Source organism: Rissa tridactyla, chromosome 4, assembly GCF_028500815.1.
Source record: "Rissa tridactyla isolate bRisTri1 chromosome 4, bRisTri1.patW.cur.20221130, whole genome shotgun sequence".
Classification (NCBI taxonomy): Eukaryota; Metazoa; Chordata; class Aves; order Charadriiformes; family Laridae; genus Rissa; species Rissa tridactyla.
The window spans coordinates 34304276-34425298 of NC_071469.1; the positions used below are offsets into that span (position 1 = coordinate 34304276).

Sequence of the window (121023 nt, forward strand, 5' to 3'; positions counted from 1 at the left end):
CAGTCCACAACAACAATAAAAAACCCTTTTCTACCCAGACAAATTATGCACTTCCAAAGTACTCACAACTTCCTTCCAATGTTTTATGTAATTTTTTTAAAAAACCTAAAATATATTGTCGGTTTAATTTCATTATATTCAGCTATAGGGATTATTCAAGATGAAAAGAGGATTTTTTTTCAAAGTACATTTACAGTTTTAATCAGTGATCTACACGTATAATTCATTCAAATATCTGAAAATTGGTTTGTGTTATAAGCTTTACAATTATATAAAGATCTGTCAGGCCTACATATTTTTTTTGTCTTTTATATTTGCCATGGGGAAAAATGTGACAAAGTAATTTGTTTCTTGGGAGGAGATGCTCAGACATAAATTGCACCTATCAAAATTCACTCATCTTCATTAAAAAAAAAAGCATTCAGAAGCCTGACAAATCAACAAAAGATTTGGTAAATTAGCATAAAATATATCCAGCTTAATACAAATTGACAAAGCTCTTGCTACAGTATTTGTTTTCATGACATGGCTACCTTTTATCAGCATTGTACCTAACATCACCTTGGAAACTGCTTTGTGGAAAAGCTCTACCAGACATTGAGAGTGAAAGTAGAAAATTATTTGATAAATGCTTAGAAGATTCTATACATAGTGAAGGAATTTTTGTAATAATTTAAGACCCATCAGAAATAAAAGCTTTGCAAAAAATCTGGCTGTTTAACGTGTTTATACATTTCTAAAGGAGTTATGAAAAATGGCACGCAATAGCTCGCCTTGCTTGCAAATACCTTCTTAATTATTAACATAGTATTTTGTTTATACTACCAGTATTACTGGATTCCGGCTTTAAATTGTATAAAGTAACTGCTTTGGCAATCTTTTCCTCCAGATGAGGTTATTAAAAGAATATAGAATATACACTAAAAATCTTAGTTAATATCTCAAGATGATTATCTTTATACATTATGACTTCAGAAATGAAATGCCTGGGACATTCTTAAATGCTATTTTACTTCTGAATCACTCTATTAGATTTCCCGCTTGAGTGATTTGTGAAGAAAACATTACATATATATTTTTTTCTGATTACCAAACCGCATTAGACACAAAAGTATACTTGAAACTAGTTTACAGTTTAAAAACAGGTCTAATAACAGGTGAACGCTGAAAAATATGCAAACAAAATGGCAGACATGAATGACTTCATTTAAGGCATAATTGCTTCTCATCAACCCAAGAAATCATGCAGAAACAGTCCCTGTTTCAGCCAGCCAGGGAGAGACTGGAGAAATCACTCAGGCATGGATTCTAAATGGAAGGTCCACTCCTGGGTCTCAGCCAGGGAACTGCTCCACACACAGATCCAAGCCTCGGGACAATAGCCCTTAGAAGCACAGTTCATCATAACAGATAATTATACAGCAAGTAAAACAATAAGGTATTTTGGCCTTTCAATAGATAGACTAATTGTGGACTATGGAGTTCTGCCTGGGAGGCATAAAACACACCCCTCCGTGAGTCATTTTATTGTGGTGAGGAGTGGCATGAATTTTGTGGAAAGGGATTTTAGGAACTGGTGAGTTCCATATGTTGTTTTTTGCTGTACGTCTCGGGCACATAGCCAGAGTTTCCACGCACACAGCTAGAAGCTTTTTAAAAAAAAATTTCTTCCCACTTGCCCGTTTAAATGTTTTAAGGAACATTTGTGGTTTTTTTTTTCCCTAGCAAAGTCGGTAACCGCAATTATTTTCCTCTTTTAAACGTAATAACATTTCAACTTGGATAAGGTGGAAAGAACTATATTGGTCTTTTCAAAGGGAAAATATGTTAAGATTACATATTTTATATATGGTTTTCATATCAATGAATTCATAGCGCCGGGCTAAAACATTCCCTGCAACTATTGTGTACCATTTGTTTTCTGGGTTGTTTGCAGAGACAAAAAATCGAGGAAGGAAATACATGGAGTTCAAGACAGAGCAGCTTTTGAATCATTTTAAACGTGTCATTCTGCTTTATGCTCAGCCAGTTCTTTTTCTTCTGCTTAAAAAGATGACAAGCAAGCAAACTCTTTTCTAGCAAATGCAAGTGTTAGTTCTTGGATGCCATGCAAAGAGTGCAAACGCATAAGAAGGCTGACCTCCTGCACTAGGAAACAAGTACTCTATCTCCGCAATTTGTGCAGCCCCACTGCCAGCCAATTAACTCGAAGTTGAGTTTTGACTCAAACTCATGACCCTTCAATCCCCACAGTCATGTGTTACATCTGGTATCATTGAATTAGTCCTTCCATTTTGGCTTTTTTTTTTTTTTTTTGTAACCGTCCACTTTCTTTCTGCCAATTTTTTTTTCTAACCACTAATGATGATTCAAGAATCTTTGTACACTATCTGCATATTTGTTTGTTTTTGAGTAGAGCTCCCTTGGAAAAAATCTGGCATACATTTTTCTTTTCTAAGAATACCATTCAATTCTGCATTTCATGATACCCTTTTTTCCTGTTCTGTACTATAATGGTGACCATTACATCATGTACCCTGAGGGCTGTGCTTAAAAAGAGAAAGGATGGTGAAATTAGCAAAAATAAAAGGAACTCCCTGACTTGAATTCACAAACTGTGCTTGTTTTTGTTAAACAGAACAAAATCTGCAGTGACGGTAGCAAGTTCAATAACGTGTAACGCATACGTTTTTCTCTCAGCCACAAAGCACCTTCCTTTAGAAATGCTTTTAAAATATTCAATGTAAACTACTGAAGATACTCATATTAAGTAGTACTCCCCAAGCTGTGAGTAGATTTCTTGATATATTTTTAATGTTTTTCAATGGAGTACAATTTATTATCCGGAACCTGTTTTCCTCCCAATTATTTGTAAAATTCTGTTTTAAAAACTCTAATGAAATTAAAAGAGGCGGTTCATTTATTTCACTTTTTCAGAAGTCAGACCTGAAGAATTAGGCAGAGTTGAAAATACACTATGTTAGACATTTTTATTCAGTACTGCTTTTCTAAGAATCCTACTTATGCTATCGAAGTACAGCGAATGGTAGCTGCGGCCGGTAAAGATAGATAATTCCAATGGTGAACATGTAATCAGTCTTTCAGGGCTTAAAACACTCTTTTTTTCTCATCATGTCTACCCTGGATTTTCTCACTCAGCTATTGTGTGTGCACTGCTTCATCCCTATGTCAGTATACCTCCATGTAAGTCTTCTGCTTGCCTTTTGAAACTCGTTGAATGTATCATTCCTCCTATATACGTGTGCATGCGTGTATGTGTATCCAAAATAAATTGAAAAATGAATACTCGGATGCCAAGAGAAACGTCTACGTGAGCGTGGTAAAAGTGGTCATGTTTCAAATGAATTTGCGTATTTATAAAATATTTTTGTGACTACTGTATGCGAGTACGATAATGTCATTGTATCATACACAGCAATTACTTAACCATCAGTGAAAAATAAATGATACATTATTATTGAATGATGTGATATTTAAATATAAAAGCATTTGAGTGCCCTATCAGTTTCCTCTTAATATTTTGCTGGTACGAATGTTTTTCTGACTTCTAAATCACACATTTGCTAAAATGAGCTCTGCTAGATATCAGTTTGAACACAGGCACAATGTGTCTCAGTCAGATTCATAAAACAGATAGCTGAACTAGAGTTTGACTTTTGACATCAACAATCTGACTTCAATATTTCTCCACAAAAAGAGACTTCTGACTCTCATCGCTGTTTCAGTGTGATGGATAGCTTTTCAGCTGCTGACAGCAGTGAATGTAATAAATGTAATCATCCACACTGGGGGCTGAATATTTCTATTTTTTAAGGTTTCCGTCTTGTGCATTACGAATGACAAAGTAACACCTGCAGTATTACAGTCACTCCTTTCCTACACAACTGAAATACAAAAATATTATTATAAGTTGTCTATGTATTAGTACTTCAGTGCTAAATAAGCTTTTAATTACCTACATTTATTTTTTTCTCTAAGAAACACTTGCAGAAACAGAGCTTAATTTGAGCTCTGTTTGACTTCTCTGATCATCTGGGTTTTCATTGTCATTGCTTCATAATAATTTAATGTCATATATAATGACATAAAACCAGAGAAAACCAAAGAAGCTGCCAATCTGAACTGATCTAAGTGTTCACGAGTGTAAGAGTAGAAAAGCCTGATTTGTTTGTGCCAACAACATTCAGCGTGGTCTGTAACTGGGCTAGTGTTCCCTTGCTATTTCATTTTCAAATAGTCTTTCAGTGTACAGTGTAGCTGCTTAATCAGAGTGTTTTATCTACCACAATTAACAAAATGACTGGATGTATATATTGGCAATACATAAAAAAGTATTAAAATTATGTTTACCATTTGGTTAGCTAAACATTTTACCATCCTGTTTTTTCACTCTCTTCATGTATAAGCAACTATTATTATGTTTGCAACTAAAAGTGCATAGCTGGACCACATGCTTAATTCAAAATTAGTTCTAAACTTTCATTAAATAGCTTTATAGAGAAATATCTTTTGTCAATGAAAAACTTATTTGGAAGGATATGAAGCCGCAGTTTGCATTTTCCCCCAGTCTCCGAAAGCAGTGACTTATCTTACTTTACATCTAATTAAAAGTTTATGGAGATGCAATGGATTTTTGTGCAAATTAGAATTAATTAGAGTTATTAAGAAGCCATGAAAAGAAGGATTTGAGAAATAGTGAGAAATATTATTTAAACCCTAATGGAATTCAGTGAAACCCACAGGTCTATTACAGGCCCCTGATTTGCCAGGATCACTGCAGGGAATCTAACATTAATAAGCACACTGGTAATTAAATCATTTGTTACTTTGTCTGTAATGTTGTAATGTTTCACTGATACTCTGTCAGAGCTCTTTGTGCAGATCAGAGCTAATCAAAGGTAATCAATTTTCAGCATTTGAGAAATCTGTAAATGATTATACATTCATCAGATCATTTAGTGGAGTGCAAGGAAAGTGCAATGCAATTAATCTTCCTGCATGAGGAGGAATTACCACCACAGAATTCAACAGTTATAATTAATTTCATTGTCTTGCTGTGAATTTTGATTGCTTTTCTTTGGACTGTATAGTACAAATGATGATTCATTGCAAAGTATTTGCAAAGCAAACACACCAGTGTGCTATGCAAATTAAAGTAGCTGTATAACAGATAGGTTTCAAACTTCCTATTTACTCAGGGCTGTTGAGTACTAATTTGCCAAATAATTGCTTGTTAACTTTATACGCTCTTCCTCTGAATATTGAGATTGGTAACCAATATAAATAGAAAGCACATGCTGTTTGATATCTCGGGGTAAGTATCCAAAATACTAGTTAGTACTCAAACTTGCACTCAACTAGAAAAAAATGTAATTTGCAACATATTTTTTGAAAGCCATTCATTCTACCTTCTTTAATATTTTAATTATTTCCTTTTTTTTTTTTTTTGGTGTGAACTGTACTGAAAGACAAAAAGAATTTTAGTGGCTTTACCATAAACAACCATATAAGTTTAAACCAAGCAAAACATTAATTTACCATCATTCCTTTAATATTCATTTTCCTTCATTCCCATTACTGAATGTTGGGTAGCTTTTTCAGGATATTACCAAATTACGGTAGGCACTAGAGACACGTTTAGAAAATTACTCTATGCCCCAAAATACCAAACTGTCAAAACCAAATGTTGTGTTCAAAGTTCCCATACCAAACCAGAGCCTACTTGAAGTGACTGGAGTGCTGAGTAGACACATATGCCGATGTAGATTCAGCTACAGGGCTGGAATCTAATTTTAGACTTTGGTACAAAACTAGATGCTACTAGAATAAGCATGATTTGCTCATTGTTAGTAAAATACTAACAGAGGAGTGGTGTTCAGATTTTAGAAATGCCAAAATTTCATTGTAGAATTGCCAATTAATTTCAAAAGGTGTTGATTTGGGCTCTACAGAGGGGAATATGGGGGTAAGCATTTAGGTAGAAGTGGTAAGAATGAGGAGCTGCAGGCTATATATTTAATATGCCAGCTGATTATTAAGTAGTTTAAATTTTATTTTAAAAGCTATAATGGATAACAAATATTGGGAGTTATCAGTGGATGTCTAGTTAATCATTACTGGCAGCATTATACGTTAGATACTGCTTAACTGAATTTATAATCAGCTTGAAGTTTTCATTAAAAAGGTAAAGCACTACCACCCTGTGTTATTTTGTTCTGTAAAAATGAGGTCTGGCAATAGTAATCATGTATATGGTTGTGTATGTATGTATAGGCATGCATATATGGTTATGTAGCATATATATACACATATACTCTTTAAAAGCCAATTCTTCCATTGCTAAATGCTGTCTTTATGACAGCATCACAAATAATACATGATGTATTTTTTTAAAAAAAGAGAGAAATTTCAAAGACAGCATGAGGATGGAAAGGCAGTCTCCTTTCAATATTAAATAGTAAAACTTAAACAGTGTACAGCTAATTAGTGTAAGAGACTAACAGAGGACAGAATGAGAGATGTTCAGATTTGAGAAGTGCCAAAATGTGGAGCTGGAAATACTGATTACGTAAGTGCTTCTGAGAGCCCTGGAAAATTCTTAGAATGAAAGTACACAGAAGTTTAAGGCATTTGAACTCGTCTCTTCTCTGTTTCAAGATACTTGGCCATGACTAAGTCAATAGGCTGAGCCTGACTCAATGTTTACAGTCCATAGCTGAAATTGCAGACATATAAATCTAGATACGAAGTAAATACCATTTTCAGAATTTAAAGCTGAACAGAAAAAGATTCTGACTACTTATAATCTGTTCTGCTAGCTTTCCACAGCTTGTAGAGGTTTTTTGCAGATGGCATCTTTTCTTGTACCAATGAAAACTAAAACAAAGACAAATCTTAAAATTTAGAGTACAACAACTGTGCATTGGATGCACCTGAGGGGTGCATGCTGTTACTGGTTTAAGAAATGTTTATTTTTAATATGAAATCAGTAGTTTTGCCATCTGAAAACCAGTGAACAACTAAAAATAGCTGGAAAATTGTTCTTGATGGACATTGGGTCTACAGTGGATCTATACCTTTTAGTGAAAGCTCCCAAGACTGTAAAATTGTATTGGAACTCTTAGAAAAATAGTTATTTTCATAAAGTCGGGTGCAGTTACAGTGAAATTAATTTCTAGCATTTGAACTGATTTGGATCACCCTCACAAGAGTATTTAGCAATGGACTTGTTCATCACAACTGCAGGAAGAAGCTACTGAGAAGCAAATATTTATGTGCTTCTCAATGAGAATTTTCATTTGTATTTGAACAGGGGGGGAGAAGATAAGGTGAAAGGCAAGGTTTTCAACCTGTGGAGTCTGTTTACTCTTAGAGTCACAAAATCTTCCACATTTTACTAGGGATGAATCAAAGACAATCAGCACAACACTATCCAGTTTGGACTGGAGCTCCATGGACCATGGATTTCTTTATTTATTTATGTCTAAGTATCTTCCTTTATGGAAATCCCAGAAAGAGATGAAAGAGGTAAACGAGAAAGAGGTGAAATGGGGAAAAAGTAATATGAAATTAAAGTGTCTCCCAAATCCACACGTGCATATTTCTGCACCCCTGTATGGAGGCACAGAAGTTTTCTTTCTCATCTTCTCATAAGAGAGAAACTGCTTCTCCATTGACATTCTTCATTTTTCTCTGACTGTACGGAAGACTTCAAATAGTTAAGATCTACACACAGGGAGGTTTCAAAATGGTCAATTTAGTATTGCTTGAAGGACATTCCCAAAAATGCACACTGACCTCTCACTGGCCCTATTCAGTTCACTTTTCTTTGTCATCATAACCTCTATAACATGATGGAAACCTGCAGTCATATTCTCATTCTATGCGCCAAGGAGTTTAGCTTGTCTGAATTGCACTATGTTCACTTTTTGTAAGTAAAGTATCCCATATTTAAGTTCATTTTTTATTATTTTGCTTTTTCTTTTACTTCTTTCAATGATCTTTTATTGTCTAAAGTCTAGATTTCTGCCAAGTTTGTGAACTGCACTTGTCAGAGTATTGCCCACAACTCTGGGTTCCTTTGTTGAAGCTGTAGAAATAAAATGAATAGTATAAAAGCTTGATGGCATCTGTGGATAGGAAACTCATTAAAAGCCTCAGCCTTCTGTTTTATTTCTAACCACATTGCCCTGTGGGATTTCAAGGTCTTGCAGGATGAAACCAGCAGGACTCATTACTTCTAAAACAATGTTTAGAGTTCTATTGGTGGTGGAATGTTCTGCCAGTCAGGTAAAAAACCTAGGCCTTTATCCTTCCTGGGACAATACCAGGCAGCTCAGAAACTGCTTGGAAAAGTCATGCCTTTGAATGCAACTGCAGGTGTTGCTCCTCAAAGACTGTTGGTACCCTCCTATGCACCCTTCAAAGGAATAATAGAAAATTCACTTTGGGATTCAAATGAAGTCTAAGAAAAATTGAAATAATAGGAACAAACTTTTGAGACTTCCTACATTTTTCCCACGAACCTATGGACCATGACTAATACCCTGAGGGCAAAAAAACATCCTTTTTCCCTCTTACACAGGCATAGAATTCACAGTGTCAGATAAATAAGCTTCATGACCTCACCTTGTTTAAGGCTACCATTCAATTACTAGCAAAGACTAGTCACCACAGCGAGAAAAGAGTGTGGCATTCTGATTGCTCACATTAATTAGTATTAGTTCAAAATATATATCATAAAAGAATAGTAAAAGAATTATATGAACTTTCTTCACAAGTTGTAAATTAAAAACATTTAGCAAAAAGGAATTAGTACTAGTTTGAGTAAACTCATGGCTCGGTTTTTCTGTGTAATTAGATATAATTATGAGAATATTCTTGAATATATGATAGAAACAGTAAGGACTTTGCAAGCATGGAAGTGATTTAGCCTCTTAAAGTAGTATCATAGCTTTGTCAAGTAGAATTGCTTTTACAGATTTGCCAAATAACTTATCCACAATGTCTGAAAATTTCAATCATTTTGTAAAAGTGTCTAAGGCAGTAATAATTAATAAATTTTGTACACTGCTATATATACTTATCCATTTAAAAGTATAAATCTTGGCTCCATATTGAGATACTATTTAAAAAACCAAGGCTGCTTTACATAAAACAATGTGAAATGTAAAGAATGGCACATGCAAATCTTAATTTATAGATGAGATTTCATGAGCTTTCAAACCCGAGCAAACATGTTTTAAAGAAAAATTGTTTGAGCCACAAATTTTCTTTCTAGATGATCAGGTCACACAGAGATCACATTCCTGTAATTCATAAAACAGCAAGACAGGACGACACTCGTAAGGGCAGAAGACAGCTGAGCAGCAAAATATCCATTTTATGTCTAAGAATTAGATTCCTTTCAACAATGACAGTAATGACAAACAGCTAGATTAGCGATACAGAAACTGTAGAGATTTTCTCTTTTTGAACAAGTTTGTCAGCAGTAGACTTATCACCACACCACGGAGTGGATAAATTGCAGTATTTAAACATGTTAGACCTAAGGAATTAGAAAGAAATATACTCTTTTTTTTCGCATCAGCTTCCAAGATGACTATGCCAAAACCCAGTGGTAAAGCATTTTTTCTTTTTGTTTTTCTTTTTGTGAGTGTGTCACCTCCAGTAGTTCTCCTATAATATCTCACTAGAGCAGATATTTTGAATTTCTAAGGCATTCTGTTTCTATAAAAAACCTTCAGCAATAATTCAGTCTGTAAACTGCGAGATTGTTTCCTTACAATTTAGAGTTGTATACTCTTAATACAAATGGGTCTAAATGTGTCACATATTCTGTGAGGTTTATTTACTTAGAATATGAAGTTCTTTCTTTTACCTACATTTACATTAGAAATAGGAAACCATAGCATTATTTCTGGTGGTAAATGAGGGGACTGAAGACTATTGGATGAAAACAAATGATGCCCTTCAAAAGAAGATACAGTTGGGAGCTTTGTGTAATTGTTTCTGCATTACTGCTCCCACAGGACCAGCTGAAGAGATTACCATCCCCAGCCAACCCCCAACTGTTTATTGCCATCCTCTTGCCAGAGAACACTGCCTTGCCAGATCCACTGGTTAAATTACTTGTGTGATCCCTCCCTAATTTATTTCAAAGTGAGTTGGGTTAGCAAAGCAGGCAAGCAAAAAAAGATCTATTATTTCAATGGTTTATGCTGGCTCATTTTAATTTTAATAGCCTAGAAAGCAATCTCAGCAGCAGCTCAGCCAGGGAAACTAAGTGGATGGCAGCTACTGAAAGCAGTCTGGGGTTGGTAAACTTCAGCTTACAGAACTGCAGCTGAAAGAGGAAAGATGCCCACACCGTGCAGATTTAAACCAAGGTCAATCAAAACATTTGGGCACCTACGTAACCCAAAGCATGGGGATCAACCTACTTTTTTTAATGGGGCTATTAATAAGCTATTAGTTAAGATTATTCTTGTTGTGTTGTGGAAAAAATGAGGTTTATTTAATATAATTTTATATATGAAAATTAGGCATCTTGTCTGCGTACATCTTCTTATCTTGCCCTGCGATCAATGGAAGAGGTACCACCTCCGGGAGGGTAATTGCCCCCGCTATCTAAGAAAAGAGGTGTGAGCTGCATTCTGAAGATGTTAATCACAGAGGAAAGCCATAACTTAGCTTGGAATATGCATCCATCTCCTAGGCTGCTAAAGTTAAGTGAACTGAAACCTATCCTATCCTTAATTTGTACCTCACCAAGTGGGCTTGACAACTACAACAATGTTATTTCTGGAAAAGCACATTCTTAAATGGGACAATCGTCTTTACCGATATCATTATAGCCTTACCAACCATTTTGGGAAAACCTTATAAAGTATATAATTTGCATTTAGTAGTAGAAATAAGTATTTTGTAAATATATTTCATAAATATACATTATGTTACCGCTTCTTACTTTAACTTCCTTTAACTCTGTAGCTTCCCTGGCTTCAAATAAACTTTTAGGTTGTAATTAGCTTTTCTAATAAATGTGCAGTCATGCAAAAAAGACACATACATTTCTTTGGATTAGCTGCATAGATACATGTAATTTAGCTACGTAGATCTCTTTATATGTAGTATCCTATGAAAATGAACATTTTGAGAAACATAAAAATGGAATGAACTGCCTAAGTTACAGAAGAACATTTTTTATGGTCTGAGTCTGAAAACTACCTTCCACCTTTATTTAAAAATATGTTGCCTGAAAAGGTTCAAACTTTCTACAGCTTTTAGTCGCCTTTGTTCAAAGTCAGTATACAAAGGTTGAAAGGTTCTCTATCAACTTAGAAACTCCTTTCACAATTGTAAATCAACCTAAACTTACATAGTGCAATTCTCCAAAGTGCTTAAGTCACTTACCAGCTCAAATTCAATAAGTTCAAGACCTGCTCTTTGCCAGTTAGTTATCAAGTACTCAGGTGAAGAGTGAATTGAAAGCTTTTCAACAATTAATGGGTAATGTTATAACATCAGATTACAACTGAACAAAGATGACTTCATGAAATCATTCCTCTTTTGGCAATGAACATTTGACTTCACAGTTTCTAAATTACTTCTTGCGATCCTTCTGATAAGGGGTAAGAGCTGCGCAGAAATGGCTAAATTTGCTAACAATGTTTATTTACTCACTAATGGTACTATCATATCTAGTGTTGGAGGAAGAATGACATTTCATTGTTCCATCATAAACACTACCAGACTAGAGAATTAGCAACTTAATTTGGGCCCAAATTCAACTATTCAGTTTAATAATAGCAGGGAGAGGCTAAGTGATGACAAGAGTAAAGATAGAAAGCTGAAACATTTTAGAGTCTAATTACCAAACTGCATACAATGTGTATAGTCGGGACAATAGGATGATCCTGAATTCTGTGAATGTGCTTTCCACAGAAGTTGGAAGTAGATAAATGTACACGTCAAAAACCAAAACAACAAAAAAACCCTATTGAGAATGTTGTGGTTCTGACACTTATTCACAATTTAGAATCATTTCTCCTTCTTGACAGGCTTAGGCATAGCTTCTTCATCTTGCATTTTGACATGAGTAACTTTTTTCCTCATTCATTAAATACTATACTTTTAGTTTAATTGACATATCAATACTTGATTTAGGATATAATTCTAAAAGTGTTCTTGTTTTTTAGAAACCTGGAATCTGTGGAAGCTGGCATATGGGGGAAAACCATTAGTGAGGAACACAGTTATAATAAAAAATCACACAATACGCAGCATGTTTGAGAACATGAAACATAGATGGAGTTCATTCACTGAAAATATACCTCTTTCTGGTCCAGTCTTACTATAAATGGATACTAGTTCATGCTCCAGGCTGCAAGTTTTCTGCAGTCGGCTGCAGATGTGATAGGAATTGCTTTTACATGATCGTTTTGTCTTATCTGTAAGCATCCCTCACTTGGACAACTTGAGAGGCATTAAGAGTGTGTGCAGATGAACGAGTTACCCTCTGAACTTATGTTTCTCATACTCTGCAAGAATGGCCTGCAACACGCTTTTACGCTGCATTTACCACTCAGAGACAATACAAATACGGAGTAGATGACAAGAACAAGGTTCGTAACACCTTACCCTGCTGATAAGGTGTATTTCATCTTCCCATAGATAAGGTTTTCTGCTATCCCCTTCTTAAGACCACTTGTTCTTGCTCTGTTGTACTTTGTTAGTTGCAAAGTGAAAAAGAAACTTCTTTTCTTGCTTATAATGAGGAAAACATTTCACCAAGGCGATCAACAGGACTTGTGTTTTCATGCCCCTGCAGTCCTGCAATACAATCTTTGTCAACTAACAAATCCAATGACAACTATAGGTACGTATAGGTATATGGAGAAATTTTTTTTAATACCGATTCATTGTTTTTCCTATACTGCTTTTTTCCTACTCTCCTAATCTTCATTTTTCATTCTATCACAAATAACATTTGATCTATCCAACCTTCACCTCTACAACTGTACCATTATAAACAGGTTGCCCCTGCGCTGAGCTGTCCCTGCCCAGCTAGTCGAGTTAAAATCACAGTTCTGTTAGAGGTACAGAGAACAAAAAGAGAGCATATTCGAGAATGTTACATCATGCCGCTTTGAAAATTGATACACACAATTAAACAATTCAGGTCATAAGCGTTCGTGACTATCTTGTTGACAGTAAGCTACCACCCAGTAATTTATGGGAATATGTCCTATCACCTCCAACTAGCAAGAAAAATTAATGGCCTTGATTATCTCCTGTCCAGACTACTGCCGAGCAATATGCCTGTGTTCAAAAGAAATTAATTTTATTGATATGTTAAGCTTTAGTACATGTCTCCCTCAGCACCCTGAGATGGTCAGATCAGTCCTCTGACACTGCACTGGTTTCTTAGAAGGTATTGCAGTCATCCACATCAACTCCATTCTCTCCCTTGTTGCCTATTACCACCTTCTCTTTATCACGAGATAAAGTCACGCATTTGCTGATTTTTCACTGACACAGACTGGAGTGACTCAACTCCTCTAACAGAGGTAACAACTCATGTTTGATACCTTCCAGATAATGCTGTAGATTGGTTTGAGCATTAGTGAGATTTAAAACTTCTAGAGTACAAAGAAAGTTTTCAAGTGTTAAAAAGCCTTAGTTTTTATTCAGAATTAAAGCTACACACTTCTATGGCAGTCCGAGCCTACTATACTGTAGGAATAATTTTTTTTATTCCTTGTTTACTCCAGATGCAGGGGAAGGCATGGTCTGGGGGAAAATAATAATAAAACAAAACAGTGCTGAGTTAGTTTTTATTTTGAGTAGCAACTATATATGTCTGACCAGGAATTCTGTCATTTTAGAATGTCCTGAAAAGAATTATGTGCCTTTTTCAGTCATTTTTTGAAAGCAGAACTGAACTTTGAGTGTTTCTTCTTCTTGTCATATTGATTAATCATTAAAGTTTCTGACATGTTTTCTTATTATTGTTTAATACTAGCATCAGTGCTAAACCATAATATAGGTGTATACATCTGTTGTTTACTCTGAGATGACTAACTACCATATATAAAAATTCATATTAGAAATAAATGATAACATACAAATGCAATAATGATTTTTAAAAGCCCCCCGCCTTTTGAAATATATTGATGTCTTTAAATAAGAAAAGAGATCGCAGTTCCATATCCTACCATTGACACACACAGAAATAAACAAAACTAAGTTGGAGAACAGACCTGCCTAACATACGGCTCAGGGACTTCATGCAGCCCGCAAAGCGGCTTCTCTAGCATGCCAGCTATTTAACAGCAATGTGTACTGTTATAAAAAGCAGGGTGTGCATCCTGGCTGGGCTTTTAACCAACCTCTCAGCTGAGAGCAGCTGATGAAATGTGTATCTCCTGGCCAGACATATGGGTGGGTGGGAGGACATTATTTATAGGAAGAAGGGAAGGCAAGAGACACTGGACAGTCACGGCAAGAAGAAGGTGAACTCAGTGGTAGCAAGGGAGGGTCATCACTGTAGCACAGAAGAATGGACCCAATATTAATATAACAGAGTCTAATGGTATACATATTTATAGGGGACATCATTGTTTAATAACTTCATCATTATATCCATTCTTGCCTCCATAATACAATATCTATACTGACTCTAGCAAACTCTTGAGGTGAATGAATGCTTCTGTCTCTGTGCTACAATATATGATAAATATATATGAAAATGTATATGCTACAATGTAAGTGTTACATGCCTAAGTTTAACGTACGATTTCAGGGCACATAAAATCCCTTGCACTCACAATTTACTAATGATTTTTCTTGTCATCTTTGGCTCTATTATTACATATTACATTTTACTGAATTATTCATTGTTATAGTTGTGGCACTTCATAAAAAATTAAACCTCTCTGGAATCATGGTAGGACTTCAAAAAGCAGACGAACTGTAAGAGCAAGTATGCTTTTCCCAAATGTGGCTATCTCAGGGTGATAAGAGACAAGATTACCATCTCAGAGGCAGTTACCTTGACGTAACAGACTACCGCTGCCAAAAGGAAAAAGAAAGCAGTATTTTCCTTTCCTCTCATACTTGTCTCCCTCTTTCTTCCACCTTTAGTGGTGATAAGCAGTTAAATATCATGTCCCACAGGAACGGAGCCTGAGAACATGAATATACCTCTGAAGGTGGCTCCTTGGGAGGGCTCCTGAAAGTGTTCTCTGATGGAAGTCTCAGCAGCTTTCTCACAGAGAAGTTTCTCTCCCCATGGCCCGCAATTTCAGGAAGAACATAAAATCAGCTGGGTAAGTGAAAGAGAGCAAATGAGAGACATAGAGATGCATCTCATGTATCCCTAGCATAACCAGATGAAGTATGCTTTCTTTCTTCCGTTTCTTCATCTCTGTCTTCTATAAACATCTACAACCATGTTGTCTGCACTGGCTGTCATGAATAAGTGCTTGTATTTGCACCTGAACATAACAAGTTAATTGTGAATTAAGTTATTCTGCACACGTGATCATGTCAAATGCTTAAACTGGGAGGCTGGACTACATTAAGTTCTCAGCCCTCCTTTCTCAACTGCACAGGCCAGGTGAAGAGCTAGCCCCAGTGAGGCCAGGAGGGACAGAACTTACCCCAAAAAAATGAGCTCCCTGGTCTCCAGTAAGATATTGGGAAGCACACTTAAGCCTTGAACGTCACCAGAAACACATGGCAGCATGAGGGTACAATTATTTTTTGTTTTTAAAAAAAAAGGCCCCTCTTTTATGAAGATCATTAGAATAACACCAAATTGTTTCTAGATTAAGTCTGAGGTTGGTTATCATGCCAACAAAATGAGTGATCCTTCAGGAAGAGATATGGGCAGAACACAGAATTGCTGAAATGAATCAAGAGACTGTAACTATAACTGAATGTTATATGTTCTGCATATGGCAGAAAAACCATAAATAAAAATACAAATGAGCTATTTGCATCCTTCAGCATTGAAACAAAGAAACTAGAGTGACTGAACTTGGTGTTTCTCTGCCTATGTGACTGTACATGAAGTTTTCCTCCTTGTTTTCTGGTACTCAGCTGTTCCCTTGGTAGTATTTTACTAACTTACTGTCATCTTGACTGATAATGAAGGCACTGGAAATACAACCACTTTTTAATCCCTTATTTTTTTCTTATTTTGTATTGCAATCTTTGAAGATTTTTTGCTTTTTTTCATAGTGTTTAACAAGAACAAAAATATCATAATTATTGATACATAATTATATCCTAGAAGGTTCCTGTACAATATATAGCACTGATACTCTCTTTGCGTTTTAAATTGCTTGAAAAATTCTCTAGTTACCTTTTAATACTTCATACCTTATGTGTTATTAGTCTAACACTGTTGTCTCATTTGAACTGAGACAAGTAGATACTTTCAGATCCTGGACTGGTGAAAATAACTTCAGTGATATCAGCTGAGTGCTTTTTATAAGCACTTTTTCCACGAAAAATTTGTGCTGATATGTCTCTAAGAAAGTAAAAATTATATATCTGATTCAGAATACAGGCCTGTAACGTTCAAATGTGCATAAAAGATGTTTGCCTTTTTGCCTTATTTGCATATATCTCATAAATATGCCTAGAAAATATTACTGATTTACATTCAGCTTGTTACTTATGTATAAAGGGTGCAGCCTCCAAAAAGGACATGTTTTCCCCAGTATAACAGTATATATTTGTTTATTTCTGCACAGTGTTTGTGCCACTGCAGTTAAATTTGCAGCCCACATTTTGAGGATATACCACTCAGTTTGAAGTTATGATGATGATTTTCATATCCATGTTTTTCCCCTTCAAGCAAGATGAAAAATGTTCCAGCAAAAGCATAAGAAAGCTATTTTAAGATCTTCGAAGAAAAATTAATATGTTGCGATGATGATATTTCATCTTAATCTGGCATCGCCCAGGCTTGTCTCTTTCAAGGAAGGGAGGACATCTGGGAATGAGTGAAAGCCACAATAAAATAAAATCTTTTTACTGAAGCTGAAATATGATGGCATAGTTGTTTCTTGACAGTTATATATTCAATGAGTAGGAATAAGTGGTATGATAAAGGTGCATGATTTATTGTTATGTGCAATTACATGAGCTGCACAATATTGACATTTTACAGGGAACTGAACTGATATTTTAGAAATAAAAATATGAAATAGAACATAGCTATACTTATGGGTTTTCATAGCATAAAAGCAAAAAATATGCCTCCAAGTAGCTAGAGAGAATTTCAGTGAACAGGGATCCCACTGTAAATTAAGACTTTTTCTTCGGTGTGCTTCTGTTTCTCATGTTTAATGCCTGGTATAAACACGGGGAAGAAGGGATATTGGTTTGATATTTGAGTTTCATATTCTCTGTCACCCAATGCAGGACATGAGTCTGACCTCATTTCCACTGGTTTTATGTTTGTGCAAGGCAATTAGCATGAATATATATTGTCCTGGTTCCGGGGGGGATAGGGTTAATTTTCCCCAGGATCTGGAGGGGACACAGGTATTCCATCTAATGTGAGCCATGCCCAGTCTGTAGCGGGAGCTGCCGGGGGAGGGGGCAGGAAGTCGTTTCTTTGGGACAGAGCTGGGGCGTCCTGGGTCCGGTTGGTGAGCGGTGGCACCGTAATCGTGTTTGTACATTCCTCTATCTGTGTTATTGTTGTTGTTTTTCCTGTTCTCTTTGCAGTTCTGTTAAACTGCCTTTGTCTCAACCCACAAGTTTTGCCTTTTCCTTCCAATTCTCTCCCACGGCCATAGCGGGGGTTGAGAGAGTGGCCGCATGGCTCTTTTGTGCCATCTGAGGCTAAACCATGACAATATACATATATATACATATAAAATCTCATGTGAAATACCTTTATCATTCTGGACACCAATATTCAGAAAAGGTAAATTCAAACTGAAAAAGAGCAAAGAGAGACTAGTAGGATGAACAGGTGATTGGTGAGCTGATCTCATCTAAAGCGTGTTGAAAGACCTTGTTGGTTCATCTAATCTAACAGATTGAAAATCAAAGGAAGGATAATCACTATCAGCGTATTCTTCAGCCAGGTATCGGAAGAAAGGATGAACTCTTTAAGCCGTGTTGGCAAAAGAACATTCAGAAACAAACTAGCCATGAGTAAATTCAAGCTAGAAATGAAAATAAGATTTCTACCCTTTACTGAATTGAGGTTCTGGACATCCCAGGATGTCATGAGTGAAAAATATGAATTAATAGTGTAAAATAGCATATTAAAGGTTTCTGGTGTGAATTTCATGCATCAGTCTCTTCTACAATGATTGAGGTGTCATTTCAGAAGCAATATTATTTAACATGGCTCTCAATCCCGTATCCAGGGCTATGGATGTCAATTTGAAACACGCCTCTGCAACTTTTACACATCATGTCTGGTTTTATTCCAAATTTTTTCAATTGTCTCCTCCATCTTCCAAAATCAGGTTCCTCTTTTCCTTAAATGCCAACTGCTAGAATATAACACTTTTTTAGCAATCATACATATAAGATCTGTTTTCTGCGTAAAATATGAACTAATAGAATTAACATAAGATAAAATATTCTACTACTTAATATTGGAAAAGTGACATGCCAATCAATTAAAACAACTCAGTTACATTTCAAGCTGCATTCACATGTATATGGTACTAGTTGTCTCTGCCTGTTGCCTAATAATTAGTTATCACTAAGGCAAATTCTGAGACCATTTTTTTCCCCCCCCTTAGGTCTCCTCTTTGCAAAAGTTGAAAATTCTTCAGAAAAGGATTTCATAGGACTCTCAATCACACTTTTATGCTGCAAAAAGGAAAGTGGTGGACTCAGCTTAAGTGGCATTATCTAAAGACTGTGTCATGAAAGAGACCAGAGTGAAGAACTGGTGCTGCCATGGGCACTCTCCTGGATTCTAAGGGGCAGAGAAGGGAGGAGAACCACCAGTGTAGGTCGTGCACCTTGTGGCTGAAAACTGTGCTGAATACAGTTTCTCGGTGTAGTTGTTGAAATCCTTTGCAAAGTATCTGGTCTCAACATGCTTGTTTCCTTGGCTGACACAGGTAAATGAAACCACACAGAAGTTAACGGGCCCAGTTTCTTGTTATACCTATGACTGACCTGTTTTACTGAATCTCTGAGACAGCTCATACTATCCCAACTTCATTTTGATCTGCACTGGTTTAAAAAGTAAACTACATGTGATTCATTATTTCTATACACAACTTTTTTCACTCAGCATTTAATAGAAAATTCCTGTCTTTAATATTAATTGTATTGTCTTGATAATATCTCCAGAACAGTTAATATTAAAACCCAAGCTGCATTTATGGCCTTTTCCTCTTCATCCCTGACTGTATAACTATGCCACTAGAACTCCATCAACAACTTCTCTCTTCATATCAGACATCAAGCAGAAGTCAAGGACACGGTCATTGGAACGTAGTGTCTCTTCAACCTAGTCAGATGGAGAGAAAATAGATTTTCACACTAATCGAGCTTTTAAAAGGAAAATCATGCAATTTTCAGAAACAGAACCAAATGCTAAATATTTGTTTCTCATCAGGAAGCACATAATTAAATTATTTTGTTTTGAAATTATTTCATTTGTTGTAACTATTTCTTCAAACTGCTTTTGGTATTACTTTAATTTTATTATTAACAGATTGTCTTACGGAAGCTATTTTATGTTCATGTCTTTCTGATTGGCTAAATGCCCCAAAAGCTTTTGCATTATTATGCTCAGATATATGCAAGGCTCCAACTTAGCTCTGCTTTCCCCCTCTATATTCTATCCACACATCTACCCACTTTAGTGCCCTACTAACTTTGCAAATTCTCCGAAGTCCCTCATAAGTCGCCTGAATAGGTGTCAAAGTTCATTCTTCTCCTATATCTTCATTCCACTTCCTCTGCCATCTCCGTCACAGAGCAGATACATAAACAGAAGCACCAACTTCATGTTAGGAGCTGAACACAGAAGATCCTACCATTTTCCTATGGGAGACTTGTGAATGGTGCAACAGACTTCAGTGCTGGGAGGATTTTCTTTAATAATCTACATTTCTTGTTGTTTTATTTGATAGCTGATAATTAAATACCTCTTTTGACCTCCATATAAATGTCTTTTCCTCTTCAGTGTTTCTGTTGCTGAATAACCATAAACAGTTACTAATTCCTTGATTTTCCTTCTAGTTCAAGTGGTGAATTCTTTCTTGCCAAAAAAGCAATCAATGCTATGGAAAGTGGTGAAAAGTGAAAAAGAGGGCTGTTCCCTACTGAAAAAGACAAGTTATTTTAAATTGCAAGCAAAACATAATTATAGATAATTACCACAGATTACATTTTCTACATACATGCACTAATTAAATCACCTATAGATGATTAGATTTTTTATAGATTTTTTTACTTTCTATTTGGCATTAAATACGATAAATCAAATACACAATAAATGAAAAATGACAGCATCTATCAAAATTGTCCTCAGAAACATTTAATTCTTGATAAAGATAATAAGAAAATTCCCAAAGTATAGAGAAAGAAAAGTAGCAGTCTTTATCTACCTCCAGTCAACTGTGAAGCTAACTTAATAAACAGAAGTTTTAGTTCCAAATACATTCTATTATTTGCAACTAAAGCCTTGTGACCAATAGAAACCAGTTCATACAGTTCCCAGGTCAGTCCAGGTCAGTTCCTAATTATTGTACAAAGCATGTATGAAAGGGTGAAAAACAGAGAAGAAAACAACACGGTTTTTGCCTATCATATATGGGATCACTATTATTTATTTAAAAGATGTAAGAGCCATAACCAGAAACAACGTTCAGAGTGTATTACATATCTAATTGCTACATTAGCAAACCTACAGGGAAGACAGTATTGTATCTTTTACAAACTTTAATTGTGTATGCCCAGGGATGGACAGAAGATCAACGTCTTATACACTCCCCTCTCAATTTTTACTGAATCCACTGGCATGTAATGGCTAAACTAAAATATTCTAAACTGTCAGAGGTTTCTTGAGATAAACATTCTCCTTATATATCAACATCCCACCACAGATGCACATTTTTAGTTCTCTCCTTTGACTTGCTTGGTGATCAGCTTGGCGGTTTCAAATGATGGTACTTACTTTTGTAGGCAACTTGGGAAAGAAAAATAATTAATTCTATTCATCTAGCAACACTTTCCTCTTAAAACAACACTTCTTAAAACAAAAATAACCAACCTTCTCTTCTTTCCTTCCTTCATGACCCTCCAAAACTTCCCTAATATCATAGCTTGTTTTGATCAAATCTGCAAAATAATCAGTGTCACTCTGATACTTTGTACCTTAAGTTCCTCTCTACGTGCCGATCACAAGAGTATCTTTCAGGCTCTAGTTGGTTTTGGATTAAATCCCTAATTTCTCACTTCAGCAAGTAACAGTAATGATCTCTCCTATCTGGCTAATGACAATTTAGCACTGTCACCATGTGAGATATTGCATCCTTGTTGTCCTGTTTCTGCCAAAAAATTTATCATAATAAATCCAATAGAATAAGGGGCTTCTTTTTATGTTGGCGTACCTAACAGCTGTTTATTTTGATCATGGAATTGATTCTTCAAAGCCTCCAACTTTTTTGCAAACAGCAATCTGGTTTTAATTAAAATGTTTGCAGAGCAATTTGCTATAATAATAACTGAGATTCCTGCTAAATCCTACATTTTGAATTTTTTGGTCATGACATTCACCCTGGTTCCTAGGCCTGGATCCTGAGGTACTTTGGAGGTACATGTAGTGTAGCTTAGTGAAACTGGGAACAGGTACATATGTCATCTGGAGGTGGAACTTGAGTTTTGCAGTTGCATTGCAAACATGCTGGATCTGGTATTTCTCTTAGGAAATTGTTTCCTGCCTGCGTAGTACTGAGTCCCAGAATTGGGATCCAGACACCAGTCTCTATTGTGGTATAAATTCTAGCACTCAAAAGTGATATTCAATGAGTTAGACAGACCTGCTGGAGCAACACCAGTAAGGACTGGTGATCCTGGTTCAATACTGGCAACTCTTCCCATTTGTTGTAACACCTCCAATTTAGATGGACTAGATTGTGGCAACTATACTTCCTCCATTACTGAGCACTGGATAAAAGGAGCAGTGGCCTCCACTTAGCGGTGCCTCTGGCTTAAGTCTGGCATCGAGGCCACACAATCATTTGGCAGCTTCTTTTGCCCAGAAGTGGTGAGGCAGAAGGAAGGCAGCAAAGTTGCCCAGCCTGCACTTATGATAGAGAAGCCAAGGAAAAAGTGTTATGGTAAACAGCAACTTTGCCTAGTTGAGGATAAACCCTGGTAGTCACTGCCGGGAATAGCATCCCTAATGTCTACTACTCCATAACTCCTTTCAGTCCTAATAACATCTCAGCCCTTTCTGCCTCCAGGGCAATTTAAACCCAGTATCACTCCTGTCACCTTGTATTTCAACTCAACACATTCCTGTTTCATCTCCAGCGTAGACCAAAATCTCAGTATCATTTTAAGATTTATTTTACAGGCGGCTATGACTACTTCAGTGTCAGCCCAGTCCCAGAATACCATTATTCAACATCGTCACAATTTGTTTTTCCAGATTCCTTCCATAAGGACTATGTGGGGGGAAAAAAAAAAATCTCTCACTAGCAGGCATAATTAATTTTGTGTTTGTTTTTAAAATAATCAGCTAATTAGTGGTGTGACATAGTTCATTTGTGACTTTAAAAATATTTATGATCCTTTATGATTCAATTCTATGCTTTGGAGGAAAATAACTTTACAGTGTTTAGAGTGTAGAACATTGCCAATTTTCTTAAAAAGAAAAAGATTTGGACTGTTGGACTAAACCTGCCCTAATAGCTGGCAATCCACGATCCAGATCAGTCTTATGCATAGGAAGAATCAGAGAACGGAGTTATCCTAGGTGTATATTCTTCGAGATATGCTTGGTAAGTTTGAAAAGCATTATAATGTCTCTTTTGGGAATTTTCTATCTCCTTGTACCACTGCAGAGGTAAGTGGAGCAGAAACCAAATTCGGGCTTTGAAAATGAAATCTTCAGATAAAATCATGAAGGTGCACGTGTTTTATGAATTATTTCCATTATTAGATTGCATTTATCACCAATATATATATATAAACCAAAATCATAGCAACATAAAAAAAATACCAAAAACCAGACAGTCTCCACAGCTTCCCTCTACAACCACATTACAGGTCCTTAATCCAACATGGATGACAACATAAAGCAACTCTAATTTATACCTCTGTGAAGCTGCTCCTCCTCAATGAGATGAATACCACTTCCAAAGAAAATCAAAAAAACAAAACAAAACAAACCCAAAAAACCCTACTGTCATTATAATACCTGCAGAGTGATACCACTAACAGACCTGGCTGTTTGTTTCTAAGGAAGAACAGCTGTGCAACAGACTGCCTGAACAGTCCCTATTACAGAACGCAACATGGATCACTGACACAAAGGAAGCACTACACCAGCTGGCTTTCTGTCTTAGAGCATTTCTATTCCTAGATGATTTACCTGTTCTCAGTCCTGTCACCTTAGCACTTCTACTTCCCAATTAAAAAACGATGTTGCTGGATTCTCTCTGCTGCAAATTAGATATGTTATTTTTCGGATCAAACTGGCTACTTTTTTTTTTTTTTAACTTTGCAATACATGACTTATTTTTAAACTTATAAAAGCTGCTTGATTATTTATTTGTGGTATACTTTGTTCTCTTGTAGAGTTTAGATCAGAAAAATTCTTTTCTAATGTATTCATGTGCAGTGATCTACATTTCCTAATCATAATCATGTCAGCAAAAGTGGAGCTGCTCTTAGGATAACATTTTAGTCTAGAAAATGATTTCCCTTTAAAATGGATTCAATGGACATGATGATATAAAAAGAAGATACAAAATTACACACAACAGTTTGCATAATCAAAACAGATATGTTTTGTATTCAGGCAAGATTTCTTTTTGCTATATTAAATGGAAGAAAATAGACCTTTTGGAATGCTGCAAGTGTGCTATGGCTGTGAATGCAGTACCAGTGGAATTCCAGTAGGATTATGAAGAGGATATACAGAACTTTAAAAAAGGATTCAGCCAAGATAGAGCGGGGCAACATGAAAGGATAAATGGATATTTTTTTTAACTAACAATAGTCCATTTATTTCAAATTGGAACTATATTTTCTACGTTGTAACTGAAGTTAAATTTACTGAAGCTTGAAATATGGAAGTGTATCCTTTTGTGTGGGAAATTCACTGGTCCTCTTTTAAATAAATGTAAGTTCGAATGAGATTTAATGACTGTAGAGCTTCATTCAGTAAGTAATACCCAAGGTATATGCATACCTAAATTCAGAACAAAACTTGCACATCTTATGAAATAATGTTTGAAGTGTTCTGCAGGTGTCTCCTAGAGACACTGTTGCTCAGGAGCAGACAGACTTCAAATTAGCATTTCTCTTCCCTAATGAACAATAATCTTGATTCAACACATCAAAATAACATATTACGAATGGCTACAGAAAGTGCTGGTTTTTTTCAAGGATGCTGTGGGGATAATGTTGTGACAATCACGTGAAGGTTATTGAGTGAAAAACTAACCCCTTAATATTTAATGATTTGAATTAATCGATGTTAATGTTAGCCATAAATACTTTTTTGTACCATGAAATTTTTCAGTTATTTTTCTTGTGGTACCTGAAGAACAAATCAGAGCCTTTGCAAAGTGACTATGAAAAGGAAGAAAGAGAATAGCTGGTGGGCTGCATGTCAGACAACCCAATTGTCATACAGAGGACCCGGGTTCAAGTTCCTTATCTACTGGTCTTCCAGGCTAGACAAATTTTAAGTGTCTTTTAAGAAGAAGAGTTACTAGGTTTCTATTGACAATGGCAAGTAATGGAGGAGTGAATAACGACAGGGAGAGGAGAAAATGGACTCTCAAACTTTACAACCAAACATTGCCCTTGTGTCTCTGGACTCCTGAGAAACAAGAGTTCCTGACTACCATGCACATTTTCTGTATTCTTTTCAGTATTAAGATCAAAACCCCATTCTCCTTGGATGAAGATGACACTGACTTTTACTGCTCAGCAAAAATAGCTGGGACAAGAGAGGAAAATTTAGACTTAATAGGAACTTTTCCTTGTAAGTGACATCTTTGTATAGGTGGAAATTATTTTTGCCAGTGCACTCACAAGTCAATTTTCGAGCATTGATTTAATAATGAGAAGTAACACACTGTCTAGAAGTAAATGTTTAATATATATCTATCATCTCTACGCAAATGCCTTCACTGATGAGTCACGGGACGACTCATCATTAGAAGATAATCACAAAGGCTCAAAGAAAGGCTGAATTAGCACAGCCTCCTTACCATGGCATGGAAACAGCTTGTACCCTTGAGTCTGTTGCTCAGGCATGATAAGGATCAAATATTTTAAGTGCTCACAGGTTTGATGTATGAAGCCACCAACCAAAGCTAACTTATTTCTGCTATTCACTAATCACTAAAAGATTTTTATTGCTTCCAAATACCAGTGATTAAGAATTTACCTGAGGTGTCTGACCTCAATTGCAATGATTACTGTCTGCTTCACAATGTTTGCTGCATTTAAATTCATAGTGGTGTTGTGAGATAAAAAAGTGCAATTGTTCATACAAATGACGAGCTAGTAGATTTTAAGATGAATGACAAAATTCTAAAAATTATTTAGATGCTTGAATCCTACTGAGTTCAAGGAGCTGAAATTTATCTTTCAAGGGTATGTGTCAGGAGTGATGGGCAGGATTTATCTCACTTAACTTTAAACTGTCTAAGCAATTTGTCAGCTCTTCCTCTACAGAAGTGCAGGGCTACAGATCTCTAGAGAACAATTCATTCTTTCCCCATGCAGGATCTAAGTCAAATGAATGAATTATTCTTTGGAGTAATTTTATTCTCCACTGATTACAGAGAGAGACTAAATACCTGGTATAAAAAGCACATTGAACACTGTCAAAGGGAAGTGAAATGAATCCTATCTGGAGGATACCAGAGAAGTTTTAAGCCGCTTTAATGTCCACTACAAATTAACAGGATGGGTCTTCAGCCATTGTAACATGTTTCTACTGTACCTGAGTTGAAAAAGTCATATCAGTTGAGCCACAGAAATGGGATGTACTTCTCCTCCCACCAGAACTCAAAAAAAGAAGGAATTGTCATAATAAGCCACAGAGAACTTACAAGATTTATGGTTATCAAGGTCTTCCTATGTGACTTCTGAAACCCATTTGTCTAACCACCTTGTGACTTGAAGCTCCTAAAGTTAAGCTGCCCAAGCTGTGTTGGCGTAGCCTACATTCCTCCTTGTTTGCAGTGGGAGTTAATTTCTTAGTTATGAAAATTTCAAGTAATTGAAACCCTTTAATTCTCATGTAATTTTATAATCCTTTCCCTCAAGGTTTTTACCCCTGGACAACCATTAGCAGACATATGTAAAATGAGTACTTTTTGTTTCGGCTCTGTTTTAACGGCTGGGTGTTTGCAAAATTAAAAAGATATCATTACAATAGATAATGACTGTTGTGGTTGCTTGTAGTCTCAACAGAGACTTTTATTGGGAAAAAAATGTCTTACCCTTACATTACTAGATCTTGCCTCTAGCACACAATCATGACAGGATAGGAACATCAGACACATAGTGCAACCATTCTGTGAAAAGAGGACTTCAGTTTCCAGGCCTCACATACCTGACAGTCTGGTACTCTGAGAACTAAATTAACTCTAAAAAAACTTGAAAAAATAAAGAACAAAATGCTATTGACAACAACATCTACTGCTTACTAACAGGCTGTGTAAATTCATAAAATGGAAGGGTTTTTCTTCTGAAAAAAAAAGGAATCTATATTTCATTACAGTTGCACACTGTGGTGTGACTGATTGGTTGTTGCAGAGCTAATAAAAAGATGACTACTTGCAGCTGATAGCATATCCTATTTCCATCTAATTTAATGGTTTTCTGCTGGGCTGATGGGAACCTGTAATCACAAAACATTGAGGATTCAGCTATTTCAAAGCCTGCGTGCAATTTCTAATGTTTTCTGACTATTTAGCCTTACTTCTTAGAAATCCAGCCTTTTACTATTTCTTATGAAGATAAGTGTACTGTACACATTAAAGTGTACAGTAACACTTTCTATCTTATTTAAAATAAACTTTCTCCAACCAAACATATGAGATTAAATACTGTCTTTTTATGCCAGAGATAATTATCATTTTAAATTCTTGTTATTAGTGCCTAATGGCTCTAGGCAATGCACTATTAATAAACAAAAAAGACACAGTCTCTGCCTTAAAGAACTTCTAACACCAGCTAAAGGTACAAAATCAAAGAAAGCAAGGGCAATTGTTGCATGATGGCAGAATTATCACAGACCATTTCTGCAAAGAATTTATACATTGAAACCTTACTTCTTTTTTAACCTATTTTAATACAGAACCTGGGACCAGGCCCCGTAAATCCATGGTAGACACAGTTTTAAAAGCCAGTGTGTTAAACTAACAATTACTTGGACATGCAGTGGGCCCAAAGTTCCAATGGCTAAATGTAGCCAGATATTCCCCACTTAGTTACACAAATACAATAGATATGAGCATACCCTAATGGCTGCCTATATAGCTGTTGTCAGATGGCAGTGCGGTGGTAACAACAAAGACAAATCAAGGCTATTTTAATTACTCCTTCTATGCCAATTAAAATATGGTCTTGAAACATAATGCATAAATATTTCTAGAATATTTTTTTTCTTTTGGCCCTGAAAACTTTCCATTAAGCTGTAAGAATCATTAGATCTATACGTGGTCTCAAAATGCCAAAGCTAAGCACGATTGTGTTCCTGAACTGGTCTCATATTAATTGTGTGCTTTTTCACTTTCTCAGTTTAAAATACCGCTAGTAAAGTTACCTTCATGACTTCACAGCCACTAAGATCTAGCATAAATTTCCTTTTCAGTTACACCTTTATATATATGCACACATAATAGAATATACATGCATATATCAGCTATTATGGTTCAGCAGCCAACAAGTACCAAGTTCAGAAAGTTAAGATAGTTTAAGTGAACTCTTGAAAACTTTTCTTTCAAAACCAGTCATGCATTTGACCTTGTCTACCAAACATCAGAGTCTTTGATTAAATTTAGACTCCTTAAGAAGTGATGTACAAAATACATAGAAAATATGAGTAATTTTGAAATTACAAACAGAAACAATACCTGTGTCAGTGGATTAGTGTTTTTTTCTTTGATATTAGTTAAGTTCTTGTAGTCATTGTGTTGTACCTAAATTCTCACATTTTAAAACAGAAGAGGAGGGCAACAAAACTGGTGAAAGGGCTGGAAGGCACGTCCTATAAGGAGCTGCTAAGGACTTTGGGTTTGTCTAGTTTGGAGAAAAGGAGGATGAGGGACAACCTCGTTGCTCTCTCCAGCTTCCTGAGGAGGGGAAGAGGAGAGGGAGGTGCTGATCCCTTCTCCTTGGTATCCAGTAATAGGATTTATGGGAATGGTTCAAAGCTGCATCAGGGGAGGTTTAGACCAGGCATTAGGAAGCATTTCTTTACCAAGAGGGTGGTCAAACACTGGAACAGGCTTCCTGGAGAGGTGGTCAATGCCCCGAGCCTGTCAGTTTTTAAGAGGCATTTGGACAATGCGTTATTAACATGTTCTAACTTTTAGTCAGACCTGAAGCGCCCAGGCAGTTGGACTAGATGATCTTTGTAGGTCCTTTCCAGGTGAACTATTCTGTTCTGTTCCGCCTTTAAGACTAAACCAGAGATTTTACAACAGCAACCTCCATAGGTTGCTTAAATAAATAATAGAAAATATCATCATGGTTCTGCATATTTCCCGCAAAATATCTTTATTTCCCTCTGCTTTTCTTATAATCTATAATGTAACAGCAGAGGGATTAGCAACAGCTTAACTTTACAGCAGTCTATAGCTGACCTCTGAAAACTAGTTTTAGTCTGTCTTGCTCCAGTGGTTGACTCAAACGAATAAACAAGTTTCTATATTGAAAACCTGGCAGAATGCATTGTTTCAAGTCACTGCGATTTGCATACCTTTCTTTTACAGGAATCATTTCCCTACTTAAATTTTGAAAATATTCCATTTTTTTTCTGTGAATATGCAGAACTTGGACATCGAAACCAATGCAGCTTCCTTTCTAATTGTTGGCCTTTCTCCTTGCTATTTGAAAGGTCAAACATACTTGAACTCAGCTTAAAATACAGGTAATCAAAACCAACAAAACCAAAATAATTCGTACACTACCCTCTTTGAAATACACTGTGTTACTGCCTCAGCAGAGGAAACTGAGTTATATTTGCCTAATTGGATTTGCTCAACGCAGCTCTGACTTAATGGTTTCTCTGTAGAATTCACCCATTTCCAAAGGAGACACAGTAAGAGATGTAAATGGGTGGGGGTTTTTAATTTATTCATAAGTACTAAAGAGAAACAGAATGAGAGGACATCAAAATGGTATTTCAGGGACATCAAACACTGAGATTTTGTGTAAATTCAGTGTAAAACCATTACCATCCAAAGATACAAAGAAACTATAAGTTTATTTGCACTTAGGTAGTACATGTGGCATTTAAAAGGTACTAGGCTGGCTACCAAAACTGTAAAATGCTTTTCTGTAAAGAGAACACAGTGTTAATAGGGATGACTCATATTATTACCAGAAATCCTTATGCAAAATTAGACTTATTTCTTGTGAAATGTTGCATTGAATATGACTATCAGTTAACAAAGTATGAAACAAGACATTTCTTGGACAGTTTTTCTTGTGAATATGGAAAGTACAGCTTGTAATTATCTAAAAAAATGTTACTACAACTTTGCAACATACAGTTTCATATTCAAAATGGCACCTAAAAGCCTCCCGTTATTCATGCATAAATCCTACATCAGCACGTCAAATAGTGGTGACAGTTTATGTTGTTGCTGTGTGATTAACCCAATCTAGCAAGCAGTTATGAGTATGCGTAGTGTTCTGAAGTGAGAAGATGACCGGCCTGTGGTGGACCAGCCTCAAGCCAGCTGTTCAGCCACGGTTAGCTAATGAGACCTTATCGCCTTGAGCAGAGGACCATCCTAGACAGGATTACACACTTTTGGATCAAAGATGACTTGTACTTTAGGAGTACACAGGCATGTCATTTGACAACTAGTATTTATCTTGACATTTTTACATGGTCATATCTATACTGGGGAAATGGAAAGTATTTCTCTACTTCCATGTCTAGGTATACGACCCAGCAAAGTCTGACCACCATGCCAGGACAAGATATTGAAATTAACTACACCCCTTTACACTCAGCTTTGCACAACTTCTCTCTTGCATGAATAATGTTTGTGTATCCCCGTTCTAGGGCTGCAGTGGAATCTGCAGTCACTGGCTTCTTCAAGAAACAGAATTAAATGGCTGGGTGAAGCAAGGTTTTATAAAAAAAAGTGCTGTGAATTTGAATGTATATGACAACTTTCAAGTAACCCAACAGGCAAATAAAAAGAAAATAAAAGAAGCCCTTATAGAATTAATTGAAAACCCTATGATGTTTTTGATGAACGCCAGAAAGCAGGAAGAGTTAAAGATGGGGGTGTGGCAGGAAGGGAAGCATATCTAGCTTATGCCTAGAGAAATTAGGTGGAAACAAATATGGTAAATCTTAAAAAAAGGAAAAGGTTGAGTCATTAAGAGCTTCAGAGAATCCCTGAAACAGAAAGCTGGCTGGTAACCGTGCTGGTAAAAGTAGAAGCGTGCAAGAATTTGTGGGTGCTGCAAGGAACCCAGCTTGTTCTGGAGCAATTAAACATCCGACTCTACAAACTTATAGACAAGCCCACAAAGCTGATGGGAAGAGTACTATGGCCTAGAGCACAGAGCCTTGGAATGGATTTAAGGATACTCTAGCCCTTTTCTATTTCTGCTAATGACTTTCTATGGTGATTTTTTTCTCTTTCAGTGCCTCATCTCCCCCATTTATAAGATAGGAATAAGGATCCTAGCCCTCTTTTAAGCATTCCTAATAAAATATACTAAAAGCCAGTTAGTACTAATATTATTGCTGCTGTACTGAGATAAGTTCTGCTCTGGAATTTGTAAGAGTATCTCATATCTACCACCTTTGCTGCCAGCGCAATTATAGCAGCGTAGGTCCTGGAGAGTTTGTTGATAATAACTGCAAATCAGTTAAGTTTAATTTTTAAAATGGGGAATTTTGGCAAAAGTGAAAGGAGAAACTACAGCTTAATTATATGACCGGATCTATGTAATGGCTTGCCAATAACATTCTCTCCAGCCACAGACTCTTGTCACTGTCCCTACACTGGCTTGCATGCTTGCCTAACCACTTGGTGAGGCAATTAAATTTGCTAACCCAGCAGAAAACTAATCTGGGGTGGGAAGGCGGGGGGAGGAAGTAGGGGGAACAGGACTATCCTTTTCAGTGGTAACAAGCTGTTAGATTGGCTCAACTGCATCATATAACCACGCCATGATTTTTATGCTTGGCAAAGTATTTAGATTCTTGTTCATCAAAGCAATTAAAAGTGTGTCTAAATTGAAGCATATGAGCAATCTCACCCATATTCAGTAGAACATTTACCTTTACACCTAGGTTTTATTCCCGTTTATATAAGTGTTTTGGCAACTGGCTGGGATTGTTCACGTGCTTGAAATTAAGCACATCTTTAAGAGCAGTGCTGAATTAGAATTAACAAAGTTTGGAACTTCATTCTGTGGTACTATACATGGAGTTACTCAGAGTCTTTGCTCATTTGTAGTCAATTCAACTATACGCTAGCTTCAAATTCCTCAAAAGTCCATTGTAAAAACTTATCCTTGTCATTCATAACTATAGCGTGCCATTTGCATGGCGTTTGAGACGTGCAGCATGGAAAGGATATGAGGCATACCCCTTTTGACTGGTATGCATTTGGCAGTTTTATATGAAAACTTATTTTGATATCCATGTAGTTACAGGAGCTTTATTCTCTTTCTGTGTGTTAAAAAGCCATAACAATGAAAATTAAATGAATATAAAACTTTGCGGAGAAATCACTCAATTTTGTAAGTGAAACAGCTTTTAGCATAAAAAGCCTGGATCTTCAAAATGATTGAGTAAGATTTTCCCTGTTTATTTTGCAGATGGGTTTTCAGAGGTAGAAAAATGTAATTATAGGAAAAGCAGTAAAATGTGAGCTGGTTGAGGCATAAAGTGCAGCACTTAGAATAAGACAATTGCCTAAATTCCCTGATTGACAGATGGATGTCACATTAGATGAAAATGATAACAGATTTAGTGGACTGAAGAATAACTTCCTCTTGACAGTGCCCTGACCCTTAACCTACAACCTGACTCCTGTTAGCTTCACTAACACAGGGTAATTGTCACAGGTGCAGGATAAAAGAAACCCCTACAGCAGCTACCAGTGGTCAGAGGCTTATTTCTTTTGATGACCAGAAATGCACTGTTGAGATATAGTCAAGAAGTCCTGACCTCTGTTGACCTTTCAGGGCATTAAAATTTACCCCTGGGAAAAAGGAAACTATATAAAAGGAAAATAGTCTGTTCCGACTAATGCAAAGCAATATTTTACCTGTGTAATAATTAAGTTGACAAACAAAGCAGAGTGATGGTAAAGTAATTTATTTTCATCAACACAAAAGCATGTTTCTCACACAATTGTAACATGGTTTCAACAAAGACCAGCACTGTACGCTCAATAGAGTTCATGGGTTTTATAATTATGAGTAAATTCTTTACCATGTCATACTCTGGATATGTGTACTATTCCACAATGATTCCGTTGTATTTATATGCTAATAGTATCCTTTCAATAGAAGCCAGTTCTTTGAATTGTATTTAAATTTTAGGAAGGTAGAGGATTGTAACAGTATTTATAAATGACGTGGTGACAACTGTGAGACTTCACAAAAGTTTATACCTCCTTCTGTTAGAAAATAGAGTACATTTTATTCTTTTTTTCTTCAGCAACATGAATGGGGAATTCAGAAAACACAGAGCAACACAATGAGCTATGCAAATATATTTTATAATAGAAGAAAGAATATTATAGAAGAAAACAAAATGACTGTGTCTCCCATTAGAGTGAAGTCAATGCAGTAACCTGCCCATGTTGTTTTCTTTATGCATAGAAGAATGAATATTACATAGGGGAAAAAAAAAAGAGAAATGACTGCACATCTCATTAAACTGAAGTCAATGCAGTAAGGAAGCCTGCTTGTGTTTTCAAAATGTTTCATCTTAGAAAATGAAACAAAACAAAACAAAAAACCCAACAAAATCAACTTCTTAAACACCTGACAACAATGAATTGGTGTACTCAATTATTGTGTTTATCGGTGCTTAATACCAGGACCATCCAAATATTTATTCACTAAATATGAAGGAACAAAAACAATGTTCTAAATACAATAGACTTACTGGGATCAAGTTTCTGTTCAGAACAGTAGAGCTCTAAAAGACCCCTATGCAAAAGGCACAAATTACTCTAAAATTCGTTGAAGGTTCTTATTAAGGTCATAGGTCTTGCCCTGTGGTTATTATTCATCCACAAAATGCTCTGATAAGTAATATGACACTAAATTAGTATACACAAGCCTTGGGATAATTGCGTAAAGAAAATAAAAAGATTAAGTTACCCCAAAAGGAATACTATATGGGTAGACAACTTCAGTTCACTGTGAAAGGTGTGGTAGAATCCATCTGTTTTTATTCTGACACACGTTATTAAATGATAAAAAATATAAGGACTATTCCGATGTAACTTATTGTCATGAACACTTGCAATAATAATGCCTTCCTTCAGATTACCATCTTTTCAAATGTGATGAGATCATCAGGTAACAGTGTAAGATATGAAGGCTTAGCACGCTGTGTTGTTAGCACATTAAAAAAAGAAATTGCTGGGATAATTAACAACTACCTATTTGTCTGTAGGCTGCATTCATTATGCCTGCACAAATTGGAGGTCTCCAAAATCTGTGCAGTAAAATTTACTCTTTGTTCAGGAAGTTCCCCTTGGATTTGGGTAAAATTCTGGTTTGCTGTGTCTATTGTAATTGTGACAGGCAGTTGACATGTCTCATAGTCTAAATGTAGTGGCAAGCAGGGGGTGGTACAATGATGAAAAAAACTGCCATTCATTCTTGTGCAAAGGAAAGGTGTTTCTTAGCATATTCCAACCTATGTTCAGTCTAGAGTTGGGTCTCTGAGGTTGAAGGTCAAATCTGTGAGGTCAAAGCTATTTCTTGTCAATCTTCGTTCACTAATGACACATGAATTGGAAATTAGAACAAAGTAAGTAAAACGAATAGCCAGAAGGTGAGTGTCTGTTTTATTACTCAGAAGAGCTGGGAAATCTGGCCAATTGTTGCCCTATGTGGCTTGAATGACAGTTGTTAAGTTGAAAAAGGGACAGTGTGATGGGAATGCCACTTTAAATCTCAATTACCTCCTCCACTCCAATCAGCTTGGTAGAGCTTTAATGAAGTGCAATTCTCTGTCCTTTTCCTCATACTTCTATCTCCAGAATAAGCCTCACATTCAAGTTTGACAGCAGTACAATCAGTTTTCCATTCATCACTGGCCCTGTTTTAACCCTGCTGAAAAAGGGCCTAATGTACGTGGCAGTGATGGCAATTAGGCAGAAAAGTAATATTAGAAACAGACAAAAGCCTGAGTCTTTTAGCATTACAGGTGTTGTTTTTTTTTTTTTATAGCCCTTTCTAGACATAAAGGAATAGGCAGTGTTGTTAAGTTCCCTTCTTCAGTCTTCTCTTAAGCTGAAAGTCCAACGATTTCAAGATTCAATTAATTAGAGACATGGAGAGCCAAAGAACAAGGTAAAAGCTACGTTCCTTCTAACTGAAGACACACTTAGTAATTGGCCTCTTATTAAAATGGATATCTTCTGGGTGTATGTTTAATAAGGTTGATAAAAGTCGTCATTTCCTCATTAGGACAGTGGATGAATATACACTGAGTGCTCGTGTTTAGAAAAGAAGGGAACAAATATAAAAATAGCGCTCTCTTAAAACATAGGAATGTAAAATATTAAATCGGAGAAGCCTGGGACTGAAACTCTGGGGTAGGAAGAGAGGAAATTATCGTGTGTCTGTCTGTGCGTACGCAAACACCAGAGAAGGAAAGGGAAAGGAGTAACTAATAGGTAAAATATAGAAAGCCTTTGAGCTCCACAATACCGTCTACCACTGGCTTGTTAACATGACTTTTTGTCTGGAGGAACAAGGAGGAGAAGCAGGTTACAAGAGACTTCTCTTTTAATAGGCAGTTTACACCTACCGTTTCTCTGCTTAATCGTTTTCTATTTATGCCATATGAGAATTGTGTGCATACTGACGTATGTGGTCTGAAACACACATAACTCCGGATAAGAATGCCTGAGTTTTTCTTTGTTTGGGGTTTTGTTTCGGGGTGGGGTTTTTTTTTGTTTGTTTGGGGTTTTTTTGGTTTTTTTGTTGGTTTTTTTTGTTGGTTTTTTTTTTTTTTGGTTTTCGGTGAGTTATATAAGTTTCCGTAACGGTTCTTTTTATGCCAATTTTTTAAAATGTCAGCAAGGTTGGGGTGGGTTTTTTGTTTTGTTTTGTTTGATAGATTCCACAGGAACATGTGGCACTGGTGCAGAGATCTTGTTTAAGAGAATGGGGTTTGGAGGTAAGAAAAAAAAAAAAAAAAACACCACGCAGCAATTAGGCGGCTCTTGCCGCTCATTGGGGATGTGACACAAGTGGGTGATAGTGGCTTTCACCTCTCGCACTCCCTTCTCTCCTGCCTGATTCCTAGAACAATCCCTGTCAGAAACACTCTTTGAAAAAGGCTGCATTAGACAATGGCTCTTCACCCTTATTTTACGCTTTAAGTAGTGGAGCAGAATGCTGTAAGGGGCTGAAAACAAGGCGTAATCTGAGAAAGACGCGCAGGCATTGTTATAACTGTGAAAACCAGAAGAACCCCTTTCAGAGCCATGACTGAAAGTGCTATGAAGACCTTTAGTCCTTTGCACTCTCCCAATCACCAATTAGACAAACATTAACATCAATTAAGCTGTTATACGGCACAGGTTCCATATAATTACCTTAATGGGTTGATGCTTTCTTTAGCAGCAATTTCTTAAACAAACTTCATCTTTTGTGCAACAGGCTAAGAAAATTTTCAGCAGGGAGCATTTCCTTTTGTCAAGTTTTCTAAAGAGACAGCTGAATTGTTCTATTTAACAACAAACACCTTCACTAAGGACCCTCGTCTTGTCCCCGTTCCCACCACATTTGACTACTAGGCTCAAAGCTTATTAACCATCAGAGACAAAAAAACTGACTAGCCAGGGGAGCACAGACACATGCAGGGAGGGCAGTACACAAAGAGCCTGTGAGCCTGGCACTGGTTTGCAAGCAGACCCTAGGAGAAAGCACCAATTGAATTAGTTGCCTATTTAGTATCCAAAGAGCCAGATCTGTCCTTACCAAAAGCACAAAGAAAACGAAATAGAAAAACAGGATCTTGCTCATAAAACAAGACAAATCTGTCTAATTTATTTTGTACCAGTAAGTGCTAATTAAATGCAAGCTACTCAGATTCTTCCTGTTCCTGCATCACCTAATTCTCTTAGAATCACGACAATACTAGTCTGATTTTTCCCCCTGTTTAACAAACATTCATTTGAAATGTACTCAAATACAGCTATAAAATGCAACCCTTATATCACTTCTATTTTTATTTTATATTTTATCTTAGCGTTTTTACTTTGCTGTGAAAATACTTGGGGAGGGTGAAAATGGGGGCGGGGGGTGCAGCGGGATGAAAAAGAACTTGGCAGAAACAAGTCCTTAAACTGTCCTTCTCCATGATGAAGAACAAACGACTTGAGGTGCCTATGGTGACCTGTAATTGTTTTCTCAGAGCCAATGTATGTAATCAAATTTTATTGCAATTGATAGAAAGTCAGAGCAATAACCTATTTGAATAAAAATAATAATAATTTTAAAAGTACAAAGGGAAACCCTGCAATAGAAAAGGATGCTGTTAGGCACACATGAGTGCTTATAAAATGTGTTTTCATTTTTTTGCGGCTCGTTCTACTCAGGAGATACTGAATATGATAGCCAGTAGCCAATTCATTTTACATATTTAAGGTCAGGGTCTGGATGTTATGTACAAGTGCTTGGCCCATTTAATCTCAATCTAGTGAACACCAAACACCACATTGGGTCAAAGGCTCAAGGCCACAAAATTAAAAGGCAACCATGAGTTTACATGTACTCTTTAACCTCAGACCAGAGCCAGCAATGGCCAAAGTCACAGAGGAATAGCCATTTGAAAGGATTAAATATATACATTGAAATATAGTTATACGGTTAAAGTCATGCTTATACAGTGATATAACTAAAGTCACGCTTGATCTGTTGGTGATAGTATACTAAAAAAATATAGGATAAGCACCAGAGGTACTTTTCTATGTATAAATTATGCTAGTTGTGTAATGTTCATAAAAACATACCTTTTATAGGTTAATTTTTCTTAGTTTCTTCAGAAAACTGACAAAAGGTATGTATGCATAGACATGAACTGCTGCCATGATCAGATGGCACTACGAACAAAATCCTCACATGCATTTCTGCACTTATTCCACTGAAGATCTGAACTAGTAAACTGAAACTCACAAAATTTACAGTTTATGCCTTCAGTACCAGGACAACACTGTCTCAACACGAAGTACAGTTACTGGTATTTCTCCACTGATTTTGAATGTTTTACTCTATGGTAAAACATCCTTATGGTGTTTCTTATGCTTTGCCATTTAATTCATTTCTTCCCGTATGTGGAGAGACACACTAGTTGACTTCATAGACAAAAATGTGTTTGATTGTCCTTTAAGATGTAATCATGAGTATTTGTAGACTTTAGCTCCTAATCTTAGTGTGTAGCTTTGCTTTCTGCCATACGTACAATCTTACACAACTCAATTCTCCCGTCCCTTCTTGGTAGAAAATGTTGCATATATTGTGATCAGATCAGGGAGAGTGAAGGGATCAAGAAGATATACCTTCTGTATTACCTAGCCCTTTATTGATCACAGAATCACAGAATGGTAGGGGTTGGAAGGGACCTCTGGAGATCATCTAGTTCAACCCTCCTGCCAGAGCAGGGTCACCTAGAGCAGGCTGCACAGGAACGCGTCCAGGCGGATTTGGAATGTCTCCAGAGTTGGAGACTCCACCACCTCTCTGGGCAGCCTGTTCCAGCGCTCTGACACCCTCAAAGTAAAGAAGTTCCTCCTCATGTTTAGATGGAACTTCATATGTTCAAGTTTGTGCCCGTTACCTCTTGTCCTGTCACTGGGCACCACTGGAAAAAAAAAGAAGACATGTGCAAGCAGATGAAGGATGAGAAGAGAAAATTGTTTCCCTTCTCCTAATTTTTATTTGCCTGTTTGCTGTTTGCTTCCAGAAGCCACTTCTTTCTTATTTGTCTTCTGAGAGCCTTTTGAAACTGCACCAGCAGGCTCAATGCCCCAGTCTCTTACCATATAGACTAAGTAATGTTAGAATTGCGTCTCTGTGTTGACTGCAGGTCTGATCAGGCTATAGATTTTATTTATGAGTTGCACGGTATTTACTTTGGATGAGACTGGCAAACAGCGGAGTAAGGATTTTTAGTCTCTTCACAGTCTTTTAGATGTAAGGCATAGAGATTACTGATGGGAAAAATTAGCAATAATTTAACCGTTGGTCCCAGGAGATTATAGATTAACTCCAACTAGAAGTCAGTTAATGTAAAACTACACTAATATTTTGGGAATGATATTTATCTTTCTCATCTTCTCCTAAACTCTTTGGGCAGAAATGAAAAGGGGGAGGGAATGGAAGTGGCTCCTTTAGCAAAGATTCAGAGCAGGAGTCTAACTTCTATGCCCTGAAACACCATCTGGAGGAGTCTGTCACTCTCCACTGACCACTGTGGGAACCTCATGAGTGGTCTGCTAACACCATGATGTTGGATAAAATGAATGCCCTGATCCCTCCAAGTGCCTGGATGATGACAAGAGATCTTGTCCCCGTAGATGTCAATGGCCAGAACTATAAAAATGTATTTACACAGCTTCAGCTGTATTATCTTCCTCCATGAGGAAGGTGGTACAGTTAAAATTGTATGATGAAAAGAAAGGGTTCAGCACTGAGGAACTTAAGGTGTTGGCTAAAACTTGAAGTGTTGATGATTGGGAAAGCAGTATTAACTGGTTTCCTGCATATATGCTGATGAAATTGTGGTCTTTCACTTTTATTGTATCTGTCTCTCTCTCCCGTGTGTCCCAAGCAAGTCTCGTGAGCACAGGAAACACATTCTATCAGCAAAATATAACAGAATTTCTACCATCCAAGAAAGTAGTTATTATTTAGGAATTTCTGGTGTCCCTAACAAGAAACACAGGAAATTTATCCCAGAAAATTAAATACAGTGTAATCAAGATTGTTACGCATCTTATTTGCCAGTGTAATGTTCCTATCCTTGCATATGGATAATATCCATATCCTAAGCAAAGACAGTAAACCAAGTAGAGCTTGTCACTACTTTTAGTTTCATAAGCTAAGAAACTGCTACCTGACTGATTGCAATAGGTTAGGTAGGAAAATTAAACAAAACAAAGAAGCCTAGCAGTGTATAAAGGGATTTTTTCCGTTGATCATGGCAGTTGTTGTAATGGGTAACATGAATACAGCTAACATGAACACTGACAGCGCTCTGAGAAGGGAAAAAACTCAATCAAATATCTGACTGGATATCATTAATACATTACACAGCCTTGAAGAAAACATTCCTTGCTTACCTACCAAATTGAAATCCAACACACTTCATCAACTACAGCACTCTGGGAAGTCTGTTTCAAGGAGGCCTGTTCCCATCTTTTTGTTTTTCTTTTTTATTCCCCAAAAATATGAACGTGTTGTTAGATTATACAAACAGGGAAGAAGCATTTAGCTTTCAATACAATGCCTGAGACTGCAACGTCTTGCAGTTTGAATACTGAAGAGGAACCCAGGAGTATGCATGATAAAGCCAATGCCCTCCTTACCCCAACCTTCAAATTCTTTCCTTGGTTTTCAAGAACCATAGATTTTGCCTTGAAGTTTTATATAAATGCTGAAAAATGAGACTTTTCAGCTTTGACATCGATGTTTCAGATGAAGACTTTTGTATGACGTGGTATGAGTTTGTATTATCTGAATTCCTACGTATTATTACCTAACTTGCATTTATTGCATCTGCTAATTTCAACTTCATCCAAAATACTAGACACACAAGATTTTCATGAAGTAAAAGTTGTTTTACAGTGGAAATTATAAACAGAGCTAGATCATGCCTGCTACTAATGCCAGGGAGCTGCAGATCAACCTGTAATATAGCGTGGAAAAGCACAGGATCAAGACTGGTTTAATGTGATACTTGGAGTTGTGACCTACGGGGGTTGAAGAACCGATCGACATTTGCTTTCACTGTCACTTGCGCTAATACAGCAGAAAAGTTCAGAAGACAATTGAGCTGGTAGATATCAGGATTCTGAGCTCTCAATTCAGTCCTCTACCAGAAAGCAAGAATCTTTCTAAGTAGCAAAAAATGCAGAGCAGGATGTCATGAGTTTCTTCTAGATCACAGTGAAAATTCTCATTTGTCTCAAGCTCTTTTTCCGTAATTTTGAGCATAGCATGTGCCGGTACACAAATTGGAAAACAAGCACAATTAATCTTGAGCAGACTTAAATATAAACAGATTGACTGAATACACATTCTAGAAGTATTCACGCTACACATACTAGATATCTGAACCAAATTCTTTAGAAGCTTCTTTATTATTTATTGAATTCTCTCCCAACAAAGTCATAATCCATCTACAGTAGAGTCATACCTCAAATATAAGGCTGATAGAGTTTGAGGGCTGATTGAATTATGTTAATAAATGCTGACATTGTGTAAATTGCTAGGAAATCATCTGGAAAAAAAATGAAGGTAAACCTTAATATATAAATGCATTTTTAAAACCTTAAAACATTCATATGAAGGTTGCCCAGAGAAGCTGTGGCATTTCCATCCTTGGAGATATTCAAAAGCCATCAGGACCTGTGCCTGGGCAATGAGGTCTAGGTGACCCTGCTTCTGCAGCGGATTGGACAAGATGACCTCCAGAGGTCCCTTCCAACTTACACCATTCCGTGATTCTGTTAAAAAAAGAGGAAAATAAATGAACGCTCCTGACATTTTGCCTGAACTACAGATAGTACTTCTACTCCCTTCTTCACTCCTTCATTCTAGTCCCTTTACTAGCCTATGATTGCTCTTTGATAAACATTTCTCTCAAAGTACTTTGAATTTTCATGAGATAAAAATCTGTAACTACTAATTGTGGAAAAAAAGAGACAGGTATTTAAACATGCACAGGTACTTAAAACATTCTCACTGTCCTTGATAGTGTTAACACAGTATTTTCCATCTTTTATGTAGATTCATGAAATAAAATGAATAAAACAACTTACATTTATATTCTCAGATAATAAATTAGAATGGTGTGAAGGAAAATAAGTTATAAGACCTAGGAAGGTTGTTGCACTGTTTTCTTAGTACAATGACTTGAAGGGTTCTTAAGAGCAGAGTAACTTTCTATAGTAGGAAGAAAATGAAGCAATTGAAATCTAATTTTCTGATAACATAACATCCCGTTACAGGCCCAGTCCTGTAACTGCACTCATGTTTTGTCTCACTGGAGTCAGATAGTTTGTTTTGAGAATAACATTTACAAAACTTTAGTTCCTAATCGCTGTTCTTTCCTCCAGTTCCTTGTGCTGTTTATAGATGTGCAACCAATTCAGTGTTCCATACACGTGTGTGTGATGGTTCACACAGAATACGAGTTTTTAGAACTCTCAGCTGTTTGAGCCTGTTTTTACTGCTCAAGCTGCATGACTCTTGCAATTTTTTGTGGAGGTTTCAGTGTATGTATTTTCCATAAATTAGATCATAAAGCTTACATCAGTTTTGGACTTTTCCTCCGGAATTGTTTATAATGGGATGTCTGTAAGAAATGGCCTTTTGATAATAGTTAGACAGAGAAACAGTGGCAGTTCCTGATGCTGCTCATATTTCTGATTTATCCAAACCCACAAATACCTAAGTGAAGAAAAATCGCCTATAATGTTTCAAAAGTTCTTATTAAGAGCGTGGTACACGACTTCCCATAATGTTACTTCACTGAAAATATTGAGCTGTAGTTAATTTTTCTTCCTGCCCTGCTATATGAGCAAAAAAAATATTGTGCAACATCAATGTATTGCACTTACTCAAACAGTATCTCTTAATATTAGCATCTGAAATATTACGACAATTATTTCTCCAATGAATGTGTGAGAGATTTTATCTAAAATAAAAGACATCATAAAGACATTATAAGCCTATACTGAAATCACTGACTCTTCAAATATAGTCTCATCCAAAAGCATTTCTGCTTATACCAGGCATCCATATTTTACTTTTAAAATTCAATTAACAGTAGATAATAACAGGATTTTTGAAGGTTTCTCCAGAATTCCAAAACTTTTGTGAGACATATGTACATATAAAAAAAATGCAGTTTCTAAATACTGGTACACATTATTTATTGATTTCTGTTTTAGAACACTATTTGTTAAGAACAACTAAACAGGTAAGGAGAAACAGAAGTTGAACTTATTTGTTCAGTACTATGCATATGCATATGTGGTATTGAAAGGCATGTAAGTGTGAAAGAATTCACTAAAGATATTAGAAATATAGACGCCAAGCAAGGTGGAGTACTTCTTGAAAATAATTGCAATCTCATCGAGTAGTTGATATCAAATAACTTTTCCCAGGCACAGGTATCTCTTCTTACCTTGGCACAATCTTTTAAACTTCTCCTTACACTGAAATTTTCTGAGTCAAATACTGAGTATCTGGATGTTGTCTGGTATAAGACTACCTCTAGCTAGGACTAGATAGCAATAAAAATCTTTAAAATAATAATAGGTGTTCAGATTTAGATTTCCCAGTATGCACTTTTATTTTTTGCCTCTTTTTAGGCTCCACATAACACATACTGTGCAACAGCCTGTAATGAAGAAGTCTAATGGCAGCCTCTTCGAATAGAATGCTGGTGTCCTAATTGTCTTGTGATGGTAGGTATCTCCACCTGAAAAAAAAAGCAGTAGTTGGATTTTAATATTTCTTCAGTTTTTATTGAGAACTTTGAAGTTGAGGCCCTTCCTGAAAAATTTTGAAAGAGTTTTTAACTGTTTGAATAAACATCTGGTCTTACAGCAAGGTAACCTGTCCCTGACATTGACATGAGATTAATACTTGGCAGCGCAATAAAAATGTGGACCTGTTAAAGTTTAAAATTAAAGGATTCTGCTTGGTCTTCCATAATCAGTCATTTTGTGAATTATATTCTTCATCAGCTCTATGTCCAGTAAGTTATTGTGTTACTCTGATACAGACTTTTAAACTTTTCTGTTGAAAACTTGGTTAAATCTGATTGTAACAACAACAAATCTACTCCTTAAATATATTTGACGTTAATCTTTAAGGCTCTAGAGTATTCCTATCCATGTCCACTCTGGCTTTTTAGATTGGTGACTTTTTAGAACAGGGCTCGTCTATTGCGTTAATTACCACTGAGGTTTGCTTTTGGTCACTTTTGTAGTAAATATCAGAAATAATAAAACATTCAGTGCCAATAAAACGCTATAATATTTCACTGTTATATTCTGTACACATGATGATAATTTGATAAAGCACTTAGAGCACCTACATAAAACCTGTGAGGGAAAAAAACCTTATTTCATTATAATGTCCAACTTCACGTAGACTTGTTTTCCTCAAAACAACCGAAATAGTTCAGTATGGTATAAGTTGCAAAAACAAACACACCAAAGCCTTCAAAAGGATCCACATGGATAGGTCATTAGGACTGCACAGCCTCATACAGTTCGTTAAAATTCTCAGAGGTTAGTTTATATCTTGATACTTTAATAAACAGTTTCAACTTTGGTGAAAGCTGGAAAGCTTAATGGCTTAAGAGCCATTCAGAACCAAAACAAACAAACAAAGCTTTAACCACTTCAGTGACAACAGCACAGAACAAACAAGCAGTCTCCTTCGAAAATCCCAGCAATTTTAGGATCAATAGCCTCACTCTGTGCTTCTAAGTGATGAAAGCTAGAAAATCTCTGCTGTCGGCTCTTTTCAAAAATGTTTCTGGCAAAGATATAGTTGCAAATTTGATGAGTTTAGTTTAGCAATACCCATGTAGTCTAGAAGGCTGACTTAAGTACTATCACCGGTCACAATGAAAACAAACTAACTCAAACATCACTTTTAGCTGAAATTTCCTCTCTGTACCCTTAATTTACAATGTTAAAATACCTTTCAACATCTCTTTCAATACCTAGAGTTTTCTGATTATTTTTCTAATTACCAGCAGTAGGATTTTTTTTATTTTTATACAGGGAATTTAAAAAAAAAGTTAGAAACATTTTTGTGAATATAAAACCAGTACAGTGACTTAATCTACTAAAGAATGTAAGGCTGTTTCAAAGTCCATTTAACCTGATCTGCCAATATGGATAATCAAATCAGCAAATACATCTATATACACAGAAAGAACAAAAATAAACATTTTTTCCTTTATAAGATTAAAAGCCTGTTAGGCCCTTTTAAAACACTGCCATTGTATATTGACTTTCATTAAAATAGCGTTTACTTCCTTTTACTTAGTCTAGGCTTACATCATTCAGCAGAGCTTTTATATAGTAGATCTGTTATCATTCCAAAGAATTTTAAATTATTCCTGGATCTTTATAGAAATATTGATGCCTTTGTTTCCTGTTTTTAAATACAATAACTCACATATTTGTTATTTTGGTTTTTTTTCCATTTAAATTTCACATTTACCCTTAATTATAAACTCAGAAGTAAAATAGGAGGAGTATTTATTTTTTAGCCAGCAGTTTCAGCTAGTTTGTATTTTACCCATAAATAATCTAGAAGCTTTAAATTATGTACTTTCTTAGGTAGTCAAAAGACACTCTAGGGATTGCCTGTATATGCCTACAAGTTATGTATGCCTACAAGTTAATTTATCTACTAAGAGCTGGGTTTTTTTGTAATCAGCAGACTTTACTAATTGTATTTTTAAAATTAAATTAATAACATAGAATGCTGTCAATATGAGAAATATGAGCAGTAAAACAGAACCTGTCCCTGAATTCTTGTTTACAGATCACAGAGTCTACCCAAATTTTTCACCGGAAAGGCATAAAGCCGGAATAACATTTAAAATATGTGGCTTTACACTGGGACACTCTGTTGTTCAGTCCTGATTCATTAAGATTCTTGATGCGTGAGTGAGTTGTCAAACGATATGTGGGTGGCTGTAATGGCAGCATGTAGGTTTGTATGGAAAACAAGTATGGCACTGTGAAGATTTTTTCTCTCTTTCATCATATAGGTACTCACATGTAACACTTGTGAGGGGTCTGCTAAGAACCTTGCTGTCAAACGAACTAATTCACCAGAAACACATGGAAGTTTAAAACAAAGTTCTCCAAAGGCGGAAAAAAAAAATCAAACCACCTAGACTTTCTGTAGCCTAACCAAGTGACAGACACATAGACAACTTCATTGCTGCCAGAACAACACTCTGCACAGCCCACCAGCAAGCTATTTGTCACTGCTACGAGAATATCCTCCGCAACTTGGCATCAGGGTCCCTGGGTAGCCAACTGTGCTTGCATAGTGCTGGAAGTGCTATCCAATAATAGGGAGGAAAATGATCAGAGGATCTCATTATTATTACAAAATGTGTTATTGTATGAAAAACATATCTTTATAGCCATAAACATGAAAACTTTATAGGAAAATACCGATTTGCAGAATACAAGAAAATTGTATTCTATATGAGTTTATGGAAAGACTGTATAACTCCACTTCCTTTTTCCTCTCTCCAGCCCTCCTGTCCATCAAAAATGAGACTGAGTGTGCCACTCTTCTGCTGTAATAGGATAGGCTTTTCATGATTGTTCATAGAAATAAGGTGTTAAAATAATCTCTAGCATTATGCCATTATGCATTATCCCACAGTTGAGCATGGCTGAGTAGCTTTGCACGTAACGTGCTTAATTTTAAAATTTTCATGTAAGATGGCGGAAAGGTATATTTTACTTCCAGCGGATCTTCAGACCTAGATATTTTTGGTGTGAAACACAAAGTCATATATTGCCATTTATGTCACAAAGGTCAAGTCCTTTCATTCTACTTTGTGTTGTGTGATACAATTAATTACAAGCCCAAAGCAGTAGATCCTTTGATATAATCTTGGCCTGTGCAGAAAAAATCCCTTTCCTGTTGCATTAGGTCCTACATATTGCACTGCATCCTACATTTTTACAACTGTATTAATGTTGCTGCACTGTTGCAATTGTCTGCTTATCATCCTCAGACAACGGCTTTTATTGAGCAGAGCAGTCCATTTCCAATGGTTCTAGGAAAGTGAGATTGGACAATGAAAAGTAACGACTGTGAAGAACAGTGAAAATAGTTTCCTAAGGGAAACAGAGTAGAAACAAAATAGGAGTAATGATGAGTTCTGATTTGTAAAAAATAAATAAACCAAAAAAATATCAAATAATAAAATAAGAATCAAAGATAAGGAAAGGGGGAAATTCCATTTCATAGGAAAAAACACATAGGAACTAGTGTAGTAATCAAATAAATTAATAAACCAGTCTGAATTTTTCAAAGTTTGCAATAACCTGGCCATTCCTTTTAACTCACCAAACATCTTAGAGCATCGTTTAACTTAAAAGGCATATGTGGATATTCGAGAAAGATGAACATTCATTTATTTTGTGACTGTGACTTGATGCAAGGAGTATCAAGTAAAGAGCCCTCTCTTTACAGGCAGATGGGCATCCAAGGTACAGTGTGGATAGAGAGCCAAGGTAGTGCCGTATGGCCTGTGTGTGATATGTACACAAAGCACACAGAACAGAACATTCACAAGCGGAGAGTACCGTAGTGCTGAGTATGATAGCATATATGGTATCCATTTTGTGCAAACTCATGAACTTTTTTCTACGAAAAATATATTGGTAGCTGAACAAGATTACTCCTTTAATATATGGGGTGGAAACCTAACCAAAGATCCTAACATCTCATTATTCAAATAAGGCACTGAACAAGCTCATGGGAAAGCTGGGTATCGTTTTTCTCATCCGTGACCTTGGCAAGAGTCTATTTTGTAATTAGAACAGGGCACTCAAAGCTCCTTACAAAAGGGGGAGAGACCATGAGACACTTATCACTCAACCAATATCCTTCCTGATGTTGTCATGTTGTAAGCGTGAGAACAGAGCTCTGTACTGTCTTGACTTTTTTTAGTCTTTCTTCTTCCTTATGTGTAGTTCCTTCCTTATGCGGAATAACTGGAGCTACTGGTAGGCATCCCTCTTAGGTCATGGAGATAAACCAAATGATCAAAGAGCGAGAAGTATCCATAGAATAATACTTCATTGGAAGTAGTAGAGTTTTAGACTGTAAACTCATCATCAAAGGCCAATAGACTTGGGAGAAGGGAAAAGGAGAAGACAAAATGGGAAAATGACAAAATAAAAGATTGCTGTTACAAAACCATACTATAGTACTTTTATAGATTCCTATTCCACACTCAGATGCTGTAAATTAGTGTACAGCAAAAACCAAAACTGGTTTGTTCCCGTTCTTACACTGCAAGCTGTCCATTTAGACCAGATCATTTATCCTTAAAATAGATATTGCAAGATTTTTGTACACCAATTAAATATATATTGAACTGGGTATGCACCTCTTTTTTTAGCTTTATGATTTTAGTTTTGTTCATCGTATCTGTGGCTAATACTGCTTCGTGTTTTTAAGCATGGTGGTCAGCCATTATTTTTTCTAAAAATATTTTAAATCACGGAATCACAGAGTTTTTCAGAGTTGGAAGGGACCTCTAGAGATCATCTAATCCAACTCCCCTGCTAAAGCAGGATTGCCTAGAGCACATTACTCAGGACTGCAACCAGGCAAGTCTTGAAAGTCTCCAGAGAAGGGGACTTCACAACCTCCCTGGGCAGCCTGTTCCAGTGCTCTGTCACCCTCACCGTAAAGAAGTTTTTCTCACATTTGATCGGAACTTCCTATGTTCCAGCTTGTGCCGTTACCCCTCATCCTGTTACTGGGAACCACTGAAAAGAGTCTGGCTCCATCCTCCTTAACCCCACCCTTTAGATACTTGTAAATGTTAATAAGGTCTCCCCTCAGCCTTCTCTTCTCCAGGGTAAAGAGTCCCAGCTCTCTCAGCCTTTCCTCATAAGGGAGATGCTCCAATCCCTCAGTCATCTTTGTTGCCCTCCGCTGGACTCTCTCCAGTAGTTCCCTGTCTCTCTTGAACTGGGGAGCCCAGAACGGGACACAGTATTCCAGTTGTGGCCTCACCAGTGCAGAGTAGGCGGGGAGAATCATAGAATCATAGAATCTTCATGGTTGGAAGGGACCTTTGAGATCATCGAGTCCAACCATACACACACAACCCTCCCCCCCCCCCCCCACAATCTCTGCCACTAAAGCATGCCCTGAAGTGCCACATCTAGACGTTTCTTAAATACCTCTAGGGATGGTGACTCAACCACCTCCCTGGGCAGGTTGTTCCAGTGCCTGACCACTCTTTCAGTAAAGTAGTTCTTCCTAATATAATAATCTAAACCTCCCCTGCCGCAACTTCAGACCATTTCCTCTGGTCCTGTCATTATTTACTTGTACAGCGTAGCTCTCCTCTGGACACGCTCCAGCGCTTCAATGTCCCTCTTGTACAGAGGGGCCCAGAACTGAACGCAGTACTCGAGGTGAGGCCTCACCAGTGCCGAGTACAGAGGCACGATCACTTCCCTACTGCTGCTGGCCATGCTATTCCTGATACAAGCCAGAATGCTGTTGGCCTTCTTGGCCACCTGGGCACACTGCTGGCTCATGTTAAGCCGGCCGTCCACCAGCACCCTCAGGTCCTTTTCTGCTGGGCAGCTTTCCAGCCGCTCTTCCCCAAGCCTGTAGCGTTGCTTAGGGTTGTTTGAATGACCTCCCTTGACCTGCTGGCCACACTCTTCCCTATGCAGCCCAGAATTCCATTGGCCTTCTTGGCAACAAGGGCACATTGCTGGCTCATGGATAATTTACTGTCTGCCAAGACCCCCAGATCCTTTTCTTCAGAGCTGCTTTCCAGCAGGTCCACCCCTAACCTATATTGGTGCCTGACGTTCTTCCTCCCCAGGTGCAGGACCCTACACTTGTCCTTGTTGAACCTCATCAGGTTCTTCTCGGCCCAGCTCTCCAGCCTGTCTAGGTCACACTGGATGGCAGCATGGCCTTCTGGGGTGTCAGCCACCCCACTCAGTTTGGTATCATCAGCGAACTTGCTGAGCATACACTCTGTCCCCTCATCCAGGTCATTGATTAATACGTTAAACAATACTGGTCCAAGTATTGACCCCTGGGGGACACCACTGGTTACAGGCCTCCAGCTTGACCCTGCTCCATAGATCACAACCCTCTGAGTCCTATCACACAGCCAGCTCTCAATCCACCTCACTGTCCCCTCGTATAGTCCACACTTCCTCAGTTTCCTAAGGAGGATGTTGTGAGAGACAGTGTTAAACGCCGTCCTGAAGTCAAGGTAGATGACATCTGCTGCTCTGCCCTCAGCTAGCCAACCAGTTATAACATCATAGAAGGCTATGAGATTGGTCAAGCATGATTTACCCTTGGTAAATCCACGTTGACCACTTCCAATAACTTCCTGCTCTTGAACGTGCTTGGATACGACATCCGGAATGAGTTGCTCCATTACCTTCCCAGGGACAAAGGTGAGACTAACCGGTCTGTAGTTCCCTGGATCCTGCTTACTGCCCTTTTGAAGACTGGTGTGATATTGGCCTTCCTCCAGTCCTCAGGCACCTCTCCTGTTCTCCATGACCTTTCAAAGATGATGGAGAATGGTCAAGCAATAGCATCTGCCAGCTCTCTCAGCACTCGCGGGTGCATCTCATCAGGGCCCATGAACTTACGGATGTCCAGTTCGGCCAAGTGGTCTCTAACCTGATCTTCCTCTACTGGGGAAAACTCCTCTCCAGACCTTCCCCCTTGCCTCCAGGGCCTGGTATTCATGAGGGACAGCTTTAACAGTGAAGACTGAAGCAAAGAAGGCATTCAGTAGCTCTGCCTTCTCTTTCTTCCACCACTGGGGTGCCCATCTCATTCGTTAGTGGGCCTACATTTTCCCTAGTCTTCCTTTTTCTATTGATATACTGAAAGAACCTCTTCTTGTTATAATTATATTCCGATCATAACTAATGTCATTACTTAAGGTGCATGAACAAACTATGACAATTATTGGATTCTTTCTGGTAATGTGGTGATATAAATTAGTGGTTTTTTTTTTTTCTCTCTCTGGTCATTTAATTTATAAAGGTGGTGATTATTTTGAACCATTTGTATTATTTATATAATATATTATACTGAAATTTCAAATATCATTTCACCCTCCCTCAACTAGAGGCAGATATGCATTTATATTAGCAAATTTGAAAAAGATCTAACAAAGAGTTTTTCCTTTTTGTCTCCTAAACTACTGAGATCTGCAGCAAGCCTTATTAACATTAACAGCATTTAAGCACCCAGACCTCTTCCTACTAAGGTTCTTTGAGGAGTTAAATTCACTTTTTAAAAGACTTTGTTCTTCACATATTGACACAAGGGTGGCATTGGGTCTTATCCTGGTCCTATCAAAGTTGTTGACATTTTACTACTGAATTCAACAAGGAGAGCATCATGTCTAATGGAAATACACAATTACACTTAGAGGCTTATTCAGTAATCATTTTCTAGAACAGAACTTTTTACACATTCAGAATTTTTCAAAGTATTTGAAATTACTCTACAATGAAAAAAATGTCATAGCAACCTCTGCTACTGACATGGCTGCTCAAGCAGCTTTTATACTTGGGGCTTCAGATGCTATACTTCAAAGTCATCAGACTCTGCCTTGCTGCCTGCCAAGAAAAGGAAGTCTTACTTTAGACCACAATGGACTGATTGGCCTGGTGCAAAAGGTCAACAAACACTACACATGCCTGGCTGGGGCTAAAGCTTAAAGGGGAAGTCTTGCCAAGCAGGATTAAGGTGTCTATTCTTTCTTCAGTAGGAGTCCAGTGTCAAGGGGAGTAAAGCATGCATATTAAAAGAAGAAACAAGTGTAAAGGGATAAAAGAATCTTGCAAGTGAGGCATCTTGCAAGAGAGATGAAAACACTTGAATATGAGGGGAAGTTTAAAAAGCACATAGAAGAAAAGTTACAACTTCAGGTCTACTGAATCAAGGAAATGATTGTAAATCCATAGTAGCATAAAAATTCCTGCAAAGTTGGTGTATGTACAGAGGCACTGTATGGTAATCACATTTTTACTTTGAGAAGTACCATGAGTGATGTATTCATGTGTTCAGTTAAAGAACGAGATTGAAAAATATGTGGCTTGGGACAATAGAAAATAGAGCTAATTGTACTCGGGAACAGAACCATGCTGTTTCAAACCAAACTTCCCTTGCCAGACCGGACTTGCACAAAAATGGCTTACGATATACTTCAGTTGTGCCTGTTGCAGAGAGGTTGGACAATTATATCCCTCTTTCTGTTTTATCTAGACTTTCATTCCTTTGGTCCACTTCTACTTAACATATGTAAGGGTAAGAATTAGACTGCTTGCTTATTGCAACAGTGTGGGTGTTTCCATAACTAAAATGTAAACATGTCTTTGGTACTTCCCACTCACCGATCATGGAGCTGCCTGGAGGTAGCCTGCAAAGAATGTTAAGCAGAATAAGAAATGAGAGACAAAGAAAACCAAGCCTCTCTGCTGTGTAGGCGCCACACCACAAGTGGTCTGCTTCCACTTGGGTTTTTCCACCAGTTGGGTGACCTCTGACTACAGAGATGTCTCCTGAGGCAGGGTTCCTCAGGGGACTCAATTTTTTTAAAATGCATATGTAAAGGAAGGAAGTGTCACCTGTCTTTTCTGTACTAACAAAATGGTTAGAACACTTAGCTGAGAAGCGGGTTGTCATGCTTGGCTCCGTCGCCTTAGGAGAAGGCTTTAGTCATAGGGCTGTGGGTTTCTAGGGAGCCTAGCCCCAGACTCTGAGCTCTGTTTCTGAATATCATACAATAGTCAGTCTTTGCAACTGTCCTCAGAATTTTAGAGGATATTTTCTAGTTCTAGATCATGCCTCAGCCCCAAAGAATAGGCATCCTGTAGGAATAAAGGGGTCTTTTGCTTATTCCTTGCAACTTCCAGCTAATTTATGACAGATTGGGAGACTCAGCAGGCGAATTATAGGCATTACAGCTGCAATTGATACCAGCCACAAGCTGATACTTATGAACAAGAGAAAGGAGCGAGCCCTCTCATCTTTTACTTTTGACTTTTTATATTAACTCTGCTGTAACTATTTAAAGCTACCACCATTTTAAACAGAAGCCAAGAGCAGGAAGAACAATATGCATGTTGACTATTAAAAAAGCAATATATCAGACACTGGGTTTATTTGGAAAAAATACAATTGTACATACTTAGAATAGAAAAGGTTACACTATGGTAAAAGATTGCACAAGTCTGAGGTACAAGAGGATTTGGACAAAGATCAAAAGTAGTAAACCTCAACAAATTCTTATGGATAATACTTGTGTTTTGTACAGTTTCTACAATAATGCATATAAACACTTGTTGTTGGACTAAAAAATTAAGTCAGGATGCTAAACCCTATCTAGGACTTGTTGGTGAGAAGAAATGGAAAAATCAGCAGATTTAATGGGAGTAATATTCTGCTGCCAGTGCCCTTTCAAGAAGCCAGAGGCAGGGTAACAGAGGAAGGAGATTTCTTGGAACTGTGCCAAATAACAAGCTGTTAATTAATATTCAACCCAACATCCAAAAACTTTATTGGTTTATATCTAAGGCTGCTTAAATGAAAAATGAGTGCACCTAATCAGTGCAACACAAGGAAGTGTCCTGCAAAGGTGGTGCTTTACTCTGTGCATTCTCACACCACGTCATGTCAGACAATTGCTGACAGATTCTGCAACTCCACAAGATGCTTCCTGTTATTTCCAATATTCTGTGAAAAAACCCTCAAAATTCTTCAAAATTATATTTATCAATCTAAAGTATTACTAGGGGAAGGGAGGAGGAAGCACATAAACATTGCCAAAACCTCTGTGGCAAAAGAGGAAATGAAATGATTTACAGGAGGGAAAAAATTAAGAGAAATTTAAGTCATTCTGAAGTGACCTTGACCTACAGTTACTGTTTCTTTGGAAGCGAGAACATGGAAGGATTTTTTGTGTATGTGTTTTGGTTTGTTTCAAGGAGGTAAGAGTTAACTGTTGAACTGAAGGAATGTGTGAAGTGTGCATAGTGCTGAAAGGTTGAAGTTTGGTTTCAAGCTTATCTGAAGGGTGAGGAGCAATTGAAGAGCGAATGTGCCAAGATCTAAGCAGATAGGGAAAATGCAGCCTCCCTCTTAGATTTCTTCCTTGCTTTCTGATTGTTGAATGGCAGAACTACCTATAGATTTATGAAGAGTAAACCTGGAAAGAAGTCTACATTTATTACTGTCGATAATATTAAATTAAATATTTTCTAAACATACAGAGCGTATCCTAATCCATATATTTTTATATCATGACTTTAAATCATATGAAGATATTCTTATTTGAGGATACTCCAAAAGAAACAGCATATTTTGACAATTTATATTGGGTTTTTAGTTTTTGTTTCAAATTCATCAAATCATTTCACATGTTTATAACCAACCCTATTCCAGAAAACATTTAGACATACATATAAATATACTGCTCATGCTGTGGAAATAATGCTAAGTATAAGCTCGGTGTTTTGATGAATCCAGGCCTAAGAACAGAAATGACTGTAAACATTCTGAAAACATCTTAAGAGGAAATTCTGTAGTGTATGAAGTGCAAAAACAACTAGCAGGATGTTCTTGGAAAGCAATTATAGAGATAACATTATTGATCTGCTTATTAAACTCCAGAATGGAGACCAAGATAATTAAATTACAGTTCTTGCTGTGCTTTCTCACTTGTTACTTGAAGTTAGGCAACACTTTTATCCAATGTCTTAACTATTATCAAATATATTTATATTTTCACTTAAAAATTGTTTCTATATTTTATATTTACTCAGGTATCCCTGTACCATATTTGACTATTACTCTATGCTCATCTACAAATACTTGCTTATCTCTAGGCTCATCACCTCCATTGGCAAAGGGCAGAAGTTGAATTTATGCTGTAATCTTGTGGGTTTTGTTCCACTGCTTCAGGAGAATAAATAAAGTTCCTTAAAGTGAGTTTTGAGTACATCACCATTTGGGTGTATTGCACTAAAATGAGATGGCAATAGAGCATTTCACTCCTATTTGGCAGTGCTTAATAATTCCTTGCTCACATAAAATAAGATTTCACAGGTTTAGAGATTATTTTTTAATAATCATAGCCCTAAAAACTATTATTTCTTGTATTGTCTTTCTTTTGTAAACTGGGCTTCCCTCTGTACTGTGATACTGCATTTTTTAAAAAACATGTATTTAAAACTTCTTATCAAAAGGAAAAGTTAATAAATAAACTATAAAAGTTAATAAACTTATAAAAGTTAATAAATGTAGAATAATTTTCCCTTAGTTCCAATAAGCAGCTGGCCAAAGTTACTGTTAACAGATCCAGTAAGCAACTGGACAATATTGCTATTACCAGACAACCTGGTAAAGGACGTGTCCTTGAACTGTGAAGATACTGAGTATAAGGTTGTAGGCTATATGCTACTAAAGGTATATATTACTCATCTGTTAACAATTAGCTATCTGCATAGTTACATTTGTAAAAATCATTATCTTGCCTAGGTAAGGATGCTCTTTTCCATTTGCTGTAATTAGGACATAAGAAAGGTCAGCTGAGAAGAATGCATACCAAGGGGGATACTCCAGTCTTTCTATCTTAATTCAAAGGTCACATGTGATTTTCATGAAACTTTTAGTAAATACATGTTTCCAGATAGGAATTGGAGATAGTCCTCAGCATTGAATTACAAAATACACATCCATTACAGTCATTAGATATAGTCTTATAGAAATGTACCATGTATTTAGTTTTATAGACTTCAAGGTATGAAATCCTTTCTTCAGTAGGGGCGTATTGAAACAATGCCTTGCATCAAAAGAAGGTGGTTTTTTTTCCTAAATACCCTCTGTAACCAGTAGCTTTCTGATAACACCCGAATATGGACTATAATTATGGTAGAGCTATTCTGTTTACTAAAAATGAGATTTACAATGGCATTGAGCACCCGCATCTCTTGGTAAAGACAGAGAGCCTCAGATATGCAACACCTCGATAGCATATTGTCGTGTAGATAGATACAAAATGCAACACATTCCAGTAAACACAAGGCTGATTTAATTTTGTCTCTGTTCACTTTATTGATTTAGTTGGAATACTGCTGAGTTTACAGTGCTGCATACTAATTCCTGCCAGATTCTGCCTTCGCTGCTCACACTGAGCATTATTTTACTCTCAGGGTAGTCCCATGGAGCTCAATGGGACACCACCATGTAAGGCAGAGCAACAGAATATGGTTCTGGTAGCAGACAGTTGTATACTGTTTTTTATGCTAATCTTACTTATTGGCAAAAAATAAAAAAGGAGGGGAGAAAAAGAGGAGGCCTGTGCAAATCCTTTATTTGCATTTCCACACACTGCAGAAATGTTTACACATTCAAGTTTTAATTTTGCAGTGGCGAGTATTACCTGGTGGAAATGTTGAGAATATTTCAAGGGCTTAAAGAATTATTACTATTTTTAACGGGAATATTCACTTTTGCAAACAAGAATAATGTAAGTAGAGACCTCTTTTCTGTGTGACCCCCTTTTTCTTGGTGCTTTGGGTTTAAGCAAGTTTTTTAACAACGGTACCAAATCTTAAAAAATATTGAACTTCATGTAATATGCTCATGAGAATAAATTCTGTGAGTCTTTCTTACTTCTTATGGAGTGACTATGGAGTGATATAGCCCACACTGAACTGCTGTTCTTGTATTTTTTTTTAATATCAAACCAGATAGTAGCATGAGATCGTCAACATAATTCTTATTAATTATACTTTCCTCATTCTTCTGTGACTTTCATCATTATTTTTGTTGTTTTTTAATATAACTACCCTTGCACTTATGTCATAAAAAATTCTGCCTTTTTCTCTTTTTTAATATTTGTATTCAAGACAAACAACAGGAGGTTGAAATCAGGCCATTTAAAAGAAACATCTGCTGACATTTATTCATATGCTACATGTTCCACTTTCATCATTGAATGTAATGATAAACACACATTCCAGTCAATAATGGCAATTCCCAGCCAAGCTTTACAAATGGTCTCTTTAACACCTAAATTGACAGCTCGGGAGAATTTGAGATAGAAGCTAAATATGGTACATTTGGACACTATTTCCCTAAGCCTAGAATGACTGGAAGACTTTAACAAGCTCATACACTGTGGGTATGTGGGTATAGTCTTGACTAATACAGGTAAATATCTCATTAGACTTTTGTGTGTTGTAAAGAACTACTGAGAAAATGATTTTTTTTTTGAAGGAATGACATTATAGTCTTCCTTTAAAAAGAAATCTAATTATATTTCCTTTATACAGGAGAACTAACCTTAACGGAAGCTGAAATTTGAAATAAGTTTGCTTTTTAAAAGAGAAATGTTTTTGTCTGCTCTGGCTTATTATTTCTTATATCAAGCTTGCTAATTGCTATTGCATTAAAATCATTTCTATACATTTGCTTTTAAAGAAATATTGTCAAGAGCTAGGTGGATTCCTGATTTAATTCATGTATTTTTGTGTAAGAATGTCTTAGGAGCTGCCATATTGCAAAATAGGATCTTGTTCAAAAGCAGTGTTCCTCAGTTATGGGTAACCAGAGATGGTAAATATGAAATTATTAGAGGTTTCAGGATAGGAACAAACAGAAAATGTCTCATTGTTTTGTATGAATATAAATATATTATTCTGAAACAATAATGATCTCTTTTTGCATTTCTATATATATTCTTTTCCACTTTAGTTCAGATTGATTAACCTTCTTATAACTGAATCATAAACTGATTTTAAGTCAAGCAGAAAATCACAGCTTTTCCAAACTCCTTCATGTGTGAATAGTTTCTCCTTTCAAAACTCTTGTATAGTTCAAAACAGGTCATTCATTATTTAGCAAGAGGGGGGAAATTCTACACACTCTAAAATAATGAATGTAAAAATAATTATAGGATCACAAAGTTATCTTGTATAGTATAATGAAAAGTGTTAGACATGAAGATAATGCTGCATCTCTTGGTTGAAAGAAATTACTTTTCTGAAATCCATTCATTTTAGTTTATCATGTTAGAATTGGTTCCATTTACCCTTATGAAGAACTGCAAATATTGGGATTCATTCATCAGTCTTTTAATCCGTAGACAATTCACTAGCAGTAGAGTATCAAGAGTCACTGGTGGCAAAAGTTATACACTTTGTGTCTCTCTATGAACTCTGCTCTGCAAATTTGTGCTATTGGGTGTAGGAGCCACTTGATCTACCTTTGCCCTAGACGCGTGTTCATAGCTACCATTGTTTGTGTTTACATTTCCTTTACTTTGCAGTGACACAAAATGATCACTTGAAACCTAAAGCAATATTAGGAGTCTATGCCTTATAGCATGAAAATCAACGAATTGAGTATCTGATACTGTTTGCAACAGTGCAACATAAATACATAAAAAAACCCCATGGACGTGTTCAACGCGAAGGTAATATATCCTGGGATGAGTTTTCACAGGCTGGTGTAGAAAAACTATTACAAATAAAGTACTAAAATCCCAATCATAATCTTTCTGTTGTTATTTAAATGTCGTTATGCCAATGGACTGGAGGTTTTGAGGATTTTTTTTCCTTTTTGTTGAGATTTGTTGTTGTGCAGAATAAGCTTGTTACTTTTATTAATCTGAATGAATCTTGACCTTGCAGCAAAACAAAATTACAATAGAATTTTTGACTTCTAAATTAATGGAATAGACAAATGTAGTAAAACATCTAGTTCAATACTATTTAAATCTGCAGGAGTGCATGTTGTATTGGAATACAAACCTGTATACCACTGCATGACAAATCCAAACCTTGTGCCAGTGATCGCAGTAGAAATAATGTGCTAATATTGTGTAAAATTTAAAAGATTTGCAAGTAGACCATTAGGCAATCAGTGCGTGAATCTGTTTAAAGCTGGAATCTTTGCTAAAGCTTGGGAATGAATACCAGCTATCAAACGTAAAGCTGTGCGTGTTTGCTAAGTGCTGCCTACCCCATTGCACATGGTGCAAAAGGCAGTTGTAGCCACAGTTTTTGCAATCATCTAATTGTGGGTACAAACAAGCTACGGTATGGCCTATAAGAAGATGGATCCTTTTGATTCTGTTAAATGATGAATTTCTCCACTTAAGTATCCAACCAAGTCAGCTGGACTTTATATTTATGAGGAGTTACCCCCAGATACATCAGAACAAATTCCATATCACAGTGTTCTCCATTAGAAAATGGTTGTTGTTTCCTAGTTTTCTGTAGTAACAATCATTTATCTTTTTCAGAAAATGTAGTATTAGTATACATAAGCCATTACCACGAATACATAACTAGTTATGTAAAGATTGCGACAGTAAAGCAAGAAGTTCCACAATCAGGATTGAGGCATCATCATTCTAAGATAAAAAGATAAATGTTGACAGCATCCGTTTCTCCAAACATGGAGAAAAAAAGTAAAGACATAACAATAATATTTGTTTGTCTACTAAAAGGAACTAGGATTCTAAAATAGTAACCATGAAAACCATAAATAATAGACTTTATATTACTGGAAATGCTGTCTTGCTTGCACAGGAGTGGTCTAAACCACACATGCAGAGACAAATCTTATTCAAGTTGTAAGCAAGTCTTCTAAATCAAATTCAGAGATGACTTCTGAAATAGTAGGGTTTTTTGTCAAAAGCTAATCTTTACCAGTCCATGGTAAAAGCAGAGTAAAAAAAAGAATCAAACAAGATTTCTAGAAAGATGGAAAACATTAAGTGCTGGGCCTTTTCCTTTCTCCTCATACTGTCCAATTTAGAAGGTTTAAACCCAAGTGAGTATTTTCATGTTTTAATGAAATCTAGAAGATTCCGACGTCTGGCTTGTCATCAAGAATCCAAGCAAAATGATGTGATGGCCTTTTTAACTTAGAAAATGTCTGCTCTTTACATCATGTATCTTCCTCCGAAACATGCTTGTGAAAGCTTTGTGCTGATCAAATTGTGTGTTCTAGACTAGAATAGCTCAAATGTCTTCAGTTGAAAGATGTTCTGGATAAAATCCAGGGACCATCTTTTACTTCCCCAGTGCTTGGAACTGGTAAGTGAACATTTATATAGAAGCAGCTCAACCACTTTGCAAAATCGTAATTTTGTTCTTATATTTTTTAAATATTTTATTTAGGCTCTGAAAACAGTTGAGAACTGGCTACTGCTTTGTCAGTGTGCGGCCACTAACATAACGAGAAGCTGCACAGGGCTGTTTATTCGTGCGTTTTGCTTGGGTTTTTTCAGTTATTCCAAGGACTTTCAGAACTTCTCAGGACCACTGCTGCCCACTTGGCTAAAATTGCTCAATCTCAAGAAAATATTGAACATTAATGAACTGTCAACAGAGCTCACAGACCACAGGGCACATGAGGGCAAGAGAGGGACAGAAATCTGCACAATTGTCACTGTGTATTTATTTCAGAGACTATTCTCCACATACAGTTTTTCTTTTTAAACCCATTTAAATGGTAGATGACGTAACCCTGCAGGTTAGTCAAAGCTGTAGCCATTTATGGGTGAGTTTCCCCTCTTCTGGCTTTTTTTTTTTTAAGATAGAAAGGAAACATATGGACTCAAGTTTAAATGCTATTATTGGGCCAATATATAAGCATGGGGTTTTCTTAACCCGACAAAAACCCCACTAAAATTCAGGTAAATTAACTTTGATTACCAGTCTAATAAAAATGCTTGTATTAAACACATAAAGGTTTCTCTGTCTTAATAATACTAAAAAAAAAGAAAGTAGGAAGAACAAATTCTGCCAATGAATGTTTCATGACTTCTAAATGGATACATTTTCCAGTGTGCACTAGAAAGTTAATATGTTCTCAGAAGATTTCTTTAATTTAGTTGTTGCTAATTTATTCACACTAATACAGGAAAAAAATACTGCAAAATTTTTCATAACAAAAAACTGTGCATATCTCTGTGTTTTAGCTGGCATGTGGTTCTACACAGATGGTTTGGGGCTTTCTTTGCTGCAAAACAGATGGGCCTCCACTGTCCCTTACCAATCAAAAGAGAACTTGAAAATATAGGAATATCTTTACTTCCATTGTGTCCTGTAATTCAAGAAATTAAATGCCTAAATATATAAATATGACTTCCTGTGTAAAATGATGGAATATCATATGTTTAATTTAAACTATTTGTCTATATTTAATGTGAAAACTGTTGGGTCGTAGTGGTTTTCCTCCAAACAATAACTAAATATTACAAAAAGTATTGACTAGATTGAGACCTATTGCTGTTAATCTTAGCTGTGTGATATTGTTGTATTTGTACTTTGCTGATACTGTTTAAATTTATTTTAGATGTGATAGGATGTCATTCAAAATAATTACCAACTTAAGAGAGCAGCTTGTTGACAGATCATCTTTTATTATTTTGTTCACATACTGCACTGTATGACAGTAGCACAGACATTTATAGCGTGAATATCAACCAACTTTGTTTTGTTCTATAGTCATTTGCAATGGGAAGAAGAGTGATTTGGGGCATTTTTTCCTATTAACACACCACTTCCTGCTTCATTTGGGCGGACTGAGATGAGGCATCAAAAAATATTCCTGTGGCTATAATTAAAAGTCCCAAAGGACAGAGAGGGAATTAGTCTGAGGGACAGATTCACCTTGAAATCAAAACACTGCTAGTGCCAGAGGAATATATTTACTGATCATCATACTACAAATGATGCAGACCATGTGCGTTTGGGCCTGAGTCTTCAATGCAGCTGCCACTTATCCCACAATTCCTGCCACCATTAAAGGCTTTATCACTTTTTGGCTAAATGTTCTGAGGCAATACTCTCTGAAAAAAAAGTATGATAAACCTCATAATATGTTTTAGGCCGTACTTCAAAACCTCCACAAAGCTAGATGCACATAGGCTTATAAATCTGACTTGGATCTGGCTGCAGTGGTCCGTCAAAATGCATAGACACTATAATGCTAAAATATATAATGTCAGTTCAATAAGATCCTATTCCTCTACACTTTAGCATATGGCCCTACAACCTTTTGAGCACATTGGATATTCCCTTTTAATCATGTTATGCCATCTCAGTGACAGGCAGAGAAAAGTTCCCGAGTTATATACTTGGAAACATTCTTAGGTGACTCCTTAAAAAAAAAAAAAAAAAAAAAAAGTGAGCTTTCTTCCAGCTATAGAAAATGAATATAGTCATTTCAGAGCATTACATTAAGGTAATATATCTATTATAATGGCCTGTGAATTATAACAGCATACCATTTCTATCTGTGCCTTGAAAATTACAAACCTACTGCCACTTAACTTCATTAATGATGTACATTTTTATCATCCAGTAGCCTTGTGTGGGAAGGAGTCACATCTTGCTGTGTCTAACTTAAAGGAAAAAGGCGCAAGTCATCCAACTCGTTTTAAAGTATGCTGATTCTGTTGAATACATGGAACACTAAGCAACAGAACATCTTATCTTTTCCTCTCCAATCTTCATTAATATTTATAGTTTAACTTTTATTTGGTACATATTGTGAAGAATGTATTTTAACAGCAGACTTAGAGTTGGTTGCAATACACCGTCTCCTCTTATGTAGGTGCAGAAAAACTTCTAATTGCAGGTGATGTTGTTGTTCTTTTTATATCAATCTGCTAAAGTTGTTTTTTTAATTATAATTTAAAAGAAGAAAAGGAACAGATTAAATAGTCATATCACAGTGTCAGAATAGCTCTTTGAGATCCTATACATATTAACATTTTTTGAGCAATTGTACCCATGAAGCTATAAAATTAATTTGGTCATTGCGAGCGTTCAGATTCAGGGATGATGTACTCCAGTTCATGGCTGAGGATAAGAGATATTTTGATACAGAGGAAATACAAATTGCTATGCATCTTACAGTCCACTCCAAGTGAATTCTACAGTGGCACTGAGAATAGTCTTAGGACTCTTTCCAAAGTCTTTCTGAATGCAAACCTTGCATTCAGGATGAATGTAGTAGACTATATGAATGTAAAAGAACTGTATGGTGGGAGAAGCAGGAAGGATGAGGATTCCGTAGTCATGTAACTACGGTCATAGGCCAGCAAGGTTATTATACCTGTAGCATGGTGTGCTTCGCTCTTGGATGGGACTTTATCACTCTTCAGCAGGTGTTTTTGAGGACTAGAGGAAGACCGCTGATGTCTGCCAAAGGGAATTTGTCTAGTCTTCCTTGCAGAAAAGCTAATCAAGAACAGGGTTTTGAGGAAGGATGGGATCAAAGTCCACGTGACTTGTGGAAATTTGGGGGATAAAGAAAGGAAACTGCCTTTTCTTCTCAATTCATTAGGTAAAAGCAACGTATATTCTATTTAATCTGTCCTACTTTTTAATATACATATGCTAATAATCCCCCTGGTTCTAATTAGGAGTGGTTTCGTTCTTCAAAAGTAGACTTTTTTTACGAATAGAAATGCTTAAAGTGTGCTCACTGAATATGCAGTAATCAAATTCATGAAAGTCTTCATGTGGTACACAATGGTATTAATTATATACAAGTGAGTGGAACACAGCCGAACTACTGACTCTTTTTTAGGACTCTCCTTGACATTTGGGTTTTGATGCTTTTTAGACTAAAATTGTTTGGCTCAGTTTATACGTTATAAAGGTATAATATTTTTTTTCTCTAAATCACAGCAAGAAATGCAGAAATGTACTGAATATTTTAGAAAATAAGTAGAATTATTGTAATTTTTTATATCAACCTTTTGGAATATATTTCAAATTACAAATGGCAGGGAAATTTCATATTTAAAAAATCAAATACAATTAAAGCAAGTGTCATTTCCCCCCATTTGTATTTTACTTCATAAAACCCTGTAAAGAAACAGTTTTTTCAACTAATAATTTAATAAATTTGACTTGTGATTCAAAGTGTTAAAACAAAGGATGTTTTTTCAGCACATGTAACACAAGAGCTTTTTGCAGCACAGTTTCAGAACCCTTTCTTGCTGAGAAACCTTATCTAATCCTGTTTCATCCTTTAAAACTGCCTACACACTAATCTCAAGGGACAAATTTAATACTTTGCAACAAAGGGAATATAGCCCTTTCAGCTTGAATAGGGGAATTGTTAGGACACCACGTGAGGTATGAATAACATTATAATGCTGCCTTTTACTTGGCAAAGGAAAAAAAGTCTTCTCTTGCAACCAAAAGATTAGACCTTCTTCCTTGGGTTAAATTTTTTGACCCGTGCTATATCCCAAGACACCTATTTTACTGTTGTATTTGGGTCTTCTACCTCTTGTGAAGTAAACACTGAGCAAATATAAGTAAACAGTTTGTTTTAGCTGAAGATAGAAAGGCACTATTTAATTGAGTTTTGATGATAGATGTGCTCCAAATGGTGCAAACATCTTTGACATGGTAAAATAATATTGTCTTATGGCATGTGTAACACTACATAAAGAATATTAGTTTAGCACTTTCTGAGTTTACAGCATTAAGTGAGAAATGACAAAAGAAAGCTAAATGATCTAATGTGGAGAAGAACAAATAAAATCGGATAGTTCTTTAGTAATAAGGATAAATACTACTTTTCCTGATCAAATTTTTAAGACTAGCATTTGAATTTGTTCTCCAATAACCTTCTTCTTATTTTCACATCTTACAGTAGTGTACAGTTATTTCTTTTTATAATCTTGCCCAATATGTTGTTTCTACATTATAGATTGCTCCATCTTTTTCAAAAAATGCATATATTTGGGTTTATGAGATATATTTACTTAAGATAAGGCTTTTCTTATCATGATGCAGATATTATTTAACATTCTGTCTAATTCAATGTACATCTCTGCTGTATTAATTGTAAATATTATTGTGGTTATACTTGGTCATGATAAAATACCTTAATGTAGTAAATAGAGCTGTAAACTATTTTTTTCCCCCACACATAACACTCTAACAATAGAGTTTTGGAGAAGCAGCAATGGGGTTACCAACTAGGTTATATTGAATATGTTTCTTTGCTGTACTGAAACAATTATTACTCCTCTCATCTTGTTTCCTCTTGTCAAGAAAGGATTTCATGAACCAATATATGGTCAACAGCAGAAGTTACTTGCTGCTGGTGAAAAGATACAATACTAAACTCTGAGATCACATGTAACTGATTACTGAAGTGATGGAATGATTTCCTTAAAAGCAATTTGAAATCAAATACCAATCCTAAACCATCAGTAAGGGTATCCAGTTCCTAAAGGCTTCACCTGGATGGTGTGGATTGTCTTGCCACCATGTTGTCAAAACAAATTGTATTTTTCCAATTCTTTTAATTCAGCTTACATTTAAATGCAGAAGAAAAACTCCAAGATGATTATTTCTTTTCTTTACATTGCCTCACATTAAATTAAAACCTGTGGATATACATAAAAATCTTTCTGATTGGTTGTTTTTAAACAAATAATTTCCATAACATGGAATGTCCTGCTGAGAATTTATCCCACTGTCTTTAATGCTTCTCATGTACACAAGCTGCAAACCCACTCTCTCTGGGTTGCTGACAATAAGCAAGACTCTTAAACTCTTCGTATCCTAATGTTTCCCGTTAAAGACACTCATTTTGGACCAAAGGATAAGAAGCCTTACATAAACACAGTGTTGTTTTCTTTAAAAGAGAACATGAACTGTGGTGGTTCTGGGTGATTATTTGCTTATACATCTTAGGCACTGGCTTGTCTACAAAGATTCATCTTTTTTCTGTTTTAGGCAACTTATTCTTGACTGTGTCAAGACTTGTGATCAATTGGTAAGCCAGCTTGGTTTCAATTCTTTTAAAGATAAAAAGGTCTAGTAAAAATGAACAGGTCTGATTATTTCCTGCCTTGCTGCTCGCAGAGCTATTATATCTCTATAGAGTGTATAGAAAATGCTACTATTCTTATTTTTTGCATTTTGTACAAACTTCATCCTTAACTAGTGGATTATTTAAAATGAAAGTAATGAAAAATCAGACCCATGGTTGTTACACATAGGGTGATATGGTCTCATTTATTTCAAAGCAATTATGTGCATACTAAGCCATGTTAGAGGGTACTCAGCTTAATTAACAAAGAGGGAAACACACAAGTACTAACTACAGCCTTTTTATCAGAAAGCGCAAAATACCCTACCATATCAGATTCAAACCCTAGAAGTCACAGTCTAAAGCTGGGGAATTATACCTTACTATAGCAATTTCCAGCCTATGGTGGCGGGAGAAAATTACCAAACTTAAACACTTTAAATTGTCTCTATTTTTAATGTAAATTGCCTATATATCCCATTAAAGAAAGGTAATGATTAAGACTTTTCACTGTTAATTGAGGTGCTTCTTGCTACTGAATGAACAAAGGGATTTTAAACATGAGGTGGTAGTCTCCTTTATTTTGCTGATTACTGTCAGTAACATTGACTATTCCAAAATTTTTGTCACAGAAGAATAGTGCAAAGTCTACAAAGATTGTAATAAATACAGGTAATTAAAATAACAAGCGAGTCAGGCTTGAAAAAGTTTCTCTCAGTAGAATTGTACTCATCAGTATGTCTTCCTGTGCATTACCTTTGAGTTGCTTTTAATAGCAGACACACTAAAACAAAAACCCAACCCAAAAAACCCATGGTCATCACACCTTTCTTTGTACTTACACAGCCGCATGGACAGCAGTTACAATATTTCTGTCATGATTTTCAAAAACACACTGCAGATGAGGTATTTGCTAAAGATTTGTCTCTTCTCTAGAAGTTTTATGAACTATCTCACACCAAATTATACCTGAAAGGACTGAGTCCCTTTATATAGGACTGTAATTTTTTTCTGGGAGATGAGTAAAAGTTATTCTTCATTAAACATGTTCATAAAGCATTCTTATCTTGTGAATCTGGGTGACACTAAAGCAAGTGAATTTGGTTAAATTGGGATTACCAAGAGCTGGTGGGCAGTCTACATGACTGGAGTGTTTTAATCACAGATGTCCAGATGGATTAGAAAAAGGTCTCTAAAGATGTCACTTTATATTAGGCACCATCCACAGACAACAGTCTCCATTAATAACATATATATGTATGCAGGCTTATTCCACAAAGCTGGGATAAATTATGAGGGAGGCTGACTTGAAGGAAAAGTTAAGGTAGAAATATATGAAAGTAAACTGGCAAATTTTAAGAAGAAATTCTTGATGGCTGTGGTTCCAGAATGAAAATAACTTTGGCTAACTTTTATTAGGTGTGCTGAAAAATCTATGTTGATTTATGAATTATCACTAAGAAAGCAAATGGAAAACAAATGCATATAAAAACAATTAATGTAAATTATAAATTAAAAGGTGAAAAAAATTATGAAAGGAGCTAAAGACATCATGGGAGATTCCATGCCTAGCATGTCTTCCTGCGATATGAGGATTAGAAGAATACTAGTAACAAAATAAACACACGTAATGCTGTAAACATACTGCTAGATATTCCTGATTAAAATAAGAAGACCACAGAAAGCATTTAAATTAATATTTCTAATCTTTTTTAAAGAAAGTATCTGACACATTTTTTTCATAAAGCAATAATGGAGTATTTCTAGTCTGCTATGCTAGAAATTCATACAAGTAAAAACCTTCAAGGGGTAATATTTGTTTATCAGCATATACAAATGATTTCAATCTTCTGAACATGTAGCCTTTTACTAAAGCTTGCTTTCCACAGTATGGAAATTCAGGAAGGGTAGGAATATTTCAACAGCGTGTCAAGAAGTGAAATAACCCAGACTATAATAGACCACTAACATTTTAATATAAAGAAAGCTTGTGAAAAAAATGATAGGAAATTCAGTTGTCAAAGAATTAAGATACAGTAATTCCAGTCAGCATGAGTCTACAGAAAATATGTCTTTTCAGATAAAAGTAATTTCATTTTTTGATGAGATGTCAGGTTTCATTGTTAGCACTAATTGTATAAATGTAAGAGGCTCCAGATTTGGTTAGACATTAATGAACTGGCCAACTGACAGATTCAAAAAATGGATGTCAATGGAAAATAATCGTCAAATGGAGCATTTCTAGTGTGGTTTCATGGGGACAGGAACAAGGCCCAAAGCTTTTCATCAGTGATATTTAAGTAATGTATCACCCCAATAAAATTTCCAGGTGAAACAAAATTTGGTAGAGTGATAGATAACGTCAGAGTCATTTGATCCTTTTAGAGGGAAATATAAGGAAGAAAGAGACCCCATGGTCCTCTTCTCTGAACTTTAATATAGATTCAAGCTGACTTGACTGAATCAATGTATTTGAACTAAAAGTCTATGTCTCAGAAAAATATCCAGGCATGTTTATGAAAATGCTCCAAATAATCTACTGCACTGCAAAAATCACTGCTTTCCTGAGCAAGTTGTTCCAGTAGTTACTTATTCTAATTATTTAAAATGGGTGCTTTATCTTGAATCTGAATTTGTCTGGCTTCAAATTGCAATGATGGTCTTGCAGTTATGGCAATAAAGTTTTTGAAGAGCTGAACCAGTCTTGGAGGTACTTTTCTCTCCCTTTAATATTAAATGGCTGGGGTTATTACTTCCCTACATCAAGTAATCTCATGTTAGATAGGGTGGGTGTGGGCCTACATCTCTCTCAGGCCTAAAGTTTACCTGAGAGACTCAGAGTAAGTAATTGCCATTGTTAGAAACATGGTAGCTCAGTTGTGTTTCTACCTACATGGAAAAAGACCTGGCCTTTAGTATGATAAGGACAGCAGAACATTTCTAAGCACATACCATACCACAATACCTACATGACAGTAGGCTTCATGCATGTCATTAGCTTTACTTCAGTCTCTGTGCAGAGATCCCAGAAATGGAAACACATGTAAATATACCTGTGTAAATAACAACAGAAATCAGAAAGGGGCATGGAGAACTGTGATCAAACAAATAAAAAATATTAAAAAACATATAGAGAACTCATAAGGTTCTGCTTCATAGGAAGCAGAATTGAAATGTTTGGGTAGATATTGTTAGGCTAGCTGGGGGTACTTGCTTGGTAATTAAGTTTCTAAGCATTAGTGGGTCTTGTTTGATAATGGTAATTTTTCACATTAAAATTGGTTTAGAGAGATTGACGGTATTCAACAGTTACTAATTTTTGAATGAAAACAAGAGTATTTAGGTGTTCTGTAGATGGATCAAAATAAAATCAACTGAAACCACATGTTGAAGAGTATTCACCAGTCACTTCCAAAGCAAAGTGCTGCATTTAAATCTATAACTCTTAAAATTTCTCATTATTATCCATCCTCAATCCCTGTGTAAATGTTATTGGAGAATCAATGGAGCCTATCAGACGTGCAATTGGTATGGATTTCATAAGAGGCTGAGCTCTAAATGAACATGCTTTCACTACTAGGCAAAATGAGCTAAGTACAAAAGAGGAGACATTCCATTCTGGCACATGCTGTCTACGCTTAGGTTCTTGACCAAAACAAAAGATTTATTTTAATCCTTTGAGGGTTGCAATGTCTCGGCTTTCTTAAATGTCATTGTGGCTTAAAACACAACAAGGGAACATTCAGCATCTCAGAGAAAGATGCAGCTCAGCACATGGCTGAGAATTTTGGATATAAACTAATTTTTATATGGCATTCAAAGAAGTAAAACCAATTGATAATATGACTTTATAAGCCCGGGGACCTTCTTTGTAGCAGGTTCTCTTCTTTGTTATCTGCAGAGTCACAAAATCTATACCCCGAGATCCCCATTTCTTACATGAAAATAATTTTAAAAAGGTTATTCAATTAGGTGTAAGTTAGCTGCCAACATTTCAAAGAAAGAAAAACCATTGGTTGGAGACAAAACTAAATAGGCACCTGAGTCTATAGTGTATTGAAGTAACAAGTCAGCTTCTTCTATGACTAAAAAGGGGAATAATGCAGTTCAGTTTTCTTAAATCTCTAATTTACTCAACATGAGAAACTGAGAGGTAAAGAAATAATGAAAGGCTGAAATCTGTTTATTATAAAATTTTTAAAGAAAAACTATCAATTAATTTCACTGACCATGAATAATTCCTATTTTTTTAAATAAACCGGTTCAGAAAGGTCTCAATGTGAGAACTAAGCAATTGCCTGTGATAGCAGACTGCCGGGGAACGCAATGGTGGCTACTTCCCTTACTTCGCTTTTACTAGGACGCTGTTTGTTTACACACAAATGTCACTTTCCTGAATAGTTTTCTTATTTATGCAACATAGCTAATAGTTTTGCTTAACAAATAAATTTTTACTTGTTAATTTTTGCATTTAACTGTTTTCAAATTTGTGTACAAAATTAACTTCACTCAAATCCAGACTAAAACATAATCATTACGTTCATTGTTTTTCTAAGAAAAATAATGTAAAAACTAAGAACTTGAACACGTAAGGCTATCTTTAATTTATAGAATTAAATTGTGTATCTTCTCATCTAGCAATAAGAAATACTGTATCCAATTGCAGTACCACATTCTGGTTAAGTTACAAATTACAAAGAATCTGTAAAGAATAAAATTTATCAACCAATAAACAAAAGAGAGTTTTAACTTGGGAAAAATCACCATGAGAACAACAACAAAGAAAATGAAAAGTTATTTTAAATTACTAATTTGAACATATTTGTATTTCTTTTGTATCTTTAGAAATATTTTTATTAAGAAGGGAAGGATTTATAAAGCCTCATACGAGATTTTTAAAGCCACCAATTACTTACTAAATTAAAAAAGTATTTGTCTGATTATCAGGTGCACTGGTACAAGACTAGTTATAGTAAACAATGTTAAACTAAAATAGTAGCAAAAGGGTAAATGAAAGAAAAATGAAACCTTGCTTATGTTCTCAGTCAGCTCTGCTTATTTTGTAATACAAGTTACTATTAATTTTTCCACATTGTCAGCGCTGAAGACAACACAGGAAAATAAGTTGAATTCTATTCTAGCTTGCACTTCATCAGCAAAATTGTTTACTAAGTCCTTTTTCTCAGAGAAGTTTTGCATCTTCATAGGGATCCATAAGGCAGATGTCCATGCAAATTCTGAATGTTCATGCTCCTACCAGACTTTGATATCGAAAGTAGAATTTACAGTGCTGTTTTTTCAAATGGGAGAGAAAAATGGACAGATTTAATCTCGAAAACATGAAGAAATAATACAAAACTTCTCAATAATAGTTACAGGTGGCCGTTTTCCATGGTAGGACTAAATGATGGCATTTTAAAATTGAAGATCTTTGCATAGCACCTGTAATATATTAATCTGTCCAAGCACCTCCTCCAAAGCAGCTAACCAGTCTTCTGGGTTTTGCACCTCTACTCCAGCTGCAAAAACCTGCATCCCTTTCATCAGCAACTAAACTTTTATCTTCATGAATGACCTGAATGGCCTTGTGGCAAAATGGAGCCTTAGGAAGCTTGTAAAAGAAAAAGAAAATCCTGCTGGGTTACAAGGTTGGTTATTCCCCGTCAAGCCTGAGTGGATTCCACACAGAATACAAATCAAATCTCCAAGTGAAAGTGATGGACTGAATTATTTGGGGCTCCTGTACAGTCTACCATACTTATGAACCTTATTTTGAATACCTGAACTTTACAGTTGTTGTCCAGTGGAAATAACCTTTAGGTACTTTGTGTGCAGAACATATGTGCTGCAGGAAAACTGACAGTGTTTCAGAAAAACTGTCAATTCTCTAATAAAACAAAAGGAATAACTCCTTGAAATAGAATTGTTTCAACTTTTATATAGAAGACACCTCAGATTTGGACCCTAACATTTTTCCTATGAAAATTCACTGCTAGTGTAAAACTATTCCACATTTAAATTCCACAGTTGATTATGAGGAAATATGCTCTGCTTTAAATCTTCTGGCTTGACTAAATTATTCGTCTATACAATTATTTTGCTTAGTGTATTCATTTCAAGGAAAATTAAATTGTCAGCTCAATACTTGAAATCTAATGAATAATATTTGGAAAAAATATTTTCTTACTATGCATTAGAAAGCAAGTAACATTATATCTCCAGGCATTTTTAAAATGCATCAAACAGAAATTTCCTAATAAGAAGGATATTTCATAATCAGGAATGCATAAACATATATATCACAAATGAATTGCTTAGTCCTCTGCTTTTACACAAATGACTTGAAAGTTGTGGTTTAGAATAAATTTTTTTAGCAATTTTTAAATAAACAAGGTGGGAAATTGTTCCCCTGAGACTTCATTAAGGCTTTATAAATGCTTACAACAATTAACATAGATGAAATCAATATATTTACACTGCTTCATTCAATGGTTCATCATGCTCTACCATTTAAACAATGAAATACAATTAATAAATTGTTAGATCATTTTTTCTTGATTTATTTGAAAATGTTTCAGCATATTTTAACATCATTTTTTGAAGTAGCAAAATACTCTAATGTATAACATTAATAAGCGGTGATAGACTTTACTATAAATATTGCCTCTGTTGCCAAGTAAAGTTACATACAAAGCAGAACATTGCAAACATCAGTTCACTCATTCTAGTGGTAATGAAAACATGGGCCTTTTGTATTACTATTTGTGTATGCTTTTTCTGTGGCTACACATTCTATTAAAATACCTACAAAGCAGCATTAAAATAGTAATGGCTCTGTTTGGAGTGTCTTTTTTTTAATGCCAGCAGATTGTTGGTGCTAGGGTTTCTCCAACATTTTTAGAGCTGTTAAAGTACATCCCTAAAGCTTCAATACTGTTATTTTATAGGTAGAAATTCTTAGTAAGTAAAAGGTAAAAACAGAAGTATTGACCATGTTGAAATGGCATCTAAAATGGCTCTCTATTTAGTGACTGACTCAAAAACCTTTTGATACAAACAGAAATTCTCTCACTGATGACAGCTTTCATTTAATTACATTTACCAAGGTGGCAGTTTCTCAAAACAGAAGGAATGATCAAAAAGTATGGTGAAAGTAAAGTGCTCAGGTGCTCCATTTCTGTAGTGAAGCCCACGACCATTTGGTGAATGGCCCACGACCCAATCCAGTGTGTCAGCTTTAGGCATATTCCACTGGTTTAACTCTCTCAGAACAGATGCATAGGAAGTAACAAGCTCATTGATCTTATTAAATATGGTGTAGGCTCCAATTTATAAAACGGAGCTGCAGGTACAAAGGAAACATGGTTAGGCTTGCGGCATCTCTGAAACACAAGTTTCTTTACTACATGACATTTGAACAGGAATTTCAGGAATACAGCTTTGGAATTAAATATCTAAATTCTTTTAACGTATGCCACTAAAGGGAATTCATCATGAAAAGGAAAGTGTAGATCTGTGAATTTAAAAAAAAATGGGTGTAACAAAATGGTTAACCATAAGACGGCAACCAAGCTTTCTTTGCTTGTTCTCACTGCATTTCATTCATAGTGACTGTTGGCAGCACTCAGTGTGTGGAGTTTATATATGTATTTATAGATATATACATATTGCTTATAGGAAGCATAGACACTTGAAAATAATTTTGTTTTCTCAAATCATTTTACAAAGGCCAACTTGTCCCCTTTAAAGCTGCAGCTCTTGAACTAGGGACATCTGAACTGGATATCTCTCCAGATTTGCCCAAAGGTGCTTATAAAAAAAGTGTCGTTTTCTAAGCGACTTAATTAAATCGAAAAAATTATCCTTCTGTTCTAGCATTACACAAACAATGCTACAAAGCATACTGAGTTGGTCAAATTTTAAGCTCTGAGTCTAACATAACTCATTCTTTAGGAAGTAAAGCTCTTTGGCTCACATTAGTTTTGCAACTTCTGTTATAAAAATATTAAAAGAAATTGTAATAATATAAGAAAAAGAAGAATTGTTCTGAGTGGTTTAAGCCCTCTTAAGAACTGGATTATGAATGATTAAAATGAGAAGATTAAATTGACTACTGAACCTCTAAACTTTTCACACATCCTCATTTTAGATACTTCTGTGTCTGATGAACTAGACTGACAACAGAATGACAGAAAAATCCCATTTAAGTGTCAGTCAGTGCAATGCAATTAATTTGGTGTTAAGATGGAACATTAGTATATTTTGTAATAGAAGTTAAAACGTTTTTGTAGCATCGTGACACTTACTACATCTATCTCAATAACTACCACAGCTTTTCTAAAGAAAAAAGGGAAAACAAAAAGTCTGCAAAGTGAAAAATGAATAGGTCTTTTTAGACTAAATTGTTACCAACCAGACTGGATATTGATAAAAAGCAAAAAAACTTTCCAGCAGCTTCTGTGAACTAGGAGGATCTATATATGCCTGTAACTATGTATCTGATTCTGGCCACAGAAACTGGAGGCAACCAAGAATAGCTTGTATTTGACATCGAACCATGATATCAGAGCTAAACCCCTGCGATTTCAAGATGACTGAGGATGACTTGACATTTACAGTACCACAGCTGCATTTTAACAGGAAAAAAAAATAAACCAAACTATAGCAGATATTGTAGGAGGAATAATCAAGGTGGTGGTGGGGAACAAATATGTTGTGTCCTGTTCCTTCTCTGTGGCAGAATCCAACTACAAATACCAGCCCGTGTGATGTTAGACAATGCGTAAGAAAAATGTTGGACAGATGGACTGACAATGGCACCTACCAGCATACAACAAATTCTAGCTAGAATACAGGTGTTCATGCTTAAACTTGCCAGGTAGCCAGGAAACATTTGAGGGGGAGGGAGTAATCATGATGAACAGAGGAAGGAGAGAGGAAGAATGATACTCTTCAGCGCTTCTCCTTTAGACTTCAGCCTCTGTAAATTAGCATGACAGATGTATGATCTGGGAATTTTTCCAGATTAATTTTTAAGAGATTAAAGCATTCAGCACTGGTTATGCTAGGAATGTTTTGGTCTTACTTTTTTTTTTTCTTCTTTTGGTCTGTCACAATGTCATGGGTACTTACAGATCCACTCTGATCCCACCCTTGATTACCTGAGAACTTGGACAGTTAAACCTGGTTCCCAGGACTAAAAGAGCAAAACTTGCTTTTCTCATTGAACTTAAACCTCTTTAAGACTCTAAAGAAACTCCCTTCATGCTGTTTTTATTTGTATGACAGCGAACTTGGAAATACCAAAAGAGATCAGAGATCTGCTGCACTAGATGTTGTAAAAAACAGGTGTCAAAATCTAAATAGTCAAAGAGTATTTAGAGTGTCAAACAGTAATTATTTGCATTGTAATATTGTCTACAGACCACAACCTTCAGGTGCCGCAGAAACAGAGCAGAGACATGGCCCTAGTTCAAAACAGATTGTAAACTAAGTGAGAGAATACAGTTAGCAAGCAAATGCAACAAACAAGAGAAATATTATCTGTTTTCCTGATGACAAACTAAGCTATGAAAAAATTAATAGCTAAATCCATATTGTGAAGGCTTTGAACGATTATTCTGCATAGCTCCTTGAAGAAACAGACTCACAAAACTGCCTACCTGCACATGTGTGTTCTTGAGTGAAGCGCCTCAGCTTCCTAAATACAAGTTGGTGGGAGTATACACAACTACTTAAGTCCTGAAGCTGCAAAGTGGTTAGAGTTGAAGTTTCAAAAAGATTTTCAAAGCAGGCTTTTTCCCATCTGTTTTGCCTATAACATTTAATTCATTTAACCAAATCAAGTCTCATGTGAAGGAATGGAAATAACTCACCATATATACTTGGGAATCTTTTCACCTATTGTAGCTGCCTGAAAGATAGAAATCTCATCTAACCAGCAGTCTGGCCTCCCTGTATAGTTAAGAGAGAGATACAAATATTCCAGAGGGTGAGTCATCTTCTTAAAATAGGATGATTGACGTTGTAGAATTACTTTTCCTTCTCCTTTAGTTACAGAGGGAACCCTGACCAGCTCAGAATAGATACATACCCATACATTGAGTAATATTAGGTGAGATGAATAGGAAGACAATTTCATTACATGGCAATAATGAAGGCATGAGTGGAACGCTATTTGCAGGGGTTTCTTATAAATGTAATGAAGGAAAGAATTCATGCAGCAGAACAGGTTGAGATACAGAGGCATTCTCCATTCAGATGTAAGCTGCTATATCTGGTTTATTTATCTAAAAGCAGATTAAAAAGGCATTTGTTGAGAGTATAGGAATATGTAAAATGAAAAAAAAAGCTATTTGTTACCCTAAGAAAACAAAATCCAACATGATTCAGTGAATGAAAAATGAAGAACTAGACGTATTCAGACAAGACATAAATTCCACACTGAACACAACAACACAACTGGAACAAAGAAATTCTTGTAACTTCAAATTTTTAAATAAAGATGGGATAACTTTTTGAAGAGTATGCTATAATCCTAATAGGTTACTTTAGACAAAATGATTGTAGGAGTCTAATCTAGCTTTAAAATCTCTTCCATCTTGGAGGCCTGCCTGACTGCAAAATCCGGAAGGACAGATATCTTCAGATGACTCAAACTATAACATGATTAACAGGGAAATGGCCTTTATTACAGCGCAGGCCTACATTCCCTACTTTCAGTAAATTTATCTGAACTATTGAAGCATGTGAATTGTCCCAGCAGTAGATGTTTCCCTCTTAAGTGCCATATCCTTGCGGCTTCTGGAAAAAGCAAACATCTACTTTTTTTCCTAAATTGTTTTCTGGAGTATACTCTTCATGATAGAGTTTTAGTGTTGAGAGGGAGCCTCTGAACTCATTCCCCAGTCAAACCCATCTATTTTGAAACTATGCCAGTTTGAGAGGAAGGGTGTCAAGCTCTTCTCGCAGTGCTATAGGGACTCATAAAAAGAATTGATTTAAGCATGTATTTCCATTTTAAAGGAGTGTTCAAGAAATACTCTTATTTTGTCTGATCTTTGCTTTGAGCCTCTTCCAAATTTGTCAGAGGTTTTCAATAGAACTAGATTTTATCTCTTGTATTTTTGTCACCTTTCAAAAATTCTGTGAATTATTTCCCTTTTAATTGGTTTGCTCTATATGCAGTTTTTGATATCTCATAAGTTTCTGTTAAACATATAGTGTTTATGCAAAATGATATCTTTTTAATTGCCGTATAGACATTGGGGTCTACTGATCTCTCACACTGGATACCAGACTGTTGGAAGTCAGCTGTGTTCCACGATCAACACAATAAAAAGTTTCATAAGTAGAATAATTACCTCCTCCTCCCTTCCTGTTCCTCAGACATTTATTACATATCTACTTTTCACACTATAGATACATTTCAATGAGCCTATGAGAAAGGCTTGAGACAGCTCAGTTTCAAACTGTGTCCTGATTATTGCTTTGTAAATTAAAGCATAGATTCTAACATGTTGTTTATTTTTTTAGTTTAGTCGGGTTTTTTTTTTTTTTGTTTCTTTTTTTAACACAGCTATTGCTGTAATGACACTGGGAAAATATGTCTGTTTATTGTAGACCAAATAGTTTCCTTAAAACATTCTAAACACATGCAAAAGTTCATGATGCATAATGATTTGAGTATTTCTTTTAGGTAGGTGTTCTGTATTTCAGAGGATCCATATGTGCTACAAACAGTGAACAATCAGGAACACTCACTGATTATGATATGATTCTTTTTTGGCAGCCTCTTTCTGTTGCTCTGACAGAATTGTAGTGATGCATTAGTCATTTGCATAGAAAAGATCTTGGTCCATGACAGTCATTTATTGGTAGTGCCATCTGCACTTTTTGTGAGTAGATTCTAAGATTAAAAAGTATATTTGGTTCATTGGTACTTTAAAAATTGAGATGCAGTCCTAGTCCTTTTCAGCTAACACTGAAAAAATAAATAAAAAGTGGAACTTGTTTTCTTATTATGAACTAAAGCTTAAGAATTAATTAGGAGGACTGAAACAAAAAAGTCAATTGAATCATAAAATAACTCACAAAGACCCCTGAGTTTTTCACTTCATCTCTAGGCATTCGCATTGTTGTAATATATATATTTCCACATGTACTTGCAAAATGCCCATCATTCTTCTGGAGCTATTTACATAAATTTTCTTGTGCAAAGCCCCAGTCATAACAGCAGTAAAAATACAGTTCCTCCTCCTCGAGGTCTTCTTATTTGTATGATCATTTTGTAGACATTACAGGACAAATCTAATGCTCAATAAGAAAATATTCTTTTTCTGACTGCAGGTGTCTGCAAATGGAAAGAATCATACTCAATTCGATTACTGGTAGAAACAAATTCCATAACTGAGTATTCTTCTCTGTGACTGCTCTGATCCTATTAAGTGCACTCTAGAGGATGTAAATTTAAGAAGCATCGTCTGTTGCTGTTGCCATAAGACTCATGGAGTTTGCAGATCGTTGAATTAATTAGGCTCAGGCTCAGGCTCAGGCTCATGCAGGGCGTTTTAGATTAGTGAGCATGTACTGAATCCAGAACTAGAGCAAAAAAAAATCTCACACTTTCAGTCTGATTTACGGAATTACTTACAATCCTTTGTACTTTATGAAAAACAGGCCATTGAAGATCCAATCTTAACAGAACGCCTAACCTCAGAATAAACTACATAGCGCCTATTCCAAGATACACACTTGAGGATTCCCTGATGTTCAGATATTTAAATGAAGAACAGAAAGTGAAGTTTTGTCTGTAGTAAAAAAACCCAGAACTCTCCTTGACTTAATAGGGTAGGGATTTCTAGCAGGGATTTTAAGGCAAAGCAACTTTACTGTTCCTAAAATGTGAAAAAAATTAAGTACATTCTCTAAGAGTGATTGGTATGCATCATCAAGGCATACAGGAATTTCTGCTCAGCAGAATTTATGCTGTGGTGGTAGAGTGAAACAATAACTCTTGAGAGTTATTAAGCAGAGATGAAGGAGTGTTTTTTCCTCTCAGGTTCATTGGGACAACTGTATTTCTTCTTCTTCCATTAGTTTTTCAGATCTACAGTACACAGTGACTGATAAAATAATTTCTCAGCTAAGTTGCAGCATTCATGACTGAAACTCATACCCAAACTCCAACAGATTTCACAGTCTTGTCTGTTCTTCCCACCTGAAAAAGGAGCTTTTTCTACGCTCTTAGCAATACCATCTTCAGTTTTAGGGATGATATTGTGAATCTACTGAAAGTACAAGTTTCTTGCACTGCAAAATAGCAAAAGTTTGCCTGAGATATGACAGGCAAATGACAAGACATCTAGGAATTTAGATTATTGTTTCAAAATATTTCTGACAAGTACTTAGGACATTATTGCATAATTCTTTGTCATTTTATTTTAAAAAAATACTTTCAACTACATGTGTTTTTGTTTCAAAGCTCTAGAATATAAAAACTTGATGAATATTTAATCAATAAATTAAATTATAAACAATTCCAAGTAAAAACATAATTTCCTGAATATTTAAGGATATATTTTGTACCCCAGTTTAGGGATGACTTATTTTTTAATGACTCCATTAATATAGGGTGGGAAAGCTAAATTAGATAAATGGCTACAACTAGCCTATATTCACTGAGGAAAACAGTGATTTAATGCTGATTTTTCTTGATTTTGTATGTGTTTCAAATAGAAGTTTTAAAAGGCTATACTGAACAGTAATACATTTTGAAACAACTATTCCCTCAACAGTAAATAACTAAGGCAAAATGTGATTCCTTCTTCCAAATGCCTGTGGATTTTAAACGACAGAGAAATACTAAGAACCATGATAGCTGCACTCCATTTCTGCCACTTACTTGGGGATTTTTTACAAAATCACATAACAAGTAATTTTCATTTTTCCTTTGCAGGACTCTGTTTAATCATCCACACCACAAATATAATATACATGTGCAAAATACATGCTTTGGTTAGTGCTGTAAATTTAATGAATACTTCTAGAGCATTCTGGGATCCTAAGAAGGAGGGCCTCATGTAAGTATAGAATACTAGTAGATGTCTTGCTTTCTTCTGCAAACAACAATGCTTAATTGCTCCTCCAAATATGCCTCTCCAAGGGAATGCAAGACATGTTTGAGGAACACAAGGGGGACCTTCTATTGTGGAATGCTCTAACAGCCTCTAAGCAAAGTGGTAATAATGGCTGAATTCACTTGAGAGAGGAGGGCAAAGTAATACGGAAAAAATGACAGAATACCATTCCGTCACATCCTTCCCTTTTGTCTGAGGCAGAACTACAGGAACTAACAGCAACAAGGGGTCTTAGATAGTGACAAATCAGTATCAGAATGTTCCAATTTATTGGATTACACATTACCCATTAGGATATCTTTAACCTGCACAAATTTTGCAGCTGCATTGAAAAGGAATCAAACTTTTAAATGAAAACTATATCATGATTTCAAAATATATCTGTAATTTTATTTAATTTGGGGGGGAAAGGGAAGATTATAGAATAAATTATAACGTTATAAATTTCAACTTACTTATACAACAAGTTCTTCCAGTGGATATTGTAACACTAATATTACAGCACAGAGACATTATCAATGCATACAAACATGAGTCAAAATAGAACCATATTGGGCAGCATAAAGCTTTGGAACATTCAACTAATGATAATGAAAACTAGCTTATAAAAATTCAAACAGCATTTTGTGAAACTATTATAAAGCTAGAAGCTTGGGAATTAGACAGAGTACCCACACAGCAGGAGAGTACAAATGAACACCTACGCAGATGGCTGCTATAAGAACTGAACAACCACCATTCTATATAATAGAAAGAAGCAAAATGAAGTGCCGATTGTAAGTGGTGCTTAACTTTATTAAGCTAAGAGAACACTATTACTGAAAGTCTGTATCTGACAAAGGGAAATTACTTTGTTGTAATCATGTTCATGAGCTGTCTTGAGCAGTCAAAGGCCTGCCATTCATTTAAATTAAACTGTAGCCTTTAAAATGTTAATTAGATGTTACAGCCAGATGCAATATTGAAGAACCTTTAATTTATAAGTTTCAACCATTTTTCTTGAAACATTCTCACATGTTTGTAACAGAACAACAGGCATGGATTTGTGACAAAATCAAAAGACTGACTTACCACATATATTCCTTTTGTTGTCTTTGATAGCTCTTCTATATACATTAATGAGTACATACAATAAACACCTCTTTGAAAGGTATATTTCTGAAGTTAAATTAGAAGACAGAACTTGACTGTATAATAATTTAAAAAAATATTTTTAAGACATTACTTTTCCTAAGGTTAGAAAAAGCCTAATTGAGAAAATCTACTTTTGCAGCTTTCTTTTACTTCACTGTTCAAAATGCTTGAAGTATTCCCAATTTACATGGACAAATTCAGCAGGACCAATTGTAGTATTATGGCACCAACTGTTTATGAAAACAAAACTATCAAGCTGACAAAAGCGTGTTCAAACAGTAGTATTGATAGTAGTGTGAAGTACAAATTGAACCTTCCACCCACCCAGGAGTAATAATCAGAATTAGATTTGTGATACAGAATGTTAAAGCTCAGGGGATGATAAACTCACTAAATGAGGAAGAAGTTTTTACATGGAACAAGCATCTGCATTTGCTAACTCAAATGTACATCATCAAAAACATTGACTACGAATTATACTGTCCACTAAACTTTATTTTCAAAGGTGCTGAGCACCTGCTCTTCCCACTGATTTTAACTTGAGCATGGCTGCTCAGCACTCCAAAAATAAAAATTTCCCATTGCCATGACAACATTAATGAAAAAAAAAAAGGTATGCCCAAAACTAACAAGTGTCTGGGTTTTTACTAGACTGACTTAGGAAACAGAGAATGTAAACTTCCAACTATGTTGTGTTTTGGACTCTCAGTTTTCATGTCTAGTATTTAGTCTCCTTGATTTTTTTTTTTTATATATATATAAAAATAAATAAAAGTATATATAATATAATTTAGAACAACCAATTTTTAGGTAGACTTCTAAACTTTGTTACAATTTAGAAAGACTTTTTTCACTTTCAGTTCATGTCCTGTTTGACTTTAGTTGCCTGAAACTTGTAGTAACTAAGTATACTAGGTTGTTACTTCCACCAACAGCACAGCCTTGGAAACTATATAATCATTACATATACTTGCACATATATCATTGTATCTCACATAGAAATAAAAATTCTGACAGAAGAATTTTCATGCTGGATTAGAATTATTTTCTTTCCATCCCTAGCGGTTCCCAGCTGATCCAGGTTTGAAGGCACTATGTTATTATTTGGATATTTTGGGTGAGGTGGCAATGCTAGAATACGTGTAACAGGAGAGATAGGTTACTGTGCTGTAATTCTGTAGTCCTATTACCAGGTCTTGTAATCCACACAAACAGAGAATGAAAAAAAAATCAGAAGAAAAAAAAAAAACACAAAAAATGAAGAAAACGCTAGAGAAAACTTTTGTTTCATTGGTTGTTTTTGCAGCAATAAAATTAAACGTCCCAACCAGACTGTAATTGGGATTGGGTTCTTCCTCTTACCCAGTCTTCATTATTCTCTTTCAGGCAACTGCTTCCTAGTAGTAGTATAAGGAAAGCTAGGGTACTTCTGGACGCATTCCTATGTCTCTCTTGTCCCTATAGCTTCTTTCTGAACCACCTTGTGGTAGAACATAATGAAATAAATCATCTAATCTGTGTCAGGCATTTGTAGAGCATCTAGGTGTTTTGTCAGACTTCCATGTCCATGACAGTCGCATTATTGTGGACCTTTTGCCGTGTAAAATCTGATTCATGTGACGTGGTATACAGTTGCTCAGTAGAATTAGACTAGTGAGCTAACTTTAGTTCATGCATTTTAAGTATATGTAATTATAGAAGAAACACTAGTTTGTTCTCACTCCCTTTCTACACCTCATGCTGACATTTCCATAAAAGCAGTGCAGATTTATTGTTCAAGTGGTTAGGATGGTCTTGAACCCATGGTGCTGTTAGTGTTTTCATTTTAATAGTTATTGTGAAAATGAAGACACTGTGAATACAACAATATTTGTCAGATAAAAACCCATAAAATCAGCCATTCAGAAATTTATTTTTTGCTTCACTTTTTAGTTCCTTATTTTTAAGGTGCTAAAACATTTCGGCTCAAGAAAGCTAATCACTTGGGTTAACTGGAAAGTCTCCTCTTATAAAAACGCTGCAGAGACTTTTGGTAGAAATAATACATTTTCCTTCTTTTTATTTGAATGAGCTTCCTTCTTTCTTCCTCCCTCCTACAAATTTCCTCTTCTGAAAAGAACTTAGAGGAACACATAATTCAGCAATATTTCCAGTACATGTTAGTGCTTGAATATTGTCACTTCTATATAAAGCAAATATTAGCCTTTTAAAGGAGTCATATTTCAAGGATCAGGTGGGAAGCACAGAAGTGTTGGATGCACCTCACTGCACTGCTGTTCATCCTCAACACTTTGCACAATGTGAGAATGTTTAATAATTCCAACCCAGCCTACAGATAAGAATCTCTGGTGTCACATCACAACCGACAGTGGTGTGAGATTTGTAGTAAAACAATATTCCAGCTGTAGCTTTCATTTACAGAAATAAAACATCAGAAAGGAACGGAGGTGTGGGGGGGAGAAGATAAACATTTTAGTCTTTTAGCACCATTTATACAAATTACAGTGAAGCTACTAAAAAGGGAATATTGAAAAGTAAGGAAAAAATTGAGCAATTAGAGTGTAGAGCTTGTTTTTTATTTTTCTAGCTCTTTTAAAAAATTATCCAGCTAATATTTAACTTTTAAAGACATCCAATGCAAGCAGATCACCAAATATAAATAGCCTCTTTCCTAAATAAAGTGTGTGGCAACTGTGGGGCAGGCGGTCCTATTTTTCTCCCATTAATCATTAGAAACTTCACATGCAGGAAAAGTCTCAGGGGATATTTTTGGCTGGGAAAAAGATCCTCCCTCCTCAGTTCTAATCAGTCCATCCCATCTGTAATGGTTTTAGAAATTGTTAATGACATAAAGTGACAGTCGAAGGGCTTTTTGGTCTGTCAGTGTAGGGTTTCTTTGCGCTCTCTAACAAACTACTACATACACTTCTCAAAGCTTCTGGAAAATGATCTGGATTACAAGGGAATAAATTTGATATGCTAGCAATCACAATCAGGAACTGAAAAGAAAGGCTTCCTTAATGCTGTTCTTTCAACTGTAATGGTACTAAGATAAATCTGGCTGAGAGACAAACTGCGGAAGAGTGTTATTAACAGGTAGAATATAGGTTTATATTATAGAATATGTAAAATATACAAGCATCTGAATAGGAAGCTGAGAACGGGAACTTAAACAAGCCTTTTGCTAATTTTATTTGATTCTGAATGCAGCTGTAATTCTAAAACCTAGCACTTATGCATAAAGACTAAGTGGAATAGTTTTATATCGAATGCTTACAGCAGAGATTGAAAGTCTGTGTGCATGCGTATACCTACCCATTTAGAAAGTATTTACAATATTCAAAGACAAATGTGGACCCAGACTCTGAAGACTTTCCTTGATCAACACTTATTGTTTGCTGGACAGCAATGCATAATTTGACCCTGTTGACATACAAAAATATTTTTATTACATTTCATTCTAAACCTGGAGAATTAAGTCCCTGAATCTCACATTTTTGTATTGAATTTAATTATTTCTTATGTCAGACCGAGGATAACAGCTAGCAAAAGTTTAAAGCATTTCAATTTAAATGTAATACAAAACTCTCCTAGAAGATCAAGGTGTTTAGTATTACTTTTAGTACCATATAAACCAAGTAGATCAGATTCTGATCTCTCACAATCAAAAAAAATCCTTATTCTTTAGCTGATTAAAAGTAATGAAATTTTTACATGAAGGAACTCAGGACCTGGCCAGCTGTGCATGCCTGAATAATGTATGTGTATTTGTAAATACGAATCATCTTGGGGTAGGTTAATAATTGACATGGGAATGAAAATTTACCAAGTTTTTTTAAGACTAATTTCTACAGCTAAACATTCTCTTTGCTGTTATTTTGTCAGTTTTCATAAAATTTATTACACTAGTGTGTCAGAGAAATTGGTATTTCAAAGACTGACATACATGCTAAGTTGCACTAAAGTGCATTGCTCTGGAGGAACGCTCCATCCTCCTCATTTGTTGACAGTCAAAACTTTTAAAAACTGCCGGCAAGTGATCTCTGAACGTCCATATACTTCCGTATTTGCTTCCCAATTTTCTCCTCATAGAAATCTTTTAATGTATTACAGTGTCAAATAAGAAATATTAAAGTATCTGTTCCTGAGAAATCACATGCAGCATGAGTGTGGCACTGGATGAGCTGACAAACTCAGTATGCTGCTGCATGACCCTTGGCTATGTGATACTGACAGCTGAAATTCAAGCAGGGAGCTTTTTCTGGACACAGTGTACTCCTTACCTCTTAGGTAAACATCACCATCTTCAGGCAGTGATTTCCAACAATTTAATTGTGTCATTCAGTCTGTCTTCAGTAAAAGCAGTGTTTTAAACACTCAGTAGACGCCAAACATCATAATTAATATCTTGGAAGATATCACCATATTGCATTTAAATTGCATGTTCAACCACAAAATATCAACCTAATCTGGAGTGTTACCATAGTAATCTATGAATGATAGGGTTATCATCATACCTCTCCGTCTGTTTACTCCACAAGCTTTTGCAACTTAGAAGATCTCCAGGCTCAAGTTGTGATAAATGTTCTTTAGCTACTCCTCAGTACCCTGGGTTTGCATAAATCCTTCCATTATTGTTATAAATCAACAGCTAGGAAAGATCAGTATTTTCTCAACTGAAGTCACAAGTCACCGCTCACTTATTCTACAAGAGAATATGCATTAGGACTTTTTTGTTTTTTTAGGAGGGGGTGGGGAAAGGGGTAAGGATTATATGCAGTTTTAGGAATCGGTTGTTGGGTCAACCTCCTCTTGGAAAGCCCAGTTTCTCTTTGTTCTCTCTTCTCTTCATTAGCTTTGTCATATAGCTAGTTCTTCAGTGTAACTGTGATTTCCATCAGATTCTTGAGACTCAAACTTTGGCTTCCACCCACAAGATTTCAGCTTTCTTACCACGTACTTAACCCTCAGTAAGTGTCTGAAACTCCCTATACATTACGCATACCTGAATAAATCATACTGTTCTGCTTCTCAGTGACATCTTTTATCTATTTTTTATTCATCCTCTATTATTAGGCATCATATTTCTGCCAAGTAAATTCATGTTGGAAGGTCAAAACACTGTTTTCTTGCCATTGAATTTGCTCACTTGGGTGACCTTTGTGGCCAAACCCTCAAACCTTTACTTTGACTTTGAATTTTTTCATATACTGGAGGTTGTGTGTGGGGCAGGGGGAGCAGGAATTTTGTCTCTACCTCCAATTCTCCTCTTTTTCTAATTCTTTTTCTGCCTTTGTTGTGGAAGAACTTAAATAAGCAATGATTCTTCTCTGTATCTATTTGCGTTGCATTTGGTCAGCAATATATACACCTTGTGAATTTGGATGCCAACACAGTTTCAGTTATTTGGTTCCATAAACAAGCCTAGCTATCCTTAATAGTTGTAGGGGAAAAAATAGTTAGAAGCTACATTGGAAATACTTATCTTGATCGCTAATGAGTAAAATCAATAAGGAAGGAAGTTTGCACCAAGTAAGCAAAATATGACATTTTCTAATAATTTTGACTTTTAGATGATTATTTAGATGATTATTTAGATGATTATTAAAGAAACATCTTCTATTTGTGTTGCATTTTCTGTATCTTCATTCATCCTACAATAATTATCAAGAGAGTAAATGAAATACAAGGAGTCTCTATTCCCTATAAACAACAGGTAAAACATAAAAAAAAAAGCAGAAAAACCCAACCCAAATCAAGTCTACATTATATTGGACTTAGTGGCTAATATTGTTTCTTCCAGTCTTTTCTAGACCAGTAAAATAGTGAGAACCATACTGTCAAGAATTCTGTGGTTATTGCCATCTGCACCACTCTGTTAGGACTTTTTTTCTGGATATAACATAGAAGTTCCACTTTATTTTACAGTGCTGTGATATTTTAAAAGATATGAATTTTATCTATCACTGTCTTCACTTGTTATTCCGTTCTCATTTCTCATCATTCCTTCAGAAACATTATTTCATGCCTCCTCCCATTCCAGCCTCCCTCTTTCAGTATATTGCTCCTACTACTCTGCCCTTGATCAGTAATTTTTCACTCTCTGCACCTCGCTCCTTATGTCAGGATCTCACAATCCTAGCTGTTGACTAAACACCTACCCACATCCAGCATTGTGACCTACCTTCTTGATCTCTCACGAATGTGTAGCTGGCACTTTGAATTAGCATGATCAAAACAGTTCTTTTGGTTTCCATGTTACGCCTTCCTGCTTACTAAGTTCTCTATCAACACCTAGACCACCCCTTACTTGATGTTAAACGGCCTCAAGATTTGCACACGCCAACTTTATTCATAGGAAATTCTGTTAAAATTCGATAGAAAGGGGCATTGACTCTTAAATCACAAGTCTTCTATGATAGCCACCGAAACAATTCTGTTTCACGCTGGCTAAATATTGTAAGCTGAGACCTCAATCTTTTTTTTTGGGAAGCTGTGTTCAGTTTGTTACTGTGCCCTCCCACCCTCCTGGTTGCTGTCTGTCTTTCTTTCCAACCTACCACATCCTTTTCGATATCTGGGTCTTAAACTCTTCAAGTCAGAGAATGTCTTACTATTTGACCACAGAGTAGTTTACTACAATGGGACCATAATTTTTGTATGACGTTCTCAGATACAATACGAATAAAAAAAAAATTGAAGTGTGTGAACTAGGTTCATTATCTCGGTTTAGAATGCTACTGATCATTCTAAACTGAACTTTGGAACAATTTGAAAATTGGCTAATGTTAATATAAAGATAAATGAAAGAGTTCTGTGGAGCAACTTGTTGTGGACAGAAGAAACACAAATCCTGCAGACCATCTTGATTTACAGTAAGCCCTATTTTGAAAATTTCAACAATTCTGGTTGTACTGGCCTGCAGCAAAAGGCTCTATTTCATCCTCAAAGTTCTTGTCACATGCTTTATGGTGACCTCCTACTCAGATCTGTGAAAGAAATGCAGAAGATGTTAATATTTTTTCTTCCTTTCTGTTTGACAGTGACATTTTATGTTAATTTCATCTGCTCCTTGAGCTCTCAGAGCCAAAACATTCTGTGGGAGGCAGAATGATGTCATTTTAGTCATAGCATAATTTTTCAGCTGCTAGAACAAGACATATTGTGGCATATTCTTCAGTACTTTTAAAAAGTAGTGAAATATAAACTTAAGGTGATATATTTATGCATGAGGGGGTTACACTGCCTTTTTCAGCTCTTAGAGCTAAATAGCAGGTTTAAAGTGACATCATTCCTCCTCCACCAAATATTTTTGCTTTGAAGCCTAAGGACACAAAATAACCTTGACCAAGTAATACCATTTCCAGTTATTGTAACTACAAGAAAGTAAATTGAAATATCAATTTTGTGTTGCATTTCAGTCTGGTTCTTAATTTAAATGTCACCCAGAAGAGACTGTCCAGAGGACAAATTGGTCATTTTGTAAGCAACCTAAAACCAAAATTAAAATAAGATGTGAGTAACATCACTAAAATCCCCCTAGGACTAAACAGGTTAGAACCAGTAATCATCACAGAGGATACAATAAACAACTGCTGCATTGCTAGCTCTGTGTTGGAGCCAGGGAAAGAACAAAACCAATGGGTCTCTCTAGTCAGATTTTCAAAGGAAAGAAAAATGTTAAGCAATGCAGAACAGCAGTGACACTGTATTCTGTTTCGTTTGGTTCAATGTTAAATTTCCATTCTTTGCAATATACGCCGAGTTAAAAAGCTGTTCATGGGAGTAATACTTGAAAATGTGCACACAAGGAAGTAGCAAGCGCTAAAGATTTATCTTTTTATGTTGAACTTTTTTTTTCTAGTCAAGTGTAAAACCAAAGCTATTATTTCATTAGCAACACATTTTTGCAGGTTATTAACTAAGATGCACGTATTTAAAACAGTTCGTTCACCCTCAGAAAGTGGCTGCTTCTTTGGGCTAATCCAGAAAGCATTCCAGGCTTCTGTCATGACAATAGAGCAAATAATCATGATTAAGAAATGCATTTGAACTTCATTGTTCTCCTCGACTTATCTACTTCAACTGGCTGTGCACCCGGCTTTCGGCACTGCCTGCTCCAGGTGAACTGAGCAGTCACAGTCACTGAGCATGCAACAATAAATGATTGCACAGGGGTGTCACCTAGGCAATAAGGTAGGCATGATCTGTACAGTCTGGCCATTTATCCCACTGTCTCTTCTGGTATCCTCAGACTCCTGCAGTACCAAGGGGAAGATAAGAATAGACAGACAATAAAAACAACCCCCCACAAACAGCCCCTTCTTTTCTCAATCAAATATTTTTTTTTCTGTTCCAGCTACAGGGAGTAAACTTTCATGTGGGACTTGGCCTGTGCTTCCTAATGCCAAAAAGATGTGTTAGTAATGGGACAGGGGAATGTTTACTGCCTTTACTATTTATTTGGAACAAGATATGCTACCTGCAGATTAACAGAATAAACTCCGAGATCTAGGAAGCGTCAAAACTCTTGGCAGCATTAGTGTTCCTTTGTGCTCAGGGGAATTAAAACACTCTCTCGTTTGTTGATTGCTATCAGAAAGCCACTGAGTTGAAGTTTTTCCTTATAATTTCTCTCTTTTCCAGTATACCTGCACTGCAATGTCTAAATTTTTCAAAAAAACAACAAAACCAAACAAAAAACCAACCCAAAAATACCAAAAAACCCGCAACCCCTTAAAGGTTGGTGAGCTTTGTAACTCACAGCACAAGATTATTTCAAAGGCCATGGTATGTATACAAAGATAATGCCATTGTACTTTAAATAACTGCCAAATTTTGATTGTATTCTCTTTTTACTGGTAATATCATTCCAATACTAAATATTTTCTATTAGACATTTGGGTGGAGTCTTTTTCCAATCAGTAACATATCTGAGATGTGATAACTGATGATGATCTTCTACTACTCTTGAGTACAGTGAGGGAGTGAAAATTGATGTGCATCTTTTTCCAGACAAGGTTGAATTATATTGCTATAGGTTTTTTCACCTATTTGAACTAATAATGGTTCAGGACCAAAATCTTTGGGTCACTTAGAAATCTAAATCTGGATCCAAATAGTCCTTAACTATGAGGTTGTAAATCCTCCTCAAGCCCATATCTTTCAAAAAAAAAGGGTCCAGTGGAGAGATATTCAAAATGAGTAAATTCCAGATACCTAACTCTTCCTAAGTGAAGTTTCATGTTAACAGCTTCCAGATAGTAACATTTTTTAAATGGACGGGTAATTCAAACAAACAAAAAATCCTTAGTTATTGAAAGTATTGATTTTTCATAGAATGCTTAATTATTACCTGTAGCTTACATTTTTCTCTAATAAAGTGTCACACAGGCTATATACTAATGGGCAAACTGTACTCACTAACCTTTTAATACTTTACCCTTTTGTACAAAGACTGAACATTATTAGGTAATGAAAGAGTGTATGAGAAAGTAGTAGATTATTTATGATAGAAACAAAATGAAACTAATGGGACAAGATTTGAAAGCTGTGATGCATGAAAGGTGCTATAGAGGCAGCTTTGGCACCATGACAAATAAAGATAAAGACTCAGTGGGAAGCAACAGTGTGAACATGACTATGAAGAAGAAAGAATAGATTTACTGAATGAATCCTTACCATCTGGTGTTTATTTAATACACAATGAAGGTCAAATGGCTAGTGATCCCTTTTTCTATAGTCCAGTGACCAAAAGAATAGGAAGAATCAATGAATTTATCAATATGTCTGGAAATGTTTCACCATATGATCTGATTGAGTCAATATTATTAGAGCAACAAGTTCATTACTATTTCAGATATGGTTTGGGAGAGGCTCTATGGATAAGAAGTACATTCATTTTTTTCCCCGCTGTCAGAAGTTCCATCAAAATGTACGTCATTGAATAAAAGCAGATGCACTTAAAGAAGTAAAATTTATCTAGTAACATTCAAGAAGCTTGCAAAACAAAACTATATCTCACAAGTCAGAAGCAGAGTTTGTGCTAAGATCTGTGAAATTTTTTCCTCCTTTGTCTCATTTTTTTTCTTTCTTCTCTGCTAGATTGAATGCACATCTGGCTTAAGAAATTGTACCACGGATGTATTAAATTAACTGAACTGTGTTTATTAGGCATTATATGTAAACAGCATATACTAAGAGTAAATCTTATGTATATGTAACAGTACTATTTTACATAACATTCTGTCTTCTTTGAGGTTCTCGTAGTTCTATACTTTCCTTCTCTGACACATAATATTTGCCCATACTCTAGTGCAACTTCCTATGTTGACTGCAGTTCTCTTAGCTACTAGATTAATACTGAGATAGTAAATCTGGTGAAAGATTTTAGTTTAGGTTTTCAAACAAGTAAGAATGCAAGCGACTTTTTAAAGAATAAGCAGTCACGTGGTTGAAAACATACTCATATCAACCTCCAAAACAGACAATGTTAAAAGGTGCAATTTAAGGCTGTAATACCTTAAAAATATCCCTCAAACAATAACTTAAAAGTTTGGAAAGTACACTAACTAGGTGTTTGCAAGGTTAACTGCTGGAACTCCTGACTCCTGTTTTCATCTCTATCACCCATTTGTTGTGTGTCCTTGAGCAAATAATTTTTTCTTTTTATTTAACTACTTTCAAGGTGAGTATAATAATAAATATGTCACAGGATCACAGTGAGTTCTCATTTTTTATAATATATTTTGAAATCCTTGGGCAGAAAACAAACATGTACATGCTACTTCAGCAGTGACCTCATTTCTGATTACCAAAAAAACCCACAAAGAGTCTTACTTTTAATTAGGACATGAATAATCTTGAATTAAAATTAAAATGTAGATTTTATTATGACTTTTCATTAATGTGGATATATTATGGGAAATAAATCAGAATTAAATATATACGCAACCTATTTGTTGTTCCACCCTTGTATTTAACAAATTACATTCAGCTCGCATTTGTCCCATATTTTAACCCAAAGATTGTAAATAAAACTAGGAATAGTAAATAGGTCCTGCCCTCTACCGGTGAAATTCCCACTCTAATTAACTGGATTTCTGGCAATGGGTGGCTAGCATGGTAACCCATAGAGGACTTCTATCTTAAGGTATTTACAAGGTTCTTAAATGAGCAGAAGTGAAAATGCAGATTCAAATATGAGTCATTCCCCTATGAAAATATGAAAAATGAAATGAAACGAAGCCTAAGAAAATCTTAGTAATGACTGTGGGAAACATGGAGAAAATTCAATCAGCACCAAAGACTACTTATCAAACCTCTTTTCCTCACTCTTCTTAATCATGTTCTATCCATCCTCTTTCCCCCTACTTATGTTAAATTACAATGAGTTATTTACCCTAACATGTCTGTGATTAGATTGGAAAATGGCTAGTATCACTTAACGTCTACACAATCTGCCAGTCTGTGTTGGGATCAGCTCATCCAGTTTCTCAGCTCCAGCCATACACATTTTTCTTACCTTAACCCATCTTTCAATGCTTCTGATGAAAACATTCTCAACTTGGGTATAAAGAGGATGCTTCTTGGACAACCAACCAAATCTCTGCCATTTTCCATTTTTTTTCTTTTTTTTTCTCCCTCTCATTTTATCTTGATAACTTATACTTTTCTCAGAAACCTATCCAGGATAGGAAAACAGTGAGATATCCTTTTAATCATCTTAATAAAATCAATTCTATGCGTCCTATTCCAGCACTGTGCCCTGTTTGACTCAGCAAAACATACCAAAAGTCTTTTTTAATCACCAAAGGAAGATCTTAGTTGCATAAGCTCTCTCTTTGCAAACCCTGGGATATTTTTACCCAAGAAAGCCCAACCATATTTAATGAATTGTCTTTTGCCCATCCTGTATCCACTTTATAGTTTCTCAAACATTCATTGTTCATCAACACATGTAGCTATCTCTTCTCTGTTACTATGTTGAGGAGGACACAGTTAAGGATCTAATTTTACAATGTGCCCACTTCTACGAGGGGACTAGCTCACAGTATAGAATCATAGAATTATAGAATGGTTTAAGTTGGAAGGAACATTCAAGATCATCTGGTTCTAAGCCCCTTCCACGGGCAGGGACACCTCCTGCTAGACCAGGTTACTCAAAGCCCCATCCAACCTGGTCTTCAACACCTCCACAACTTCCCTGAGCAACTTGTTCCAGTGACTCACTGCCCTCATAGTGAAAAATTTCTTCCTGATATCTAATCTAAATATACCCTCTTTCAGTTTGAAGCCATTACCCCTCATCCTGTCACTACATGCCCTTGGAAAAAGTCCCTCTCCGGCTTTCTTGTAGGCCCCCTTCAAATAGTGGAAAGCCGCTATAAGGTCTCCCCAGAGCCTTTTCTTCTCCAGGATGAACAACCCCAACTCTCTCAGCCTGTCTTCATAGGAGAGGTGCTCCTGCCCTGATCGTCTTTGTGGCCCTCCTCTGGACCCTCTCCAACAGGTCCATGTCCTTCTTGTGCCAAGGACTCCACAGCTGGACTCGGTACTCCAGGTGGGGTCTCATGAGAGAGGAGTAGAAGGGGAGAATGACCTCCCTTGGCCTGCTGGCCATGCTTCTTTTGATGCAGCCCAGTATGAGAAAAGACAATCAAGCACAAAGCAAGGCATATAGTTTTCTGTCTTTTTTTTCCTAGTGAGAGCTTTCAGTAGTAAGGGCGAAAGGCAGTTCACAAAATGACATCCATTCACACTTCATTACTTCAAAGTGAAGATGTGCAAGAACAGAGGGTATGTAGGGCAAAACCAGGCCCAAATTCAGAATCCCTTATACTCTTCCTCCCTGGTCTCTCAGTGACTTACAGTTTCATCTGCTGCAGGGAGGTAGAGATCTCTGCTGTTACTTTGCAGTATTATATGCCAGCAACATATTTTAGCTCAATCAACAAACTTCGGTGTCAGCAGCAGGTGACAGGTTTCTTGTTCTTAAGATTGTCCTAATGACACTTTCTGTTGCTGTTGCTTAGGTTTATGTTTATGCAAGTGCTGTGAATGTGAGGTGTTAATCAGCAGCTCTAATTACTAGGGTGGAATGAACATTCTAGGATTGAGTTCATTTGGTTTTCATAAACAAGGCTTACCTGAGGCTTTGTTCACACAGAAATGAATTCAAAATGATAGAAAGCCAGCCTATAGTCCCTTGAAATCATCTTTAATCTATGTAGCCCCTTGCTGATAATTTTAGATGAAACTGAACTTTTTCTATCAGAAGAAAATCTATGTATCAGAAGACAATTAGTAGTCATTGAGCCAGAAAAAGCATCTTGAAAGGAGTTAAATTCCTATGTCCCTTGACTAACATCTCCTACACCAGTAGTTTAGGGGCCAAGGAAGATTCAGAAAATCTGGAAAGCCTCATAGGCATGGTCTCTCTACAGCAATGAATAAAGAAAAAGGGTCATGTATATCATTGAACTGATCTTGACAAAATCTTATGGATATGGAGATTGGCTAGATATGAAGATTGCTGAAAAATTTAAAATCTGGCAAAGCTTTCAGAGTCCGTGGTGTGGAAAACCCACTGGGGGTTCAAAAAAAAAGAATGACTAATCTGCGGTGTACTTATGTGCCTTTCAAAGACAAAATTCAGTTTATCAGGAATATGAAAATTTAATGATTATATAGGAATTCATAAATACATTTAATGTGAATGCAGCACCTATATTTTGCATTGCCCTAAAGTCAAATATAATTAAGATAAATATTTATTGAGTATTTCCGAAAGGTCCATATTTTTAAATACATATATATCTCCAGATACTGTGTTTAGATTTTCATAAGAATAAGTTCAATGGCTTACTACACAGGAAGAAACAAGATTATAATGGGGTGGGTGAAAGTGCAAACCCCAAGGATCATTAATGTATTAGATTAGTGCATGTTTAAGTGAGTGTGATTATAAGATCTCTAATATAACAGCCAAACACTGCAAACATACCAGAATCTCTACATTTCTAGATTGTCAAAAAATACAAATATAGCTGTTTGCTTCTGCCTTCTAATAAATGAAGAAGAGGATGCAAAGGAAGAGGCTTCTAGGAACTCAGGAAGTCAACCAGGTTGCCTACATACATTCCAACAATACTTTACAATCAAATGCTCTCACTGACTATATTTATAATGCATTTGTTTCTCCTTACCATCCCATTTTCTACTGTTGTAAGTCCGAAGCACAGGCTGACTGGAGCTGGAACATTCTAGGAGACCTGATAGGAAGACAAAACTCTCCTTTTGTTACAAGATGAAAGGTTTTTCAGTGTTCTCTTCCTTAGTTCCCACTGTAATTTTTAAATAAGCTCTCAGCATCTGGTTACACAGAACCCTAACTCACTTTAAATCATTACAAGTTACATATCTGTTTCTTGTACCAATTATCACTATACAAGTGGGTATCGTATCCATACAAAAATGAGTATGAGGAACACCTTGAACTATACTATCCAAAATGTTTATTATTGTTCTTCCTTAGTGCTGAAGATGGTAAAGATTACTTTTCTTTTACCATGGGGTGCCATATGCTTCTCCTACTTTGGATTGTGCGTTGCACAGTAGTAGGTTTTATCAATTAAAGCAGTAATCAGACTTATTCGTTATCCAAATGATTCAGATGACGTAGCATTTTGTTTGCAGGAGGACCAGCCCACTCAAATTTTATTCTCATGGTGTCAATCCCAGGAAGATAGAACTCAGAACGAAATTCCATTCTCTTGATCATCCCACAGGGTTTATAACCCGCTCCCACTATCCTGCATGGTTTCAGTTACACACCACTAGCATCCATTCTTTGAACACTGCCTTCAGATACATGCTATACTTAAGGCCACAAAGAAGCTTTGGAAAGGATTCTTGCCCATAATAGCAGCTCAAGGTCTCTTTCCTTCGCAAAGTGGGAACTATGAATCTTTCCAACAGCCAGCAGAACTAACAGAAATACTTCACTTCTCTTCATAGTCTGGTTTTACAGTATCCATAAACATCTCTAACAATTTTTTCCTGGTAAAATTGGCTTGAAATTCACTTACTTCAGTTCAGAGTAGAAGAAATGTTACAATTGCATAAGTCCACTTCCTCCCATGCTGATGGTATTGAATGAGATTATATGTTTTCTCAGTTTAAAGATAAATAACAATAGACCATAGATCAGAAGTGCCTACTAGCACTGTGCCATGAAAATCTCTTCCTTCACTACTTCCTTTCCCACTGTTACAACACAAATCTCTGTCACTCCAAATATCATTTATTATTCTCTCATTATCTTGCACTTTCCACTTGAGGATCCTATGCATTTTGTATTTACATTAGTCTACTGTAACTGATGTATATTTGCTATTGTTGACCTTATTTTACAAGAGAAGCACTAAAGGAAAAACTGGCAAATGATTTGCCGTAGCTGTGAAAGAAGAAAAATTCAGCTATCCTCTCAGAGAAGCGAGCACTGTCTTCTGCTAGGAATTACCTGTCTCAAGAACCGTATTGCCTAACTGACTTACTACAAAGATCACTTGCCTTTCTCTAGGACTGAAATACATTCTCTTTCATGTAATGTAATGTAATAAAAAAGAAAGAAGATAATGCCCAGAGAAGGTCCTTTCTATTTAGGTTTTCCTGCTATAATATTACTGCAATATATAAATGCCTTTATGATAATTCAGGGTAAAAATACACATTTGAGCTGTGAAAAGAGGGAAATTGGCCTTCACCTCCACATTGATCTTCTCCATTTTGCTGGATCTTGAGTTTTGCAAGCTCTGGTTTGAACTGATTCAATTCACCAGCCTGGCAGAAAAACAACCCAACAAAATAAGTGTAAGAGTTTTCTGCCAGACTGGGGAGTAGATTTGGTTCAATGCAAGATTCATAAGTGTCAGAGCTGATGTAAAAGGCGTAACAAATGGTACTGGTGGGCAGCTGAGGGACTTCAGCTTTTTGCATCTGTGCATCTCTTACATCAGCACCGCTTTGATGTACAAATTCACTCCCACCATGTGCATTCCTTTAACTACGGTAAAGAAGAATAGTTTCGAGCATAACAATTAAGTTCAATGTTTGTTTTTATGTAGGTCGAGTAAAATAAATTGCAGTTGTTAGCAGGACTTGGAGTGGGCAATATACTTTTATTTAGGCAACCATGGGTTGTTTTTTTTTTCAGTCAGAAGGCAAATGAAATTATTCTAATATTGATTTTAAGGTTTACAGTAAAAGCCCTAGAAGAGTCATTAATGGTAAGCAGTTTCACTGAGAACATGTCCTGCAACTGAGATGACTTACTTTGAAATAGTCTGAAGTGATTTAGAACAGAAATGACACTGAAAATTAAAAGCTATATCTCTGTTCAAAAAAAACAACCCTGTAGTTAAGTACTTGTTTCCAAGAATGTAAGGTGTCCAACTATGTAGCTAGATGCCTAGTCAGATGTTATAAAGTGTGGGGTAGATGTTATTCTGTTATCAAGTCAAATACCAAGCAGGCAGAGATAATGCCTAATTTTAAAATCCCACTAAGCCTTTACCAGCATTAGTCAAGGATTAAAAAATCTTAAGTACCCAACATCTATGTAATTGTCGTAAAAGTATTTGCTAGTATTTCCCTTTTCCAGAGTTTTGGGTCTCAGACTTCTCAGAAACTAAGTTTCTATAGCTTAACGAGTTAATGCACTTCAATTGATATATATAAGAAAACACCATCTGTGCAATCTTAATTCATGTCAATTGTGAGGTAATTCAACTTAAACTTCTTTCACTGAACACACACATCAACAGGCACTATAATCATAGCTGGAATGCACATAGCCACTTACCAAGCAGTAGTAAATTCACTGTGACTGAGCCCTTAAGTATTTTCAGACTTTTATTAAATATCAGATACTGCATTGCGATGTAAATATTTAGTTCTTCATTTCTATAGAGGATTATATGTAGATAATTTCCAGGCTAAATGCCCACCTGGCCAGCTAGACAAAAAATTACCTCAGAGACTGCAACTCCTACAACCACCAGACCAATTACTATTAATGTAATTCTTGAATTCCATACAATTGCTTTAATTTTTTTTCTCTAAGTTGAATACAGGTATCAGTGACTCCAGCTAACAGAAAATGAACAAAACTGTATTAGGAGGACAGTATGTAAGAGGTCTTCAAGTTATACTAGCAGCTCAAGGGGGTAATGTGACAGCTGACGAAAGACAAGGCATTGGGGGAGATGTCTGACTTGTACTTAAATAACAAAGGTATCTTTATTTGGTGTTTATTAAAACCAATTCAAACATTCCTACTTACATTTAAAGACCTATATATATATACATCACATGTAAAAAGTCTTCACAAAATGCAGCAGTTCTGCATTCTCATGTTTAAGCAGCCCTGTTCTTAATACAAGGACTGTTCTCTGAAAACGCACGCTCTTATGTTAATCATTCAAATGAACTAAACTGTACTCAAACACAGGCCAAATAACCACAACCTATTGTGACTGTGGTGTATGGATGAAGAAGATGACGAGAAAAAGCTTTTCCATCTGGGCTGCTACTGTTGCAGTAACAAGGAAATGTATATTTTGTCTTGCAAAATTCGAAGACAATTCAGGACAAATTTTCGGGTTAGATGGAATAGACAAGAGAAGCTGAAGCCTATTTTAGACAACAGTTTATCATCCAAATGTCATGAAACAGAAGATTGTGACCTTTTTTCATAAAACACAGCACTTCAGACAATAAGATTTGCCTGGTCAGATAATGAATATTCACGTTTACTGTTATAGCAAGAATTGTGCCCTCCATATTTTGCTCCTGTCTCTATGTAAACAACAGCTGTGACTTTTTTTTTTCCTTTTTTTTTTTTTCTTTAGCTTAATGCCTGGTAAGCTTATTCTTCTCTATCAGTAAGTACACCACCAAGAAAACTGCATTCTCCAGACAAATGTTTCAGTGTTTCCGGACAGTGGAGGAAACACTGCTGAGCTTTGATTCATTACTAAAGAAGAAATTTAAAAAATTATGATTCATATAACAGTTTAGATCTCTTGACCTGTTAATACAGTACACCAAACATTGCTGAAGAAGTTCGGAAGAATTAGTCAAACATAAGCTGCAAGAGTAACTTGCACCCCAATACACCTTTGAAAACAGAGTTGAGGAGAGCTATCTCCAGAGCTGTTAGAGCAGCTTAGTTCCCAGGACCGTTCCTCAAAAATCCCTTCCTGCATCCCCCTGGAAGGTAATAAATAATTTTAAAGCGTGTATTGTATATATTTCCTTTTTTGGTCCTTTTATTTTTCTCTATTTATACTTACACATAGTTTGCTTTATGTGCAGGATTTTGATGACTTGTCAGAGACACTCAGACGTATTTGGAGAAACATTGCCCCAGCAAAACCCCTCATCAAGTAGAGATAACAGATGGAAATGAAACAAACAATTTCCTGATCTAAGCAGGCAAATTCAGGATTTGGTTTAGAGTACAGGGAGATGGGACTTTTGATGAATTCACCCACTGCATTCTTCTGTGAAAGCACAACATGGGCTCCCCCCAAGTGATTTAATTTTCATTAGCACAGTATTGTTAAATGAAACGTGCAAAATATGCTCGCCTCCAAATTCTCTGAGTATGAAAATGGCAAGAAATGAGAAATTTCCTTGGAATCAAACTTCCCTTTTACCATAGCAATCCTCATAACAGACAAAATTACGTATCTTATTTTTTGTATGCTATACTAAAAGTTTTGTTCTCCATCTAATGAAAAAATACTGGCCAGAGTGTGTTTCTTTGCTTGAATAATTTTTTAAAAGCAAAGAGTAGAAATATTAGAGGAAACAGAACCACTTTGTTTTTTAAAAGGTTTAGTATACCGGGCATCCTGTACCATAACTTCAGTGTATCAGAAGCAGTTGAAGAGGAAATCATTATAAAGTCGCATTTATATTCTGTGCCTGGTATGATCGGTCCCTGGCTCTGATGTTCTGAATTATCACAGCAAAGCCCTACTGAAATTTCTTAACCTTACTGTTTGTGAATTGGTTCTTATATCTGCATACTAAAACACTTCATCTTGTTCCGAGATAACCGAGCTTGCTGATGGAGAATGTGTCTTGGGAGGAACAATGAAAGGGCATTAGAGAACTAAACGCGCTTGGCTGATTCTATCTGAATTCTTAGGCAAAGCTAAATCAAAACCCAGACCTCTGAGCCTGGGTTTGAGAAGCAAGTAAGCACAAAAGATATTGTAAATTAAATTTTTACTTATGAAAATACAGTGTTTTTATGTGAAAGAATTAAACCAGAAAATATCTTTTTTCCTGTTCATATTTCAAATCCAAATGATCGACCCTGAAGGATTTCTTCAAGACCTGGATTTGCCTAAAAATTTGACCCATCACTGAAACATAATGCAGTACTTTTTAAGGCTACCAACAATTTATAAAATATCATTAACAAATGAATTGGGAAATGAATTTTCCAAACAATGAGATTACTGTGTACCAGATAAAAATATTGGCATTTTTCATTATCATTCCCAAAATCAGAAAACTTTTTCTTTTGGGAATTTTTGAACTGACACAAATGTCTTTAAAAAGGGCAATTAGTGACAAGTGACTATGAAGAACCCTGTGTTGAGAAGCTGAGCCTAAGCCTCTTGAAGATTCTCCATGTAAACAAGTCAGACCACATCACTCATTATCCCTCTTTTGTTTACCAGGAGAAAAGTTCAAACTATTTAATGAGAGGATTACCCATACTTCAACTCCATTGAAAAAGATTAATTGATATTTTCCTGTTAGGGGTTTAACCACTTGGATTTGGCCTCATATCCCCTATTGTTACTGATGCTGTGATCAGCAGAGCAAAGTTGCTTAAAGGTTAGACAAACTTTGCAGCATAAATTACACAAATTAATTTATGTTAAAGTTTGGTGAACCTCTAAGCCAGAAGAGCTTTTATTAGCTCCTCAGGTGTTTAGGAAAAAATAGCTGTTAGAAAATAATGTGCTTTATGAAGAAGTATCTCATCTTTATATAGAATTTTATAGCATATTAAAGCATTTGGATTCGGTATAGCAATTGTGCTACTATGAGAAAAATATGTAATGTATAATAAAGTTAGCACTACTAGTACTATTGACATTTCATTTTAATGTGGTTTTTTTTTTATTACATTTAGGGGGTGGGGGGAGCAGGGCCATGAATCTTTAAATATATTTTTTCTTCAAAGCTTTACAAATTTTCCAAAAAATGAGTGTCTTGTGGACATATGGCTGCATATTTGGATAACACCATTTGCATTTTCAAACTTGCAATATTTTTAACCACTCATTTGGCTTTTGCTTTCAGAAAAGCAGACAGTTAGTGCATTCATTTGAAATGATTTAGTCTCTTTAACTCTTTAAAAAAGACAAGAAGGGAAAGTATTTGTATTCATGAATCATTTAGCATATATGTTTGTGTTTGTGGTTGAAAATGTAAACTGATAATATGATATAGATTTATTGAGTAAAAAAGCAAAGATCTTGTAAATATTAGCAAACTTCATAGATATTAAGAGGAAAGTAACACCATAAAACACATAAGACTTACTTAAAGAGAAAGTGTTAGCATTAGGAAAAAAACTTAAAACAGTAAACCTGAATGGGAGTAGTTAAGACATGACTGTGTTACATTTCGATCCTACGAAGAATGCATGCTTGAAATAAAACCGTGGGAGAGATCACCCCTCAAGAAACAACATTCCCCATTCTTCTAGTGCCTAATAAATAGACAATATTTATAATGATTTATTCTGTTCTAAAAAACATTTTCAGTCTGTATCCTATTCAGTGGCAGAAGAAGTATGATGTCTACTAATAAAAAAAAAGACGGTTGACAGAAAAATACTTCTCCAAAATGCAAAATAGAAATATTAAAAAAAAGAATGAATCAAAGGAGAAAATGATCAGGGTTCCTAAAATTAGGATAGGAGAATATATTTTAAAACATGCTACAAGTGAAATGGTAATGGAAAACTAATAATTTTTGAGGCAGTTTTAGGGTACCTAAAAAGCACAGCAGAAGAATAACAAAAATTTTGCTAATTTTAATTTCTCCAGACTGTAGAAAGTGTTATTATAAATTATAGCTTTAAAAAATTTCGTGATATAGCATCCAGATGTTTAATGCATAAAATAAATTTTAAAAATCAACTCATTTTCTTTTCAAAAATCAGTGTAGACAATTCCAAGAATTTCAGAATAATCATCTTTAATGTACAGATTCTAAACACTATATATGCTAAAATATGCAATAGTCTGAAATTTGTAATATTGTGCATACATTTGGACATATTGCAGACATATTTGGACATATTGTGGACATATTTGGAATATTTCAGTTTTTTTCTTAATTGACATACTATATGGATACTTATATTTTCAAGAAACAGCAATCTGCTTCATTTTGAATTATGTTTTTTAATGTGTGTATCTAATTATTACTTATTTATTAATTTCAGCAGAAGTTTAATTAATTAGCAGCTGATGCAAAGTATGACAAAAGTAAATACAAGCACTGACATTACTTCTGATTTTGAACAAGTACAAATTTTATTGACCCTAATCCTGACAAATGTAGTTAACCTTATTGATTAACTCAAGCACACTGAAATAGAGTGAAAAATGTTTTACCACAAGACACTATAGTATGACCACTATGTCAGCTATTTCAGCCTTCAAGACTTAAATGCACAGCCTACATTGAGCATATTGATTTTTCTAAATAGTCCTCCTATAATAAATACTACATTATCACTGCAAGTCTCTGCAGACATGTTAGGTGATCAGAGAATGGAGCTGTAATCAGAGGAAGTTCTCTGAAAGATAATCTTTCTTTATTCTCCTCCTCTCAGAAATTAGGTGGAGAGGAAGCAAGGGACAGCAGCAATCGCTGTAGTTGTTCCTATAAAATCTGCTCTTAGATTATGAAATATGCCATTTTAATACCTTAGCTTTTGTCCTTCTGAAGGCAAAAGTTTTCAGAAACATGTATAAATGCAATTAACATTGTTCCTGTGCTTTTAAAACTATTCTAAGCCCACGTTATCGTTAAAAATATCTAAGATGTAGCAGAAACACTTGGAAAGACAAAATAGCTTGTATAAACTGACTATAATAAACCTTGCTTTCATTTAGAATAAATAGAATCAATATATATATATTGGGGAAAAAATCTTCTTGGGTGCTGGTCGTACCGGAGCTAATATTTTTGTTATCTTGTAACGTGATTATTTTGAGGTTATAATTTGCCTTTTTTTATACTGTGGTTAAGAACTATGTGTGTAAAAGAGAGAGAAGACAAAGGCGTACAGGCCATGACATTTTCTAGCCTAAATTATAAACCTTTTTCAATTTTTTTACAATTTCAGATCTACCTAATCTTGCTATGAAAAGACAAGACAAAACCAGAAGGAATGAATACAAGACTTTAACAAAACAGAAGACAGATGTCCAGAAATTATCAATTGCTAAAGCACACAGATTGTGATTAAATTTTAATGTGGCTTTTAACTTAAGTAAAGATTTTGCTTATCGAAGAGAAAGAATCCCAGAGAAAATATTGTTATTGATTTCATCATTTTAGATGTAACTGATCCTTTAAGTAATTTTTCATGGTTTCAGTGTCACTTTTTAAGTGTCTGCTTAGACTGAGGAAATCATTAGAGGGCACGTTCATTTAAAATTCTGAGTCTAATGCATAAATTGTTCTCCAGTGCACTCAAAGTCACATCTGTTGAAAACAAAACACAGCATTCAACGTGCTGAGTAAAATCAAAACATAACAGTAGAATGGTTAGAGAGAGTTAAATTAAGCAAATTAAATGGCATGAAAAAGTTTTTGATTGATTTAGAGAATGATTGTGTGCTTTTAAAAAATATATTGATTATCTTTAATGTGTTGAGAAAGAAAGCATAACATGTACTACGACAACATGACAGTCTCACATATAGTGAAATACATACATGGCCTCACATGGCTTTTTAGTAGAGCTGTATCAGGACAGAGGTTGCCCATTTCACATAAGCAAGATGCAGTGGTTTGGTTTGGATTTTTTTAAACAAATAGAAAGTGAATTATGACGTTGCCACACCGATAAAGAAGCAGTCCTTATTGTTCTGTCAATAAAATTAATTGCTAAAATTGAGGAGCCATAATAGCCACTATCATGTTCTGATGTTTCATAAATATTTAACTGTGTAAGACTCACGAGGTCAAAAGGGCTAATTCAGTTTAGTTTCCTGAATAGTCATGCAAAATTGACTACTTAGAAAAGGAAGTGAATAATAATGACAGATCTTCATTATATACAGTGTTCTTTGATACAGACACACCATCTCCATTTACTCCATAGATTTAACATAGCCTATTTGTAAATAACACTTCATGATTTTACACAAAGAATTGTGTTACAGTCAGATATCTGCTGACCTTAAGCTTAACTTCATGACTTGTGAAACAGAAAAATAACCATGAAGCTAAAATGTTCTGCAACATTACATCTAAATCAATTCTCAACATGTTTCTCAGTAAGTTTTATGTGTAAAGCCGATACGGAGAGATAGGATCTACCTAGTCCTGTTTTTAGAAGAATGAAGTAATCCATACTTCATAAGTCCTAGACTTTGAGAGCTGGACAGGTAAATGTTGGTCCAGTTAGAACACCATTCCAAAAAGCTACTTAATACCAGTCTTTTCTGATCCCACAGCTCTTCTCTCCTCAAGACGCTCTCCATTGATTTTTTTACTAAAATTCCTACTTTGTCACTCTTTGCTTTTACTCTGCATTTGATATGAGATCTGTGAGGTTAGAATAGTGTCCAGAAGAGTTTGGTGACTGCAGTCCAGTGTGAATTTCACTGAAAATTCAAATATATCAAATATATTACATTGACAAAAGGCACAGAACATTTTTTTTAATTATTTTTGCTTGCACATGTTCCTTCATTGTAATTTCTTGCATTACGCAGGAGGTCCCCAAAGGCAACTTGTTCCTACTTATTCCTGCAAAACTGATGACTAACCAAAATTATGATTTGTAAAATACAATATGTCCAAAAGTTAGAGTAAAAAAAACAAAGAAGGAATCATGTTAGCTTAGAACGAGAGCTTTCTCCAAAGGAAAGGTGGATGTCTTGACAAGTCAAATGAGAGAATGAGAGGAGTTCAACATTCTCCATTATACAACTCCTCTATGATCTACTCCTGTGGCAAGTAAGTAGTAACTAACTCATCTAATTTTCTTCCAGTTCTATATGTCAGCTTCATGAACTAGCAAATACACTTTAGCTCTGAATATGAAATAAACAACAGAGAGAAGCAACCATGATTACTATAAAAACCAATTAGGTTTAAGGATCTGCAAAAAATGCTGCCTGGCCACAAAAGTCAATATCAAACAATTTATCATGTATGGTATTTAGAATAATGTTTCATTTCTCTGTTACAGAAAAACCTCACGGACTTCAGTGTGGTACGCTTGTCGATTAATACTATGCCTCTAATGATAACCGCAGTTATTCAATACAAGCAGCAACTATGCAGCAGTGCAATGAGTAGCTTTTTAGACTCTGGTAACACTCAAACTCTGAATGGCAAGAGTGGTTTACGGGAAGATTTCACAAAGCACATGAAAACAAAACAAAATCAGCTAACTCTCCAAGACGTCTGTCATGTGTCTGATATTTAACTCAAAGCCTCTAGTGGCATTTTCGTCATGTAAATTAAACATCTCTGAATTGCCTGTATTACCAAATAAAACATCATGAATAACTCTTGCATCTCTGGAGCTCCCTCTCCTGTTTGCGGTCAGCAGACTGCCTTCTTTGGTTACTATTAAGGTAATCCAGACACTTTTATGGGTCTCAATCGGGTTAGGTCCGTTTGATATGACTTTCACAGATTAGAAGAATTTTTCCAACAGTGGTTCTACTCAAATTTAATGACAAAAGGTTGTGTGCCCATATCTACTGGCATTTGTGTAGAAAACAATGAATAACATTCATTTCACTAATAGAACCACCTTGAAAAAATATTGAGGAAACTCAAAAAGCCATTAATTAAGTACATGCAGATGTCCATACTATAATTGTGAAATTGATCTCAAGTAGACACAGCAGCTTTTCCCCCCCCACCCCAATGTTAATGTTTCCTTTAGAATATGTGTCTAGAAGTTGTTTACTACTAACCAGTTGGCCTAAACGTTTGCGTTGTCCCGTTATTGTTGAGGCGTATGAGACCTATTTTCAGAGTTGCTTGACATTTTTCCTTATGTGGTTGCTTTCAGTTAATTGTAACTTTGCCAGACTAACTGTTTTAGGCTGTAATTTTTCATGCTGAATGTCTAATTTAGACTGATAATTCTGAAACAATTAAACTAAAACAGTTTTAGCCATTTCCAAGAACAAGGAGATTGAAACGACATCAATTTCTTGTAATTTCAATTCCTTTACTAAAAGCTGTTCTAAATGTCATTACCAGAACCACATTGCACTTAGTTCTGCACTAACACAGAAAAAATAGTGGTCTCCACCCCTAGAAGGTTATATTCTAACAATTAAGTAAGCAATAATCCAGGTGTAGAAACCAATGAAGAAATACATGGAAACAAGGAAACAATGTTGGACATCATGATAGGCAGTTCCAACAGAACACCAGCAATTAATTTTAATCCTAATTCTCTTTGCCTCATTTCAGTCTCAAAACTGGGTGATATTACTCCTATCTCTGCTATAAAACAATCAAAAACAAATAAATAAAATGTTAGTAGAAAAACTTTGAGAAAACATGTTTTGGGGTTTGGTTTTTTTCCTTTAAAACAGCAATGGAATAGTACAGTCTGAAAGGAAAACAGAATACCAAATAGCATCATCCATTGTATACACACAATTGCACCATTCAAAGGATAAAAGGAAGACTGCACATACCTACCTGCAATGAAGCACGCTAAAGAAAGTGACCTGTCCACAGGCTTTTCAGTGCTATGGTTGCTGCATGAGTTTCTAGTTTGACATTATTTAAGTGAATCATCTCGCTTTGGGTGGACAAACATTTTGTAAAATTCTTAAAATCTGCAGGACCACCATAGATCTTTCTAATAAACTTGGAGTTTTATGTTGAAAATGAACTACCCAGCGCATGTTCAGTGGTATGTATTTCAGTCTCCTTCCCGTAAAGTGAAACCTCTTCCACAAAATCTGCTCCCAGCATCTTTCAAATAAGCTACCGTCTGATGCAGTTGTTCTTCATGCATAACTGAATTTTAACTCCAAATTCAGAAGGTTTGGGCTGCAGGAGACAAAGCTATGCTATACCCTGCTGGCATATCTATTTCATTCACATTGATAAGAGAGTTTTCTCTGTCTTTCAAACATATATTTAAGGAGGACAAATATTTTGTTGTCTACTACGATTATTTCTATAGCCTCAAAAGGCATTGGAGCCCCATCAGGTTGATGCTACAAAAGCACAGAGCAAAACAAAATCTTTGAGTCAAAGCACTTATATACCAGTTTGAATGAATAACAAAACAGTCAGAGAAGAAAAGAGAAAAACCTAATTTTTCAAGATCATACCGCAAAGACAAATGTTCGGACTTCCAAGATAGTAGATCACTCTGCCTACTTCTTTCAGCTATGTCAGTTGTGGGGATTTATTCTTTAGCACTTCTGCTGCAGGAACGCAGTACCCTATCAAAGAAAAAAAGCCTTGTTTAAAAAGGTGATTTGCATAAGCAAAAATAAAACAATTCACATTCCTACCATTACTCCTAGGAAGTAATTTCTAGAAATTCAGAATTTCTCCAGTTTCAAAATTTTCTAAGAACAATTCTGGCAAATATTTTCAAAGTTAATGCTTCACTTCAATGACTATTTAGTATAGCCAAAATTAACTAAAAAAAAATCTAAGTTTTTGAAACATCTAACTGAACTAAACCACTTATTTTAGTAAGAAAATAATTCCTGACCAAGGAGAAGGTAATTTTGCTCGGTACTGGAACTTCCAGTTAGTTCCTATCAGGTTTGTATAGGTGATTATAGGAGTCTGTAAGTTCCTTTAAGATTCCTTCTCTCACTCTCAAATTAACACAACTCCTGTGCTTTTGAAAACCTATTAAAATGTTCATTGTTACACGCATCCATGTATTTCAAGTTCATAGACCAACTCTCATGCAACACTCTGAAGAATGAATGTACAAAAAAAGGTTGTGATGGAGCATCTCAGGCACCGTAAAAATAGCAATAAAATAGTATCTTGGTTTTCAGAACAGCTTGTCTGTAGTATTCTATCAGTAATATTTTAGTAGGGCAATAGATGAACATATCAGTTTAGATTAATTTGTATAATGGCACATTTAAAAGACTGACTTTTTGAAGTTTGTTCCATCTCCACGTGTAATTTTTGGCTCCGGCATAATCACTGCCGTACTGTCTTCTTGCACATGGTAAACTAGCCATCTGGATAGTGTGTCAGCATTAATGTTTTCACACCCTCAGCTTCCTGTGCTAAATGAAGTCAAATTCTTGAATTATGGCAGCCCACCTGCATATAATTTTTTCCATAGTCTGTGACTATAACTTTTCTTCCCAGAAGAGTACAACTAAGCATTATTATTCTGAAACCTGTGAGGTTTCAAAGGTCTAGGAGTTAATTGCACTTTTAGTTGTCTGTAGAGAGGGGACTGACAAGATGTAGCCTAAGGTCAAGAAGGATTCAACGTCTCTTGTGAGCGCTTTCAGGTTCACTGTCCCTATTCATTTTTCAAGTATTCATCGGGCAATTTCAACAGATCACTTTCACACCTGTGAGACCCTAGCTGGTATTGCAGAATGCTGTCTTGGTTTCTATTTCATTCTGGACACCAGACTGGCTTTGACTCCATTTGCGTGTTCTTACATTATGTTAAGAAACAGATTGCTAGAGAGAAATGTACTCAAAGCATGATGTGGAATTTTTCATTTCATATCTTCAAAAATTTCTCTGTGGTCGATACACATAAAATGGAATGGAAGCTGTGAAGGAGAGAATTTAGCAGAAGACAAATCTCTGGTTCTAAACCAAAAACCTCAAACCAGGATACAAATTTAAAAGCTTTTTATGATATGGTTACAGTTCCACAGAAAACCAATGTTTTGGGAAGCTGTCAGTAGTGATTCTGATGGTGGCATAGATTGTCATTCAGATTCACCATTCAGAGTTCAGTACCTCTTTTTTGAACTACCTACTTTTTCTTTTAACCTACTAAAGCAGATAACCCCAAACTTAAGTGTATAAAGAAATTATAAGGCTATTTACAAAAGCTAACATTCTTGGGAGGTTTATTTCTGTAGATTCCTCATCAGGTGACTCAGACCAAGGATTAAGTTTAGATTCTTCCATTAACTATAAAAAAGCTTAGGACAGCGCAGCTTTTTTTCTCCTAATTCTTGACTAAACCATAACTTCAATGGAACATCAATAAGGAAGCTGACGACCCAAAAAAGGAGTTTTGTGATTTTGTAAGAATACCTTCCCTTACAGGCAGAGAAAGATCCCAAAACTGCTGTTTTCTCCCCATTCACAGTTAGAATTAAATGCCTGGAACAAGGAAACTGAAGCAGCTCAGTCAGTTGGGCAGAGGGATGACAGACATTTCCCCATAAAATTTTGACTCAGCCTTAGCATTTAGAGGAAGGAAGGAACTCCAGAAAGGAGGATTTCAAGCAGACAGGAGAAAATTATGTGCTTTTTCATAGTTAATAGATCCAACTTCGAGCAAAACAGTTGAGGTCCAACTTCATAGCTCAGAGCCCAACTCCATAGATCCAACTTCAAGCAAAATAATCATGTACAAAGTTTAGGCTGAGTTTGACTGACATGAATGGCTCTAACAAGGAGCAGGAAATGCAATCATCATCTGCAGCGTATAGGATTTCTCTTCTGTTGCCTAGAAATCTTAATCATAATACATTCCTTAAAGACACTTTACCCACTATTTGCCTTCCTTACACTTCTCACAAGTTAACTTTTAATCTTAAGAAACCAGTGCTATTAATATTTATTTAGTTCTAGCCTATTATATTCTCATTTACTTGTTCCAAACTTGTTCTCTATCCTTATTTGACTATTGTTGATTACTAACAGCAAAAAAATACAGGGGGAGAGAAGAATTAGTCATAGGAAGGGAGTGAAAACACAGTATAGGGATGAACCAATACCTATGGGAATCAGTCAGTCCTTCCATTGACTCCACTGGGTATGGAATCAGTCCAATTCTAATTATTTCTTAGTGTCAATCTCTTTCACTGGAGACACGTAATGGTGTTCTAATCCTCACTGAAATCTAAGGTAGGATGAAGGGCAAATTATATAAACTTTGGGGCACTTCAGACACTGAAAACATTCTCTTAAATTAGAAAAACAACAGTATGAGGGGTTTATGCTGTCCTTTTTTTTTGTTTCATGAAGGTACAATTTCAAAATGTTGCAGCAATTTCCCTTACAGTCCTAATTCAAGTTTTTTGATTCTCTGCCTCTACCCAAACCAAGCATCGAGTGCATATTTTATGAAACAGTATAGCATCTAAGCCTCTCTCAGGGTCTTTTAGTTGGAGGGTGTCACATTATGTTGTCCATCAAAGAGCTCCTACAGAGCTAAAAGGCAGAGGTTGCTCAGGTACTCTGAACTGTCTTTTGAGACTTTCTTGACTATATGGGGAGGTAGCATCCAAATCAGCCGCCAAATGTAAATAACCTAAACTTAAGTAGCAGTGCATCACTCTCTAGTTTTCCTTCCCACAATACAGTGACTCACTCATTCCTGCCACTGACATCTGTGAATAAGGTTTTCTATCTTATTACAACTAAAAGTCACTCCCATATTGGGAATTGCACCGTGTTTTAACAGGGTAGTGAAGCGTAAGTTATGCATATTCACTAGGAAGATGAATAAAAATATCCTTAGCAGAAAAAAAAATCAGGTACATTAATATGTACATAGAGTAAATATTAGAAAGTCTTCCCTATCAATATCTGTAAAAGATTTGCAAACTTTTTTCACCTTTAGCTTTTTCTTAACCTATGCTGTATATGGCACTATGTGTTGTTTGCTATTAACAGAAACAACAGGACAGAGATAATTTTTGTATTTTTGTGGACATTTAGAATAGCTCCAAAGTGTTTAGAAACTACATTATACATTTGTATGTGCATGTGTCTGAAATACCATACATAACAGGAATGTCCATAAAACTAATAATATGGAACCCTCCTTGACACATTTTGAATTTGTAACCCTTTTCATTGATATGGGATTAACTTCCGAAAAATACAAAACTGACAGGAGAAAACAAATTATTTTGTGATCCAGCCCAAGACAAAACTGGAACATAATGAGTTAGGCTACACTTTTCATGGTTTTAATTATGTGTTCTTCCTTTACAACTCTTAATCCAATAGCTCTTCAAATTCTTACCAAATTGCATAACCAAATTAAACCACAAACATACTGTTTGCAAAAACAAGCTCATGTTAACCTTGTGAGCAAGGGTATTTCTGACATTCAAAGCAGCCAATCCTTCCTATAAGTGGCAGTCTGAAATTTGTCAGAGACTACATTCATCTCTAGGACCTACAAATTGGTGGCACTATGTCAGAAATATCTTTTTTTATTATTATTACTTTACAATTACAGTATTTTTCAGCAATATAGACATTACCTCAGGACAAGTCTGCATAAAGGACATAAAAGGTTACTTTCCATAAGAATACACTAAAATAACGGAGGGAAAAGAGTGGGATCAAATCAGTTTTGCCTCTCTTTCTCCCAAAACTGGCAGAAGCATCTTTGCATAAAAAGTAATGATGAGGCTTCCAGGAGAATATTCCAAGCTTCAGGAAGGTGGAACCATGGAGCTTTTAAAATAATATTGGTTTTATATTTTTCGCCTGGAACTAACTGCAGTGACTTCTCCGCATGCAGATGACTGGACTCAGTACAGCTTTTGAATCAATCTTACACGAGAAAATGTGTCTGGCACATGTAGAGTTTGGTCTTGGGATGGGCAAAGCAACCTATGACTCTTGGAATATTCAAGAGATGCAAAGACCACGCCTCTCTCATTTCCTTTAATTAACCAAATCTTTAGAAATTATGATGTTTCAGAATTTACGTAGTGCACTACATGTAATTTTGAAAGTGATTTTCCAGATTCTCTATGTTCCTGTGTAAACAGGTAACATTTAAGATATCCTTTTAAAAAGGCCTCCTTCGGAGTAGGTATAAATTCATTCTTTGTACATCAATGGGATGCTCAATCTCTTTTTCATTCTCTCTTGATTATTGGAAAAAACAGCAGTCTCTGAATATAAATATGATTTAAATCTTTTTGAAAGCTAATGTTTTACATACTGTTAACTGGTAGTGGTACTCAAAATTAGATGTTTTCTGTTGCAAACAAGGTTAAAATGACAAAGAAGTGGGATTTTGTTAGAATCTTAGGGTCTTGTTACATGCATTTTAGGTCAGATACTGTTTGCTATGAGAGAACAGTGGTTTATTGTAGAGTTGTCAATTTAAATTAAATTACAACTTTTGAGAAACTAACTTGCAAACTTAAAGCAGGCATATGATATTATGCATTACATCTTCAGCCCATTAAGGAATCCTAAAGTAAGGTAACCAAAGACAGAAAATACTGGTTCAAGTTTCAAGCCACAATAAGTGTGAATATACCCTCAATTTAATAAAATGTATAATGCAACTTCCTGAGGCTTAAATTTCTTACAATTGCTCTTGGAATGGGTACTTGTTTTCCCATTATTGGCCACTTTAATCTACTTATGCCCTAGTTGTCTCATTTAAAGATCACTTTATAGTATTGGGTGATGTGCATCTGAGGTCTGTGTTCCACTATTGCCTGATGCAACAACACAACAGTTTACAAATTTCTGAACTTGATCTGAAAGCTGATTTAAAAATCTATACAGACAATCAAATTTCCTTGAAAATATATACACACAAGTCTGCTGTGAGGTGGCTAAAATGAAGTAAATTTAGTTTCAGGAGACAGGAAGAAAGCCAAGACTGAAAAGTAAAGATCCAGAAGCAAATGGGCACTAGCAGTGACCAAGTTCGAAACCCATCCCTCCCCAGAGAAAATTAGAAGAGGGCAAGGAAGGCAGGCTTTGGAAAAGTAGAATGTTTGTGCTTTTCTTTCCAGCAGACTGCATTAAATATTCAGCAAAAGGCGGGGATCAGTTTACATTACTCTTCTTGTTTCTCGTGTATCGGCTGACAGGTGCTGTAAACATACATAGACAAACATGGTCCTATTCTTGCAATGCTCCAATAACTGAGGGCAGAAATACTTTTTTTTCCTGCAGCAACAACGTTTGGATGCTTGCAGCCATAATACACTAAGATCAAGGTTGCATTCACTGGTAGAAATAAAACACTTCTTTTTGTCCTTCTGTATAATACAATATTTAATTCTTACACACATATAGTAGGAAGATCCTCTGTAGTTAATTTGAAAGCACATTTGTGTAGTTTTATGGGGAACTTCATAAAGAATCATTTCAGCGAAACTCCTCCCCGGTATTTAATAACAATTAAAAAATCATATAAACGTCTCAGGTCAACCTCTAGGTTTTACAGCTTGAGGAAAAGCACAGACCAGTGTGAAACAGTTGACCTTGGCTAAAAGATGGGGACTAGTATTTAAAACATTCACTCATTCATGTTTAAGAGATGTCATGGTAAATAAATAATGACTGTTTACACTTAGTCCTAAGTGTCTTCTTTTTCCACACTATAGGCAGCTATTTGGCTGAGATGGTATCATTCACTGATCTAATCACACTGTACCTTTTTTCTCACTTGAATTGTACTTTTGGCTGTCACTTGCTCTTTTGAACAAAGGTTTACGCTATTAAAAGATATCATAATAGCATATCTTTTTTTTTACTGAATTGATATTCAAATCAATAACGATAAGGGCAATCTTCTCTTTGTACCTAGAAAAATGTACCATCTGCATTTGGCTTCTGATATTCTGCTGTGAGCAAAATTTAAGCATAAGGAAGTGTTTAAGACTCCCCTTAAGTTAAACTGCAATTCTAAGTATTTTATAATCTTCATAACAGTCAGAGCCAGTAAAATCGACCCTGTATATTTTTATTTCATCTCTGCTGGATCATATGATATTTAATAATTGGTTCTGGCACCTCGTTGCAAATTATTATAACTTTGAGATTCAACAGTTTTATTGAACATATGGGCAGCACAGTCTCAGAACATATATATGATACAGACTATCAAGGGGACCTTCTGTCATGTTTTGGTGAGCTTTAAAGGGTCAGGTAAATTTTGTTGGGTAGATTTGTGCTGTGTTTCCACATTCTTTGTTTTCTGTTTATTTTAGTGGGCTACTTCTTTTTTTCTTTTTTTTTTTTCTCCTGTATTAAAATTCTTTCCTGTAAAGAGTGACTCCATCCACAACTGCAATTGTTGATATTGACGTGTGTACTATTATGTCAGGCTTCTAAGCAGTATTGAAAAGCAGCAGCTGGAATGGGCAGGAAAGACGGTCTTCAGCCCTTAGCGCTTGACTTTCCTATCACATGGTACCATATTGTATCAGTGTTTGTTTCAGTTAACACTACATAAAGTCGCTGAAAGCAGAAGACCTCATCATATCAATGAAAACGAAGACATCTTCGAAGACACACTTAAGACATCTCATTATTGATAGTGTACTTGATGGATATTTGATAACAAAATTCAGATGACCACTTAAGAAACATACATGCTCTGCAGTATATTTATGCCTGGAAAAATAACATACATTCTTGCAACAGAGTTTCTGAAAGCAATGCTATTTTGGTGCAGCTCTTGCGTCTCCATCCATGCCTGATCTGATTTTCATCTATGAGTCCGCATCATTTGTTGTATTAAACTATGCATGAATCAAAGCAATTGTGCATTCCCTGAGTACGCAAATGTCCCATAGATTTTAGTGGGAAACGTGTGTGTGAAAGAAATAACATCCAGCCATTATGTAAATTATACACAAATAATTGCATAACAAGTTGTACTGAAAAATAGAGATGGCTTGCTGATACACGTATATGCGCGTGTGTGTATCTTAAAAAAAGGAAGCCTATATTACTAAAAGTTCTTAACTATAAATGGTTTATTTTATCTTAATTCTGCTAAAAAGCTCACCACTGTATCATGGTATTTTCTCCTCTATTGCCTTTATCAAGGTTACGAAGATGAAGAATTAGGAGCTTAATCAGCATTTACATATTTTTCAGTGCTCACTTTTACTACGCCAGGCTGCATTTTTATTCATGAGGTTTTTTTAAATCCTTCTCTAAAAACTCATTTATAGAGATCATATATGTAGGAAATACCAAAAGAAAAACATCTCGTGGTTTTTGTACCTTTTGCTTTTTATTGGCACATATTCAATTGACATTCACAGCTAAGGTTGGGAAATATTAGTTAGGGTAGTCATCTGTGAAAGTAAATTAGGTGGATTCTGCTAATGAATTTGAATAGCAGCTTAAACGCATATGTATACCTGATTGGTTCCACAGAAGATGTATAAATACTTAAAGTACTGGGAACCAGAATGATTGTACCCTTAGGCAGTAAAGCTCTTATTAGAACATGAACTATTTTTCTGATTACTTGCCTGGCATAATTTGAACCAGTAGATGGAGTACTTGCTAATAATAATTGCATGTACAGATCTTGTTAGTATACACTAAGGGCAAGATACTTTCCATATTATAAACTGCTAAAATCATATTTGCTTTAGGCTTCTTGTATTGATATAATTAGCTAGAAATAGCACTAAAAGGGCAGAGAAAAAATATGCATAGACCTATAGCTATCTTTCAGAAAACAGAAGCAAGCGCGGTTTGGAAAAGCTAAACATCATTCAGAAGTGGTCTTTTGGAAAAATATTAAGCATAACCTGATAGCCAGAAAGGTGGGGTTTGTTGTTGATTTTGCTTATTTTTGTTGTTGTGTTTTCCAATCAAGATACTTTTTCAATCACACCTCAAATTCCAAAGGTTAAAAATTTTCTGTGGTATACTTTCACTGAAATCCAAGGATTTACACACCAACAGACATATAGGACTGTCATTATAACCTAAAGGTATTTCTATAACGGAATGTAAGTTCAGAGAAGAGGACTATAACTACTACTTTATGAAATTCAGTTTTTCAGAGCAGCCTATGGGCAGCTGAAGTGTGCCAAAGATTTTGGTAGCAAAGCTCAACAAAAGCCTGTGCTTAGGAGTACATGCCAAAAAAATAAGCCTTGAAAGTGCCAAATGGCAAAAACAATCTAGATTTCTCACAGATGAGTGGCCTCCCCTTTAGGTAACAGAACGATGCCTATATTTATTCTCTTTTTTTGTTTTGCTCTGCAATTCAAGAACTATTATACCTATAATGGAAAAGCTTTAAAGAAAATGAAATTGTACCCCAAAAATCACTTGTGTAGTGATACAAAAATGCCCAGACCTCCCCCCAAAAATACCTTCAATATGTTCTGGTTAATTATTTCAGTCAAACACAAAACTGAACGTATGTCTCCTATACTAGCGAGTGCTCTGAATTCTGAAAGACTACACATACGGACAGCACCTTGATTTAAACTTTCAGTGGTCATTTTGAAAGAAAAATCTGCCCCCTTTCCTCAGTTTTAAAATGCAGGACTTCAGCACCTAACTCTAGGAAAAGGTTTAGCCCTGAGAACTCAAAGGGAGAACGTTACCTCCAGGCCAGCCCAGTGGTCTGGCCCAGCCAGATTTGTGGTCCCAGAGAAAAGCAGTATTTGAAGTGCACCTTCACCACTTTCACCCAGTGACTACTTTGTCTTTCTACTCATCTAATGAGCATTCCATTGTTAGGAACAGAAATCTAGTATTATGTAGAAGGTATGTCCTTTTGTGAACCTAGGACCAGATCCAAAATAAGTTCTTATGTGAGGAAGGGATCTTCACTTGCAGTTGAGGATTCCTCATATTTTGCCATCAAAGTTCTTGAGGTTCTTGATCATACCGCCTAATGCCTAGAATTCCTTCATATTTTGGTGAGGATAGCCGCTGACTTCCACCAAAATGAAAGTGGGTGTCACAAACCAGACATTCCTTCTCCCAAGTGCCTAAAAGTTCCTCAACAGCTAATCCTCAAAGTCTTGTATGTGCTCGAAAAAACTGTGATCCTCACTAAGTACAGTGCACCTGCTACAGTCTTCCAAGACGCAACTTAAAATGGTGAAATGGTGTCTCACTTGTATGTAATTGCTTTTCCTGTGAAATGCAAGCAATAGATTCCTTTTCCTCCATTGCCTACGGGTGACTAATACTACATTTCTTTTTTTTTTTTAAGGAGACACCCTACAGAATGACTTAAGCGTTAGAAGGTCACTTTCAATTCTTTCCACTGAAGCTTTGAGAAGAGAAAACCATAAGAAAACATGATGACTAGGCAAGCTGTTGGAGTGTTAACTTAGGAGAAACATGTGAGTTCTAATCCCTTGATTCAAGTCCTGTTTATGTATTTCATGTTAAATCTAAACAACCATAGAAACAACTTCAGTTTATGTGTATTTATATTAACTCTGGGAATTCTTAGAGTTGCAAAGGAAAAACATAAATAGAAAATACAATATACTTCAAATAGTAATAATACAGTGAAAAATTTTTGTTTTCTTTCTGGTTTATATAGATGATGCATATTGTGGTGCGTGCAAAGATGGAACAAAGAAAAAGCTTCAATTGTTCTGCAAACATTTTAAGTGAAGAAGCAGACTGAAGGTTTTGATCTGCCTAGACAACCGAAGCTTTCAAATGATATTTGAGGGTCCTGCAGTAGTGAAACGTGCTGGTGCAAAATTTATTCTTAGTTTTGCATGGTTAACTCTCAAATACATCTCAGATATCTTTTGGTGTCTGCTCTAAAAGAGAAGAGAATCGGTGTTATTGGTTATTCTAGATGAAGCAGAAGTCTGAATAATAATGTAAGAGAATTATTTTTTTCCTTTGTACCAAAACCAGATTTCTCAAAGGGCTGAGTGAGGATATCTTGAGATTGTTTTTACCACAAATCACGCCCTGAGTCCTACTGTTTGAATGGATATACTTCAACCCTTGTTTTATTCAAGTTCACTCTACTGTTTTTTTCCAGGCCTATTATCTTATGGTTTCTCATACGCAGAATACAGCATTTCTAGTGATGTGGAAACAGATTTAGTCTTATGCTTTGAGTCTTGAAAGATAGCTACGTGAGTCTGCACCTCACCAGGCCAAATGGGTAAACTCAGATTATTCATTTTGCAAGACTGGCACCTCACAGTGAAAGATGCACTGGGACAGTTACTTTCTATAGTAACGTGAAGTACACTTACAGTTCTTTATCATTTGATTAGATTTTGTACCATTAAATGTTTTTACAGACTTACTTCTTTTTTAAACAGTCATAGACATGTTATTATTATATGTCATCTTATCTGTATGCATATATCATTAATTTCTAAGCACTATACAAAGACTATATGCCAACATATATTTTCCATACTGTATATGTATATTTTAACATGTTTACTGTTAAGTTAGAAGGTGGTCAAATAATTTCAGATCGAGCTCTGACCTTTCTGAGGCAATATCTGGTTATAAATGTATTTTATTTGGATGTAACTTCTAGTCTAAAATTTCAAGTGCTGACTGCCATGAGGTCACAGTGTTTAATCTCCAGATGACTTTTTACCCAGGTGAGAAAAAAAATCGTTCAGAAAAAGGCACATTTCTCCTCATATAAGTAATTACATTGGGATAGGTTTACTTTTAGAATTTCCATGCCTGCTATTTAAAGATTATTGCATGGGGAACATATTTGATAAGTTATCTAAAATCTAGATAAAATATTATGCAAGACTGACATAGAATGTGCCTGTAACAGATCAATACAGTATCAATATTACTTACCCAGAAGTTCCTAAGGTATCCATTAAATGGAGAAACAGCTTTTTTGGAGGAAGCCAACCTTGGTTTACAACCGTACAGAGACATGGTCAGGCAACTCTGTCAAAAAGCACCCATAGCATTTTTGTCTAGTCAACACTCATTGTTTCAAATCTTCACCCCGTCTCCAGCCTGAGAACCCCAAGAAGTAAGCTTGGCATTTTAGTTTCCCACGCTACAGTCATTATTCCATTTCGATTAGGTTGTGCCCATCTTGCACAGGTGGGCATTTCAGAAAAGACTGGTTAATCCAGAGAGTAATCTCTTATGAGTCCTTTATGCCTTCCCTTGCCTGTGCCAACGCTCAGCTGTCGTATTCAGCTGCATGTTGGATTCCCCCAGTGCTCTGTTCCATGAATCATGACAAGGTGATGATTGTCATACTACCTGGTTTGTTGGCTTTGGAACAAAGGACTGTGCACCACAAATCCTCCATACATATCACGTAACATATTAAAAGTGAATAATTTTCTGATTTTTTTCCCCATTCCAAAAATCAAAGCAATAGGGTCATAATTACAGATTCCTTCACGAAAATATACTGAACTCATTTACTCATTGAAATTTATTAATGAAATGACAGGCACCGCCTGAGTGGTTTAGGTCCTGCTGAAGTTGTAGGGCCAGGATGCTAACCATAATTATCAGGAAGGCAGGAAGCTTTAATTTTGCCGTGGCTCCCAATGTCACCTCAGTTTCTAGTATGACCCAAAAGCCTTGCAGATATGCACCTGTGAGGTCTTTTTTGCTTTTACATACTCCTCAGTCCTCTACCCCTCCCCCCATTATTTATCTCTTTTTATTCTGCATGTGTCATTGCTTATGTACACACTTAACATATTTTTATTCCTCTCATTTGAAAAAAAATATTCTGAGTTCACTTGCTTTTTTGTCAGTTGTCATTCATTTTACCTTGTTTTGCTTGCTTCAGTATGTTACTTCCCCTTATATTGTGAACTATGTCATCTGTGCCAATGTACATCCCTTGATAGTGAGTATGCAGTAGACTTTACTGAGAAATAGAAAAGAGAAGTGTTAGCCACTGCTCTCACCAAGATTATATTCTCTCTTAATAGAAGCTGTTGATAGATCCTGCGAGGCTACAACACTTAGGGTGTTGACTTGTAGAATGAAATCCTCTACACACAAGCACAGCAAAATATTTTGGTGAAAAGTAATTATCAGAAATAGTGACACGAGTAAATTAGTTAACTACATTTCAGCAGGAAGCTTGAGTTACCCCTGCCCGTTCTTGTTCCAGACCCATCTAAAATCAGCAGTTCAGCTTAATGATGTCACAACATTTGCCAGGCTGTGGGCACTGAAGAGAAGACGTGAAAATACTCCCACTGAATCAGATCCCCTCCTCTCACTAAGCACAGTTAAACAGCCCATCTGTCTCACATTGGAACTGTTATCTTTGAAACATCATTCTATTATTACCACAGTGGTTCTAAAAAACTGTCCTTAATTTTAGACATCTTACAAGCAAGTTTTTAAATTCTCTGGATATTGTTAACCCAGATCCTAAGCACTGACACTGAACAATGCTAGGAAGCCCCTCTCAGTAGGATGTGGCTCAAGTACTGTACATCACCATTCATTTACCAGGGGTAACCTTTTGTGAAATACAGATATCCTACATTAAAAAAAAATCACAACAAAGAACCCGACCCCTCCCTAATCTCTAATATTTTTGAAAGTGTGAATTGAAGAGGACTGAGAGACAGATGGGTCTGGATGATCAAGTTACCTGTTATAGCGGCACATCTGCCAGGGCAGTCAATCACTGTGATGTCTCTGACAGGTCGATGGAGACTGAGTACGAAAGGCTAATGCAGAGAGAAGCTGAGGAAGGGCTGCCCTCCTGCCTGTCTCTTGGGTTTGACTGGTCTGAAAGCTGCACTTGAATTTGCTGCAGTTAAAAAAATGTGTCTGTAGCACACAAATCCTAGGAAAAAGACTTCAGTCACAATAAAAAATTCCTAGTGCATTGAGCAAGCATAATTGTGAAATAGATCCATTCTTGATTTTGTTTGGGGCTTTTTTGTTTCAGGAATCAATCAAAAAT

At 35.9% G+C, this 121023-nt stretch overlaps 1 long non-coding RNA gene across 1 annotated transcript; it reads right to left on the bottom strand.

Moving 5' to 3' along the window:
- Window positions 1–32856: 32856 nt before the first annotated feature.
- On the bottom strand, window positions 32857–75526 carry LOC128909597 (uncharacterized). The gene is made up of 4 exons (XR_008466425.1): window positions 75450–75526; window positions 68544–68627; window positions 43299–43390; window positions 32857–41408 (listed from the first exon to the last, which is right to left on the bottom strand). It is a non-coding gene; the product is annotated as an uncharacterized LOC128909597 (long non-coding RNA).
- Between the last annotated feature and the right edge of the window lie 45497 nt (window positions 75527–121023).